We start from the raw sequence: 115760 nt of genomic DNA, 5'->3' as shown, positions 1-115760 counted from the left end.
ATATATTTCCTTATATTTCCCTATTTCCTTTTGGATTTCCAATAGATTGCCTATTTCCTTCGCTCCATATATGCTGCTGCACCCGCTGAGTTTCTCCAGCACTTTTGTCACCCTCTTCATAGAAACATAGAAACATAGAAAATAGGTGCAGGAGTAGGCCATTCGGCCCTTCGAGCCTGCACCGCCATTCAATATCATCATGGCTGATCATCCAACACAGTATCCCATACCTGCCTTCTCTCCATACCCCCTGATCCCTTTAGCCGCAAGGGCCACATCTAACTCCCTCTTAAATATAGCCAATGAACTGGCCTCAACTACATTCTGTGGCAGAGAATTCCACAGATTCACCACTCTCTGTGTAAATCTTTTTTTTCTCATCTCAGTCCTAAAGGATTTCTTTCTTATCCTTAAACTGTGACCCCTTGTTCTGGACTTCCCCAACAACGGGAAAAATCTTCCTGCATCTAGCCTGTCCAACCCCTTAAGAATTTTGTAAGTTTCTATAAGATCCCCCCTCAATCTTCTAAATTCTAGCGAGCACAAGCCGAGTCTATCCAGTCTTTCTTCATATGAAAGTCCTGATATCCCAGGAATCAGTCTGGTGAACCTTCTCTGTACTCCCTCTATGGCAAGAATGCCCTTCCTCAGATTAGGAGACTAAAACTGTACGCAATACTCCAGGTGTGGTCTCACCAAGACCCTGTACCTCTCCACTGTGGGCGGCACAATGACACAGCGGGTAGAGCCACTGCCTCACAGCGCCAGAGACCCGAAGGGATTTGGCCCGAAACGTTGCCTATTTCCTTCGCCCCATATATGCTGCCGCACCCGCTGAGTTTCTCCAGCACTTCGATTTTCCAGCATCTGCAGTTCCTTCTTAAAAGCTAACCACAGATGCCGATTAAATTAAATTACAGGTCACAAATCAATTTCTTTGAATATCTTAGTCGGTATCGCAACGTTTGATCCAGGAACCAGCTGCCTTTTACTTCAAGGGGAATGATGGACAGGAGGAACTGGATTGGCAACTCATGCTCACACGCTCTTGATCAGCCTCCGATCTACTCTCAACATTCCCGTGAGTACTTTATACGCAAGAATCTGTCAGTGGCATCATGAAACTGTGTGTTGCAGCCTAAAACGCAAGGCCACGCCAAACGTCTGCTCACTCAAAGAATCTTTATCTTTTTACAGAAAAGACTATTACCTTTGGGGGAAGCAGAGAAGGAAGTCGCTTGTTTCCTTGTGAGGTCGGCAGCTCGGAGTTGTTCAGCTGGTAAGCCGTCTAGAACGTGATTAAAGTTGAAGAGGAGGAATGTTGACATACTTGTATAAGTGGTGCTGCACGCCTATCTCTTCTTGTTAAGCTTCACAGCATGCGTCATAATAAGCAGCCTGCAGAGCCATGACATGCATACCTCCATCACCTTGCCTGGCCACTTGTGCTCTGTACATAGTCAGATTGACTTCACGCTCCTACGCCAATGATAGGTACAGAGTGCTGGAGTAACTCAGCGGGTCAGGCAGCATCTGTGGAGAACATGGATAGGTGACGTTTCACAGAGTGCTGGAGTAACTCAGCGGGTCAGGCAGCATCTGTGGGGAACATGGATAGGTGACGTTTCACAGAGTGCTGGAGTAACTCAGCGGGTACAGCAGCATCTATGGAGCTAAGGAAATAGGCAACGTTTCGGGCCGAAACCCTTCCGGGTTTCGGCCCGAAACGTTGCCTATTTCCAGAAGGGTTTCGGCCCGAAACGTTGCCTATTTCCTTAGCTCCATAGATGCTGCTGCACCATAACTCAGCAGGTCAGGCAGCATCTGTGGAGAACATGGATAGGTGACATTTCACAGAGTGCTGGAGTAACTCAGTGGGTCAGGCAGCATCTGTGGAGAACATGGATAGGTGACGTTTCACAGAGTGCTGGAGTAACTCAGCGGGTCAGGCAGCATCTGTGGAGAACATGGATAGGTGCCAATTCGGGTTGGGACCCTTCTTCAGACTCAGCTGTAAAGCACCAGCTACAACCTACGAGAACCTCCGACCTCCTGGCGACCCACCTATGGCAGGTGAATTCTCGCTACTCTCCATGGCGGCTTCATTCTAGTCGCCGCTAATGTTTCAACATGATGAAAAATTTGCGGTGACCATAATGAGGCCGCGACTGGTTCCTAGAATGCAGGAACTCCTCACGACCATGAAGGCGACTCCCCGGCAACCACCCGCGAACATGTGGCGACCATGTGGCGACCGCATAGTCTCCTGCAGTCGCCTAAAAAGTCGCCTAAGTGGGACAGGCCCATCACTCCCTTACAGCGCCACTCTCGTCTGCAGCGGCCTCTGCAGTCCGTCTGCGTTTTTATTATTTTATGTCTATGTTTTTATGTAGTTTTTGTTATTTTTTGTTGGGGTATGTGTGTGTGTGGGGGGGTGGGGGGGAGGGGGTCACTTTTAAATCTCTCCCTGCACGGGAGACCCGACCTTTACTTTGTCGGGTCTCCGTTGTCGTTGGGGCTGCAACGAGGAGCGGCCTCCAACAGGAAGACCGGGGGCTCTGGTGCCAACTACTCACCTCACCGTCACTTTGACTCTGACATCGGGGGAGGGGGAGAGTGCAGTGGAGAGATAAGTTTTTTGGCCTTCCATCACAGCGATGTGATGGATGTTTATGTAAATTATGTTGTGTCTTGTGTCTATTTGTTTGTAATGTATGGCTGCAGAAACGACATTTCGTTTGGACCTCAAGGGGTCCAAATGACAATAAATTGAATTGTATTGTATTGTATAATTGTATTGTATTGATCCTGACTACTACGGGTGCTGTCTGGACGGAGTTTGTACGTTCTCCCCGTGACCTGCGTGGGTTTTCTCAGAGATCTTCTGTTTCCTCCCACACTCCAAAGGCGTACAACTTAGTAGGTTAATTGTCGGGCATCGCTGATCGGTGAGGGCTCGGTGGGCCGAAGGGCCTGTTACTGTGCTGTATCTCAAAACTAAACAATGAATTAAATGTAAATGTCTGTCATCGTTAAGGTAATGCCATTCTTTGAAGGTAGACAAAAATGCTGGAGAAACTCAGCGGGTGAGGCAACATCTTTTCCAGCATCTGCAGTTCTTTCTGAAACATTTTGCCATTCTTGGATAATCTTTGTATATTTATCAGCTTTTTTAAAAATATAAAGTATATTTAACAGAGATTTAGACTTTTACTTTAGAGATACAGCACGGAATCAGGCCCTTCGGCCCATCGAGTCTATGCAGACCAGCCGACACTCCGCACACTAGCACTATCCTACTCGCGAGGGATAATTTATAACTTACAGAAACCAATTAACCTACAAACCTGCACGTCTTTGGAGTGTGGGAGGAAACCGGAGCACCCGGAGAAAACCCACGCAGGTCACGGGGAAAAACGTACAAACTCTGTGCAGACAGCACCCGTGGTCAGCATCAAACCCGGGTCTCTGGCGCTGTGAGGCAGCAACTCTACCGCTGCGCCACTGTGCCGCCCTACACCATGTGGTGGGTACGTTAGTGGTGAGTATTAACTATAACACAGGTGTAAAAAAATCCAAAGTCTTTAGTACAACCAAACAGGAGATGCTACCTGAATACCCACTGATGATGGCCCACTGAGATACTCCAGCACTTTGTGCCCTTTTTTGTAAAGCAGCACCTGCAGTTCCTTGTGAATACATGCCTACGTGAGATGGGTTTAAAGTTATTGGTGGAAGGATTACAGGGGACTTGCCAGAAAAATAATCATTGTCTTTGTCACATTTTCTGTCAATGTTGATTTCTATATCCATTTTTGTTACGTAAATTGCTCCTGTACAATTATACCTCTGTAATTGTACCCAGCCAGCCGAGTGGTCTACTCAAATCCATGGATAAACTAGTGCCAATGTGTTACCCACATAGTCATGTATTCTGGTCAGTTAATACTGCAATCACAGAGTGATACAGTGTGGAAACAGGCCCTTCTGCCCAACTTGCCCATACCGGCCTACAAGTCCCAGCTACACTAGTCCCACCTGCACGCGCATGGTCCATATCCCTCCAAACCCGTCCTATCCATGTACCTGTCTAACTGTTTCCTAAAAGTTAGGATAGTCCCAGCCTCAACTACCTCCACTGGCAGCTCGTTCCATACACCCACAACCCTCTGTGAGAAAAAGTTACCCCTCAGGTACCTCCAACTCTTTGTGTTAAAAACGTTGCTTCAGTTCTATTGCTCTAGTTCCAGCCTGGGTCTGAATATGACCTGGGTCTTGAAGAAGGGTCTCGACCCAAAACGTCACCCATTCCTTCTCTCCAGGGATGCTGCCTGTCCCGCTGAGTTACTCCAGCATTTTGTGTCCACCTCTGAATATGACCTGTACTCTACCTCCTCCTGCTGGAGTCTCTGCTTATTTTCACGCCATTTGTGAATGCTCTTAAGGTCGTACGGAATAGGAGTAGAATTAGGCCATTTGGCCCATCAAGCCTACTCCGCCATTCAATCATGGCTGATCTATCTCCCCCTCCTAACCCCATTCTCCTGCCTTCTCCCCATAACCCATGACACCTATACTAATCAAGAATCGATCCTGACTACGGGTGCTGTCTGTACGGAGTTTGTATGTTCTCCCCGTGACGTGCGTGCGTTTTCTCCGGGATCTCCAGTTCTGTCCCACACTCCAAAGACAGGTTGGTAGGTTAATCGGCCCTCTGCTAATTGCCTCTAGTGTGTAGGGAGTGGATGAGAAAGTGGGATAGCATAGAACTAGTGTGAACAGGTGATCGATGGTCAGCATAGGCTCGGAGGGCCGAAGGGCCTGTTACCCTGCTGTACCACTAAACAGTAGATTCAGGTAGAATTGAAATTAGAATTGAAATTACCTGCACTTCAGTATAATACATTTGAGAAGGACAAAGAAGAAAAATATAATGTGACATTAAAGGCAATTACATTAGATTGTAGTGATTTACATGGAGTATAAGTAGAAATATAATTTATGTGGACTGATCTAAGGAATAATGGATCTTATTACAGAAAGTGAATTATAAATCAAATGGTGGTGATGAAATCTACACACAAATTAGTGAGGTAGATTAGAGACCTTTATAGCAATTATTTCTATTCAGACAGATTTTGGTAATTTTGGCCAGATTAACACAGCGGACTAATGGATAACATGTTCACAAAGATTTTCTCGGGAAATTAGAACTAACAGATATTGTTACAAACCTGTACTCCCTTTCTATCTCCCTGATGATATTTGAACGAGGGTGGAAGACGTCGCACATAACCGAACAGAATGGCGAAATGTTTAAGGTTTTAATAGGTGACGTTTCGGGTCGAGACCCTTCTTCAGGCTGATGTGGGGGTGAGGTGGGGGGGGGGGTGGGGTGGGAAGAATAAAGGAAGCTGTGAGCTGTGGGAGAGCTGGGAACGGGAGGGGATGGAGGGAGAAAGCAAGGACTACCTGAAGTTGGAGAAGTCAATGTTCATATCGCTGGGGTGTAAACTGCCCAAGCTATATATGAGGTGCTGCTCCTCCAATTTGCGGTGGGACTCACTCTGGCCATGGAGGAGGCCCAGGACAGAAAGGTCGGATTGGGAATGGGAGGGGGAGTTGAAGTGTTGAGCCAGAATGGCGAAAGCTTGCTGCCCAATGCACTCAACAGTGTGGTAGGAACTAAGTCTAAGTCTAAGATGCATAGTGAAGGTTCCGAGGGATATGGGCCAAATGCGGGCAGGTGGGGCACATTGGTCAGCAAGGACTGGTTGGGCCGAAGGGCCTGTTTCCGTGCTGTTGTATGCTGAGAGAATGGAGCAGCTGGGCTTGTATACTCTGGAGTTTAGAAGGATGAGAGAGAGGTGATCTTATTGAAACATATAAGATTATTAAGGGTTTGGACACGCTAAGGGCAGGAACCAATTTCCCGATGTTGGGGGAGTCCAGAACCAGGGGCCATAGTTTAAGAATAAGGGGTAAGCCATTTAGAACGGAGACGAGGAAACACTTTTTCTCACAGAGAGTGGTGAGTCTGTGGAATTCTCTGCCTCAGAGGGCAGTGGAAGCCGGTTCTCTGGATACTTTCAAGAGAGAGCTAGATAGGGCTCTTAAAGATAGCTGAGTCAGGGGAAACGGGGGGAAAGGCAGGAACGGGGTACTGATTGGGTATGATCAGCCATGATCACAGTGAATGGCTGTGCTGGCTCGAAGGGCTGAATGGCCTACTCCTGAACCTATTGTCTATTGTCTATTGTCTATATGACTCTGTGACTCTGTGCTTGAAAGATATGTTTATATCTCCTAGTTTATTGATGCCACTGAACTTGAGTCCTCTAGCATAACTAATATATATTTTTTTTTAATTTTAAACAGAGCTTTGAAAAGAACCAGTTGTTATGAAAGTGTAGTTCCCATTAAGAGTTGTTACCAGAAGCATGCTACTGCTGTGCCAGGTTCACAGAAAGACTAGCAGGAATTTGGCAAGTGCAAGAACTACTGTAAATGGATGGTCCCATTCATGAATAAAACATAGCATGAAATGGAACTTTTAAAATGTTATTATGTCAATAGACAATAGACAATAGGCGCAGGAGTAGGCCATTCGGTCCTTCGAGCCAGCACCGCCATTCAATGTGATCATGGCTGATCATCCCCAATCAGTACCCCGTTCCTGCCTTCTCCCCATATCCCCTGACTCCGCTATCTTTAAGAACCCTATCTAGCTCTCTCTTGAAAGCATCCAGAAAACCTGCCTCCACCGCCCCCTGAGGCAGAGAATTCCACAGACTCACCATTCTCTGTGAGAAAAAGTGTTTCCTCATCTCCGTTCTAAATGACTTACTCCTTATTCTTAAACTGTGGCCCCTGGTTCTGGACTCCCCCAACATCGGGAACATGTTTCCTGCCTCTAGCGTGTCCAAACCCTTAACAATCTTATATGTTTCAGTGAGATGCCCTCTCATCCTTCTAAACTCCAGAGTGTACAAGCCCAGCCGCTTCATTCTCTCAGCATATGACAGTCCCGCCATCCCGGGAATTAACCTTGTAAGCCTACGCTGCACTCCCTCAATAGCAAGAATGTCCTTCCTCAAATTAGGGGACCAAAACTGCACACAATACTCCAGGTGTGACTCTGTCACAGTCAAATCACATAACAATTTGAAGCTATTTTTTTGTGGGTGGGGGTTTCAGGGGTGCTGGGTGTACGGAACAAGCTGCCAGAGGGGGTCGTTGAGGCAGGGACTATCCCAACAGTTAAGCAGGTACATAGGTAGACAATAGACAATAGGTGCAGGAGTAGGCCATTCAGCCCTTCGAGCCAGCGCCACCAGGTTTGGAGGAAAATGGGCCAAACGCAGTGCAGAAACAGGCCCTTCGGCCCATCACGTCCGCCCCGACCAGCGATCCCTGCACACTAACACTATCCTACACACACTAGGAACAATTTACAATTTTACCTAGCCAATTAACCTGCAAAGACCTGTACGTCTTTGGAGTGTGTGAGACTTTAGAGATACAGCGTGGAAACAGGCCCTTCGGCCCACCGAGTCCACACCGACCAGCGATCACCCGTTCGCACTACACTTGGGTCGATTTACTGAAGCCAATCAAACTACGAACCTGTACATCTTTAGAGTGTGGGAGGAAATCGAAGCACCTGGAGAAAACCCACGCAGGTCACGGGGAGAACGTACAAACTCCGTAGAGACAGCACCCGAGTCAGAATAAAACCCGGCGCTGTGAGGCAGCAACTCTACCGCTGCGCAACCGTGCCGTCCATGTTATTCTGGCCATTACAATAATATGTTCGTGTAAGCATTGCTTGGAGTCACAAGATGGGCTCCACTGAATGATCACTGATTGCTTGGCTTTCACAATAGCACGCAGGAAATTGGCTAATGGCATACATTCCCCTTGGCTTCTTGAACTGCATGTGATATTCTCTGCATTTCCGACAGCCTGCCAGCACTCTAGATCAATGGCTTTCTCCAAAGATTTATGAATGAAACACAGTTCCGTCCAAGTCCGATCTTGTTTTAATGTTTCCTGCTGCTGATGATAAAAATCATAGAGAATAGGAAGGCTTTGTTCAATCATCTGGTGGTAGCTCATCAAATGGAAGTTCCCATTGATGATCAATGGTTTTAAGCAGGAGGTTTAGGTTGATTGTTGTCCGTGTACCGAGGTATAGTGGAAAGCTTTGTTTTGCATGCTATCCAAACAATAGACAATAGACAATAGGTGCAGGAGTAGGCCATTCGGCCCTTCGAGCCAGCACCGCCATTCAATGTGATCATGGCTGATCATCCCCAATCAGTACCCCGTTCCTGCCTTCTCCCCATTTGCCCTGACTCCGCTATCTTTAAGAGCCCTATCTAGCTCTCTCTTGAAAGTATCCAGAGAACCGGCCTCCACCAGAAACAAATCAAATATACCACACATGAATACAGTTAAGCCAAACTCAAGTACAATAAATAGGTAGAGCAAAGGGCAAGATACAGAATGCAGAATATAGTTCTCACCATTCAAAATGATAGGAGCAGGATTAGGCCATTCGGCCCATCAAGTCTACTCCACCATTCAATCGTGGCTGATCTATCTTTCCCCCTCAATCCCATTCTCCAGCCTTCTCCCCATAACCCTTGACACCCGCACTAATCAAGAATCTGTCTATCTCTGATTGAAAATATCCATTGAGGGCTTCCACATCCTTCTGTGGCAATGAATTCCACAGATTCACCAAATTCCTCCTCATCTCCTTCCTAAAGGGACGTCCTTTTATTCTGAGGCTGTGGTCATGGCATTGCAGTGCATTAGTTCCAGAGACAAAGTCTAATGTCCATAAACATAGAAAATAGGTGCAGGAGTAGGCCATTCGGCCCTTCGAGCCTGCACCGCCATTCAATATGATCATGGCTGATCATCCAACTCAGTATCCCATCCCTGCCTTCTCTCCATACCCCCTGATCCCTTTAGCCACAAGGGCCACATCTAACTCCCTCTTAAATATAGCCAATGAACTAGCCTCAACTACCTTCCGTGGCAGAGAGTTCCAGAGATTCGCCACTCTCTGTGTAAAAAATGTTTTTCTCATCTCGGTCCTAAAGGATTTCCCCTTTATCCTTAAACTGTGACCCCTTGTGCTTGACTTCCCCAACATCGGGAACAATCTTCCTGCATCTAGCCTGTCCAACCCCTAAGAATTTTGTAAGTTTCTATAAGATCCCCCCTCAATCTTCTAAAAGGGGGTTCTTCTAATCTTCTAATGGGGGTTATGAAGAATTGAACAGTAACCCTAGCTTGTGGAAGGACCGTTCAGAAGCCTGATAACAGAGGGGAAGAAGCTGTTCCTGAGTCTGGTGGTGCGCGCTTTCAAGCTTCTGTACCTTCTGCTGGACGAGAGCGGGGAGAAGAAGGAATGACCGGGGTGGGACGATGATTTGATTATGTGGGTTGAGTTTCCGATGCAGCTTAACACATAATATTCAGGAAGACATCTTGAGTTTAACGGTACAAAAAAGATTGTCAATACTTGAGATGATTAAGTATTTTCCAAAAGGCTCCTCGAAGAAATCTCAGTTGTTCCATGTGCTGCTAAAGCCAATATCATCTGACAATAAAATTACTTTGGAAAATGGTATCTTTGAAATAATAGTTAGCCTTCAGGCTGGACGTATTGGAATGGGGATTGTTCTCATTTTAGCATTCCATTTTCATTATTTGTGTCTGGCAGTGTGTGATAATGGGTATGTTCTATAACTGAGAAAAAATGATGCTGGGATGGTTTGAAAGTAGAAACTTGGCCTACAGTAACCCCATCAGAGATTTCTGAAAAGATGGAATATAGTGTTTAGTTTTCAGAGATAGGCTGCTCCACTGCAAAATCTCCTGAAGTTGTGCCTGCTTTGAAGAAGATCTCCTCCTCTCTCCAATAACAGTTCAGTGACACCCTCTCTTTCTCACTGCTCCCCTTTCTGTGCCTGCCTCTCCCCTCCTCTAGCTTTCTTCTCCCCCCGCCTTACAAGCAGTCTGAAGAAGGATCCTGATCCTAAACGTCACCTATCCATATTCTCCACAGATGCTGCCTGACCCGCTGAGTTACTCCAGCACTCTGTGTCCTCTGATATTGACCAACATCTGCCTTGGTTTCTAATAGTAACCAATGATTACGCTCCTTTGAATTATTTGATAATATAAATAATATTGCCAATCAATTCCTCCAACAAATTAATCAATTTAAACTATTAAACCATTAAAATATGCAAGTCATTATTATTTTTTAACTTTTCCTGCCTATTTTTCTCAATATTAATCCCTTTAATTGTCCCTCTATTTGATCTTGTTCACCACCAGTTCATCTACTTGGTTCATTGTCATTTTTGGCCATGCTTTGCTTCTTAAATTTAAGTTGCATAGGTTAAGAAGATACACTGTTGGTCTCATTGCTCACTACATTGCCATACGCCCTGTCATCTTGGACATTGACAATAGCATTGGTATTTTGCACATAGAACAGTTCCTTTTGCACAGGAACAGCCTCATCGACCCACAACTATCTATGCCAAACATGATGCCAAGACCAACTCTAGTCAGCCTGCACATAATCCATACCCTTCCATTCCCTGCATATCCATATGCCAATCCAAAAGTCTCTTAAGCACCAGTATCGTATCTGCCTCCACCACCACCCCCGGAAGTTCATTCCAGGCACCCACCGCCCTCTGTATAAAGAAACTTACCCCGCACATCTCCTTTAAACCTTGCCCACTAGTATTTGATTTTTCCATCCTGGGAAAATGTTTCTGACTGTCTACCCTATCTACTCCTCTCACATCCCATTTATGCCTCTCATACCTTAAGAAAGAACTGCAGATGCTGGAAAAATCGAAGGTAGACAAAAAATGCTGGAGAAACTCAGCGGGTGAGGCAGCATCTATGAAGAGAAGGAATAGGTGACGTTTCGGGTTGAGACCCTTCTTCAGACTAAAGGCAAGGATAAGGCTCTTCATACCTTATCCTTGTCACTTTGAGCACACGGTTACAGGTTGAAAGCTACTTAATTAAAGTAAATGTGTTGAGATATCGTACTTGACTTGGATGTGGAGAGGATGTTTCCAACAGTGGGAGAATCTAGGACCAGAGGTCACAGCCTCAGAATTAAAGGATGTTCTTTTAGGAAGGAGATGAGGAGGAGTTTCTTTAGTCAGAGGGTGGTGAATCTGTGGAGGACGTCAATTGATATATTTAAGGCAGAGAAGAATAGATTTTTGATTAATACGGATGTCAGGGGTTATGGGGGGAAGGCAGGGGAATGGGGTTAGGAGAGATAGATCAGCCATGATTGAATGGTGGAGTAGACTTGATGGACCGAATGGCCTAATTCTGCTCCTGTTACATGACCTTATGACATTGACAAGATTTTAGCACATGCAACTTGGTTGAAATAAGACTAAAGTATTTTGAAGGGTCTCGACCCAAACCGTCGCCTATTCCTTCTCTCCAAAGATACTGCCTCACCCGCTGAGTTTCTCCACCATTTTTTGTCTACCTTCGATTTTTCCAGCATCTGCAGTTCTTTCTTAAACAGTACTTTAGCCATTACGCATTGATTAATGGAACATTATTCAACAAGCATACACAAAGTCCACTGAGCCTTTTAGTCCATTAGGGCAACGCAATAAATGTAACTCTCCCTTATGCCTCAACCATGATTGGAAATTATTATTGATGATAGACACAAAATGCTGGAGTAACTCAGCGGGACAGGCAACGTCTCTGGAGAGAAGGAATGGGTGACGTTTCGGGTCGAGACCCTTCTTCAGACTGAGAGTCATTAAATTATTATTTCAAAAGTTTTATTTAGTATTATTATTGTCAGAAATTATTGTTACTATTTAAAAACCCATATTAATCTAAAACAATTATTTTCTTATTTTCAGCATCTGCAGTTCTTTGTGTCTCTTTTTTCTTATCTTAATTGGTTTAGTCACAGCATGTACTTATCAACCACTTTGTATGTACTTAATTCAACCAAGGGCACAGAGTGCTGGAGTAACTCAGCGGGTCAGGCAGCATCTGTGGAGAACATGGATAGGTGACGTTTCACAGTGTGCTGGAGTAACTCAGCGGGTCGAGCAGCATCTGTGGAGAACATGGATAGGTGACGTTTCACAGAGTGCTGGAGTAACTCAGTGGGTCAGGCAGCATCTGTGGAGAACATGGATAGGTGATGTTTCGGGTCGGGACCCTTCTTCAGTTCCGTTTAGTTTATTGTCACGTGTACTGAAGTACAATGAAAAGCTTTTGTTGTGTGCTAATCAGTCAGCAGAAAGACAATACATGATTACAATCGATCCATTTACAGTGCTCTTCTGTCGCCTGTCCATGTTCTCCAGAGATGCCGCCTGTCCTGCTGAGTTACTCCAGCATTTTGTGTCCACCTTCGGTTTAAACCAGCATCTGCAGTTCCTTCTTGCTCATTACAATTTATGTTCCTTTTAATATTTACTTATAAATGTTTAAAAAAAGATAAAGAACACTGTTCCCCCGTTAATTCGTTATTGTATAAACGTCTGTTTGAATGCAACTTTCCGGTGAAGTTCAGACAAAGTTGCCTCCACTGTTGCAAAAGCAGCAACTAACTTTGAATTTCTGAGGAAACGAGTTACTATTGTTTGGTGTCAGAGCTAAAATTACAAATAGACAGACACCTTAATATAATTGATATAATATATATATATATATTCCTAGAAGTGTAACCAGCTGCGGCTAATTTTAAATCACGCCACCAAGATTTTAAAATAAACCTGCAATTTATATTTCAGCCACTAAGGGAGGATATAAGTCTGTAATGCCACTTAGAAAACACTTCGTTTTGCCCTTCACGATGCACACCACAATTGGAGTTGAAAGCAGCAACAGAAGCCGTACAAATATGTAGTAATAACTGAATGGCTATTGCCGGGCATTATTAAATGGAGAGGCGATTCGGCTTAGAGCGGATACACCTGAATAGGATATTTTATGCTATGGGAAAAGTCAACATGAAATAGGTTTCGGAAAGCTTCATCTGAATGACTAACATCCTCAACTGCAGTTTCACCGCGAATTGGGGGAAATGATCAAAAACTGTCATTAGGCTGAAGACGCGGGGATGATGGTGTGCCTGCGTTTGGGTTTTGCAAGATTGTGTGCACAGATAGATACACAACTCCTCGCTTCTCCTTTGCAAAATTCTTACCTTTTGATGTTTTTACTCGGGGCAGAGTGAAAACGATTGAGAGACAAGTGATCCTAGTGTTATTCTGTGCTGGATACTTATGGTCTTGCTAACGATGGCACAGCAATGTTGTCACAAACAAGGCAGGGTGGAGAGCGACTAACAGAATCTGTACACGCCTTGGGTTTCAGACACAGCTTGAATCTTGATTCTATTTATCAAGGATAAATCGTAAGTATTTTACTGCTGGCCTTTGCGGTTCAATGTATATTCTAATCTACTTCCATGGAGGTGTAATTTTGCATTGGTGAATGCCCGCCAGAAAATAACTCGGTTTTAAGACATCTTCGGGAAATATAACTGAGACAGTCTCCAATTGACAGGTTTTTGATTTCCATGTGCAGTACACAGACAAAAATCAAACTCGCCCGCGTCTTCAATTTAACATCCACATCCTTATTTGCAACAAGCAGTTAACATATTTCTATTGACAATAACGTTTTTGTTTGGTGTCGTCTTGCCCCCCTTCCGGGCTAGACGGTTTAAATTATTTGCATATGTGTTAGCAGCGCCCTGGCGGAGTAAACAATGAAGCTCCCTCTTTTCCAGCGGTGAAATCCCTCCAGACGTTGTCTTAGATTCTGCTGACATGTTGTGTCTGCTTTGGTCAAAACGCTACATTGAGAGCAACGAAGGTACAACGAAGATGCTGGAGAAACTCAGCGGGTGCAGCAGCATCTATGGAGCGAAGGAGGCAACGTTTCGGGCCGAAACCCTTCTTCAGACTGATCAGTCTGCATTTTTGTGTACCATCGATTTGCCAGCATCTGCAGTTCCTTCTTAAACACATTGAGAGCAACATTGTACTTGTGTGAGTGTGAGTGTGTGTGTGTGTGTGTGTGTGGTGTGGTGGTGGTGGTGGTGGTGGTGGGGGTGGGGGGGGGGGGGGGTGTTGGCAGGGTTGCATTGTGTGTGTGTGTGTGTGGTGGGGCGGGGGCAATACGCAATGGACATACCAAAACCCTGCAGACATCATCTTGACAAGAGCTCTGGAACAGTTTCATCTGCGATTTTTAACATTCTTCCTCTTAATAACCATGTTTAGTAACATCAGAAATAAAAATAACACTGCCAGGTGCTATTTTCGAGGCTATAATCAATTCAGAGATGTCTATCTCCAGTGCGTAAACCTGTTCATATTATTCCTGCATGTGTTTCTGCCTGTGTGGAATGGCATTATTTGTATGCATTCACATTGCAATGTTGATGGGTTGTAGGTGGCGAGATTGCAACGTGCATGGAGCATTATACATAATGTGTATATATATATATGTATGTGTGTGTGTGCGTCTGCATACATACACACACTTTTACCACGCGTATTCTATTTGTTTGCAATGCACTATCTTTGCATATTCTGTTGTGCTGCTGTAAGTAAGAATCTCATTGTTCTATCTGGGGGCATGACAATAAAACTCTTGACTCTCGGCTTTGTGCACCACGCAAAATGTAGTGACCACTTGTGTTGTTTTTATTTTGCAGAAGCCGTGCGCTGGGCGCTGCGTGCAAGTGTCCGGCAAGGTGCAGGTGCAAGTGTCCGGCAAGGTGCAGGTGCAAGTGTCCGGCAAGGTGCAGGTGCAAGTGTCCGGCAAGGTGCAGTTGCAAACCCCCCCCCACTTGCACACACCGTCCCCGGAACCCTCCAGTGAGACTGGAGCCACCAGCGCAGTGGGATGGAGGCAGCGATGGTGATTTTGGACGGCGGCGGCGACCACCACCACCCGCCCTACGGCTACGCGCAGAGGAGGGAGAAGCAGGCCAGCTCGCGCGCGGCCGCGGCCGTGGCCGCCAGCAACAGCAACGCGGGGGCATGCACGGGCGGCGGGAGCGCGCACCAGCATCAACACGATCAGTTGCAACCACATCAGCAGCAGCCGCGCGCTCCGGGCCAGCCTGGCAACCGTCGCCGTGGCAACCGGCGGCCCCGGCAACGGCGGCCGGGGAGCGGGCGGGCTGCGAGCGGTCGCCATGGCAACGGCGGCGGGGACGAGGAGGAGGAGACGGCAGGAGGAGAAGAGGCGGGAGAACGCCGGCGCCATCATTCCCCTGGCCGGGAGGAGGAGGAGGAGGAGGAGGAGGAGCGGCGGCCACGACCACGACGGCGGCGGCAACAACGACGAGGAGGAGAGGCGCGTCTCCGCCGCCCTCACCTGGACATGGAGGGCGAGGAGGAGACGACGCCGCCGCCATCATCTCCTCCTCCTCCATCGTCGACGACGACTGCTTCTTCCTCCCCCTCGATCACCTCAGCATCGTCGTCGTCGTCGCGCCGCCAATACTCGGTGTACAGCGAGAGGGTGGTGATCAACGTGTCGGGGCTCAGGTTCGAGACGAGGAGCCAGACGCTGGAGCATTTCCCCGACACACTGCTGGGCGACCCGGCCCGCAGGATGCGCCACTTCGACCCGCTGAGGAACGAGTACTTCTTCGACAGGAACCGCCCCAGCTTCGACGCCATCCTCTACTACTACCAGTCGGGCGGGCGCCTCAAGAGACCCGCCAACGTGCCCTTCGACATCTTCTGCGAGGAGGTGAAGTTCTACGAGCTGGGGGACGAGGCGGTGCTGAGGTTCCGCGAGGAGGAAGGCTTCATCAAGGAGCAGGACAAGCCGCTGCCCCGCGACGAGTTCAAGCGCCAGATCTGGCTGCTCTTCGAGTACCCCGAGAGCTCCAGCCCGGCCAGAGGCATCGCCATCGTCTCCGTCCTGGTCATCCTCATCTCCATCGTCATCTTCTGCCTGGAGACCTTGCCCGAGTTCAGGGACGAGCGCGACTTCATGCCCGCCTCACGGGCGGGGGCGGATAACGGGTCCTCCCGTCCCTCTCCTTCTCCTTCTCCTTCTTCTTCTTCTACCACCACGTCTTCCTCCTCCTCCACCATCACCACCACCACCACCTCCTCCTCCTCCTCCTCTTCTTCAGTGTCCACCTTCAGCGACCCCTTCTTCATCGTGGAGACGGTCTGCATCATCTGGTTCTCCTTCGAGTTGCTGGTGCGCTTCTTCGCATGCCCTAGCAAGCCGGGCTTCTTCAAGAACATCATGAACATCATCGACATCGTCTCCATCCTGCCTTACTTCATCACCCTGGGCACCGAGTTGGCCAATGTGCAAGGGGGCAACGGGCAGCAAGCCACGTCCTTCGCCATCCTCAGGACCATCCGCCTGGTGCGGGTCTTCCGCATCTTCAAGCTGTCTCGCCACTCCAAGGGCTTGCAGATCCTGGGCCAGACGCTGAGGGCCAGCATGAGGGAGCTGGGCTTGCTCATCTTCTTCCTCTTCATCGGGGTCATCTTGTTCTCCAGCGCCGTGTACTTCGCCGAGGCCGACGACCCCAAGTCACATTTCACCAGCATCCCGGACGCTTTCTGGTGGGCTGTGGTCACCATGACCACGGTGGGCTATGGGGACATGAAGCCCATCACGGTGGGGGGCAAGATCGTGGGCTCCCTCTGCGCCATCGCCGGGGTGCTGACCATCGCGCTGCCCGTGCCGGTCATCGTTTCCAACTTCAACTACTTCTACCACCGGGAGACGGAGAACGATGAGCAGTCTCAAGTGTCTCAGTCCTGTGCCCTCCCTTACCTCACTTCCTCTTTCTTGAAAAAGTTCCGCAGTTCTTCCTCTTTAGGCAACAAGTCCGAATACTTGGAGATGGAGGAGGGCTTGAAAGAATCTCTGTGCACAACGCAGCAATCTAAAGACAATGGCACAGAGACAGTCAAACATAATTCCGTCAATCTCAATGCAGTGGAGACTGATGTTTGAAGCGACAACTCGTATTATGTTTACACCAGTGCCAGTTGACTCGCCGTGTTCGCTCGTTCACTGCTTAACCGGCACGCAGAAAAACACAGTGTTCTAAAGATAACGGGAGAGGTTCAGCCCTTATAAACAAAGCAAAACATCAGAGAAAATCGCGATGGCTGGAGTTTGCAAGCAGAAGAAATTCTAAAACTGTGTCAGCGCTCTTGGATGGAAAAGCCTTGCACTGCATACACATTGGAGACCAGACGAAAAACGTTTGTAGTTTCCGGTGTTCCTTGGACACCTGCGGCAGTCAGATTCTTGAATTCAAATGCAGTACACAAACAAACCTCCATATTTTACATGGGAATGTTGCTCATTTTGCACTGCACTTTCCTGGTGATATGTTGAACTGAATATCATTAGTCATGCTCTTTTTAGATATCCAAGTGAAATTATGCATCATTGTAATATCAAAAGTGCTGTTTAATTGTTTGAACCAATAGTTAAAATGAGTTTTTATTTGAATGAGTTAACCTATATTTTACTCCAATCCTTCTGTTGGTGTTTCCCCTTAAAATGATCAGAATTGAACGTTCTTTTAAAAGGAGCCAAAGCTGAAATGTACTTATTATGGTAGGTTTATATCGGAGTTTTTGAATAACCTGAGCACAGCATTAACTATGAACTGCAAACTTTACACAAGTGAGCCAATGTACAGCCAATACCTACATGGAAACAGAATCACCCTGAAGTTTATGCTTATGTGGACATGAATGTCATGGCATTCTTATGCTGCAAATTTCTGTGACTTAATAACTGATGACAGGGTCGGATCAACACACATACACTCAAGCACCAGAAAATCAAGTTAAATGCTTCAACAAAAGTTGTGGACCAGGAATATCACACTGCCTTGACGATTGGAAGACAACACTGAGAATGAATGAAGCTCTGCTTCTGGGTAACACAGTTGTCAAGACCAGCTGGATGTTGGCTCATGTTATTTTTGAAATAATTCATGTAGAACGTGCTGAGAAAGAGTTATACACACAACTCCCATGTGAATCCCAATTTTTCAACAAATAAAAACATGTAGGATTAACATCCAGCTGTGATTAGTAAGAAGATTACTGATTAAAGAAAGTACCTAAATAAGTAAGCAGTCTGACATGTGGTTGTAGCTTATGGCAGAATAACCCTGCATAGAAATCAGCTTTTTTTCCCCACTCTGCCTGTCGAAAGCTGTGAACCTTTGGAGACGTGCAGTTAGTCCACTTTTTAACTACTGTGAAATCTTGTCAGTGACACAAATTGCTTGACAATCATTGGAGACGACTTAATACCACATTCACCAATTAAATCACAAATGAGTCTGCTGAAGAATGAAGGTTGTACAACGAGGTTATAATTATATGAACTGCACTTTCTGAAATGTTGTTTTACAGCAACAAATATAACTTCAATTCAGCCAGATGTGCAGAGCTTCACTTCTGCTAAGGATAAAATAATAAGCAGTGAATCATTGCTACATTTTCGAGTTTGTTTGAACTAGACGATTTCAGTTGCACTTTGAGAACAAATAATAATTGATGAAACGAACGTTTATGTTTGCACACATATTGAATGATGGCTTTGAGGGTTTTCTGCCTGAAATGCAAGATATCTAATGCAACACGAACGCCTGAATACGGTCAGTCATCCCGAAAGACGTTTATTGTGGGATATGTCCTGTGAATTAATGATCCTCCTCTAAACGAGATCTTCCAAATGGTGGAGCAACAAACCAGCAAAGGACTTTTAAGGTATGAAAGGGTTTTTATTCTTCATCTTCACAGCAGCTTTATGCGATGAATAGTGAAAGATTGTTCATAAATTCCAGTGGCTCTAGTGGGTTGTAGTCGTGGATTTAAGTGGCAGACAGTTGGCGATGAGCGCTTCCTGTCTAATGTGTACCAGGCACATGGCGCAGTAGAAGATCCCAGTGTTCCCTGATTCAGGAAATCAGTTTGCTTGTGTAAAATGGTTTAAACTATCTTTTCCACACAAACAAATAAGGTTAATTATTCTTTTTTTTTTGTTAAAAGACTAATGTTACAGGATTCACATAATCTGATAGTCTGTTTGAACTAATACATTTTGAGAAATTCAAGCACAAAAAAAATCAATTTGCTAATAATTTTCCGTGGCCTTATAAGCCATTCAGTTGATTTATGCAAAGGTTGTAAATTTGTGTATAGACTGCAGTGAGCTTTTGGTGTTTTGACTATGATGATACGAAGCTGGGTGTGGATTGTGAGTAGAATATGGATTTAGACAAAAAGGGCAGACACTCGGGGCTGAGTGGTGTGCACTTTCTTCCACAGCATTTCTTACGTTTTTTGCCAAATTGTTTAGCAATTAACCTTCAGCTGTGGAAATAACTTACCAAGTTATGAGGTGTTACCTACATGGTAGAGAAATTATTTATCTGCCTATACCTTGCTTCAATGTTTCTTCATGTGGGATATTGCTAAAATATTGTTTGTCATAGGTTGGATACCGTATTGAAAATCTTGTTTTGAGATGTTGCCATGTTTGCAGAAAGTAGCTTTTAAAATCCACTACTGCTTGTATAAAAGTATTAACTCATTCAGTATTTGGTGACAGAAGTCAGTGCTTCTAATTCAAATCTGCTGAGCAAGTATAATTGCTCTGAAATTTAAAGTAAAACACTGGTTATTATATAGATTAGATTATAGGTCAGTCCCATTGCAAACCTTTTGAAAATTGAAGATCAGCTAGTTCTAAACGTTTTGTAACTGATTTGTTATAATCTTTGACCATGAATGTAGAGTTCTGAAGAATGTTACTATTCCATGGGCATGCTGTTAAGTGACATACCAATGCCCATACTGTTATCCTTCAAGTTATTCTGTTTGTGTTATCTCACTGCCAACCTTTGGTCAACCAACTGAGGTTCTGTGGGACAATTTTCTTCATTGCATCAAGTTATCTTGGAAATATAAAGTTATGAACAGGCCCTTCGAGCATGCTCAACAGCAGGTACAGCAAGCAGTGAAGAAAGCTAATGGAATGTTGGCCTTCATAACAAGAGGATTTCAGTATAGGCGTAAAGAGGTTCTTCTGCAGTTGTATAGGGCTCTGGTAAGACCGCATCTGGAGTATTGTGTACAGTTTTGGTCTCCTAATTTGAGGAAGGACATCCTTGTGATTGAGGCAGTGCAGCATAGGTTCACGAGATTGATCCCTGACATGGCGGGACTGTCATATGAGGAAAGATTGAAAAGACTAGGCTTGTATTCACTGGAGTTTAGAAGGATGAGGGAGAATCTTATAGAAACATAGAAAATTATAAAAGGACTGGACAAGCTAGATGCAGGAAAAATGTTCCCAATGTTGGGCGAGTCCAGGACCAGGGCCCACAGTCTTAGAATAAAGGGGAGGCCATTTAAGACTCAGGTGATAAAAAACTTTTTCACCCAGTGAGTTGTGAATTTGTGGAATTCCCTGCCACAGAGGGCAGTGGAGGCCAAATCACTGGATGGATTTAAGAGAGAGTTAGATAGAGCTCTAGGGGCTAGTGGAATCAAGGGATATGGGGAGAAGGCAGGCACGTGTTATAGATTGGGGACGATCAGGCATGATCACAATGAATGGCGGTGCTAGCTCGAAGGGCCGAATGGCCTCCTGCACCTATTTTCTATGTTTCTAACTGTTTCGTAGGATCATTCAAGGCTGATCATCCCAATTCTGCAGTCTATTTATGCGGTCGACTCATATCCTTTAATGTTGAATATTAAGACACATTTTGAAAATGACCAGCATAGTCAAGCAGCATGGAAACAGGCCCTTCCTAATGACATATCTGTTGAAAAGTTTTTTTTTAATGTTTTCTTTAGTCGTTTAGAGATACAGCGCGGAAACAGGCCCTTCGGCCCACCGAGTCCATGCCAACCAACGATCACCCCGTACACTAGCACTCTCCTACACACTGAGGACAATTTTACTGAACCCAATTAATCTACAAACTTGCACGTCTTTGGGATGTGGGAGGAAACTGTAGAAAATCCACGTGGTCACGGGGAGAATGTTAAAACTCTGTCCAGGCTGCACCTGTAGTCAGGATGGAACCCAGGTCTCTGGCGCTGTAAGGCAGCAACTCTACTGCTGCACCACTGTGCCGCCCTAAAGGAGGTGAATTGGGCAAAATATGGAACGCTTCATGAATTTGTGTGTCATCCTTGAGCAGGGGCCATGCTAATGTGTAGGAAAGAAGTGCAGATGCTGGTTTAAATCGAAGGTAGACACAAAATGCTGGAGTAACTCAGCGGGTCAGGCAGCATCTCTGGAGAGAAGGAATGGGTGACGTTTCGGGTCAAGACCCTTCTCTGTATCGTTCTAAATTTAGTATATGTACTGCCAAAGTGAGTTATCTTGGTTATGTTGTTATTGTACCTGCCTCGATTATGTCCTGTGACAACTTGTTCATTTATCACCTCCAGGTTCCCAATATATAATTCCCTTTCACCTTAAACCCATGGGTTCTTGTTATTGATTCCACTTCCCTGAGAAAAAGATTATTTTCATTGACCCTTTCTGTTCTCACATGATTTTATACACCTCTATAAGATCATACCTCAGCCTACTGTGTATCAATGAATAAAGTCCCAACTTCTCCCATTAGCTACGACCCTTGAATCCTGGCAGCATCCGTGTAAATCCTCTCCGCACTCTTTCCAGATCTATGGCATCTTTGGTATAGCAGTGATTACTCACAAGTGTGGTTTCACATATTCCAACTTCGACACTCACTTCCCTGACTGATGAAAGCCAGCACGCCGAAGGCCTTCTTCACCACCTAATCTACCTGTGATGCTACTTTCAGGGATCTATATAGTTGCACTCCTAGATTCCTCTGCTCTACGTCACCCTACCATACACTGGGAAAGTACTGCCCTGGTTTGACTTCCCAAAATGCACCACATAATACTTATCTGAGTTAAACTCCATTAGCCTTTCTTGGGCCCACTTGCCCAGCTGATCAAGATCCCGCTGTAATACTTGAGAACCAATGCCACAGACTACTTTACTACCCATTTTAGTGTAATCTGCAAAATAATCCATCATGCCGCGCACATTCTCAACCAAATCATTGATACCAGCAATTCATCTATTATTTGTGGAGCAACTTACTTAAGTAACTAGGATGTAGTTAATCAGGCCCTGGGGATTTGTCAGCCTTCAGTTCCATAGTCAATACAATTTTCCTTCTGAAGCTGAATTGAATCAGTTTCTATTTCGCATTAACCCCCCATGTTTCTCAACATCTCTGGAACATTATTTGTGTCCCCGTTTATGAAGGCAGACTAAGGTATGTATATAATTCATCTGGCATTTCTTTATTTCTCATTACAACATTTGCCTTCACTAATCCTTTTCTCTTCACTATCAATATAAGTATTTATGGTCACGTTTATGTTCTTTCCAAGCTTACCATCATACTCTACTTTTAAATCTTTAATCAATCCCTTTGTTCTCATTTACTGAGCTCTAAACTGCTTCCAGTCCACAGGTTTGATGATTTTTCTGAATAGTTTGTTTCTCATCTCCTTAGGCTAATATGATTCCTAATTTTCTTTGTAAACCATGGCTGAGCAACCTTCCTGTTTTATGTTTGTGCCAGACAGAAATAACAATTGTTGTACCTCAACAATGCACTCTCTAAGTGTTAGCATTGCACAACCACCATCATTTACTTCTAAGTAAATTTCCCCAGTGTATCTTGGCTAACTGGATATTATTCTTTATTCAGATTCAGAAGGTAAATCTCACAAGGAACTCTCACAATCTCAATCAGAACGAAAAACTCTCATGTTATGTTAATTAATGCTTTCTCATTACACAATAGAAATTCTAGGATGGCGTGTGCTCTAGCTGACTCATTGATGCTTTAGTCTAATAAAGTACCAAACGCACTCTAGAAAATCCTCCTTCCTGTACATTATTACTGGTTTTTCTCATCTATATGTAGACTAAAGTCACCCATAATCTGTACTTAACACATGTATCATTAATTTCCTACTTCATCTCTTACTCTTTGTGGGGAGAGACGTCTACCAATGTTTTCTTCCTCTCTATGTTTCTTACTTCCAGAGGCCATATCACGATGCCCTAACCCAATATCCTGCCCTCTTTCCCCCCCTCCCCTCCCCCCATCATTTTAGTTTAGTTTAGATATACAGCATGGAAACAGGCCCTTTGGCTCACCGAGCCTATGCTGACCATCGATCACCCATTCACATTAGCCCCATGTTATCCCACTTTCTCATCCACTTCGTATACGCTAGAGACAATTTACAGAGATCAATTAACCTCCAAACCCACTCGTCTCTGGGGTGCAGAGAAGATTCACGAGGATGTAAATTTAGTGCTTGAGTTGTAAGGAGAGACCGGTTCGGCTGGGACTTGGATCTCCTGAAGCAAAGGAGGTTGAAGGGTAATCCTATGGTGATATATAAACATATGGGAGGTGTAGATAAGGTAGATGCTCAGAGTATTGGCCACGTTGGGGGATTTTTTCATATAGAGTGTGGTGGGTATATGGAATGAGATGGGTACAATTATAATGTTTAAAAGACTTGCAGACAGGTACATTGATAGATACAGTTTTGATGTTTATGAGCCAAAAGCAGACATATGGGACCAGGTCAGATAGATAACTTAGTTGGCATGCATGAGTTGAACCAAATATATAATATCTCTCTGACTCTATTCTGCATCGGGACAAAGGATACAGGTACACTTCTCAGTAGTGCGCTTGAATTTATTTGGCTGTGATAGTACAATATGAAGATATACAGTATGTAATATACAGCGCATTCAGAAAGTATTCAGACCCCTTCACTTTTTCCACATTTTGTTACGTCACAGCCTTATTCCAAAATTGATTACATTCTTTTTTTTATCATCAATCTACACACAATACCCCATAATATAAAAACGAAAACAGGCGTTTAGAAATTTTTGCAAAATAATTAAAAAGAAATAACTGAAATATCACATTTACATAAGTATTCAGACCCATTACTCTGTACTTTGTTGTGGCACCTTTGGCAGCGATTACAGCCTCAAGTCTTCTTGGGTATGATGCTACAAGCTTGGCACACCTGTATTTGGGTAATTTCTCCCATTCTTCTCTGCAGATCCTCTCAAGCTCTGTCAGGTTGGATGGGGAGCGTCGATGCATAGCTATCCCTCCAGAGATGTTCCATCGGGTTCAAGTCTGGGCTCTGGCTGGGCTACTCAAGGACATTCACAGACTTGTCACAAAGCCACTCCTGCATTTTCTTGGCTGTGTGCTTAGGGTCATTGTCCTGTTGCAAGGTGAACCTCTGCCCCAGTCCGAGGTCCAGAATGCTCTGGAGCAGGTTTTCATCAAGGATCTCTCTGTACTTTGCTCAGTTCATCTTTCCCTCAATCCTGACTAGTCTCCCAGTTCCTGCCATTGAAAAACATCCCCACAGCATGATGCTGCCACCACCATGCTTCGCAGTAGGTATGGTATTGGCCAGGTGATGAGCGGTGCCTGGTTTCCTCTAGACATGAAGCTTGATATTCAGGCCAAAGAGTTCAATCTTGGTTTCATCAGACCAGAGAACCTTGTTTCTCATGGTCTGAAAGTCCTTAGGTGCCTTTTGGCAAACTCCAAGCGGGCTGTTGTGTACCTTTTACTGAGGAGTGGCTTCCGTCTGGCCACTCTGCCATAAAGGCCTGATTGGTGCTGCAGATATAGTTTCCTTCCGGAAGATTCTCCCCTCTCCACAGAGGAACTTTGGAAGAGCTCCAAAGTTAGTCACTCTGACAGAGTGACCATCGGGTTCTTGGTCACCTCCCTGACCAAGGCCCTTCTCCTCCGATTGCTCAGTTTGGCCGGGCGGCCAGCTCTAGGAAGAGTCCTGGTGGTTCTAAAGTTCTTCCATTTAAGAATGACGGAGGCCACTATGCTCTTCGGGACCTACAATGCTGCAGAAATTGTTTTCATCTTCATGGCTTGGTTTTTGCTCTGACACGCACTGTGAACGGTGGAACCTTATATAAACAGGTGTGTGCCTTTCCAAATCATGTCCAATCAATTTAATTTACCACTGGTGGACTCCAATCAAGTTGTAGAAACACCTCAAGGATAATCAATGGAAACAGGATGAACCTACGCTCAATTTTGAGGTTCATAACAAAGGGTCTGAATACATATGTAAATGTGATATTTCTGTCATTTCTTTTTAATTACTTTTAAACATCTCTAAACATCTGTTTTCGCTTCTTCATTCTGGGGTATTGTGTGTAGATTGATGAAAAAATAATAATTTAATCCATTTTAAAATAAGACTAATGTAACAAAATGGATAAAGTGGTCTGAACACTTTCTGAATGCACTGTACATGCTGCTTTATGGTTTGTCAGTTTTTCATAGATTTTACAGTGCTAATACTGATATTTTATATGTTAAATTCATTGTGGTAACCTTGCATTTCTGTATGCCAGCAATCTTGAGTTTTTTATAATGTTCTTCTTGTGCACAAATAGAAAAAAGTGTGTTATTTTTTATTACTTTGCATATTTGCAATACATTCATGAGTTTACCATCATGGGCAGGCAGAATTTCTTTATAATTGAACCTGCATAAAATTTCTTCCAGCCTTCCTCTGCCCATATCAGATGTCATGTTGTAAGTTTTGCCATCATTCATTTTCAGAGATATTGTCTTTTGCATGTGGCTTTCATGTCTAACTTTGATCATTACAGAATTTTTTTAATTATAAATGGATCTTTTCTTGCTAATACTGTTTCCAAAATACACAGTTATATTTTTTTATTTGGAGTAACTCCCCTCAGTAACGTTCCATAAGGCTCAAGTCAGATTAAGGTTTACAAATTGTTTTGATGTCAGGAAAGATTACTCAACTATGTTCCTTGCTTTGCCAGGGGAAACGTGTGCAATTTATTGTTTTCTTTAGTTGTGGGGCCCTGTGCTAGACCGCACTGAAGATCAGCTTCCTCTGCCTAAATTATGGGGAGTCTCAGCAATTTCATGCTCTGCAGTTGGACTTTGTTGGCATAGATGTATCGGAAACCCATTGGAATAGTATGTGCTAAATACCCAAACTAGCTTGGATTAAGCAGCAAGATTTGGCTCATTAACCAAAGTTTGAGACAGAGATTTAGCCCTAATTCTCCAACTACTGTAGGACCTATATAACCAAACTTAAAATAAATTATGGTAGCAATTCTTACGATCAACAATTTTCAAGTTGAAATAATAGTGTGTGAGACAGCATGTTTACTGCTTCGAAGGAGCAAGATATATTTTTTGGTAGATACTGAACATAGTATTATTTCAACATGGGATCTATGCCAATCTATGCTAAACTTATTTTGTAGCTTTTTTTCTCTTTAGTTCTTCGATTAAAAATATTGCCACAGAGTTACTGATGGGTAGATTCAGATCCAAAGCAGATTCAGATTCAAAGCAGACTTTTGAAACCTGAAGAGAGAAATCAAGGCCAGAGAAAAGAGCAGCAATTTGGATGGTAACATTATGAGATGGAGAAGCAGTGAGTGTCATCTTAATCGTTGATGCATGAATAACAGTAAATCAACAGCAATATTATGTGACTCCAGTAATAATAATATATTTTATTATGACTATGAATGTAAAATAAGTTTTACAGGAGCATAAACAGAATTTGATGCTGGGCCATGAGGAAATGTTAGGGCAAATGAAAAAACATTTTACTTCGGAGTCACGTGAGTGACTACGTGAAGAACCCCGCCAGGACGCATGCGTGTCATATCGCTACACACATTGCGAAACAGTCAGGCGGGGTGGAACGACGTTCCCCCGCAGCGGCAGTTTTAAAAGCCGGAACCTGCAGGTAAGAGATACTCTGCGGTCTTTTGTGTTGTTCCCATACTGATTTACAGGTGGGGAGTCAATGGACAAGTCCAAGAAAACAACGAGGGCTGCGATAAAGCTGGCGGGGGAGGACCGCAAAGTTGCGGGCAGCCAGCAGCGGCCAGCGGCACATGAATCACCCGTAATGGGAACAGCTGTGCCCGACTTCGCCTCCGCACCGGCCAGATCCACTCCGAGGCCGGGTGGTAAGGCAAAACAAAAAACTAACAAAGTCGCTGACTCAGATGAGTCCGACTTAGAGCAGCCGCGAGCGGCCAGCGACCGTGAGCGCTGGAGCCGGATGGAGCGGTGTGTGGAGCAGTTGCTTCAACGTGACAGGCTCCGGGAGATGGAGTCTAGTCACTGTGGGCACTATGTAAAACCCACAGCAGCACCTCTTGTAGGGCTGCACAGTGCAGCTCCCTCGTCAGAGGGGAGTACTGGGGGTCAGTTCTGGGCTGATCCTGAAGAGGGGTTTGCAGAAGAGAAATCAAGTGTGCAAGGGGTGCAGGAACGTGAAAATCTACTGGACATGGTGTCCAACTTCATACAGCCAGACCAGACTGGCCAAAACCTGGAACAAAAACTAGCTGCCAGTATAGATTATATGTCCTTTAACCAGCTACAGGAACAGGCTGTATTGGACACCACGGCAAGACACTTGGCACCGGGTAACTGTATATCCCTGAATGTTCCTGTTGTAAATAATTGCATATGGAAACATATCGGAGCAGGAGTTAGAGGCATGGATGTCAAACTCCAAAAGGTACTAAAGCTCCTAACAGCGGGAATAACAGCTTTCGCCCGCACAGTAGATGAGAAGGACATGTCGCAGGACCAACAGGATGCACTGGCACTGCTTTGCAACACAAAACAGCACCCTTACGCACCCACCAGTAGAACAAGACAAACTGGTGAAAGCTCAAAGGTCCGGTACACCGAACATGAGTCTTTTTTAGGCCATGGCCCAGGCTGGCCTTTTTGGAAAATACGCAAACCTCCAACACCAACCCAACCACAAACCCAGACACCGGCGCCTCAACATCAACGAAGGATTTACAAAAAGAAGTAAACCTGCCACTGGTAATTATGGAGGTAGGTGGGTCTGGTTCCCTACAAATTGCAGGGAGCATGGAGGTTGGGGGGAGATTACACTTCTTTCTGGATGCATGGAGTATGTTAACTACCGACACTTATATTTTAAGCAGTATCAAGGGATGTACAATAGAATTTATACACAAATACATCCCTCCAGTTCAGCATGTACCGAACCGAATGTTCGTACTTTCAGGTAAAGACAAATCAGAAGCGCATGCTGAACTGGAACAGCTTTACGCAAAAGGGGTAATTGAAAAATCCCAACACGAATCGCTAGAATTCGTGTCCAATATCTTTACCAAAAACAAAAAGATGGTGGTTGTCGCATCATCATAGATTTGACCAAATTGAATACATTTGTACAATATATTCATTTTAAAATGGAAACCTTTGTTACTGCAAAACAATTGATTTCCAAAGGTTACTTCATGGCTAGCATCGATTTAAAAGATGCTTACTATTCAGTGCCTATACGAGGTGACCACAGATGTTACTTAAAATTCTGAAGAAGGGTTTCGGCCCGAAACGTCGCCTATTTCCTTCGCTCCATAGATGCTGCTGCACCCGCTGAGTTCCTCCAGCAATTTTGTGTACCTTACTTAAAATTCAACTGGATGGGACAGCACTGGCAGTATAGAGCGCTGCCAAATGGGTTAACATCAGCCCCCAGGCTGTTCACAAAAATTTTGAAACCAGCCCTAGCGTTTCTACGGAAACGAAAACACATGGTCATGGCATATCTAGATGACATATTTATTGTGGGCAAAACTTTGGAATTGGCCAAACAAACTGTAACAGCCACAAAACAGTTATTTGAAAAACTGGGGTTTATTATCCATCCAGTTAATCTAATTAACGCCTTCCACTACTATGGACTATTTGGGGTTCACCATTGACTCAGTTCACATGTCGGTGACTTTGCCAAAGGGAAAGGCTATAGACTTAATAGAGGCTTGCAATAACCTCATTGACATCAGTAAACCGTCCATCAGATTGGTAGCAAAAGTAATTGGCAAAATGGTGGCTGCTTTTCCAGCCACACAATTCGGACCTTTACATTACCAAAATTTACAGAGAGCAAAAATACGAGCACTCAAAATTAATGCTGGTCATTTTGACAGACCAATGAAGCTACCAATCAAAGCTATAATGGAACTAAAATGGTGGAAAGATAACATTCGGCTTTGTTTCAATCCAATCATTATCAGCAACCCTTCTATGGTGCTACAAACTGATGCCAGTGCACTTGGTTGGGGTGCCACCAATTCCATCTCCAGCTGTGGAGGTAGATGGACTGCACAGGAGGCATCATTATTACAAACACTGGGCATAAACTACCTGGAAATGTTGGGTGCATTCCATGGCCTAAAGTCATATTGTTCTGGGTTATATCACCAGCATGTTAGACTACAGATTGACAATACCACCGTGGTAGCATATATCAACCACATGGGTGGAAACAAATCGACATCATGTGACAATCTGGCTAATACAATTTGGCAATGGTGTATCCAGAGACATATTTGGATATCAGCTACTTACCTACCAGGTAAACTAAATTTAGTGGCAGACACCAGGTCACGCAAATTTAATGAAAACACCGAATGGATGTTGAATAAAAAAGTATTTGCTGATATTACAGCACGGTATGGAACACCAGATATTGATCTATTCGCATCCAGACTTAATCACCAGTTATCAAACTATGTTTCGTGGGAACCAGACCCTGGGGCAGCAGCGACAGATGCATTTTCGCTGCATTGGGGGAAATTGTTTATTTATGCATTCCCTCATTTCTGCCTCATCAGTCGGGTATTAAGGGGAAAAAAACAAGACTCTGCGTCTGGTATTTTGGTAGTACCCGATTGGCCTACTCAACCATGGTTCCCTGTGATACTCAACATGGTATTAGAACCATGTATCACCATCCCGAATAGACCAGATTTATTGGTTCATCCCGTAACAAGGGATAGCCACCCATGTCATAACTATATGAATTTATTAATTTGTAGAGTCTAAAAATACCTCTACTACAGCTGGGACTGACGGATCGAACAGTGAACATAATTTCGGCGGCCCACAGACAGTCCACCAAAAAACAGTATCTGGTCTATATCAGGAAATGGGAGATGTATTGTCACAGACACAGCATCACCTACAGATCAATGAACATCCCGTCTGTTCTGGAATTCCTGGCAGGCCTCCATTATGATGAGGGGCTCAGTTATAGTGCCATCAACTGCGCCAGAAGTGCCCTATCAACTTATCTATGGCAAGGAACAGAGCGTCATTCTGTTGGGACTCACCCCCTGGTAACAAAACTTATGAGGGGAATTTTTAATACCAATCCCCCAAGAACCAGGTACTCTCAAATATGGGATGTGAGTATTGTCCTGACGATGCTAAGGAATTGGTCTCCAGCAACAGCTCTGTCCCTACATAGACTGACACTGAAAACAGTCATGCTAATGGCTTTGGTCATGGCACAAAGGGTACAGTCGTTACATAAATTAAGACTGGACAACATGACTTCTTCATCTGGAAATATTACGTTTCATATTTATGAATTAGTTAAGCAGAACAGACAGGGATCAGCAGGCCTCAATATAGAATTTAGGACTTACCCAATAGATGATCGTCTCTGTATAGTAAGACATTTGTTGTTATACATGGAGAACACGAAAATCATCAGAGGCAATGAGAAGGCACTTTTAATCAGCCACAAGCAACCACACAAAAAAGTGACGGTCCAGACCATCTCGAGATGGCTGAAACAGGTTCTAACACAGGCTGGGGTGGATACTAATATTTTTAAATCTCATTCCACCAGGGCTGCAGCTACATCGGCAGCTATGCAGTTGGATGTTCCAATGGACCAAATCCTCAAGACAGCAGGATGGTCAGGGGAAAAAACATTCCAACTATTTTATCATAAACCAGTCATTAAACCTGGAACGATTGCAGAAACAATTTTAGGTTCTGTAATTTAATTTACCCCATAAATAGGGGCTATAATTTGGTGTTAATACATTTTTCATGGATTTCAATGTCGGATTCATGTCTAAATTATGTTGACACAATTCCTCCCACAGTCATTAAGGCAGATGTAATGCATGGACTCGTTTCCACGGCATGAAATCACAGAGCTTTGAAATCTTCACGTAGTCACTCACGTGACTCCGAAGTAAAATAGTAAGATTAAACGAGAACTTACCAGTTCGAAGTTTGATCGTTATTTTATGAGGAGTACGTTGAGGGAATACGTGCCCTCCGCTCCCACCCATGATCATATACTCAACTGGTATTTCTTCTCTAATCTTACTATGTTCAGTCATTACAGTTATCTGTGATTTCGCACCGCTGCTTTGAAGAATGACACGCATGCGTCCTGGCGGGGTTCTTCACGTATTCCCTCAACGTACTCCTCATAAAATAACGATCAAACTTCGAACTGGTAAGTTCTCGTTTAATCTTACTATTCAGTCACATACAGTCGGTACATTTTGATATATATTTTTTTATTAAAGGTAATCAATTACAATGCTTCAAACAACTTTATATCAAATTAATTCAATTTGCATTAAGTAAAACACTAGTAATACTTATCTACTATTTTTTTAGAAATAATGATAGAAAAAGAATAGAACAGTTATAAATCATTAAGAGAGTGATTAAATAATAATTTGATTATATATAAGAAAGAAAAGAGAAACGAAAAAATAAATAAATAAATAAATGAAAAACCACAATATGTATTGTTAATAACACTACTACAAGTGATAGTATCAATAAAGACATGTATGTTAATTCCAATATAAAAATGAATTATTCTCACCAAATCCCGCAGGGTGCACGCCGAGCTGTGTTGCCAAGAACAGCTACTTCTCTAAATACTGTATATATGGAGACCATATCTGTTCAAAAGAATTATACTTGTCCAATAGGACAAATCTAATTCTTTCCAGATGTAACGTCTCCATCATCTCTGTTGCCCACATTTTGGTTGTGGGGGATAATGTTCCCTTCCAAAATTTCAATATGATTTTTTTCCCAATTATCAAACAGTAATCAAAGAAATTTCTTTGATTTACTGTAAGTGATAGATGTAAATCCGGAATTCCAAATATTATTAGCTTTGGGTTAGGGTCCAATTTAACTTTGATGACTTCAGAAATAACTTTAAAAATTTCTGTCCAGTAATAATTCAATTTAGGACATGTAACGAAACTATGTATTAAATTTGCCTCTGCTTTCTTGCACTTATCACAAATAGCGGAGAGATTCGGAAAAATACTATTTAATTTAGTTTTCGAATAATGTAACCTATATAATACTTTAAATTGTATCAATATATGTCTGGCGTTTAATGAACGTTGTAGACTTCGTTGTAGACTTTCTTCCCAGTTTTCTTTTGTTATAGCCAATCCCATTTCATTTTCCCATGCTTGACGATATATTTCCGTTATTGGATTCTCCTTATCCAAAATGATGTTATATATATAGGCTATTAATTTTTCTGTATTTGGATATAAATTACAGTCGGTACATTTTGAGGAGTATCCTGAGTGGGAATGAACGATGAAAAGGTGGAGTGATTAAGGAAGCTGATCTAGATCTTAGAGCACTGACTAACTGTTGATACAATACCCTTGTTTTTTTACATTCCTACCCCAAATTTGTGCAAGTAAGAATGTCATTGTTTTGGGACATATGACAATAAAACACTCTTCTTGAATTTACCTGAAAATCTTAATAAATACATATTCTATAAGGAAATAAATATTCCACAGGAAAATGACTATCACGAGGTTCTGGAGAGTATTGAAGTAAAGCTTATAGATTTAAAAAGGAGAGGAATCTAAGGATCAGGGAGCTTTGGAAACCATGAATAACTCATATTCATTGGTTGATTCCCACTATTCAAAAACATGCAACAGGTGTCCAAAAAATTGACTGGGAAGGAAAGGGGAAAAAGAGTAACTCCAACTTGATTGTTGTGAATCATTGTGGTACTTGCATGGAGACATAGATTAGCCTTGATATTATGGAAAATCAATGCTCGCTTAGAGATATGTAGTCAATTTTTGTTCATATTTATTGTTTTGATGATATGTTTCTTAATATTTTAAATGATTAAGTGTAAAATGATACAATACAAGCAAATGATTACTTTTTTTCAAATAAAGATCTACCTCAGATCTTATAGGACGCATAGTGGCTCAGCTGGTAAAGGAGCTGCCTCAAGGCACCAGAGACCCTGGTTCGATCCTGACCTCGGGTACTGTCTGTGTGGAGTTTGCACATTCTCCCTGTGGCCGTGTGTGTTTCCTCTGGTTGCTCCTGGTTCCTCAGATATCCCAAAGACGTGCGGGTTTGTAGGTTAATTGGCCTATGTAAATTACATAGCACAGCATTTCGCTGGGATAGAAACAAAGACTCCGGTAAGAGCAAAGGAGGGGGGTTATGCATCTACGTTCACAACAACTGGTGCACAAATACCACAATCATAGACAGACACTGTTCTGCTGATTTGGAGTACCTGATAGTTAGATGCAGGCCTTTCTACCTTCCACGTGAGTTTACCGTGGTCATAGTTACAGCTATGTATATCCCACCGGATGCTAATGCTAGCGTAGCCCTAGGCTACCTCCATAGCGCTATCAGCAAACAAGAGAACACCTACCCCAAAGCAGCCCATATCATAGCTGGTGATTTCAATCACGCAGACTTAAAATCAGTTCTCCCCAAGTTTGAACAACACATCAAATGTGCAACCAGGGGAGAAAATACATTAGACAAGGCCTACTCAAACATCAAGAAGGGGTTTAGAGCCACACCACTACCACACTTAGGCCAGTCGGATCACCTATCCATTCACTTAGCACCAGCATACACCCCCCTCAGGAGAAAAGCTCAACCCACCACCAGGACTGTTAAAACTTGGCCTGAAGGAGCTTCCTCACAGCTACAGGACTGCTTTGAAAGGACAAACTGGGACATTTTTGGAAATCAGGACTTGGAGGAGTACACATGCACGGTACTCTTTTACATCCAGAACTGTGTTGACAACGTCACCGTCGACAAACTCATCCGGGTGTACCCCAACCAGAAGCCGTGGATGACAAAAGAGGTCCAAACTCTCCTCAAGGACCGCAACACCGCCTTCAGGTCTGACGACAGAGCCCTGTACAGCGCTGCTAGAGCCAACCTGAAGAAAGGCATCAGGGATGCCAAAGCGGCCCACAAGAGGAAGATAGAGGACCACTTTAACAACAACGATCCACGGCGGGTGTGGCAGGGCATCCAGCACATCACCAACTACAAGCCCAGCAACAGCACGACGGCCGACGGCAACGCCTCACTGGCAGAGGAGCTGAACTGCTTTGCTCGCTTCGAGGCAGAACCAGAAGAGCTCGTCACCATTCTCCCACCAGCCCCTAACAACAACAACTACACCCTCACTGTGCAGGAGCATGAAGTGAGGCGGGTGCTCAGGGCGGTGAACCCGAGGAAGGCTGCTGGCCCGGATGGCGTGACAGGAAGGGTTCTGAAGGAATGTGCAGACCAGCTCTCCGAGGTCTTCACGATCTGTCCCTGTCCAAATCCATCATCCCACCGTGCCTGAAGTCTGCCACAATAATCCCACTACCAAAAAAGCCTGTTATCAGCGGCCTTAACGACTACCGACTGGTCGCTCTCACACCAGTCATCATGAAGTGTTTCGAGAGGCTGGTCCAGCAGCACATCAAAGCCAGCCTCCCGCCCACCTTCCATCCACACCAGTTTGCCTACAGAGCAAATAGGTCCACTGAGGATGCCATTGCCACTGCTCTTCACACTGCACTGACCCACCTCGAACACCAGGGGAGCTATGTGAGGATGCTTTTCATTGACTTTAGCTCCGCCTTCAATACCATCATCCCCAGCAGACTGGTCACCAAACTCATGGATTTAGGACTCTCCCAACCCATCTGCCTCTGGATCAAGGACTTTCTGTCTAACCGCTCCCAGACCGTCAGACTGGGCCATCACCTCTCCACCCCCATCACACTCAGCACCGGCTCCCCACAGGGCTGTGTGTTGAGCCCCCTCCTCTACGCCCTCTACACCCACGATTGTGCCCCCGCCCACTCCACCAACACTATCGTCAAGTTTGCGGACGACACGACTGTGGTTGGACGTATCTCAGGAGGAGATGAGACAGCCTACAGGGAGGAAGTCCAAAGACTGGCAGCGTGGTGTTCAGACAACAACCTCATCCTAAACACCACAAAAACAAAGGAAATTATCAGACTTCCGTAAGAACAGTGCAGCCCCCAAACCCCTATTCATCAATGGGGACTGTGTGGAAAGGGTCTCAGACTTCAGATTCCTGGGCACACAAATTACGGAGGATCTCTCCTGGACTACAAACACCACCACAGCAGTCAAGAAGGCCCAGCAGCGACTCTACTTTCTGAGAATCCTCAGGAAAAACAACCTGGAGGAGAAGCTGCTGTTGTCCTTCTACCGCTGCTCCATCGAGAGTATGCTGGCGTACTGTATAACCACATGGTGTGCCAGCTGCTCTGCAGCGGACGGGAGAGCCCTTCAAAGGGTCATCAACACCGCACAAAAAATCACTGGCTGCCCACTGCCCTCCCTGAAGGACATCTTCAGCTCTCGCTGCCTTGGCAGGGCAGCCAACATCCTGAAGGACCCTTCCCACCCTGGACACAACCTGTTCCACCTGCTGCCCTCTGGCAGACGGTACAGGTCTTTCAAAACTCGCACAAACAGACTCAGAGACAGCTTCTACCCCATAGCCATACGTGAACTTAACAATGCAAAATAAGAAATAACACTCACATTCAACTGAATGGTTCTACCTCAGCTGCTATTGTTATTTATCTGTAATTTTTTTTTATATGTATATATTTTTACCTTTTCTTATATATTTAAAATTGCTCTTGTGAATCGCACCGTGGGATTGACTTTTAAATTTTGTTGTACCATGTGCAATGACAATAAAGAGATTAATTCATTCATTCATTACCCTAGAGTGTAGGGAATGGATGAGAAAGTGGGATAACATAGGACTTGTATGAACGGATGGATGATTGATGGTCGGCATGGACTTGGTGGGCCGAAGGGCCTGTTTCCCTGCTGTATCTCTAAAACTAAAACTTAGTTTTAAAACTTATTTTTACTTATAAATTTACAAGTTCATAAAGTATCTTGTGCAATATAGCATGAAGCAGTTAATGTAACCACACATAATTAATAGTATATATTTGATTTTCTATTCACAGTAAACAATTATTATAGACATGACTATAAAAAAATATGTAACTGAAAGTTTATGACCATTCCTTATGACCAATCCACAAAATAACCATTTACTGTAGCGGTTTGAAAGTAATTTATTCAAATTTTGTAGATACATGCTGAATTTTAATCAATGTCTCAATAAGAAAGCACAGTGATCAAGTCTAAATGGCAAGACATACAGCAATGAAAATCCAAGTGAATAATGATGTAAATGTATTCAGTAGAAACTGAAGGACAAGTGTTGTACACTTATTTCAAGTTTTGATAATGTTATTTTTGGCAATTGTCATATCTGAACTGGGAACAGACATTCCTGTAACATCTGGTGACAAATGGAGATTTATATTTGCATATTTATTTTCCGATGTGCTCAGTTTCTAACTATTCAATTTAGTAAGCTGATAAGTATTTGGCAGAGAGATAAACTACAAAACTGTGTTATTGGAATATTTTCATGCCACAAGTTTATTTTAAATTAGGCCTATTTAAAACTTTATTAGATTTATTTAAAACTAGCAAGCATTTAAAAAAAATAATTGTGTACTTTAAATATACTTAACGATTAATTGAGCAGAGAATTAAATTATCAAAATATTAGAATAACCATTATAGATAAATGCAAACATCAATATTGATCATTTTAATGCACTGTACACCATGATGTTTACATGGAGAAAGTAATTTTAATGTGATTGAACAATCTATACTTTAAAAATGAATTTGGGAACCAGGCAAGGATGAGAATAAGAAACTTATAAAAGCATATCTACAAGATGATTTTCTCTGCTATAATGGTGTATATACTATTAATGTGCACTACAGTAAAAGTCCTGAGATGGCATTGATTTCCTAATGTTATGGTGATAAGATCAAATCCCACAAACTTGTTTGGATTTTTATTTCTGGATTTCTGTAGTGTTTTCCCATTTACCCCCTCTGAGAGAAATGATAGCAAAGAAACAGTCATTTGATGTACCCAATGAACAGCACGATGATTGTTGGGAAGAAGCCATTCTTGAACCTGGAAGTCAGGGTTTTCGGGCCCTTGTTTTTACCTTCCTGACAGGAGGAGTGAATTGGGACTTTGATGATATTGGTTGCCTTCGATGGTGGGGGTGGTCAGTACCTGTGATGGACTGGGCAGTGTCTTTCATTCCCTGTAATTTCCTTTGTTCTTCGGCAGTCCAGTTGCCAAATCAGACCGTGATGTAACCAGTCAGTATGCCCCCCTACCATACACCTGTGGAACTTCAGTAGAGTAATCGCTGACATAACAAATCTCCTCAATTTTTGAAAGAAGTAGAGCATTAATGGGCTTTCTTCATGATTGGGCCCAGAACAGATTTTCAAAGATATGTAGGCCCAGGAACTTTACTTCTATTCACAGTAAACTATTATTATATATCTCTTTACTTCTCTATTTACATCCAATCAATAAAGATAGCTTCATAGATCCATAGCTTTCTCCTCCTGAAATCGACAACTGGCTCCTTGGTCTTGCTGGCGCTGAGAGCAAAATAATGATGTCTAATGTCTTTGAGGACTTTCTCGCTGTTCTTTACTACATTAAAATGGATGTGTTATTGATATAGTGCCAAACTTTATATGGGGTGAAATTTGTTAAATGCATTCAGGAAGGTTTTCTCAGACATCATGTAGAGGGCCCTACAAATGAGAGGGCAAAGCTTGACCTACTTTTAGGAAATTGGGCAGGGCAAGTGTCTGAAGAGTCAATGGTGAGCCATTTGGGATCAGCAACCACAGTTATATTAACTTTTAAATTATTACGGATGAGGACAGGGCTGGTCCACGAGTTAAAGTTCTAAATTGGGGAAAATGGTTTCAGGCAGGAATTTGCTGAGATTGATAGGAGTAGGTTGTTAGCAGGCAAAGGAACATTGAATGGCGCCTAATGTTGTGCCTCTATTTATGAAGGTCTGCAAAGAAAAACTTGGGACCAGTGGGCTTAACATCTATCAGATGTTAACACCACTTTTTAAAAAGGGAGGGAGAGAGAAAAACGGGAAATTACAGACCAGTTAGTCTAACGTCGGTAGTGGGGAAACTGCTAGAATCAGTCATTAAAGATGGGATAGCAGCACATTTGGAAAGTAGTGAAATCATTGGACAAAGTCAGCATGGATTTATGAAGGGTAAATCATGTCTGACGAATCTTATAGAATTTTTCGAGGATGTAACTAGTAGAGTGGATAAGGGAGAACCAGTGGATGTGTTATATCTGGACTTTCAGAAGGCTTTCGACAAGGTCCCATATAAGAGATTAGTATACAAACTTAAAGCACACGGTATTGGGGGTTCAGTATTGATGTGGATAGAGAACTGGCTGGCAGACAGGAAGCAAAGAGTAGGAGTAAACGGGTCCTTTTCACAATGGCAGGCAGTGACTAGTGGGGTACCGCAAGGCTCAGTTCTGGGACCCCAGCTATTTACGATATATATTAATGATTTGGACGAGGGAATTGAATGCAACATCTCCAAGTTTGCGGATGACACGAAGCTGGGGGGCAGTGTTAGCTGTGAGGAGGATGCTAGGAGGCTGCAAGGTGACTTGGATAGGCTGGGTGAGTGGGCAAATGCATGGCAGATGCAGTATAATGTGGATAAATGTGAGGTTATCCACTTTGGTGGCAAAAACAGGAAAGTAGATTATCATCTGAATGGTGGCCGATTAGGAAAGGGGGAGATGCAACGAGACCTGGGTGTCATGGTACACCATTCATTAAAAGTAGGCATGCAGGTGCAGCAGGCAGTGAAGAAGGCGAATGGTATGTTAGCATTCATAGCAAAAGGATTTGAGTATAGGAGCAGGGACGTTCTACTGCAGTTGTACAGGGTCTTGGTGAGACCACACCTGGAGTATTGCGTACAGTTTTGGTCTCCTAATCTGAGGAAAGACATTCTTGCCATAGACGGAGTACAGAGAAGGTTCACCAGACTGATTCCTGGGATGTCAGGACTTTCATATGAAGAAAGACTGGATAGACTCGGTTTGTACTCGCTAGAATTTAGAAGATTGAGGGGGGATCTTATAGAAACTTACAAAATTCTTAAGGGGTTGGACAGGCTAGATGCAGGAAGATTGTTCCCGATGTTGGGGAAGTCCAGAACAAGGGGTCACAGTTTAAGGATAAGGGGGAAATCTTTTAGGACCGAGATGAGGAAAACCTTTTTCACACAGAGAGTGGTGAATCTCTGGAATTCTCTCCCGCAGAAGGTAGTTGAGGCCAGTTCATTGGCTATATTTAAGAGGGAGTTAGATGTGGTCCTTGTGGCTAAAGGGATCAGGGGGTATGGAGAGAAGGCAGGTACAGGATACTGAGTTGGATGATCAGCCATGATCATATTGAATGGCGGTGCAGGCTCGAAGGGCCGAATGGCCCACTCCTGCACCTATTTTCTATGTTTCTATGTTAGAAGGTAGCTACAAAATGCTGGAGTAACTCAGTGGGTTAGGCAGCATCTCTGGTTGGAAGTAATGGGTGACGTTTCGGGTCGAGACCCTTCTTCAGACTGAGAGTCAGGGGAGAGGGAGGCACAGACTGCTTGTTCACCTGATTAAATTAAACTTTTCCGAGCTAACAGTTATCTATTCTACATTTTCCTTGAGCTTCATCCCACCGATGTCTCATGTTCACACTTTACACTTCCTTATCTCTGTGTCTCCCTCTCCCCTGACTCTCAGTCTGAAGAAGGGTCTCGACCCAAAACGTCATCCATTCCTTCTATTCAGAGATGTCACCTGTTGCACTGAGTTACTCCGGCATTTTGTGTCTTATCTGCGGTGTGAACCAGCATCTGCAGTTCCTTCCTACACATCTATCAGAAGGTTACTGGAGAGTCATAGGATAGACAAGCATTTGGAGATGGGTTGAATAGGGATAGTCAGCATAGTTTTGAACATGGGAGATTGTGTTTCACAAATATTTTAATAACCAAGTAGGTTGATGAATGCAGGTGCATAGATGTAGTCTATATGGACTTCAGCAAGGCTTTTGATAAGGTTCCACATGTGTTCTGCTGTGGAAGGTTAAATCAAATGAGATCCAGGGAGAGGTAGCTAATGGATATGTGGTGGGAAGCAGAGGGTGGTGGTGTTTATTGTTTTTTGGACTGGAGGCCTGTGACTGCAGGTATGATTCAGGAATCAGTGCTGGCTCATTGTTATCATTGCTATTAATGATATGATATAGATGACAAGGCACGATTAGTATGTTTGCAGAATGACACTAAAATAGGGAATATCGTTGACAGTGAACATGGATAGTTGGAAAGGTAGATGGAAAGTTTAATCCTATTCAATCTGATGAACCTCCATTTTCTACCTTCTAAAATAAAAGTACTGAACACAGAAGATTGTTCATATGAATTAGACATATGGCATATTCATTTAATTTGATTCTGAAGCTCTTTATTGGGAATGTTAAAACTTAAGAATGATCCCCTGTGTCTTTTATTATCTGAAAACTTAGATCAATTTTATCTAGATTTATTGTACCTGTACCGTACCGTACTTTTGTGCATATGACAATAAACTTGACGACTTGTAATAAAAGCCTCTTTAAAGGTTGTTAAAATACTACATGTCATGTCAATCCTGCCATTACAAATACTCCATAAAAAACCTGCTTATAAAGTAGTTCATTGCTGTCAAGTTGTTTTTACATGTGGAAGTGCCCTCATGTCAAAAAATCTTTCAAAGAAGGATATTTGAATCCGAAAGGACAAAGTACCATTTATGAAATAACCTTGGCCTTTTTAGATAAAAAAACATCAACAACTATCAATAGCCATCCAAAATAATGTAAATCATCTCCACTTTTAAGACCAGAGCCTAGTTTAACATCACATCCATAAACATCAGCAGTTGAATGCCATAAACCAGCAAGATCTATAGCCAGCAGATTAAACCTGCAAGTGCAATTTACAAGCAGTTGCAAATGTCCATTCACGTGACATGTGGGAGATGGGAGGTCAGTCAGCATTAAATTATCATCTCCATGTAAAGAGTCATGAATGAGAATTCAGAAACATGGGATAAAGCCTCAACATAACAGAGATTGAAGTGGTTTTATGAAAATAGCTTTAAAAATCTCAGTGGGTCATGGGGCCATGAGCATATTAAGTCACGTTAAATTTAAGTGAAATTGCTATTCCGTGAATAAATATTTGAAACTATTAGGAATTGACGTTTTCTCAATGTTGTTGCCAACAATGACAGGAAAAAGATTATTGGCAGCAATGTTTCTCAAATATTTGTTAAAAAAGCAAAATTAGAGCTGTTTGAGTGTTAGCAACGAGTAAAGTTCCTACAAAAGTCACTTTAGGTCAGTAAGTACATTTCATTCTAGAAGAATAAATGTGACAAGCTACACCTAGGGTAATTTTGACAAAATTGATGAAAGTTGTGTTTGTTAGTACATACTGGCTACATTTAATGGAAGTAATACCTGCAGAGTTGTTGACATTTCTCATTTCTTTATGCATTTCTGCACACACGTTATATTTGACAATTATTGGATTGTTTTGCACCAGTGTTGTGAGGCCACCTCTCGCCAGTCCCACTGGCTTCATGGTCCACTTTAATCTTGACCAGAATGAAGCTTTAACCGACGAATGTGTCAACATTCAGACGCTTGTACTCATCTTTCATTCTTTGTTAGGTAACAAGATCTTCTGGGGGGAGGGTGAGAGAGCACACAGTGGAGAGGGAAATCTGTTAGGAGAATTGAGAAGAATTCCCTTACCTCCTACACCATTCCACCTATATCCCTCCTTGCAGTTTACTATTTCACAGTTCCTCTTTTCCTTGTCTGACACACCTTTGTCTTGTTCACCTCTAGCCGTTGTCACCTCTTTCACTATTTCACAAATTTTCTGTGCCCATTTGTGATAGTTAATTGGAGCTATTGAAAAGCTGGCTCTGCTGTTACTTCAACCTTCTCAGTATGGAAATGGAGCATTCTACAGAAAATGCTGGAGAAACACAGTGTCAGATAGCATCTGACAATTTTATGGATGAGGTTCAAAGGTCCAAAGGTTCAAAGGTTGATTTATTGGCACATACACCTAGATGTAGTGAAATTCTTTTTGCCAATGCAGCACATAAAAAAGAATACAAACATAACAACAATAAATAGCTTTAACATAAAAACATCCCCCCACAATGGTTCCCATTATGGAGGAAGGCACAAAGTCCAGTCCCATCCCCAATGTCCACCCATAGTCGGGCCTATTGAGGCCTCCACAGTTGCCTCCACGGAGGCCCGATGTTCCAGGCCGTCCTCGCCGGGTGATGATGTTCCGGCGTCGGGAGAGTCCTCTCAGCGGCCTGGGAACCCTGGAACGGCCGCCTCCCTACTCGAGACCGTGGCTTCCGGAGCCGACAAGGCCGCGCCGAATGGAGCTCAACTGGCGATCTCGTCGAGAGATCCCAGGCTCCCGGTGTAAAGTTCAGCGCCGCAGCCGCTCCTCAGACCCGCAACGGACCCAGCTCACCGGAGTTCCAGCTCAGCGACCCAGGCAAGGCACCGCCCGCCCCGCAATGGCGCTCCAGCGCTGCACCGCCGTCCTCAGACCCGCAGCTCCGCCGTTGCTGGTGCCTCCGCCGCCGATGCCGAGGCTCCGGACGGCCCCGTCGCTCCTCGGACCCGCAGCTCCGCAGCCGATGCCGATGCCGAGGCTCCGGGCGGTCCCCTCAGGAAATGCCGCTCCAGGCCCGCTGGTAGGCCACGAGGACGGGTCGAAAGTGCAGCCCGGAGAAAAGCTGCATCTCCGACCAGGTAGGGACCCTGAAAATTAGTTTCCCCCTTCCCCCCCCCCCCTCCCCACACATAAAAAAGCTAGAACTCCTTAAAAACAAAAACACTAAACTAACTAAAAATAAGAAAAAAGAAATGAAAAACAGACAGCTGCAGGCTAGGCAGCCATACCCCCTACAGGTCGGCGCCAATGGCAGGTACTACTTGAGTGAATGCTTGCGAATCTGAATTATTTTAAGTAATTATTTGAAGTAATTATTTTATAGGCTGTGCCAAATATCCAGTTGGTATAAATCTCAGAGGCTAACTGCCAGTTTTATGGAAAAACCCTCAACTCAAAAGTCAAAACTCATTTCATGGGGACCTACGTGCTGTTATGCTTGGATGATTTTCAGTCCAATGTAAGGTAGTTAATAGCAAGATCCTTAATAGCATGAATGCACAGATGGATCTTGGAGTCTATGAAAGTGGCAGTACAAGTAGATAGAGTGATAAAACAGTCATATGGTATGCTTACCTTTATTGGTTGGGGCAAGATGCAGCTTAATAATACTTTGGTTAGAAACAAAGAACTGGATGCTGGTTTATACCAAAGAGGGACACAAAGTGCTGGAGTAACTCAGCGAGTCAGGCAGCATCCCTGGAGAAAAGGGATGGGTGATGTTTCGGGATAGAACCCTTCTTCAGACTGAAAAGACATTGGTTAACATGCATTTGGAATATTGCATGCATTTCTAATCGCCCCATCACTGCAGAAGAGGTTTACCAGAATGCTGCCTGGATTAGGGGATATTAGCTACAAGGGGAGATTGGACAAACTTAGATTGTTTTCCCTAGGATACCGGAAGTTGAGAGGAGACCTGATAGGGTAAACAATCAGAACAATTTTTCAAAGGTGGAAATGTCAAAGACTAGAGGGCACAGCTTATAGTTGAGAGGGGCAACCTTTAAAGCAAATATTTTACACAGGATAGTGGATGCTTGTAACACGCTGCCAGCGGTGGTGGTGGAGCAGATATGGTAGTGGCATTTAAGAAACTTTTAGATTTGCACATGGCATGGAAGGATATGGATCATATGAAAGCAGATGAGATTATCTTGGCATTGTTTGGCAGAGATATTGTGGGCTGATGGGGCTGTTCCTATGCTGTACTGTTATGTTCTGTGGAAATTGCTTGTTTTTATTATTTTTATTTTTCTGATCCTCATTTTAAGTTCTCAGAAAGGTTTACCTTCTTAACTTTGGATAGAGGAACATCAAGTTGCCTCATTAACCAGGAGAACCAGCAGTTGAGACTTAGAAGCTGGAGAAAAAACTTTTTCACCCAGAGAGTTGTGAATTTGTGGAATTCATTGCCACAGAGGGCAGTGGAGGCCAAGTCATTGGATGGATTTAAGAGAGAGTTAGATAGAGCTCTAGGGGCTAGTGGAGTCAAGGGATATGGGGAGAAGGCAGGCACGGGTTATTGATTGGGGGCGATCAGCCATGATCACAATGAATGGCGGTGCTGGCTCGAAGGGCCGAAATGGCCTCCTTCTGCACTTATTTTCGACGTTTCTAATATTAAAGGCTTCAGCCATGCCACAGAATGGCTGTTCTTTGGCTTATTTCACCTGTCCTCTGATACAAAGACAGTAAACACATTTTGTTGTCTATGATAGAGAGGGGAAAATGTCTGCCAGTAACAGCCTTACTGTTTTTGGCATTAGTTTCCTTTCCACTATTGTGGGTAGTTACCTGCAGTTTGTATTTTTCAGGGCCAAGATTCAGTTTCCTCATGACATTAATATCAAAATAGAGAATTCTTTGATACATTAGAAGGACTGGCTTCCCTTATGTCCAGGTCATTATGGACTGTACTCAAATATCCAACAGGCAACAGAAGAGTAATCAGCAGCTTTTGTCAGCTGGAATGGCAGGCCTTTGGTTATTGTCTCACTTGTCTTCGATTACCATACAAGAGACATGCAATCCTGTGCATGTTTCTCAGACAACTATCACACCTACTTATTCCATGACATTCAACCAACCTCCCACGACTTCATTGCACCCCCGATGCATCTGAAGTGCTCGAGCTCAATCGCAGCGTTGAGCAGGAAGATCGTTTAGCAGTTGGGCTGATGTATCACAGTGGTACGCTTTATGCTGTTCATAATGGCAGTACTGAGGTTGGAAGATGCTACACAGCAGAAAGTCACCTGATCAGGAAGGATTAGGCGAAGGAGAAGGAGAATAAGAGCATGTGAATACAAGGAACTGCAAATGCTGGTTTACAAAATAAGTCACAAAGTGCTGGAGTAATTCAGTGGGTCAGGCAGCATATGCAATTCTGTGGATATGTGACGTTTCAGGATAGGACTCTTCTCTGGGTGGTTTGAAAAGCATGTTGGGTGAACACAGTGTATCTCAGTTGGAATATAGCAGTCAGGTCATACAACAATGGACAAAACTCCATTACAATTCATGTCCTCATTATCCACTTGACCACTTCTTCAAAGTATGCATTTATATTAATGAAAACTTATTGTGCATATGTAGGAACTGTTACGAAAAGATCCTGCATTCTAAAATACCATATGGGATTAATGCCAAACTCAGTAATGGATTTGAATTTATTTTTCACTTACATGGCAGAACATTTTAGCTATTTTAAAGAACGATTGTTGGTATAACTACTTCCATATGATACTCCACATGAGGTCCCCTTGAGATGCTCACTTTCAGAGTTAGATCTCTGTTTAGAGTAAGACATCACCCAGCATTTACTGTCAGTTTACTGACATATCATTGGAATTTGATGAGCCTTAGTCTATAGGAGTGACAACGTTGTCAGTGCAACAGCATCTGTTGTCTTTTTAAAGATCTCCGTACAAATCTCAGCACCTTGTCTAGTGGCAGAACAGTAAATCTCACATTGCTTTCTGGCACTATGATGGATTTTGTTTGTGTGGGTAGGGAAGCAAAAGGTTGCCGCTTCAGGGAGAAAGTACAAAAGCTTGAAAGCACGTGTCGCCAGATTCAAGAACAGCTTCTTACCCACTGTTATCAAACTCTTGAATGGACCATTCACATGCTTGGGATAAATTCCTGATCTTCCAATCCATCTTGGTGCAGCCCTCGCACTTTTTCCTGTGTACTTTCTCCAGTGCATTTTCTGAGAGTGGATGTGAGAACAAGGCCTCATTTGATGGGAGTTTTCCTTTATCCCTTCAGGTGTATGCACTAAGGCAAATGAGTGCTATTTGGAAGTCATTCATCTTCTGCAAGGTCAAACCTAGAAATTGATTATTTAGAAAGTTGAATTTTTAGATAGTTTGTAACTGCTGGTAATATTGATTCATGTTCAGAGGACCCTGATGGCAGTGATGACCCTGTCACAAAGACAAATGAGGGGAGGACATAGGCTGAAGAGGAAGCTGCATTGTTGCAATGGTGATGTAGTTTTATCTTTTCAGTCATGAGGGGAAAGCTCCCTGGCAAACCTTCCAATACATTGAATAAATGCTTATGTAAGTTTTATTAAAGTAAGTTTTCTTTTCCAAGCTGGACCCTGAAGTCCCAGTCTATCTTGTTTAGTGACAGGGTTGGGAGAATATCTCACCATTTGATTTCCTTGGGTCTCAGACCTATCCTCCGCCTTCAGAAAGGGGAATTCGAAAGATCACTTACCAGTTTTCAATGGTGTTGATGATTTATTTATGTTATTTTGCCCAGTGAATAACATCCATTTTGTAAACTTTTCGAAGTATACTTGGAATTTACTTCCCCAACAATATTAGATTTTTTGTTTTCAAATTATGTAGTAGCCAGATTTTGTTTCTGAATTTAAATGGAATTGTACCTTTCAAAAAAGCATTGGATATTGATAATTATATTGATCACATTATACTTTTTAATCAAGGAAAATTATGAAAAGTTTTAAAGTTGAAGCATATAGTATATGAAATAGTCAATAGTATTTTATTGTCTTACTAGACTAAGTGGGACCCGTTGGGTCCCATGTTCACACGGTAGGGCTGGTCCCCCAAGGCAATATTCTACCTCTCCACCAATTCCAATATTGGTGGTCAGTGGGGGAGGGTTTTATGGAGTGCAGGCCACCAAATTTAAATTCATTTCATAGCATTTCAAGCAGAGTGCAGGCCACCAAATTCAATTTCATAGCATTTCAAGCAGAGTGCAGGCCACCAAATTCAATTACATAGCATTTCAAGCAGAGTGCAGGCCACCAAATTCAATTTCATACCATTTCAAGCAGAGTGCAGGCCATCAAATTCAATTTCATACAATTTCAAACAGAGTGCAGGCTACCAATTCATTTCATTTCAAGCAGAGTTCAGTTCACTCACGGCGTAGACTCACAGTTCTGGACTCAACTCTCACTCACAGTCTTCCAGACTGACTCACGTCCGGCCTCCGGGGCTTTGTACTCCTGGCCCCCCGGAAGGGGCGTTACCTTCATCATGGTGATTGATAGGCGAGAGGACCAGTCAGCTGATCTCAAGATTTATTAAACATTCATAACTTTTTTATTTTTCATCGATCGGAAAAATCCTCTGGGCTGCCTCAGCGGAGGAGGACTGTTAGTAAGATGATAATCATAGCGATATATGGTAGCGTTTTTTTCTAAAATCAATATACAGCACAGACAGGAAGTGGTCAAGATGAGACTTTTAGTTATATAGATGTCCCAGATAGAACAATTTAATTCTTACTTGCTGCAACACAACAGAATATGTAAATATAATATATAACGGGAGAAAAAAGTTCAGTGTGTATATATACACATGCACACATACTCAATAAATAAACAAATATAGTGCAATAATAATAATAGTCTGTTGTAATAAAGGCTACTTTGACTTGTAGTTCAGAGCATATTTGTTGCCGTGTTTAATTGCCTGATGGCTATAGGGAAGAAGCTGTTCTTGAACCTGGACGTTACAGTTTTCTTCCCGATGGCAATGGTGAAATGAGTGTGGCCAGGATGGCGTGGGTCTTTGATGATGTTGGCCGCCTTTTTGAGGCAGCGACTGCGATAGATCCCTTCGATGATGGGGAGGTCAGAGCCGGTGATGGACTGGGCAGTGGTCACAACCTTTTGCAGTCTTTTCCGCTCCTGGAAGTTCAAGTTGCCGAACCAGGCCACTATGCAACCAGTCAATATGCTCTCTGCACATGTAGAAGTTCAAGAGAATCCTCTTTGACATACTGAGTCTCCATGATCTTCTCAGGAAGTAGAGGCGCTGATATGCTTACTTTATAATTGCATCAGTATGCTGGGTCCAGGAAAGATCTTTGGAAATATGGCCGCCCAGGAATTTGAAGTTTTTTACCCTCTCCACCATCGTCCTAATGATGTAAACGGGATTGTGGGTCCTCATCCTTCCCCTTCCAAAGTCCACAATCAGTTCCTTGGTTTTACTGATATTGAGAGCCAGGGTGTTTTGCTGGCACTATTTGGTCAATCGGTCGATCTCACTCCTATACTCTGACTCATCACCATCTGTAATTTGTCCAACAACAGTGGCGTCGTCGGCGAACTTGATGATGGAGTTCACACTATGTCCGGCTATACAGTCCTGAGTATAGAGTGAATAAAGCAGGGGGCTGAGCACGCAGCCTTGAGGTGCTCCCGTACTGATTGTTCCATTGTGTAGGAAGGAACTGCAGATGCTGGTTTAAACCAAAGATAGACACAAAATGCTAGAGAGGGTCAGACTGCTTCTCAGGTGAAAAGGAATAGGTGACGCGTCTGAAGAAGGGTCTTGACCCGAAACGTCACCTATTTTCACCAGAGATGCTGTCTGACCCTCTGAGTTACTCCAGCTTTTTATGTCTATCACATGTTACATTGTAATGTAACTAAGAATGGAAGAAATAAGAGCTTTCATGAAGTGATATGCAAAATATATCACTACTCTTGTGAAATCCTGAATTTCCAGAGTGGTCTTCACCATGGTCACCTTGGCTGATGTTGGACACTGTGTTTAAGGCAGCAGTGTTACATACAGCAGCTGGGAATACTGAAAACTGTGCCCACCTTGCGTATTTAGGATCGGCAAAAGAAAATTAGAGGAACCATTTTTGGAATTTGGAACTGCAAAAGGCCTTCCCAACCATTTTCCTTGCCTAGTCGCCCATATTTGAGTGTTGCGTTCTGTAAACTCCCAATCTGTTTATTACTTTAATAATTAGTTCCTATGTTTGGCATTTTGTATTTTATACATGAACTTGAATATGTTTAATCAAGTTAGAATGTATTGGTGAATTTGAAAAGTAATTATTATTTTTAGTGGTGAAGATAGTACATTTGTATCCCTATAGACAAATAAGATGTTGAATACCTTGATCGTCAATACTCACCAATCTGCAATCAATAAGGCATTAGTCCTAAATTTGATCCAAACCCTCGCTAATTTAAATGTGAAGGTAGTTTACCTTACAACAAGAACTTGAAATGTACAACAACGTAATTTTATCAAAGGGCCAGTGACACTGCATGCATTTAATCATGATTAGTGTTAAGCTTTTAGAATCACATTACATGGCTGCAAATGTGTCCTTAAACTAATTGTACCATGTCATGGCATTGAATCTCTTCAAAATTATGTAAAACTTATACTTTAAAAAGTTGGATTGAAAATTTGGTTAATTACTTTTTAATGCAACTATCTATACAAGCTGAAAAGGAAAAAGGGTCAGAATGTAATTATGTGTTCTTACTACGTCAACAGTACTTTGATGGAATGGAAAACATTATGATAACTATTAAAAATATCGGAGTTACAGTTCACTATTTCTTAAAATGGTATTTTAATAGAAAGTCAAAACATTTCTGTAATAAGTACATGATGTACTTAGCTCATTCATTTATTTATATTTTTAGAACTACATGTCACAGTTTACATGAATGGGCATGTCTTCCTGTTGGCTAAATATCAACCCAGCATAGGCCTCTCCTGTGCTGCCAAGCTCTTCCTGGAACTCAAAATCCCAGCACAAGCCTTCGGGCCTCACAGTCATGGAAGGCATCTGCTGCATATAATCCAGGGCTCACTAGGACTACTGAAAGATGCAAAGCCTCCACCTCAATTAAACAATGGTAACTGGAGTAGGGGGACCTTTGCCTTAGACTCCGTGAATCAAGATATCACGGGGTGTGGGTATTGTCTCAGGTCAAAAGTGAAAGGAGTACTCCTGAACTTAAAAATGAGCAAAAAGAACATGAGATGCACTTGATTGTGGATTGATTAAAAGATACAGTATGGAAACAGGCCCTTCAGCCCACCAGGTCCACATTTGAAATTGCAAACTCTACTGATCTCCCATTTTAACTACTGTTCATACATAGCTTGAATGTGTTGTCTTAAGAATTGAAATGTTGACAATAAAACTCCCCCATTTAGATGCATTTTCAAAAAAACATAATGTTTTGATCATCCTTTGGTTCTCAATCCAAATTATTTTCAACAAGATAAAATGTTTAATGTGTTTTTTTTTCTCTCTCAGTGGTAGAACTTTGTTCTGTGAATCGGAAGGCAGTGAATTTATGCCCTGTACTTTACTGGGATTAAAAAAAACTTAAAACTGGCAAAGCATTGTATGAGTATCCAGTGATGTAAATGTGAGAACGGGATGTGGAAACTGTCCAGGTAATTCAGGGGAGTGCCATTGCATTCAATGAGGCCGTGTGCTGTGTTGATCTGTTGAGAATTGGCTTTCCCTAGAGGTATAATGGTGGAAACAGCTTACTCCAAATGTCATGTGATCGGTGAGCTCAAGTTACTCATTGTATATTGATAGATCTCTCCAAGTATTTTACATTAAAAGCTACTGATGTAGAAATTAACCATCATTTATAGTTCATACCAATGTTCAATGTTTTTATTTATTGGGTTGGAAATGATCAATCCTCATTATTGTATTAGAAGACCCTTACAAAATATATACTTTTCACGGCACTAATGTCACTGCTAATTTATCTGACCTTTCTTCGGCTTTGTGAACTGTATTGAGATATTTTACTGCGTGTTTGGAAGTGACTTCCAACTGTGGGACTTCACTCTTCTGTGCCTGCCTGGTTTGCTCGCTATTATTTTAGATATATGTATAATTTGGATTGTGAGGCTGCCCTATCATTTTGCTACCTAAGATGATTATGCTTTCCTTATCTCAGCCTTTCTCTCTTTCCTTTAGTTCTCTCGTGTGTCACTCGTTTTGTAGTAGCACAGCTGCCTTATATCTCAAGGAATCAAAATTTGATCCTGATTTCCAAAGATGTATGGAGTTTGCATGTGTCACTGACTGCAGGGTTTCGTCAAAGATGTGCTGATAAAATTGGATCCAAATTGGATTAAATTATCCTTTGTTTGTGAACGGTGTGAGAATCGAGGCAGTTGGAGAAAGAAATGAGTAGTATGTGAGAGAGAATAAATAAAAGGGAAGTACTGTAAGTGGGAGAATGGGACTGATAGGAGATTCTGAGAGCTGATATAGACTCAGTGGGCCAAATGCCGTTGGGGATAATGAATCGTCCAGTCTAGAAGCTAATGAAAAATGGCACTGTGCTTGATAAGGGATAAAATGTTTAAAGGAAAGATAAAAGGATTGGAATAAGGTTAGATGCATGAAAACAATTGATCAGAAGAAGGAATTATATTGACAACTGTTAAGAATAGTTATCACTCTTGTCTTGTGTAAAAAGGAACTGGAGATGCTGGTTTAAACCAAAGATAGGCACAAAAAGCTGGAGTAACTCAGTGGGACAGGCGGCATCTCTGGAGAGAAGGAATGGGTGACGTTTCAGGTCGAAACCCTTCTTCAGACTAGTTTATGTAATGACGACTCTCTGTAGTAGAAAGTAAAATAAAATAACTTTCTTATGACATGCTGCTGGAAGACATGTGATATAATTGTAAGGCAAACAACATTCTTAAATAAATGTTACAAGTATTATGTTTAATGTTTGTTGTTTATGATTTATTTTATTGTAATCACATCTAAAGTGAAATTATTGAACTATGAGTTGGGTGTAATGATTTACCAAATACTTGTCTGTTAATTTTAAGATAAGATATTGTAGAAATGGTATGGTTTCTCAGTTTAAAAATAAACAGTGGAGCTAATTCAAGGAAAGCCTAATTTAATGTTTAAACCTACAAGTTTAAATCTGTGAATCCCATAAATCACAGGCTGTTCATGTTCCGAATTCCAGGATGTGAACTTTACATGCAAAGCATTCTGATTTGTGACTATCATTTAACTGTCCAAGTCTCTTCCATGTAATATGTTAATGAATTCATGAAACATATAGTATGGAAAAGGATAGACAATATTCATACTTACCCTGAGCTAGGAAATCCAACAGATGATTTAAATAGTTCACTGTTATCATTTCAACAGAAGAAACTAAGAAGGTTCACAGGTTTAATGGAACAGACAGCATCTCTGGAGAAAATGGATTCTCCCAACTCCAGTTCCAGACCTCCCAGTTCATGACCTGTTGAGTTACTCCAGCATTTTGTGTCGATCTTTGGTATAATCCAGCATCTGCAGTTCCTTTTTATTACATTTATCACAGATTTAGTGAATTGCAAATATGCCTGTATTGATTTGTTTGAGAGTCTCCCGTTGTGGGGGCTGAACTGGAATGTTATTTTTGCTGTAACTTTTGGAAATGGTTTCCAGCTGCAATAGAATGTGGATTTCTAATCCGAATAGATGTTGATATTCCTAAAACAAAGTGCTGGAGGAACTCAGCAGGCCAAGCAGCATCTGTGGAGAGAGATGGACTGATGACGTTTCAGGTTGAGGTCCTTCTTTAAACTCTCCAGAAAGATCCTGACCTGAATGTCATATTTCCATCTCCCTCCATAAAATATGTCTGGCCAACTGATTTCCTGCAGAGCTTGGTTTTTATTTACGATTCTAGACTCTATAGTTTCTTGTGTCTCCTATAAACATTAATATTCACAGATAAATCTGAGTTAAAAGAGGAGAGATCAGCACATTAAAAGGCAAATCATATTTGACTAACAATAGAATATTTTGGTAATAGTATGATAATTAGGGGGTGATCCCTGCCTCTTGATGGATGTGAGTTTGCAGGGTAAATTTTAAATGACAAACCTTTAACAGTTCAGAGGATACTATCAGTGCAAGAGCGAGGAGCTGGTTGAATGGCTGACAGGAGGCATAAGAAATGTAATACAGAGAAGTGTGAAGTAATGTGCTTTGGCATAAAGAATACCAAATGACAACATCAACTAACTGGCACAATATGAAAGGTTAAACAGGAACACAGGGATCTTGTGTGTTAATATGCATAAATTCTTGGAAGTGGAAATGCACATTGAAACAGTGGTTAGTAAAGCAGATGGAATTCATACAAAGTTAAAATTCATAAAGAGTTAAATGGTAAGTATGTTGGATATGAAAAAAAAAGAACTGGTTGAGCTGTAACTGGACCATTTCTTGTTCCTTCACATCATAGGAATGACATTCTGGGCCCAAAAAGGGTGCAGAAAAGATTTACTGGTGTTGTCGTAACAAAGAGGGTTTTCAGCTACAAGCTCCCACTCCGACAACATTATATCTTTGTCCCGCCCCCTCCCCTGACATCAGTCTGAAGAAGGGTCTAGACCCAAAACGTCACCAATCCCTTCTTTCCAGAGATGCTGCCTGACCCGCTGAGTTACTCCAGCACTTTGTGTCTACCTTAGAATAGAGCAATATTATTCTTGTAATACAGAAGATTTAGAAGAGATTTGAATGAAGCTGATTGTTTAAGAATCCTTCCCATTGCAGAATTTTAATTATATTGCAAATCGTATTTAAAATTTAATTTGGCAAAATCTGCCATTTCTGTTCTATTCTCTTTGTGTGGTCTGTATTAAAATCTGAAATAACCAATGCTTGCTTACGCTCAGAATTGACACATCTGGCAAGAAAATATAAGATTGGATCAGATTAGACCAGATCAAATTCAGATTGGTTTATTGTCATACACATCAGGGTACAATCAAATTCCTCTTCGCATGAACCTTATAGAGTAAGCAGTATACATGGTAATGATGAATACAAGAATAAATAATGAATTCAGAACCTCAGAATGATGCAAAGATTGTCGTGTAATCTGAAGTCGTGTAAACAATACTAAAGTGCTTAACAGAACAACTGAATGAGGTAGAGTTAAGTTTAAGAGTACATGACAGCACCTCCACAAAGGTGGAGTGAAAGATATATTGGTAAAGGAGTCTGATAGTAGTGAGGAAGAAACTATCTGGGCTTTCAAGCTGGAATCCTTGATGATACTTCAATTCTTCTGAAACAATGCACTGTGAAGATGAACTGGGTGGAAGTAAAAAGGTGCACATCTGTTTTCCTGACAGCCATAAGAAAACGTTGTTCTGCATTTTATATGGATTCATAAATGATTGCAAGTGTGGGGCTATACTGAGATTGTTTGAACTACATATGAGCAATCAACCATCTTTGGCCAGTGACTAGTGACCAGTGACAGATGGCACAATGGGCTAAGTGTTCGGCTGGCAACCGGAAGGTAGCCGGTTCGAATCCCGCTTGGAGTGCATACTGTCGTTGTGTCCTTGGGCAAGACACTTCACCCACCTTTGCCTGTGTGTGAATGTGTGTGAGTGATTGGTGGTGGTCGGAGGGGCCGTAGGCGCAGATTGGCAGCCACGCTTCCGTCAGTCTGCCCCAGGGCAGCTGTGGCTACAGAAGTAGCTTACCACCACCGAGTGTGACTGAGGAGTGAATGAATAATGCGATGTAAAGCGCCTTGAGTATTAGAAAGGCGCTATATAAATCCCATCCATTATTATTATTATTATTATTCAAATGAAATTTTGAACAAAAGTTTGGCTTTGTCGATTTCCACTAGCTTATTTCGTAGCATTCAACTGGATTCAATGCTAACATTATCTGCTAAAAATAAGAGTCAATAAGTGATTTATTTACATTTGAGTAGATTGTAAATGGCAATAGTTTTCTAACAGGTCACTGCTGTGGTGAGTTGATTTTGTGCTTAGAAGAGGCAATAAGAGACTGTTTAAATGTTTAAGAAAAACACTGCAGATGCTGGAAAAATCTAAGGTAGACAAAAATGCTGGAGAAACTCAGCGGGTGAGGCAGCATCACCCGCTGAGTTTCTCCAGCATTTTTGTCTGCCTGTGTTTAAATGTGGTCACCTGCTGGTTGGAATAGACATGAAGTGAATCCATTCCAACCAGGTACAATACAATACGGGTTTATTCATCACATTGCACATAAAGTGCAAGTGAAATGAATATGTCAGCAGCGATACAATGAGAAAGAACACACGATACGCAATAATCTGGTGTACCAAAAACAACCTGGTACTCAATCCATCAAAGACAAAAGAGCTGGTCGTTGACTTCAGGAGGAAGAGGAGAGAGGAACCTGCTCCCTTATACATCAAAGGAGACATGGTGGAGAGAGTCACTGGCTTTAAGTTCCTGGGAATAAACATCTCCCAGGACCTCAAATGGCAAATGAACACCGTCACTCTCGTGAAGAAGTCACATCAGCGGCTGTATTTCCTGAGGTCTCTGCGGAGAGCAAACGTCTCACAGCCGCTGCTGTTGTCCTTCTACCGATGCGCCGTGGAGAGTATCCTCTCCTATGGAATCCTGGTGTGGTTTGCTAGCTGTACTGTGGCTGAGAGGAGGGCGTTGCAGGGAATTATAAAAACTGCGCAGAACATTACAAACGCCCAACTGCCCTCCTTGGATGACATATATAGGGCCCGATGCTTGCGCCGGGCCACAAATATCAAGCAGGACACATCCCACCCTGCCAACCACCTTTTTACTCTGCTACCCTCTGGGAGGCGATTCAGGACTCAGGACTAAAAAATAGTTTCTACCCATGTGCGATAAAAGAGCTAAATTCCAACAGAGAATGCTGGGGAAGCAAAATGTAATTCCAAGAAATGCCGCCAAATTCTTTTAAATTCTTTTAAATTCTTTTAAAATACCTATTTATTTTTTACTAATAAGTGTACATATGTGTTAATGGTTGTCGTGTTTGTATTTTTTTTAACCGGAGGAGATGTAATGGAATTTTGTTGCACAGTATTGTGCAATGACAATAAACGTATTCATTCATTCATTCATTCAAAAATTTAACACAAACATCCACCACAGCATTCATCACTGTGGTGGAAGGCACAAAAAATGGCCAGTCCTCCTCCATATCCCCCCGTGGTGGGACCAGAGTCCAGAGCCAGTCCAAAGTCGGCTCTTCCCCACCAGGGACCGCGGCTTCAGGATGGTGTAGGCTGCAGGCCGCGGGTCGAAGATTTAAAGTCCCTGCCGCAGCCAGAAGCACCGCAGACCGCAGGGCCGGCGGTTGAAGCTCCCCCTCCAGGGGTGATGGTAAGTCCACGCTGGGCCCGGGGTAGAAGTTGGCCGCGGGCCGGCGGTGGAAGCTCCTTCTTCTCCCGGGTCCCCCACGAGGGATCCCGGGCTGTAGACGCCATGCCAGCTGGAGCTGTGCAGACCGCGGCTGCCGGCTGCCACGGGCCAGCGAAAAGGAGCGCTCCCCTCCGGCGAGCCCCAGCGAGGGCTCGCCCACTCCACGCCAAGAGTCCACGCTGCGCCCGCCGCTGAAGCCCTGGGCGCGTCGCCGGGAAAGTCCACGCAGATCCTTGCTGTTAGGCCACGGGGGAGGCGACCTGGAAAAAGTCGCCTCTCCATGGAGGAGGCGACCAAAGCGGTTTCCCCCACACAAAACACACAAAAAACATACTTTAAAACATACTGAAAAAACAAAAAAGGTTGAAAAAAACGGGCACGCTGCTGACAGGGCGCCGGCTTGCAGCGCCCCCACCTTCTCAGGTTTGCTGGTAACCAGCAAGAGAAGCTTTTTTTGTGAGGCAGTAGTGAGGAGGTGGAAAGGAAGAGATTGCACAGCATGGTAAACATGATAAACTGTTCTTCCTGGAGCTCATGGACATCTGAATGCATAACCCTGTGATCCCAGGTACAGTAGATCTTATTTGCCAGCACACCCTGTACTGAAAATAAATGGGATATGAGGAAGATAACCTGGGGGGGGGGGAGACAATCTTGTTGTTTATATTCAGGATGTTTCCATAAGTGGGGGAGAGGTCACAGCCTCAGAATTAAAGGATGTTCTTTTAGGAAGGAGACGAGGAGAAATTTCTTCAGTCAGAGGGTGGTGAATCTGTGGAATTCTTTGCCACAAAAGGCTGTGAAGGCCAAGTCAGTGGATATTTTTTAAGGCAGATAGATTCTTGATTAGTATGGGTGTCAGAGGTTATGAGGAGAAGGCAGGAGAATTGGGTTAAGAGGATAAGATAGATCCGCCATGATTGAATGGCAGAGTAGACTTGATGGGCCGAATGGCCTAATTCTACTCCTATCACTTATGACCCACACGCATGGTTTCTGCCGGCTTATAATCAACTTCTGTTTTTATTGCAATAAATTATTTTTGTTGTAGTTTTTTGTGACATCGATTATAATCGATGGTAATCCATGAATATTTATTTGTAGTAAACCTCATGGAAGCTGAACCACGTAATTAAATGATGGAAGAGTTTTTCACTCACTTCTCCAACCCTCACCTGCGATGTTGCACTGCACCGGTACTGTGCCTTTCTTGCTGAAAATAAATTATCCTTGAGATTGAATAATGTTGAGCAAATTTAACCGGGAGTATTGGAAGGCATTCTCATCATTTTAAAAATATATAAGGTTAAATAACATATATAACTCATTACAAGATAAACATTTGGGGCGTTATATGTTTTGTTGAAAAATAAGATCATGTTACGATATATCAGATTTGGAGAGATGTGGACCAAATGCAGGTTGGTGGGACTGGTGTAGCTGGGACATTGTTGGCTGGTGTGGGCAAGTTGGGCTGAAGGGCCTGTTTTCACACTGTATCACTCTATGGATCTGATTCTTTATCAGCTTTGACCCTGCTCTTACAGAATATTTGTATATGTATGCTTTCCATCTGATGCCACTGAACTGCATTGAGATGCAATAAAACTGATTGCATTTTTCTAAATCTCAGAAGGCTGCAGAGGCCAAATTGAAGCACTACTACTGATGTCATTCTGAACACAGATTGAGAATGAAACTTTCCTAATTTGTTAAGTTAATTAACTAAATTAGTTAGCTTAGTTAGTTAATTTACTATCTGATTAAATTGAAGATGATGGTGCTTCCTGATAGATCTATTCTGATTGGTATAATGTGATTCCTCTGTTTAAAAATAAATGCAGTATATATGAGGAAAATTATTTTGAAACTTGATCAGTAATACCACATTGTTGATTCTTCTTAAATTAGTCTGAGTGACATAGATGGATTATTATGTTTTGCTTGCGCCATGTATCACAATAGATTTTGTTCACACTTTTATTTAATCTGCTCACACTGTCTGCCTAACCTCCCCCCAGTGCTCAGGCCCTCGAAATGTAAGAGTGTTTAATCCATTATTTTACTCCTCAGTTTTGCGTTTTTGCAGAACCCAGGGCATTGATCTATTAACCAGAGCATTAATCTATTAATTTTTGTGCATTAGCTGATGAGGTGGAAACCCCCTAATCTCTAGCCGTACCAGACGAAATGTGTAGGAATGGTTTATACCGAAGATAGACACAAAATGCTGGAGTAACTTAGCGGGACATGCAGCATCTCTGAAGAGAAGGAATGGGTGACATTTCGGGTCAAGACTGTCTCGACCTGAAACGGCACCCATCTCTTCAGAGATACTGCCTGCCCTGCTGAGTTACTCCAGCATATTGTGTTTAGCTGTAACACTCTGAATCTTCTGAATTTGTAGTCGGCAGGGCAGTACTCTGCATATCGTCAACTTGGATGTGTTGTGCATACTAACGTGCTGTTAGTGCCCCCTTAAAACTGTCTAGTGAAGGTGATTTGACTATATTGTTGTCTAGTTTATTCCATTCTCTTAAGGTTCTTACAAAGAATGAGTTCTTATAAATATCTGAGGTACACAAAAATGCTGGAGAAACTCAGTGGGTGCAGCAGCATCTATGGAGCAAAGGAAATAGGCAACGTTTCGGGCCGAAACCCTTCTACAGACAAATATCTGTCCTGATAAGGTGTTCTTTGACAATCCTGTCCATAATTCACTCTTTGTTCAGAGAGAGTGACGCTCATCAAAATAGAATTTATAACCGTTGATTTTTGTGATAGACATCACATTATTACCAAACCACTAAAAATTGTGAGGTGACATAGACAGAAGTGGTCTAACCACTGATCATGTGATGACTGCTGCCTGGCTGGTTAGCAGCACTGTATGCACATTCTTGGGTTGTGAAATTTTATAAACCAAATGTTGCATTTTAAATCGATGGGAATTCTAGAAATATTACATGAATGAAAAAGGATGCTTGAGCTGACCATTTGGGTTCACACGGCCCAAAATTACTATATTACAAGGTTTTAAAGCAGGCTATAAAAATAAAATATCTCATGGACTTTATGCTCTAAATTACACAACACATCTTTAAAGCTAACTGTGAATATTAAATAGAGTGAAGATTCATCCATTTATCTTCACTGACTCTTGCACCAGTGCCTGGCTCCCTTGTTGCTATCTCAAGGGAGCAAAGCATTAAAATTGTGGTTAAGGGAGTGGTAAAGATGAGAGATTAATAATTACACTATCCACAGCTGGTAAATCAGAAAAGATTACAGATTAAGTGGAAAGGGAGTAATAAAAAGAAGGATTAGTGTATATGTTGATGTCTTTTCAATGAATTCTGGCCTCCATTGTCAGTCATTATTGATTGCATTATAAGCAGCTTCTTCACCTCCACGGGGGAGGTATTGCAACCTACTTATTCCCTGTCAATTAGCAACAATTGCTGGCAGTTATAGCCCTGTCCCACGGTACGAGTTCATTCCAAGAGCTCTCCTGAGTTTAAAATCAAACCCGTGGTAAGCACGGAGAATGAACGTAGCAGGTACGTCAGAGCTCGGGGACGTCTCTTAGTGGCTCGTAACGCTAACGGCAGGTACTTGGGAAGACTCGCTAACGGCAGGTAAGCACGGGAAGACTCGTGAAGATTTTTCAACATGTTGATAAATGTCCACGAGAGCCCCGAGTACCGACGAGTGGCCATTACCGTAAATCTCAGAGTTCGAATCAGGGCAAACTCGGGAGAGCTCTTGGAATGAACTCGTTCCATGGGACAGGGCTTTTAGGCATTTATTTCCTTTACAAGAGAAGGAAGCAGACCCAGTCAGTATGACTGACTCTTAAGAGCCCTCTGCAATTCCCCCATTAGTTACAAAAGGAATAACATTTAGAAGGGAGTTAAGGAGGAATTTATTTAGTCAGAGGGTGGTGAATGTGTGAAATTCATTGCCACAGACGGCTGTGAAGGCCAAGTCAGTGGGTATTTTTAAGACGTAGATTGACAGACTCCGGATTAGAAAAGGTGTCAGGGGTTACAGGGAGAAGGCAGGAGAATGGGGTTGAGAGGGAAAGAAATAACAACCATGATTGAATAGTGGAGTAGACTTGATGGGCCGAATGGCCTAATTCTGCTCCTATAACATGAACGTGAATTGAAAGGGCAACATGAGCTAATAATTTCTTAACTTGCTATCTGTGTCCAATCCAAAAAATAGTAAAAATGCTGGTGAGTGCCAAATAATTTATTGAATACCTAGCAATGTGTTCAACTGTGAAACATTAGGGTGACCCTCATAGAAGTGTGAGTATGTGGATATCAATTAAATGTTTGAAGCCCTTATACTTGTGGGAAGAGATTGGTAGGTAATTGATGGGAGTATTGTGCACTCATAAAGACTGGGACTGGTGGTGCAATTAGAATATTGTGTTTGAAGTCGCATTCACTGAGGTCAGTGAACTGCTTTCAAGACGTCGATATTACTTGAGCTACCTCCTCCCACTGCCTTGGATATAGTTGCCTGAAGGGCCTTCTGGCCCCTGTGTCTAGAGACTCTCCAGCAGTTACTGTACAGAATCCAAAAAATATATAAACACTTTACATTCCCATATAGTGTGTGTTGTTTGAATACAGCATCTTCACTGCTGCTCTCAACTGCTCCCAGTAAGAGGCTGTGTTTGTTGCAGCATGGTTTCCACTGTCACTAATCACAGCCAATATTCAGCCCACCATGCTGCAATAATGATTAATATAACAGTAACGTGTCATTGGCTGAACACCAAAACTATCACAGGCAACAAAAAGTTTGTATGCTTCCTGTACTAATTTATTGAGGTCAATTTTAAGCTTATAAAAATCGGGATAGTTAAGTAACTAATTTGTTTACAGATTGTGTTGTGTAGGAAGGAACTGCAGATGCTAGTTTACACTGAAGATAGACACAGAGTAACTCCAGCATTTTGTGTCTAACTACAGATTGATTTACCATTTTCACAAGGGGGTGGTGGAGGCACAAACTTCCAATGGATAACATCAAAATTACAGCTACTACTGTGTGCGTTGGCAAAGTCAATAAAGTTGCAATGACTGTTACAGCAGTTTACCCCTCCATGTATTTAACAACCTCTCTAAGTGTCAGCTGTTCAAACCTACCCATGTTTCTGACAACATCTCCAGACACACACACATCAGATCCACGCTCGAATCCTGGTTCTGCCTGGTGCATCAGTCACGTGCCGATAATTGATACGTTACTAATTGCCAGCCCATGGCATCCAGTTCAATCTATCTCATGGTAAATGGGATTCATAATACACAACAGAACTGGAGGAATATTCTGTATTTAGCAACATTCCCAGTAATACACTGCCAGTTTTGCAAGAGCATAGATCTGCAGATAGTAAGTCAGTGGATAAGAAGACTGTTATATTGCTGTTGAAAGCATTTTGGTGATGCAAAGTATTGTTAGTAAACTTGAACGACTTTTAGCTTTCATGGCAGATATTTTTGAGGTAGTTCTGTAGAGTAGCATCTCTTTGTTGTGGCCAAATAGGTTTCTTTCTGCGTTGATGGAACAGCAGTAGAGCACCTGGCAGTGGTGATGTTTAGTTGCTAGCGTGGGAAGAGTAAAGTACAGATGGAAGGAAACTTCATTTCTTTGCATTAAGAGCAGTTCAGAGCCTCACTTCACTGGGAAAGCTAAAACTAAGTTGATGTAGCAACAAATGGAGTCTAGTTACAGGACATGCACAGCACTTCCTCAAGGTAACAGTTTCTATGGCTGTGTTATTCCAGGCTAACCAGGGACATAAGCCATAGCCATATTGGTCAATTGGCAGTGTACTGCTGTAACAAATGAACTCTGTAATGAAAGGAATAATTTTACCACCTTCCTTTTGGCTGTTATTCTTGCAAATGTCTGACTTTCTTCTGGGCCCTATAATAATATAAATGTATTTGGTTTTAATCATGGTTTCCAGTGGTTGCTTTTGGGGCTGATTGTCAGGGTGCCTAATTAACACTTACAGTAGCACAAATGAGTATGCATAGAGCATCATCTTTAATTTGAAATATGAAACTAAAGTCCTTTAAACAACATGCAACTTCCTTTGCCATGATTATGTAGTCCCACACGGGAGAGAGGGGGGACCTGCTGCATTCTGAACCTCCTCTAACTTGTATCAAGCTGTTAGTAGTATTACGGCCAATGCCTGCGCTATCATCCATAGTTAGGATGTCGACAATAAAACTCTCTTGACTCTTGAATACATTATTAATCTCAATCAAAAAAGTCATCACCATTAGTAATATGTGCAGTGAACATGTTTTTGGAGAATTATGATATTTATGTGCTAAAACAACAATCACTGAGATAACTATTGGCAGTTAAACAATACTGGGACAATTTCCAGAATTTTGTGTTAATCTCACAGTTAATTGGTATTGTAAACAAATTTATAAACGCTTTATGAATATTCTGCATCAACATTTGAGAATGTGCCATGGAACTAACATAATTTTAAAATGGCATGGAACCTCTATTATTAATGGCAGAAAAGATCCCAGGCATGTTCATCAGAATGTACTGATTGCTGATTTCAGCGTGGAACTGCATCAGAGAATTCAAACAATAATTTAACGAAATGTGTACAGGTCCTGTTCCAGACTACATCCCAAGGGTACGTCATACTGGTGCATATATCTGCAGTTAGATAACTAGGCCATGATACTTGGCTAATTTTCAAACAGCTACACAGTGGCGTAGCGGTAGAGTTGCTGCGTTTCAGCGCCCGAGATCCTGGTTCGATCCAGACTACGGGTGCTGTCTGCAGAGTTTGTACATTCTCCTTGTGACCGCGTGGGTTTTCTCCGGGTGCTCCAGTGTCCTCCCACACTCCAAAGACGTACAGGTTTGTAGGTTAATTGGCTTCAGTAAAATTGGAAATTGTCCATAGTTTGTAGGATAGTGCTAGTGTACGGGGTCGCTAGTCGGAGCGGACTCGGTGGGCCGAAGGGCCTGTTTCCGTGCTGTATCTCTAAAGTTCAAAGTCTAAAAGCTGCACAATATATAGATCCATGCAAAATGAATGGCCATGTAGGCATGGCATTGGAGCAATATCTATGGAATCATACTTCAGCAAGAATTTAATGTTCTTATGGAAATGAGGGACGCAGGTTTTAGAAGAAAAATTGGTGAATGGTATCACAATAAATCAACTTGACTTGTATTGGCAAAGATCTGGAGTTTTGTTTCAATTTTCAACTTTAACAAATAGTTTCTTGTTGGTATCCAACAGGGTCACAAATTAGGGAGAATTAGACTGCAGTAATGTCGATGAGGTGTAACCAAGAAGAGGAATTTCAAAGATCCATTTGTTGAACTGTTTAGAATAGATATGCTTGGTTTTATCAAGGTCATGGTTAAGGATGTTCAAAACTAGATAAATAAAATTGCTCAGCAGCAAATTAAATGTATACACAGAAAGATACTACAAATTCCAAACAAAGATAGTTATTGACGGGAATCTGTCAAAGGAAATTATATAAATATATTCTATATTCTATAGGTTGTGCTATATTCTTAAGACTTTGTAATTTTTTTCTCCTTTAGGAATCTAATGAACTTCACAGCGGTAATACAAATCAACTTGAAATGGGGAAATGCAAGTCTGCTATCAACACCTGGATTGTGAACAAAGAAACATCAAATTAATTAAAATACACAAAACATAGGGGGGATTTGCACAATAGAGTGATTAGTGTGGCATAAGTTGTTTCCATAAGAATGTACTTGTTGAATAGGTAGTGTAACAAGTAAGTTATTAAAACCAGAGGATAGGTTTTAACGTTGGACATCGATCGTTATAAATTGGGTGATTGCTACCCCAACAGGCTTCTTACCCCATTCTTTCCATGGTTTCACCTTCCACCATCTGCTTGGCAGCTGGTCTGCCCATTGGCTTCAGGTGGTAGGTCCTTATAAATATGCAAGATATGAGTCCACAAAACAAAAATTCTAGATGCTAGAAATCTAAATTAAAAAGATAAAATAACAGAAATATTCAGCATGTAAGGCAGCATTTGTGGGAAGAGAAACAGAATAAATGTTTCAGCTCAGTGATCTTTCTGAAGAAACATTTTCTGCTTTTATTTCATGATTCCGTATTGGAAAGAGATCATTAATTGCTATTTTGACAGATAAATATGCACCAGCCTGCTTTATTAGAAAATACAGCAGAAAAGACACCAAAAATGTAAGTTAGAGAATTTTTTTTGTGTAGCCAGGATGAGCAGTTGTGATCTATCACAACTCCGCAAGAATAATGCGTGAGCCATTGCCAGCCTAGGTCGTCCCACACCATGGTATCCTGATCGAGACTCTAGCTGGTTGAATCTAATGCCTGCAGCTCACTGGCACCATTTTAATTAGGCCCTTACTTCAAAATGGCGCACACCTCCCATCAACAGCGTTAGCTGGGAGGCAGACTCCATGTTAACTATTAAATAGATGAATTATACCCCAGATCTGATCAAATCAACCCACTATGTGTTGCATTTATGCATGCATTCCATCACTAAAACAGGTTTATGTGTATGTAATCTAAACATGTTAAATTTGTAGATTGAGTTCAGTAATGGGTATTAATTAGAAACATAGAAACATAGAAATTAGGTGCAGGAGTAGGCCATTCGGCCCTTCAAGCCTGCACCGCCATTCAATATGATCATGGCTGATCATCCAACTCAGTATCCCGTACCTGCCTTCTCTCCAATAGAAACATAGAAATTGAAGGAAATTTGAAGCTTTCAGCTGTACATATTGTAGTTTGTAATATATTACAATGACAACTTATTTTATATATTTTTATATAATTGTGGAATGCTTTCATTGCTTGTGTAGTCTTACGAATTATTTTCCTAAATCTGTTAATAATCCCTCGGAAAATAATAATTATGCTAACTTGATGTTTTTAAATCTACAGTGAAATTTGAGAAGTAGGTGTTTTTATAATCTTATTGGCCATTTGTAAAGTGGTCTATTCATAATATCAAAGATAACAACAAAGATGAATTCAAAGATATTTTAAAAAGTGATAAATATATTTACGGATTGCTTTAAAACGGATTTCCCCCCCCCCAGAAAGACATTATATGATTGCAAAAGTTATCTTCATATTGTAATATAATATGAACAATTCAGTTTTGAGAAGTTTGTAAAATTTGTATATAGTTGAATACAAAGTACAAAAGAAGTACTGTAAAAACAAATGATGCTTAACATGGGCTGTTTGCTTTAGGGAACTTTCAATCCCAATTAGCTTGCACAATTAACAAGCTATTTTGAGTAATATAGAAAGATACATTATAGGTGACAAATATTTATCACTTCTATAGATAATAAAAGAGTACACATATTTCTTTATGTGTATAAATAATTTGTTCTTTAGTAGATTGGCAGATAGTTCCTTTATTCAGAATTTAATTATCAAAGTACCCTATGTGCACTTATACAAATAACTAATATTTTATTATGTTATGTAAAGAAATTGCTCACTGTTAATTTATGAAATACATGCTTACTTTATTTTAATTAACATTTCTGTTGAATAATATCAAAAAGTCATTATGCTTTCTCATATCTTTCACCTTTCTTATTAGTTCCTTCCTTGTAATTAATATCCGAGGCTGTAGTTATTGTTTGTACTCAAATTCATAATTGGAATGGCAAACTAAATCACTGCAGATTTTGTTCAGTGAACATTAATATGTATTGTCAATCTTGATTTGTATTTTAAAAATCTTAAAGATTAAATGAGCAAGTACAGAATTTATAAAACCCAGCATGGCTGCTATAGTTTAGGAAGGAACAGCAGATGCTGGTTTAAACCGAAGATAGATACAAAAAGCTGGAGTAACTCAGCGGGACAGGCAGCACCTCTGGAGAAAAGGAATGGGTGACGATTCGGTTAGAGACCCTTCTTCAGACTGAAGGCTGCTATAGTGACAGATGAGATTTTAAGTTGGAAGGTTAATTGGTGATGCTAAAAACCCTGGCTTTATGTCACATTAAAATCAATACCTTATCTACAGCAGATATTCATATTAACCACCCCTGTCATTTACTTTATCAACTATAGGCAGCTTAATCTTCTTCTCACCAGTGGAGTGCATCTGTTCTGAATATGTTGGTTTAAGCAAATTTACATTGCAAATGTTATGCTTGGAGGATTAAAACAATACCCTAATGCTTAGAAGTATGACAAGTGATCATAGTGGACTGTCAATTGGCTCAGTCCTTCCATCTTGATATGGAATGGAGAGAACTAGAACTCAGGATACTAAATTATAATAGCACTATCAAGTGGAATAGAAGTGTTTACTTGGCATTTAGCAATTTATGGGTGTGATTTGATGCTGAAGTATGACTTATTTTGAAAATGTATATAAACCAGTCCATTTTTCTGTTGTAATACTGACATGTGCTGAGGATGTTTCCACGAGTGGGAGAATCTAGGACTAGAGGTTGTAGCCTCAGAATTACAGGACATTCTTTAAGGAAGGAGGTGGGAAGGAATTTCTTTAGTCAGTGGGTGTGGAGGCAAAGTCAGTGGATATATTTAAGGCAGAGATAGATAGATCCTTAATTAGTACAGATGTCTGAGGTTGTGAGGGGAAGGCAGGAGAAAGGAGTTGAGAGGGAAAGATAGATCAGCCATGCAATATTGAATGGGTAGACTTGATGGGCTGAATGGCCTAATTCTACTCCTATCACGTATGATCTTATGATGTCTTTGTTTCTATTCAGCTTTATTTTGAAAGTATTGTAGTGTATCATGTCTTCCTTACTATAGAAACAAGTTTTCTGAGGAAGGTCTAGAGGGGTGCTATAACTAAGAGCTCCAAAACAAATTGCAATAATATACCCAGCCTGAAACCAGTTCACTTTCAATTTTCATTTCAAATTTCCCAACCATTTAAATGGCAGAGAAAGAAATGGCATCCTGTACTTCCCCTTGGATCTCATTTACAGGCGGAAAAGAGTGCTTTAAATTGCCAGTAAGTCGATCTAGAAGCATGCAAGCTTAGGAAAAATTAATACCATACGGCTAATGGAACACTTTTAGCTACGCGTTTTTCAACCTTTCTTGTTTTCTAGTGTACAAATAACACTTGTTTCAGTGCATATAATTTTCAATTTATCTGTATAAAATATAGGTTCTAGTCTGTTCATTATCATTTGACCTTTGCATTATCCAGTGCCAGTTTTTTTAACTTAAACCATTTAACTATCCGATTATAATAATAACTTTGTGCTTCTTCATTGTAGTAAAAACATAACAACTGTGGTCAATCAATTCCATACTTAACAAAATTCTTTTATACTGTTGCAAAATTAATCTCATTTAAAAAATGATATCAAAACATTACTTTCCTATATTTAATCTTTTAACCACATAATTGCAATTCTGAAAATGACTTAAACTGTTTCTGATTGTTGATTATTCAATATTTCACTTGTTTTTGCTAATATTATAACTTCCCCCAAAGGTTAAATGTAAGTTGAATTAGTAATAGATTACTGTACATCCAATTGAATCTAGTGGAGTCTTATGCCCCTGTCCCACTTAGGAAACCTGAATGGAAACCTCTGGAGACTTTGCGCCCCACCCAAGGAAACCATAAGGAAGCCCTGAAATTATTTTGAAGTTCTATAAAATGTGCACACTAAATAATACCAAGTATTATATTTCCTACTTGATCAATAGCAGAACAACAGCTAAATCTATTTTACTTAAAGCCAACAAAGTATATTTGTGTAAATACAGTATTACCACTAGTCTATTTTACACAAGAAATGTCTTTGAAAGTGAAATGTTAAGGGAAAAATTGACGGGAGAGAGAAAAATAGTCCAGTGATGCAAATTATTCGTGCGATTGTCAAAAAAACTTGAGAGGAAAATGCTGACAAATTATCAGAATGCATGCATTAATGTAATATAAAAAGCAGGCAAGAATTAATTGTTCCATTTGGTCCGGTTCCTAAATTTGTCTGTATGTTAGTTTAAACAATATTTTTATGCAGGCGGTCTTTTTTGCAGTTTAATTTTACTGCTTATGTTTACCGTTCAAGAACTCTGAAATTGTCTTTGTAACATGATAAAGCTGTTTACAGAGCGGATTCAGAGCAGAGATGGAGAAAACATTTCTATATGATGGTTTGTTTAAGAAAGAACTGCAGATGCTGGAAAATAGAAGGTAGACATAAATGCTGGAGAAACTCAGCGGGTGAGGCAGCATCTATGAAGCGAAGGAATAGGTGACGTTTCGGGTCGAGACCCTTCTTCAGACTGACGTCGAGACCCTTCTTCAGACTGATGTGGAGGTGGGGGAGGGGCGGGTTCCCGCCCCTCCCCCACCTCCACATCAGTCTGAAGAAGGGCCTCGACCCGAAATGTTCCTTCGCTCCATTGATGCTGCCTCACCCGCTGAGTTTCCCCAGCATTTTTGTCTACCTTCTATATGATGGTTTGACCATTTAAAGGGGCAAATACCAAAGTCACTATTTTTTTTTAAATAAAATGTATTATAAAAGCTTTATTTGTGATGTGCAGAATCACATTATGGTATATATATGTAAAAATAAAATTTAAAGAAGTGAAAAAGTAAGTATATTTTTTCACAAATATAGATAAAAAGATAATATAATTATCTTATTCTTACCTTGTTTATGATGGAAATATAAGGCAGCATTCAGCAGGTGCCCTAGTTAAAAATCTGAAGTATTTGTAGTGTCCATTGGTTAAAGTGATGATTTTAGAATGGAACCCAGAGGTATCGTGTTAAAGGTATAAAGGTTGGCATATAAGATGGTGACAATGCTGTACATTCCTACTTATTGAAAAGTTCTACGGTGTATAAATGTAAGACAAAATTTGAATGTGTGTGTGTTCAGGATGGCTTGAAATGTGTTTGATTTGCTGGGAAATGATGTTGGATACTGGACCACCGGTATCCAGTCTGGGTTCTAAATGTTCATTTCTCCCCGTCTATTTAACAAAACCTGTGTATTATGTTACTGCCTAGTTCGTTAACTCTACCTTCACCTGTTTTACATAATTCCCAATGTAGTTTGTTTTATATTTACTTTACCTGCGTAGATGTGTAAACATATCAAATGTTTTATTTATTGAGGTACTACTGTATGTGGGCATATGGTACCCTCTCATCTTGTAAATTAAAATCAGTATTTCCATATGCATTGAAATCAGCAATATTAGAAATGTTAAAAAGGGAATATGTGCAATGAAAGCAAATAAAATTATTAAAAAGGAACTGTGTTGTGTATTATGTCAAGAAGAATATCTATTAAATTCTATGTATGAAATGGAGTGCTAACTTCATAAGTTAATTAGTCATAGGAGCGGTATTAAGCCATTCGTCCTGTTCGAGTCTACTCCACCATTCAATCATGGCTGACCTATCTTTCCTTCTCAACCCCATTCTCCTGTCTTCTTCCCATGACCCCTTGACAATCTTAGAATCTGTCAATCTCCTCTTGATAAATACCCCACGACTCGGCCTCCACAGCCGTCTGTGGCAATGTATTCCACAGATTCACCAGCCTCTGACTAAAGAAATTCCTTCTCATCCCCTTTCTAAAGGTGCATCCTTTTATTCTGAGGTCGTGCCCTCTGGTTCTAGACTCTCCCACTTGTGGAAACATCCACTCTATCCTGGTCTTTCACTATTCGGTAAGCTTCAATCAGGTTCTCCTTCATCCTTCTATGCGAATATAGGCCCAGAGCCATCAAACTTCATTTGCCTTTGAGCAATTAAAATAGTTTGAAGATTTCTGGTGAGGAGATTTATAAAGTATTAGGTTTCACCACTAACGATGGAGAAGGTCTGGCGGAAACTTCTGGAATATACAAATATGTCAGTGGATGCAGAATTGCCTAAGTTAACCTCGGTAATTACTTGTTCCTCTACTGACAATATTGTTTTTCAGCCTTATCTACCGTAATGCGCAGTAATCTGTGAACTACTAAGATGCGGCCCTTGTGGCTAAAGGGATCAGGGGGTATGGAGAGAAGGCAGGGATGGGATACTGAGTTGGATGATCAGCCGTGATCATATCGAATGGCGGTGCAGGCTCGAAGGGCCGAATGGCCTACTCCTGCACCTATTTTCTATGTTTCTAAGTAAATGCATTTGCAGACATTTCTCACAAAGTGCACATCAGTGGTTACATCATGTTTTCCAGATGCAATGCATCCTAAATTATTGAGGAATTAATGGTTCAATGGATCTTTATTGTCATGTATGCACTGCACAATGAAATTCTTGCACCTGTTGCTATATTTTGGAAAAAGTCCAGAAGTCAGAAAAAGTCGGTCCACATGCTGGATGTACTGGATCCCCACCCCCGGTCTGGATCGGCCCAGTTTATGGGATCATTTAAGGAAGGTAGGTACAGAAGCTCTGACATTAATTATCCAAAATCTGATCATTTCACCAGTGATTCTTGAAGACTAGAAAACTGCAAATATTACAACTTTTAACGGAAAAAGGTGCAGCATCAACCCAGTAGCTACATACCATTCACTTTAGTTTGTTGTATGTTGCCTCGCATGTTGCAAAACATACTTGACTAATAAAGTATGATTATTGTCACTGATATACCACGAATAACTTTTCTTTGCGTGCTATCCAGCCAAAGGAAAGACAATGAAGCCGTTCATTGATTAACCTTGATCGTGAGTGAGGAAAGTACTGGAATCACAACAACAGTAAACAGAATCAGTAGACACTTGGAAAAGTGCAAAAATGTGGAATAAAAGACGTACCATTAATGGTTACCAAAAAATGGTTACTAGATTGATATGAATGAATAAATACGTTTATTGGTCAGGTATTCACATACAAGGAATTTGCTTTGGTGCTCCGCCCACATTACAACATGACATACAGTGACAGTTATGGGCCTGTCACACTTACGCAAATTTTTTTTGGCGACTTGCTGGCACCCGTCATAGTCGCAGCAGGTCTCTGAAAATTTTCAACATGTTGAAAATCTAGCGGCGACCAGAACAAGGTACGACTCTTTGGGCGACTACTCACGACCATACAGGCTTCACCCTGGTGTCGCCTGTATGGTCGTGAGTCGTCTCCTCAGTCGCCCAAAGAGTCGTAGCGTCTTTCTGGTCGCCGCTGCATTTTCAACATGTTGAAAATTTAAGGCGACCTATGATGACGGGTGCCGGCAGTCGCCGAAAAAGTCGCGTTAGTGGGACGGGCCCATGAGGAATGACACATAAAACATTAATGATGTACAAACCGTGCAAATATGATCCCAGAAAGCTGACAACCATTTTGCAAAGGAAATCCCCCGTTACTTCCTGGTCTGTTCCGACAACACTGAGGAAGCATTGCCTGTAATTCCATTTAATCAGAAACCTGCTTTTTCTTTTTTTTGTTTAGTGCGTTAACATTCATGTACTCAACACTGTGCTATTGCCATTCTGACTATCAGCCAAGTTTCCTTTCAGAAGCTGAACTATATCAACTGGGAGGCATAACGTGAAAGCATTAGGAGGACAGAGGTCAAATGAACCCTGAAACGGTAAGAGAGAAATATAAGATGTGTTACTGAGAGTGGAAAGTTGGGCCTATGTATATTGATAACTCACTCTAATAACTTGTGTGCATACAATCTGACCGCGAAGGAACGGACTTGTGTGTTTCTACTTCTCTCCCTTCTATTTCTTTCTAATCCCTCTCTTGCTTCTGTTAAGTCTAAACTGAGTGATGATGGTTATACTGAAAACTGCTCTAATAGAGGATCTTGTGACAGAAGGGATGGCACGGTGGCGCAGTGGTAGAGCTACTGCCTCACAGCGCCAGAGACCCTGGTTCGATCTTGACTACGGATGCTGTCTGTACTGAGTTTGCACTTTCTCCCCGTGACCTGCATGAGTTTTCTCCAGGATCTTCGGTTTCCTCCCACACTCCAAAGACGTACAGGTTAGTAGGTTAATTAGCTTGGTATAGATGTAAATTGTCCCTTGTGTGTGTAAGGCTAGTGTTAGTGTGCGGGGATCGTTGGTTGGTGTGGACTCGGTGGGCCAAAGGGTCTGTTTCCACGCTGTATCTCTAAACTAAAGTCGACTAATAAGTGTTTTGTTCCTTAGACTTACCGAAGTGTCAGCCATTGGTTCAGGAGCTGACCGAATTTGACTGAAGTATTTTTGCAAAAACCGCTACTGACGGTTATGATTGCTTTTGCAGCCAGTGCTTTTGGAATGCAGTATGACAGGAAGAATAACACGAGATCATACAGAGCAGTCAATGCAACATGCCTAAAGCAGGACAAGGGGAAACTTGTTGAATGAACCAGAGCAATGAAAGGTTTGCAGAGGCAAATGTAACACAGAAAGATCTCCTAACCAAGAACATTTCCATTCTCCAGCTACAGCCCTAACCTCAACAGGGTGAGAAGCATTTTGGTGGTATTTTGTTTCAAGTTACAGTCAACTTTTCAAATTTGCAGTCTTTCGCTTCCGTGATCAAGATATTTTTTTTGTGAAGTTCGGTATTTTGTAAGCAGAGATTGACAGGTTCTTGATTAGTAAGGTGAAAACGTTTACGGGGAGAAATCAAGAGTATGGAGTTGAGAGGGAAAGATAGATCACCCACGATTGAATGGCGCAGTAGGCTCGATGGGCTGAATGGCCTAATTCTGCTCGTATGACTTATGAAAACAGAATCTGGTACGCCATCTCGAACTGACCAATCATCTATATAATTGATACATTTTAATCTGGATTTTTAATTCATGTATTGTGTTTTTTTTAATATATAATTTATGATGCTTTTATAAGTGATATACTAAGATTTTAAATGTACTTTATGATATTTTTTAATATGCAATGCATTTTAATGTAATGTTGCTCCTTGTCTGGACCTCGAGTCCGTAATAAAGTGTATTATTATTATTACTGTTTATTTTGAGCTTCTTGAGATAAAGACAAGTATTTTCCAAATATGTAATTGTGGTGCTTATGTATTTTATACCAGTCCAGTGATTTCCATGTGTGGACTCCCAAATTGCTCGGATTTAATATTTGTTATTGTTTTTTAAATGTATCTAATCTAAAACAGATCATCTAAAGCCCCTGTCCCACTTAGGAGACCTAAACAGCAACCTCTGGTGACCTTGCCCGCCACCCAAAAAATAAATCAAGGTCGAGGTGACCTGCAACCTCCTACCACCTCCCACGCATATGTTGAAAACCATCCTCGACTAATAATAATAATAATGGATGGGATTTATATAGCGCCTTTCTAATACTCAAGGCGCTTTACATCGCATTATTCATTCACTCCTCAGTCACACTCGGTGGTGGTAAGCTACTTCTGTAGCCACAGCTGCCCTGGGGCAGACTGACAGAAGCGTGGCTGCCATTCTGCGCCTACGGCCCCTCCGACCACCACCAATCACTCACACACATTCACACACATTCACACACAGGCAAAGGTGGCTGAAGTGTCTTGCCCAAGGACACAACGACAGTATGCACTCCAAGCAGGATTCGAACCGGCTACCTTCCGGTCGCCAGCCGAACACTTAGCCCATTGTGCCATCTGTCGTCCCGACTAAGAAGAAAACCGGCTTCGACTAAAAAATTATGGATTTTTAAATGGCAACCTATTTTCAGTCGAGGCCGGTTTTAATCATGATGAAAAAATAGCAGCGACCTAGATGAAGCCTCTACCACGCGGAAACCACTTTCCACCATTAGGGGAAGTGACCAAAACCTCCGCTCATGGAAACCTTGGGTGACGGGCAAGGTCACCAGAGGTTGCTGTTTAGGTCTCCTCAGTGGGACAGGGGCTTTACACTTACCTCCACTGAATTCCTTTTGCCACAGTTTTGCTTATTTACAGTTTAACCCATTGCAGCATCGTGCTCTCATCTGCGCTACTCTATTAACACTGTGTCACCTAATAACTTGGATGTACAGTTTTTATTTCTTCATCCAAACTGTTAATAAATATTGTGAAATTTTGAAGAAAGGGTTTCAGGGACTACCACCTTGTGACATTCAGCCAATATGAATATATATATTTTATGCGTAGTCTCCATCTTCCTAATCCATAGTCTTACATTGATCTTAATTACATACAAACTTTTATGGACATTTTCATTTAGATTCTGATATATTTGGCTCGCAGTCCTGCAACCACCATTGAAAGCTGTGTAAGGTAGGATCTTCTTCTTAGACCTCCTTCGGGTCATGGCTGGCCATGGGTGTCTCCAGGGTTGGAGGACGCCCGTGTGTGACTTTGTTTAACGTAGGGAAACCGGTGCACAGACAGCCACCCCACGGTCCTTGACAGATCTGGGTCAGGATCCAGTGGCATGGAGTCCAAGACGACCGGAGACCCTTTTCTGCTGCAGCCTTCATCCGCCTTCCCAGCCGTTGTGACGCTCCGCTAAGGTCAGCCATCGTCCTCCGCCTGTTCCATCGTTGAGGTCTTGGTTGGATCGTTCTTTGTCAGAGTCCTTCCCCATCGACCTTACCGCCATGGGTGGCCCTACCAGGAGCAGAGCACCAGACGGCATCGCTCTCAGGATCTCAGGACCACACAAGCCTCTCCACCACGACGAGGTGACAATCCATGGAGAAGTAGGATCATTGTCTACAGGAAAGCAGATGAAGTAGGTCACCTCATCGTTACCTTCTGGAGGGCCATAGAAAGGAGATCCACTGACTTCATTATTGTTGACCTGTTCAAAAAATGTAACTAGAATAATCAGACATGATTTACATTTAAGATCAGCTAATCTCTTTCAAATCAACGCACTTGTGTTCAAAACTGCAGATTATCCTGAATGGTAGATTCTGAAAAAAATATTTACGATTAATATACTGTTTGGATTAAAATATTTAGGCACTCAGCATTTTAAAGTTCGAGTAGTACATTGCAATCAAAATTAATATTTCAGAACCCAGCTATTCAAGACAGAGTACAGTAATGGACTACGGTGTTGAATTCTTTCATTTGATACACAGAGTAAAGTATCTTAAGGAGTGGAGTCAGTTTACCATTTCTTACATCGGGTAACACTTTTACCAGTCATCATGAATAATTAAGGCAGAACAGTAATAGAGAACAGATTTTGTGCTCATTTTTTTTTCACAACAGTAAAATAGTGCTTACACAAATATTCGACCACATTCACATCCCAGTCAGTCCAATTGTGTAGACAAAAGTGCTGGAGGAACTCAGCGGGTGCGGCAGCATCTATGGAGCGAAGGAAATAGGCAACGTTTCGGGACGAAACGTTGCCTATTTCCTTCGCTCCATAGATGCTGCCGCACCCACTGAGTTTCAATAGATAATAGGCGCAGGAGTAGGCCATTCGGCCCTTCGAGCCAGCACCGCCATTCAATGTGATCATGGCTGACCATCCCCAATCAGTACCCCGTTCCTGCCTTCTCCCCATATCCCCTGCCTCCGCTATCTTTAAGAGCCCTATCCAGCTCTCTCTTGAAAGCATCCGGAGAACCTGCCTCCACCTGAGGCAGAGAATTCCACAGACTCACAACTCTCTGTGAGAAAAAGTATTTCCTCATCACCATTCTAAATAGCTTACCCCTTATTCTTAAACTGTGGCCCCTGGTTCTGGACTCCATCAGGTAGAAAGGCTGGTTGCCTTTTAGCATTTGTAGCCTCAAGTGGCAGGGAGGGTTCAAATTCTGCTTTCTTTTCATTCCGTTAATTCTGTGAATCTTCTTGATTTAGTTACTTTTCTGAATCGTGCTTTTATATTGCCTTTATTTTGAATCCTTTTTTTGGTGTAGAGATACAGTGCAGAAACTAGCCCTTCGCCCCACTGACCAGCGATCCCTGCACATTCACACCATCCTACACACACTAGGGACAATTTACACTTACCCAAGCCAATTAACCTACAAACCTATACGTAGAGTGGGAGGAAACCGAAGAGCTTGAAGAAACCCCAAGCAGGTCACAGGGAGAACATACAAACTGTACAGACAGCACCCGTAGTCGGTATCGAACCCACGTCTCCGGTGCTGTAAGCACTGTAAGGCAGCAACTCTACCACTGCACCACTGTTTCTAAGACACTCTGTACTGGACACTGACAATGACAATTAAAATTGAATCTGAATCTGAATCAATGTTCTTTGATGTAGAAACGAAGAACTGCAGATGCTAGTTAATACACAAAAGGACACAAAATGCTGGAGTAACTCAGCGGGTCAGGCAACATGTTCTTTAAGAAGGAACTGCAGATGATGGAAAATCGAAGGTAGACAAAAGTGCTGGAGAAACTCAGCAGGTGCAGCAGCATCTATGGAGCAAAGGAAATAGGCAAAGTTTCGGGCCGAAACCCTTCACGGATAGGCGACGTTTCCGATCGAGATGCTTCTTCAGACTGAATGTAGGGGGTATTTTGACCCAAAACGTCACCTATCCTCGCTCTCCAGACCTGCGTGACCTGCTGCCTCGCCAACAGTCTGCCTTTTAAAAACATTTTTAGTGTGTTTTGCAAGTATGCGTGAATGATCTCTGGTTTGTTTTATGTGGGGGAGTGGGTCAGGAGAAACTTCAATCTCTTGCCCTGCCAGAGATGCGATTGTTTTCCGGGTCGCATCTCCGGTAGCTCTGCGGCCTAACATCTTGGTGCTCTAGGCCTCCTCAGGACTGACTTTGAGCCCCACCGCGGGGCGTGGACTGACCGTCGGAGCCGATCCCTTGCCTGGGATCGCTCCAACCACGGCCCGCAAACATTACCATCGAGAGCTCACAGTCTCGGGAGAGACCGTGGATGCCGGGAGCTCCAAGCCGCAGAAGGTTTCGACTCGGGGTCCGATCGCTCGGCGCGGGGGAGCTGAGATTTTCCCGATGCAGGAGTGATGGCCCCAACGCAGAGGGCCCAAACGCTACCAAATACGAGATCCAAGGTCGTCCCATCAACGGAAGGCTCGAGGCCCCTGACATAGAACATAGAAGGGAAGAGATTGAACTTTTTTTCGCCTTCCATCACAGTGAGGAATGTGGAAGAGTCACTGTGGTGGATGTTCATGTTAAAATGTGTTTAGTGTGTTCTGTTGATTTTTATTTGTATGGCTGACTTCTTCTCTTCTTAAGCCCTTTGCTTCTCTAGGGAGCATAGCCCATTGACAAATGTCCTCCACCTCACTCGGTTGTTGGCAGTTCTTTCGAGATCTCCCCAGTTGAGCCCACTCTCAGACATTTCTATCTGGACACCTCTTCTCCAGCTTTTCCTGGGGCAAACTCTTTTCCTTTTTCCTTTGGGGGGCGGTTCCATTTCCGGGTTTGCCGGGTGATGTTTGTGACAGGTTTCATGGAAACATAGACAATAGGTGCAGGAGTAGGCCATTTGGCCCTTCGAGACTGCACCGCCATTCAATATGATCATGACTGAGGGTTTGCTGAGGGTGTGTCCAATCCAACTCCATTTTCTCCTTCGAATTTGTAAGTCAATGGGCTCCTGGCTTGTTCTTTTCCACAGGTCCACATTGCTTACTCTGTCTCTCCACCAGATGTTCAGTATTCCCCTAAGGCAGGTGTTAATGAATGTTTGCAGCCTGTTTGTTCTTTTCCATGTCTCCGACCTGTACAGCATCACCCGCTTCACATTTGAGTTAAAGATGCGTATATTGGTGTTAATTGAGATGTAATAAATAATAATAATAATAATAAATACTTTATTAATCCCCTTATTCAGGGGAAATTCAGATGTCCTTGCAGCACACTAATAAAAATACAACATAGCATTAAAGAAGAAGTTTAACATTAAAACATAAAAACATCCCCCCAAAATGGTTCCCACTGCGGGGGAAGGCAAAAGTCCAGTCCCCATCCCCATGTCCTCCCATAGTCGGGCCTATAGAGGCCTCCGCAGTCGCCGCTACGGAGGCCCGATGTTCCAGGCCGTTCTCGCCGGGTGATGGTGCTCCGGCGTCAGGAGAAACCTCAGCGGCCTGGAACGGCCGCCTCCTTAGATGTGTTTTGAGCTCCAGATCTTCCTGAGCATGGATGACCGACTTGGCAAATGAAATTCCTCGTATGGTGCAAAACATACTTGGCTAATAAAGTATTATCATATTGTATTGTCATGTTCTTTGATGTTGTGCAAAACTTTAAATAGTCTGCTACAGAAAACCATGTATTCAGATAAGATCTCAACCCATCTATATACAGTAATGGATGAAGCTTGACAATAGCTTTAAATTAAAAGTATGTAATAAATAATTTTACACAAACCCTCTGCCAATGTTTACCGATTCTAACCATCTGCACTGTATTCCATTTAATCAAATTGGATTTCATCTGCCATTTTTGATTTGTTTTCGATTACTTTGAAAATATCTATCATCTCCTGTCATCTGGTTCCATGGTTTAGCAAAAAATATATAAAGCACTGGGCAAAAATATTCTTTGGATCATCATGTTCTCAAGGGAGTATTGGTTTAAGTGGTAAATACTGGCCTTATTCATTTACATGCTACCCACAGCATGTAAATGAATAAATAAGTGAGCTAAAATTACTTATTTGGATATTGCAAGGAAAAAAAACATATTTTTTTAAACACAATCCAGCACTGGAACATCAACATGCGTGAATAATATATTAAAGTATATCAATATAGTGTTGAGATTGCAAACATTCGAGAATCGAGATGATGGGAGATTAACATTTAAATTGTAACATTAGTATGCGGTGAATATAGTTTTGTATTTCCAGTGCAATTGATATCTGTAAACACTGCATTAACATGCAAATGAATTGCAAGGAGAATTTTGGGAAACCTGAGTGCTGGGAAGCATTGATAAATGAAATTAAGTACATTCATTTGGACCATGTCCAGTAGTATTAGACAAAGTCCATGTACCAAAGCGGGTACCATGTAATCCCGTGCTACCTGCTCCATGGTCGGATAGTCGGTGACTAAACCGTCTCCCCCACCTGGTTTGCCAGGTGAGGAGGGGGCTGTGGACCCCCAGCAGGACCAAACACAAGACCTGTCAAAGGGCGGATGAGCTCCTTGCGAACCGACGGCCATCCACACTTCAGTAGAAGTTGCGATCACTGTCGTACACGGCATTGTAAGGAATGATGATAAAGCACACACACACCAACATCCGATACTTCCAGCAGCGGAGGTGGAAGATGGAAGTGGCGGAGGTGGTGCGTCCATCACCGTTCCCGTTGGAAACCAGCACCACTGCGTCGCTAATGTTGTCAACGATGATGAATGAATGAATTAGACAAAAAACCAACAGGAGAGATTCAGCATTGAAGGATTTCATGTATCCTGTGTTGAATTTATTGGTAACATAGAAACATAGAAATTAGGTACAGGAGTAGGCCATTCGGCCCTTCGAGCCTGTACCGCCATTCAATATGACCATGGCTGATCATCCAACTCAGTATCCCGTACCTGCCTTCTCTCCATACCCCCTGATCCCTTTAGCCACAAGGGCCACATCTAACTCCCTCTTAAATATAGCCAATGAACTGGCCTCAACTACCCTCTGTGGCAGAGAGTTCCAGAGATTCACCACTCTGTGTGAAAAATGTTTTTCTCATCTCGGTTTTAAAGGATTTCCCCCTTATCCTTAAGCTGTGACCCCTTTTCCTGGACTTCCCCAACATCGGGAACAATCTTCCTGCATCTAGCCTGTCCAACCCCTTAAGAGTTTTGTAAGTTTGGTAATCAAGAGAGTTGTGAATACTATGTTCATGGACTCATTCAAATATAAAGAACTGGAAACAAATCTGGTTGACAATGGAATTAAACTACTGAAAGAACAGAGATAGACACAGAGTGCTGGAGTAACTCAGCGGGTCAGGCAGCATCTGTGGAGAACATGGATAGGTGACGTTTCACAGAGTGCTGGAGTAACTCAGTGGGTCAGGCAGCATTTGTGGAGAACATGGATAGGTGACGTTTCACAGAGTGCTGGAGTAACTCAGTGGGTCAGGCAGCATCTGTGGAGAACATGGATAGGTGACGTTTTGAGTCAGGACCCTTCTTCAGACTGAATAGGAATCCCAACCCGAAACGTCACTTGTCCATTTTCTTCAGAAATGCTGCCTGATCCACTGAGTTACTGTAGATAAAAAAGCGGGAGAAACTCAGCGGGTCAGGCAGCATCTATGGAGCGAAGGAATAGAGACGTTTCGAAACGTAGATTCTGCCTCACCCGCTGAGTTTCTCCAGCTTTTTTGTCTACCTATTTTTCCAGCATCTGCAGTTCTTTCTTATACACTGAGTAACTGTAGTATTTTATGTCTATCTTTGGTATTAATAAGCATATGCATCTCCTTTTCATTACAATTACAGGAACACATTGGCTGTTGAACTACTGTTCCCAGGATATGTTCCTGGGAACCTGTAGTTTAGAAAAACAGTAGAAATTGCCTCTTGTAAAATATAAATATCCCAACTATAATCAGCTGTTTATCCATAATTATCATTGATAGCAATCAAAGATTAAATAGACGAAGCAAGGAATGGCATTTTTTAACTAGCTAACTACAATGAAGACGGATGTTCTTCTGCAGTTGTATAGGACTCTGGTAAGACCACATCTGGAGTTTTGCGTACAGTTTTGGTCTCCTAATTTGAGGAAGGACATGCTTGTGATTGAGGCAGTGCAGCGTAGGTTCACGAGATTGATCCCTGGAATGGCGGGACAGTCGTATGAGGAAAGATTGAAAAGACTAGGCTTGTATTCACTGGAGTTTAGAAGGATGAGGGGATACCTTATAGAAACATATAAAATTACAAAATGACTGGACAAGCTAGATGCTGGAAAAATGTTCCCAATGTTGGGCGAGTCCAGAACCAGGGGCCACAGTCTTAGAATAAAGGGGAGGCCATTTAAGACTGAGGTGAGAAAAAAACGTTTTCACCCAGAGAGTTGTGAATTTGTGGAATTCCCTACCACAATGTTGTGGAATTCCCTGCAAGGATTACTGATGTGGATGATCAGCCATGATCACTGTGAATGGAGGTGCTGGCTCGAAGTGCCGAACGTCCTCCTGCACCTATTTTCTATGTTTCTATATATAGGGAGGCCAGCTGCAGGCAAGTTGTCAGTGTCTATGTGGTTATGGGGAAGGGCACTGACCTAAGCTGTTAACTCTGTTTCTCTGGTTGACCTGCTGAGTATTTCTGGCAGTGTGGAAACTGAATTGGTGGAAACTCATTCCAGTTTCACCACTGAATGCCATCAGACCTGCCCTGACATTAAATCACAGATGAGTCAAGGTTTCCTTCAAGTGAAATTAGGACATCTAAATCCTGCACTTCCATCCAATGCGTTCCTTGGCATTGACTCTATCCCCGTCCTGGTTACTCATTTAGACTGTATTAGATCCAACCCATTGGTTTCCTTCTGAAGACTCATCTGATGCTGAAATATCCCACTCACTATCAAAATATTTGCATCCACTGTTATATTGCCAGCCTCCATCAGAACCTTAGACGTAAGAATGGATCGACTGGACTTACATTCACTTGAATCTAGAAGGATGAGAGGGTATCTTATAGAAACATAGAAAATTCTTAAGGGATTGGACAGGCTAAATGCAGGAAAAATGTTCACGATGTCGGGGGAGTCCAGAACCAAGGGTCGCAGTTTAAGAATAAGGGGTCGGCCATTTAGCACTGAGATGAGGAAAAATATTTTTACCCAGAGAGTTGTGAATCTGTGGAATTCTCTGCCACAGAAGACAGTGGAGGCCAATTCACCGGATGTTTTCAAGAGAGTTAGATTTAGACAATAGACAATAGGTGCAGGAGTAGGCCATTCGGCCCTTCGAGCCAGCACCGCCATTCAATATGATCATGGCTGATCATCCCCAATCAGTACCCCGTTCCTGCCTTTTCCCCATATCCCCTAACTCCACTATCTTTAAGAGCCCTATATAGCTCTCTTGAAAGTATCCAGAGAACCGGCCTCCACCGCCTGAGGGCTCTTAGGGCTAACGGAATCAAGGGATATGGGGAGAAAGCAGGAACGAGGTACTGATTTTCAATAATCAGCCATGATCTTATTGAATGGCGGCGCTGGCCAAATTGCCTACTTCTATTGAAGGGCTGAATGGCCAACTCCTGCACCTATTTTCTATGTTTCTATAACATTCTTGACACCCTTATTGAATGTGTAGGAAGGAACTGCAGATGCTGGTTTACACCGAAGATAGACAAAATGGCAGCATCTCTGGAGAGAAGGAATGTGTGACTCCAGCATTTTGTGTCTCCCCTTATTCATAGAAACATAGAAAATAGGTGCAGGAGTAGGCCATTCGGCCCTTCGAGCCTGCACCGCCATTCAATATGATCATGGCTGATCATCCAACTCAGTATCCTGTACCTGCCTTCTCTCCATACCCCCTGATCCCTTTAGCCACAAGGGCCACATCTAACTCCCTCTTAAATATAGCCAATGAACTGGCCTCAACTACCTTCTGTGGCAGAGAATTCCACAGATTCACCACTCTCTGTGTGAAAAATGTTTTCCTCATCTCGGTCCTAAAAGATTTCCCCCTTATCCTTAAACTGTGACCCCTTGTTCTGGACTTCCCCAACATCGGGAACAATCTTCCTGCATCTAGCCTGTCCAACCCCTTAAGAATTTTGTAAGTTTCTATAAGATCCCCCCTCAATCTTCTAAATTCTAGCGAGTACAACCCGAGTCTATCCAGTCTTTCTTCATATGAAAGTCCTGCCATCCCAGGAATCAGTCTGGTGAACCTTCTCTGTACTCCCTCTATGGCAAGAATGTATTTCCTCAGATTAGGAGACCAAAACTGTACGCAATACTCTAGGTGTGGTCTCACCAAGACCCTGTACAACTGCAGTAGAACCTCCCTGCTCTTATACTCAAATCCTTTTGCTATGAATGCTAACATACCATTTGCTTTCTTCACTGCCTGCTGCACCTGCATTCCTACTTTCAATGACTGGTGTACCATGACACCCAGGTCTCATTGCATCTCCCCCTTTCGTAATTCAAGAGTGTATCACCCAACATTTGTAATTCTGAATGGTTTGGTATCAGGCCCTTTGTGCAGGTGATGCTTTTAGAGTCATAGACTGATACAGCGTGGAAACAGGCTCTTCGGCCCAACTTGCCCACACCGGCCAACGTCCCAGCTTCACTAGTCCCTCCTGTCTCTGTTTGGCCCATATCCCTCCAAACCTGTCCTATCCATGTAACCTTTCTCTCTAACCTTTTTCTTGTTAAAGAGTGGGAAATAGTTTCTGACTAAATCACAAATTCTGACTAAATCACAAACTAAGTCATAGTTCCTGACTAAAACCCAGAGAGATGTGAATCTGTGGAATTATTTGCCTCAGAAGGCGGTGGAGGCCAATTCTCCGGATACTTTCAAGAGAGAGCTAGATAGGGCTCTTCAACATAGGGGATATGGGGAGAAGGCAGGAAGGGGGTACTGATTCTGGATGATCAGCCATGATCACAGTGAATGGCGGTGCTGGCTCGAAGGGCCTAATGGCCTACTCCTGCACCTATTGTCTATTGTCTAATATGTTCAGGTTATTAGTATGCTTTAGTTACAGCTGGCTATTTGTTATTGAGGGACTTGAGTTCAAACCTAAACATTCTGCTGCAATGTGTGCTTAATGTAGTAAAAAGATAGTTTAGTTTAGTTTGGAGATACAGTGCAAAAACAGGCCGTTCGACCCACCGAGTCCGCACCGACCAGCGATCCCCGTACACTAGCACTATCCTACACACTGTGGATAATTTACGATCGTTACCGAAGCCAATTAACCTACAAACCCTTTGGAATGTGGGAGGAAACCGGTGCACCCAGAGAAAACCCACGCAAGGTCATGGGGAGAATGTACAAACTCCATACAGACAGGACCCGAGGTCAGGATCGAACCCGGGTGTCTGGCACCGCGAGGCAGCAACTCTACCGCTGCACCGCCCTTGTTGTTAAGGGTTTGGTAAACTTGATTCTCACAACAGCCACGAAGAGCCTCATTTACATGAAACTTGCTGTAGCGTGGAAGCATTCTCTGGGGTTTGTATATATTTATTCAAACAACAGAAAATTTGCTAATTTGGCGGCAAAATCCAGAGGTAACTGTCAGTGATTCATCGCAAACCAATGAGTTAAATTCTACCATCAAAGCACGAGAATAAACAAAGAAATGGGAGCTAGTGATAACCATTAATATGTACGGATTCATACAACCATAGAAACATAGAAAATAGGTGCAGGAGTAGGCCATTCAGCCCTTTGAGCCTGCACCGCCATTCAATATGATCATGGCTGATCAATACCAAGGGGATGATTTTTTTTTTAAATGCTGCTTTTGGAACCTCAATTCTGCTTCCAACCCTTCCACCACTGGCCATCTTCCACTCCCTAGATTATTGTGTGTATTTATGACTGTTGGCAGATCAATTTCTCTCCAGGGATAAATTGTTCTATCGTATCGTGGTATCAAGTGTCTGTCTACGTTTGCCTTCAAAATATTCATACACCCTCCTTCCAAGTCCCTTTGCGGAAGTGAGTTCTGAAGACTCATAACCCGATGAGAGAAAAATGATCTCCTACACCTCTGTCTTAAATGGATGACCCCTTGTTTTAAGGTTGTCCCGTTTTCTTAGACAATAGACAATAGGTGCAGGAGTAGGCCATTCGGCCCTTCGAGCCAGCACCGCCATTCAATGTGATCATGGCTGATCATCCCCAATCAGTACCCCGTTCCTGCCTTCTCCACATATCCCCTGACTCTGCTATCTTTAAGACACGGTAAGTTCTTGATTGTCTCATGAGGAAATGCCTCTCTCCACAACCAGCATGCCAAGACACCTCGGGATCTTTTCAACAACCACATTTGAAATTGGTAGATTTTTGTTCTCCAGAGGTGGCGCAGCGGTAGAGTTGCTGCCTTACAGTGAATGCAGCGCCGGAGACCCAGGTTCGATCCCGACTACGGGTGCTGCCTGTACGGAGTTTGTACGTTCCCCCCGTGACCTGCGTGGGTTTTCTCCGAGATCTTCGGTTTCCTCCCACACTCCAAAGACGTACAGGTATGTAGGTAAATTAGCTTGGTAAATGTAAAAATTGTGATAGTATTAGAGTGCGGGGATCGCTGGTTGGCACGGACCCGATTGGGCTGAAGGGTCAGTTTTCGCCCTGTACCTCTCAACTAAACTAAACTAAATTAAACTAAAGAGGTGAACCAAAGGAGATGATGCAATGATGAGTATATTATGTCTGGTCTCAGATCAGCCATGATCTCATTGCTTGGCAGAAACGGTATGCAGAAGATATATAGCCTGTTCCTATTCCCATGTTCCATAACTAGTTATGAGTCTTCCTTCTCCCCCCCACCCTCCATCAGTCTGAAGAAGGGTTTCGGCCCGAAACGTCGCCTATTTCCTTCGCTCCATAGATGCTGCTGCACCCGCTGAGTTTCTCCAGCATTTTTGTGTACCTTCGATCTTCCAGCATCTGCAGTTCCTTCTTGAACACTAGTTATGAGCCTATTGGGTTAAATTACATAGCAATTGAATAAGTGGGCAATGCAAGTCAAAAGATTTTTGTTGCAGTTGTTACTTGCAGCAGAACTGAGATGTGGCTGCAATTCAAAATGGGGAACAGGAGCAGAATTAGCATTGGACCCACTTGTAGATTAATATTGATTAATCCATGCCATTCATAATCTCCACTACACATATGTGCATGCCACCCTTTACATGGTATTACGGTAGTACACCGCTGTACACTAGCAAGGTCAGTCAGCTCTCTCCCTCTCCCTCTCCCTCTCCCTCTCCCTCTCCCTCTCCCTCTCCCTCTCCTCTCCCTCTCCCTCTCCCTCTCCCTCTCCCTCTCCCTCTCCCTCTCCCTCTCCCTCTCCCTCTCCCTCTCCCTCTCCCTCTCCCTCTCCCTCTCCCTCTCCCTCTCCCTCTCCCTCTCCCTCTCCCTCTCCCTCTCCCTCTCCCTCTCCCTCTCCCTCTCCCTCTCCCTCTCCCTCTCCCTCTCCCCCTCCCTCTCCCCCTCCCTCTCCCCCTCCCTCTCCCCCTCCCTCTCCCCCTCCCTCTCCCCCTCCCTCTCCCTCTCCCTCCCAGCGGAGCTAGATGAGAATGGCCGGCTGTTTGAATGTTCCTGTTTGCCTGTAGAATAAAGATTGATCTTTGCTATGTGTGTTGCTGTGGATCATTGATAAACATGGTGTCTGAAGTGGGAGGTGCAGCAAGACCTGGGCGTCCTTGTACACCAGTCACTGAAAGTTGGCGTGCAGGTACAGCAGGCAGTGAAGAAAGCTAATGGAATGTTGGCCTTCATACCAAGAGGATTTCAGTATAGGAGTAGAGAGGTTCTTCTGCAGTTGTATAGGGCTCTGGTGAGACCACATCTGGAGTATTGTGTACAGTTTTGGTCTCCTAATTTGAGGAAGGACATTCTTGTGATTGAGGCAGTGCAGCATAGGTTCACGAGATTGATCCCTGGGATGGCGGGACTGTCATATGAGGAAAGATTGAAAAGACTAGGCTTGTATTCACTGGAGTTTAGAAGGATGAGGGGTGGGAATCTTATAGAAACATAGAAAATTATAAAAGGACTTGACAAGCTAGATGCAGGAAAAATGTTCCCAATGTTGGGCGAGTCCAGAACCAGGGGCCACAGTCTTAGAATAAAGGGGAGGCCATTTAAGACTGAGGTGGGAAAAAACCTTTTCACTCAGAGGGGTGGGGATTTTTGTTGAATTCCCTAGCTCGAAGGGCGGAATGGCCTCCTCCTGCACCTATTTTCTATGTTTCTAAGTGGGATGCAAACCCACGCCTCCACAGGAGACTGCGAACTGAACGCTGTGTAGTACCGTAATACCATGTGCAGGGTGGCATGCACATATGTGTAGTGGAGATTATGAATGGCATGGATTTATAAGGGTTAATCTACAATACCACAGAAAAATTCCTGGGTAGACAAAAATGCTGGAGAAACTCAGCGGGTGAGGCAGCATCTATGGAGCGAAGGAATAGGTGCCGTTTCGGGTCGAGACCCTTCTTCAGACTGACGTCGAGACCCTTCTTCAGACTGAGGTGGGGGAGGGGCGGGTTCCAAATGAATTCCAAATGGTTCCCGCCCCTCCCCCCAACTCCACATCAGTCTGTAGAAGGGTCTCGACCCGAAACGTCGCCTATTTCCTTCGCTCCATAGATGCTGCCTCACCCGCTGAGTTTCTCCAGCATTTTTATCTACCTTCGATCTTTCCAGCATCTGCAGTTCTTTCTTGAATGAAACATTTCTTGGAGTTACTCCTGGCCATTCTCAGCCAATGGAAAATATGTGGCTACACGATAGATCACAAAACTGCTCATCTATTAATCCTTAAGATTGGAATTCATTTCCTGAGGCAGACCTCATTAATTTCAGTGCCAGATTCCTGTCCTCCTCCTTTCCAGCAATCGTGAATAATTTACAGTTTCTCCGGACATTTTTATAGCCAGACAATTAAATTCAAATTATCCCCATCCATATCTTAGTGGCCAGATGCTTGCCTGAAACACAGCCAGTCGACTCTTGGCAGTAGGAATTTGGCCTGCTGCTGCCTCACCTGTTCTATTCAACCAGGTTTTGGGAGGGGACATAAATGTGTCCTCTGTCAAGGGCGCAGCAGTAGAGCTACTACCTTATGCCCCTGTCCCACTTAGGAAACCTGAACGGAAACCCGTAGTCAGGATTGAACCCATGTCTCTGGCGCTGTGAGGCAGGAACTCTACCGCTGCACCACCGTGCTGCCCACTAATCACTCCTTCCTATGCTAGACCCATATCCCTCGATTTTTCCTATCCATTTATCTGTCCGAATGCCTTTTAAATGTTATAGTAAATGTTGTTATAGTTGTCTGGACACATGAAAGAGCATCACTCCTTTCGCCTGGATGAGACACAACTTGATTCCACAGCCCATCTCCCAGATCAATCACTGCAGACCAATCAACCTTAAATTGAACGAGAAAATGTCTTGAATACTTCATAAGTTCTAGGTGCAAAATGAGGCCATTCGGCCCATCAAGGCAACTCTGCCCTTTGATCATGGCTGATCTATCTTTCCCTCTCAACCCTTCTCCTGCCTTCTCCCCACAACCCTGACACCCTTGTGCCCCTGTCCCACTTAGGAAACCTGAACGGAAACCTCTGGAGACTTTGCGCCTCACCCAAGGTTTCCGTGCGGTTGCCGGAGGTTTTTGTCAGTCTCCCTACCTGCTTCCACTACCTGCAACCTCCGGCAACCACCTGCAACCTCCGGGAACCGCACGGAAACCTTGGGTGGGGCGCAAAGTCTCCAGAGGTTTCCGTTCAGGTTTCCTAAGTGGGACAGGGGCATTACGGTGGCAGAGATCCTGACCACGTGTGCTTGTTTGTGCGGAGTTTGCACGTTATCCCCGTCACCGGCGTGAGTTTTCTCCGAAATCTTTGGTTTCTTCCCGCACTCCAAAGACGTATAGGTTTGTAGGTTAATTGGCTTGGTGTAAATGTAAATTGTCCCTAGTGTGCATAGGATAGTGTAAGTGTGCGGGGATCGCTGGTCGGTGCAGACTGGATGGGCTGAAGGGCCTGTTTCCGCACTGTATCTCTAAACACAACTAACTCTGCCTATAATTTTCTCTCGAGGATAGACACAAAATGCAGGAGTAACTCGGTGGTTCAGGCAGCATCTCTGGAGAAAAGGAACGGGTGACATTTCGGGCCGAGACCCTTCTTCAGACTGAGAGTCAGGGTAGAGGGGGACTAGAGGCACCTGACCCGCGGAGTTACTCCAGCATTTTGTGTCTATCTTCGGTGTAAACCAGCATCTGCAGTTCCATCCTATTCAGAATTAAAGGATGCTCTTTTAGGAAGGAGATGAGAAGTCAGAGGGTGGTGAATCTGTGGAATTCTTTGCCACAGAAGTCAGTGGATATATTTGTCAGAGATAGTACGGGTGTCAGAAGTTGTGGGGAGAAGGCAGGAGAATGGGGTTAAGAGGGAGAGATAGATCAGCCACGATTGAATGGTGGAGTAGACTTGATGGGTCGAATGGCCAAATTCTACTCCTGTCACTTATGACCTTATGTTTCCCTTCGTTCTCCAGTCTGTTGCAAACTATACAAGAAGGCATAAGGGAGACATGCCTTTACCAACTGAGGCATAGAAGGCAGATATGTTAGTGGTTTTAAGACACTTTTGGATGGGAGCATGAGTATGCAGGGAATGGAAGGATATGGATTATGTGCAGGCAGACGCACCTAATCCAGGATTGGAGGAATAACACCTCATATTCCGCATAGGTAGCATACAATCCAATGGTATGAACGTTGAATTCTCCAATTTCCAACCCCGCATCCTATTTCTCTTACACACCACTCCCCTCTTTCCCCCGCCTCCCTCTTCCCTCCTCTGGGTCCCACCTGGACTCCCACCTCTTTCTCCCCTCCTCCCTTCTCCCCTCCTCCTGCTATTTCCCTCCTCCGGCATCACAGTCTGCAACTCTTCAAACCTTTCGCACACCTATTCTTCTTATCTCAGGGCTTTGATCTCAGGGTACTGATTGGGGATGATCTGCAATGATCACATTGAATGGCGGTGCTGGCTCATAGGGCCGAATGGCCTACTCCTGCACCTATTGTCTATTGATTCAACTTTCTGTCTGTCAAAAAAAACCATCCTCACCTGTGTCAACCTATAAGCTTTGTCCTGCCTTTCACCTTTCCCGGGTTTCTTCTCCAATTCCCCACCCCACTACCCCCCTCCCCCCCCCCCTCCCAGAATCAGACTGAAGATGGGTCTCGATCCGTAAGGTCACCTGGTCATGTTCTCCAGAGATACTGCCTGACCTGCTGAGTAACTCCAGCACTTTGTGTATTTTTGTGTATTAACTTGCATCTGCAGTTCTTTGTTTCTACAGGTAGATAAGAGTTGGTCTTGGCATCATGTTTGGCACAGATATTGCTCTCGTCTTTTGGGGAGGAAACGGGAGCTGCCTGAGGAAACCCTCGTAGACACAGGAGGTACAGTACATGCAAACTCCACACAGACAGCACCCAAGGTCAGTATCGAACCCGAGTCTCTGGCTGTGTGAGGCGGCAGCTCTACCAGCTACACCACTCTGCCACATGTTATATGTAGAGAGACTGGGGTAGACACAAAATGCTGGAGTAACTCAGCGGGACGGGCAGCATCTCTGGAGAGAAGGAATGGATGACGTTTCGAGTCGAGACCCTTCTTCAGACCTAAAACGTCACCGATTCCTTCTTTGATGTAAACCAGCATCTGCAGTTTCTTGTTTAAGAAAGAACTGCAGATGCTGGAAAAATCGAAGGTAGACAAAAATGCCGGAGAAACTCAGAGGGTGAGGCAGCATCTATGGAGCGAAGGAATAGTTCCTTCCTACACGTTACGTGGCGGAGGACTCTATTCTCTGGAATTTGGAGGGATTGAATCTTGTAAACATCTCAAAGGATTCAAGGATGGATGCCAGGAAGAATGTTTCTCTTGGCAGAGAAGTCTAGAACAAGGACGTCACAGCCATAGAAGATAGGGTCAGCCACTTGGACTGAAATCAGGAGAAATCTGTCCATGCAAAGAGTCTTGTTAACACCTCTTAACTCCTCTTAACATATAAGATTGTTAAGGGTTTGGACATGCTAGAGGCAGGAAACATGTTCCCAATGTTGGGGGAGTCCAGAACCAGGGGCCACAGTTTAAGAATAAGGAGGAAATCTTTTAGGACCGAGATGAGAAAAACATTTTTCACACAGAGAGTGGTGAATCTGCACCTTTTGTCTATTGTCTTCAATCTTTGGAACGCTCGGCCCTGGAGAACTGAGCAGGCTCACGCGTTGGGTTCATTGATAAAGCAGTTCCAGTTATTTATGAGATCAAGGATCAAGGAGAATGTCGAGGGGTAGAGAGATTTAAGCATGGCTCAGTGGTGTAGCGATAGGGTTCCTACCTCACAGCACCAGAGGTCCACTTGCACCTCCTCCAACCTCATCTACTGTATCCACCGTTCCAGGTGTTAACTCCTGTATATCGGCCAGACCAAGAGCAGGCTCGGCGATCGTTTCGCCCAACACCTCCCCTCAGTCCGCCTAAACCTACCTGATCTCCCAGTTGCTCAACACTTTAACTCCCCCTCCCATTCCCTCACTGACCTTTCTGTCCTGGGCCTCCTCCATTGTCAGAGTGAGGCCCAGTGCAAATTGGAGGAACAGCACCGCATATTTCGCTTGGGCAGCTTACACCCCAGCGGTATGAACATTGACTTCTCTACCTTCAAGTAGCCCTTGCTTCCCCTCTCTCTCTCCATCCATTCTCCCCATCCCAGTTCTCCCACCAGTCTGACTGTCCCTGATCACATTTTATCTCTGCACCGCCCAATAGACAATAGGTGCAGGAGTCGGCCATTCAGCCCTTCGAGCCAGCACTGCCATTCAATGTGATCATGGCTGATCATCCACAATCAGTGCCCTCTCCTCTGACATCAGCCTGAAGAAGGGTCTCGACCCGAAACGTCACCCATTCCTTCTCTCCAGAGATACTGCCTGTCCCGCTGAGTTACACCAGCATCTTCCACTTTGGTTGAAGTTGACCATGCCCACTACTGGGAGAGGGTGGTGGGCATGGTTCTGTCCATGTTCCTTGCATCATGGAGAAATTTGACTTAAGGAAAACATATAGTCTTTTCTTTGAATTATTAATTGAAAGATACAGCACAGCACGAAAAGAGGCCCTTCGGCCCACAGTAGTCCTACTTTATTCCACTTTTGCCTGCATTCCCTACAAACTAGGGGCAAATTACAGAGGCCATCTAGTGTTTGAGACAGCATGGAAACAGGCCCTTCGGCCCACCTTGTCCACGCCAACCATCGATCACCTATTCACACTAGTTTAGAGATATAGCGCGGAAACAGGCCCTTCGGCCCATTGGGTCCGCACCGACCAGCGATCCCCGCACATCTACACCATCCTACACCAACTCGGGACAATTTTTACATTTACCAAGCCAATTGACCTACATACCTGCCCGTCTTTGGAGTGTGGGAGGAAACCGAAGATCCCGGAGAAAACCCACGCAGGTCACGGGGAGAACGTGCAAACTCCGTACAGACAGCAAGATCTATCCCACTATCTCATCCACTCCCTGGACACCGGGGATAATTTACAGAGGGGCCACAATTGAACTACAAACCCGCAAGTCTTTGGCACATAGGAGGAAACCCACGCGGTCCCAGAGAAAAGCTACAAACTCCACACCGGCAGTGCTCAGCGTCGGGATCGATCCCGGGTCTCCAGCCATAGAGGGAGTACAGAGAAGGTTCACCAGACTGATTCCTGGGATGTCAGGACTTTCATATGAAGAAAGACTGGATAGACTCGGCTTCTACTCGCTAGAATTTAGAAGATTGAGGGGGGATCTTATAGAAACTTACAAAATTCTTAAGGGGTTGGACAGGCTAGATGCAGGAAGATTGTTCCCGATGTCGGGGAAGTCCAGGGCTAGGGGTCACAGTTGAGGATAAGGAGGAAATCTTTTAGGACCGAGATGAGAAAAACATTTTTCACACAGAGAGTGGTGAATCTGTGGAATTCTCTGCCACAGAAGGTAGTTGAGGCCAGTTCATTGGCTATATTTAAGAGGGAGTTAGATGTGGCCCTTGTGGCTAAAGGGATTAGGGGGTATGGAGAGAAGGCAGGCACAGGATACTGAGTTGGATGATCAGCCATGATCATATTGAATGGCGGTGCAGGCTCGAAGGGCCGAATGGCCTACTCCTGCACCTATTTTCTATGTTTCTATGTGAGGCAGCGGCTGAACCGGCTGTGCCACTGTTCCATATCACTCTATGCACAGAGAATCAAGTATTCTTGGAAAGGCATTCCCCTGATACTTGGCACGGGGTTCTTGATTTAATAGTTTACTGTTTGTCTCATTCACAGATTGCGTTGGTGTATAGGGTGAACGAGGAGCAAACGTCAGTATCTTGCCAGAGATCGGCTCCCGTTGATCACAATGCCTTTCTTTGCCTCCATTTGGCTGTTCCCCTGCTACAATAAATTCCTTGCAATATTTCCTGTGATGAATCGCACAAATTGTGCAGCTTAACAAGTCGTCATTGAATGGCGAGAATTCTTAACATAGAAACATAGAAAATAGGTGCAGGAGGAGGCCATTCGGCCCTTCGAGCCAGCACCGCCATTCATTGTGATCATGGCTGATCGTACCCTATCAATAACCCGTGCCTGCCTTAACTTTGATTTATCTTTTTGAAGAACGATTTGTTTATTCAGATGTGGATGAGCATAAACAGATTCTGGTCCCAAGAAGGGTCTCGACCCCGAAACGTCACTCATTCCATCTCTCCAGAGATGCTGCATGTCCCGCCGAGTTACTCCAGCGTTTTTTGGGTCTATCTTCGATTTAAACCAGCATCTGCAGTTCCTTTCCACACACTTCTAGTTCTTTTTGGTCCAATCCATTAAAAAAAACGCAAAGGTTGAATTAATTTAAGTAAGGGAAGCTAACCCGTTATTTTATTCTTATTTTTGCCTCCTTTCAATCTATGATCCTCCACCTTATAATTTGGTTGTTCAAACGGAACATCAACTGGAAGTGTGAAGAAGGGTCTCGACCAGAAACGTCACCCATTCCTTCTCTCCAGAGATGCTGCCTGTCCCGCTGAGTTACATCCAGCATTTTGTGTCTATCTTCGGAAGTTTTCTTAAATCTTTTACAACTTAAAATAGCTGGAAGAATGCAAATTGAGGGTTTTATTTATCTCGATTGAGTCTTCCACATAAAGTTGGATTTACGCTTTTGCATAATGAATTTTTTTTATTGCCAGTCTTATAATATTAACAGTTTTAATAAAATATTTAGACTCGCTAGAAGCACCTTAAGTCAAATAAAATAATCACAGGGTGAGAGATACTTGTTTTTGATTTATCATTTAAATTATTGGGTTGCGAGGTTCACATATGACTCATGGAAGTTTCAAATTTCAGCCAGAAATTTCAGGCATTCCTGATTTCATGCCATTAAATAGCTTGCTGGCTTGCAGCATAATTGTTGGGAAAGGAGTTTTTCCATGCCAATGAGGGAGCAGTTGTATATGTTAGCGCTGGAAAGGGTTGCTTCCACAGTGTCCAATGCTGGCCTGAGATTTTGTGCCCAGCGTCAGGCATTCAGTCAGGGCTGGAGCTTGATGACTGATCACCTGTTCTCGATTCTGGCCGTCAACCCTTGTGTGCTGGGAATAAATGGTCCTCTGTAGCGCGAGAAACCAGACAGTTTCACCAAGAGCTGAGATTCATTTAAACCAGTGATTCCCAATCTGGGGCCATATGACAAATTTCAGGGGAGCCACAGAAAAATGTTGGGATTTAGGGGGCCACAGGTTCAATGAAGGGGGCCACAGAGCTACCACCCTGATGCCTCCTAAATTTCAGTTCAAATAAATTTAAATCTATGTAGTTGAAATATTTTTGATGTTTGTGGAATAGAATAAAAGAGAATACATGTGCAATTAATAGACACTGATATTTTTATGGAAGGTATTATAATATTGAAGTACTTTTTTTCCACTAATAATGTCAGGGGGGGGGGGCCACAAAAAAATTAAAAGATCCCAAGGGGGCCATGAGCTAAAAAAGGTTGGGGAACCACTGATTTAAACTTCCCCCTCCCATTCCCACACTGACCTTTCTGTCCTGGGCCTCCTCCATTGCCAGAGTGAGGCCCATCGCAAACTGGAGGAACAGCACCTCATATTCCGCTTGGGCAGTTCACACCCCAGCGGTATTGAACCGTTGAATTCTCTAATTTTAAGTGACTTCTACAAACACTAACCCTCCCCTCCCTTGCCCCCTTCCTCCACCCTCGTCATTGAACCAGTTCCACAGTCCACCACATGGTTTCGTTCTTGAGGTCAAACCTTCCACAGCCAACAACGGGCCTACCAGGCACCTCCCTGCCTGAGGTCATTTATCATCCTTGATTGGACCTGGTCTTCACCCCCCCCCCCCCCCACCCACCTCCGCCACCCCACCCCCTACTTTCAGTCTGAGAAAGGGTTTCCGACCCAAAACTCCACTCATCCTTTTTCCTCCAGAGATGCTGTCTGATGCTCTGAGCTGCTCCAGCACTTTGTGTCCGTCTTGGGTCAAATTTCACAACGGTGTTCCAGCAGCTGGGTAAACCTGAATGAAGAGAGACACAACCCTTGCAGGAAAAATGTTCACCATGTTGGCGGAGTCCAGAACCAGGGGGTCACAGTTTGACAATAAGGGTTCGGCCATTTAGGACTGAGATGAGGAAACATGTTTTCACCCAGAGAGTAGTGAATCTGTGTAATTCTCTGCCTCAGAGGGCAGTGGAGGCCAATTTATTTGATGTTTTCAAGAGAGAGTTATTTTTTAACTCTTAGGGCCTAATGGAATCAAGGGATATGGGGGAAAAACAGGAACGGGGTACTGATCTTGGATGATCAGCCATGATCATAGTGAATGGCGATGCAGGCTTGAAGGACCGAATGGCCTACTCCTGCAACTATTTTCTCGGTTTCTAACATGCTGGATTAACTCAGTGGGTCAGGCCGCATCTCTGGAGAAAAGGAATAGGTGACGTTTCGGCTCGAGACCCTTCTTCAGAGATTTTTCTGAAGACGTGTCTCGACCCGAAACATCACCTATTCTTTTTCCCCAGAGAGGCTGCCTGATCCACTGAGTTACTACAGCTTTTTGTGTCTATGTTCCATCCAACAAACCCGAGTGAAGTTTTGCTCTCACCTGGTTAAGAGTTTAAGAAAGAACTGCAGATGCTGGAAATATCGAAGGTTGACACAAATGCTGGAGAAACCTAGCGGGTGAAGCAGCATCTATGGACCGAAGGAATAGGTGAAGTTTCGGGTCGAGACCCTTCTTCAGACTGACGTTGAGACCCTTCATCAGTCTGAAGAAGGGTCTCGACCCGAAACGTCACCTATTCCTTCTCTCCATAGATGCTGCCTCACCCACTGAGTTTCTCCAGCATTTTTGTCCACCTTCTAACCTGGTGGGTCTTAGATCAGATAGAAACATAGAGAATAGGTGCAGGAGTAGGCCATTCGGCCCTTCGAGCCTGCACCGCCATTCAATATGATCATGGCTGATCACCCAACTCGGTATCTTGTACCTGCCTTCTCTCCATACCCCCTGATCCCTTTAGCCACAAGGGCCACATCTAACTCCCTCTTAAATATAGCCAATCAACTGGCCTCAACTATCTTCTGTGGCAGAGAGTTCCAGAGATTCACCACTCTCTGTGTGAAAAATGTTTTTCTCATCTCGGTCCTAAAGGATTTCCCCTTTATCCTTAAACTGTGACCCCTTGTCCTGGACTTCCCCAACATCGGGAACAATCTTCCTGCATCTAGCCTGTCAAACCCCTTAAGAATTTTGTAAGTTTCTATAAGATCCCTCCCCAATCTTCTAAATTCTAGCGAGTACAAGCCGAGTCTATCCAGCCTTCCTTCATATGAAAGTCCTGACATCCCAGGAATCGGTCTGGTGAACCTTCTCTGTACTCCCTCTATGGCAAGAATGTCTTTCCTCAGATTTGGAGACCAAAACTGTACGCAATATTCCAGGTGTGGTCTCACCAAGACCCTGTACAACTGCAGTGGAACCTCCCTGCTCCTATACTCAAATCCTTTTGCAATTAATGCTATGGTGACGTGGATTAGGATGACCTCCATAGCATTCTAAAGACCATGGCGTGCGTTTGGTCAGAACCGAATACAATTTGTGAAACCCATGTCACACACTGGTGTGTGTGAGTGTGAGTTTTTCTATATATGGTTTGTTGAGTTATGCCAAGATATCTTTTGAATAACGTCTCAGTTTATGCTCATTATAGCAGCAAGCTTGGAAGAAAATCAAAATACCACTTTTGCCGCTGTTACTGTGAGAAAAAATATCAACTGCAGCTGTTTGCCATTAGTTTTGAATCTGATGTTTTCGGAGCAGTTTAGTTCCAGCCAAACTCAAATCTTAAAACCAAAGTCGGTGTGTAGTGGCTCGAACTGAACGGTTTTCCCTTAAATGCAGGGCAATATTCGAGTGTCCTTTCCAAAATGGTGAGTCTTTGATTTTTTTTGTTAGTAAAGGCCATTCTTGTATTTTCCTTTCTAGGGACTTATTTCTGAAATAAAATTACATAGAAACATAGAAAGTAGGTGCAGGAGTAGGCCATTAGGCCCTTCGAGCCTGCACCGCTATTCAATATGATCATGGCTGATCATCCAAAATCAGTACCCCGTTCCTGCCTTCTCCCCATTTCCCTTGATTCCATTAACCCTAAGAGCTAAATCTAACTCTCTCTTTAAAACATCCAGTGAATTGGCCTCCACTGCCTTCTGTGGTAGAGAATCCCACAGATTCACAACTCTCTACATATCTCTCTACATCATCGTCAAAATCTCTTGTTTCCCTCTCCCCTGACTCAATAGACAATAGGTGCAGGAGTAGGCCATTCGGCCCTTCGAGCCAGCACCACTCTCTCTTGAAAGTAACTAGAGAACCGGCCTCCACCGCCCGCTGAGGCAGAGAATTCCACAGACTCACAACTCTCTGTGTGAAAAATTATTTCCTCATCTCCGTTCTAAATGGCTTACTCCTTATTCTTAAACTGTGACCCCCGGTTCATTTTTCCTGCATCTAGCCTGTCCAATCCCTTAAGAATTTTATAAGTTTCTACACGATCCTCTTTATCCTTCAAAATTCCACTGAATACAAGCCAGCCCATCCATTCTTTCTTCATATGTCAGTCCTACCATCCCGGGAATTGGGTACTTACATGGAATAGCTGGATAGCTTGCAAACAAAATTTAACTAGACTAAACTATAGCTTAACCTTCCAGAGAGAGACACAAAATGCTGGAGTAACTCAGCGGGACAGGCAGCATCTCTGGAGAGAAGGAATGGCTGATCGAAAGGTCCCCGGAGATGCTGCCTGTCCCGCTGAGTTACTCCGGCATTTTGTGTCTATCTTCGATTTAAACCAGCATCTGCAGTTCCTTCCTACACACCTTCCCAAGGGACAATGACAAACCAAGTAGGTATGCATATCCAACACTGGTAGTTTTGTAATGGCCACAACCAATTCTGTCTTCATATTCCAAGTGTATTAAAATTCTCAGCTGCTGTAGTGAGATTCAACCAAATGTCTCTCAACCAATAACTAAAGCTGCTTGAAACTGGTCCTGTAGAGCTACCAATCTGGTTTTCTTTCTGTCAGAAGAATGCTGGTTTACTCTGTAGGTAGACCAGCAAAATGCCGGAGTAACTCATCGGGACAGGCAGCATCTCTGGAGAGAAGGAATGGGCGACATTTGGGGTCGAGACCCTTCTTCAAACCTTTCCTTCTCTCCAGAGATGCTGCCTCACCCTCTGAGTTACTCCGGCATTTTGTGTCTACCTTCGATTTATAGACAATAGACAATAGGTGCAGGAGTAGGCCATTCAGCCCTTCGAGCCAGCACCGCCATTCAATGTGATCATGGCTGATCATCCCCAATCAGTACCCCGTTCCTGCCTTCTCCCCATATCCCCTGACATCGCTATTTTTAAGAGGCCTATCTAGCTCTCTCTTGAAAGCATCCAGAGAACATGCCTCCACCACCTTCTGAGGCAGAGAATTCCACAGACTCACCACTCTCTGTGAGAAAAGGTGTTTCTTCAAGGCAAATTCCTTGTATGTGAATACTTGGCCAATAAACTTATTCATTCATTCAATGAATAATGACAAGTATTTATTTTATTTTTTTAAATTCTTATTAGATGCATATGTACAAATAATAATATGCGGCAATTTAATTACAGATTTCTTACATAGCTTCAGTTTTTTTTTTAAAGAGTAAAGATAAAGGGAGAAAGAGATGAGAGAATACACAGAGAGTGGTGAATCTGTGGAATTCTCTGCCACAGAAGGTAGTTGAGGCCAGTTCATTGGCTATATTTAAGAGGGTGTTAGATGCGGCCCTTGTGGCTAATGGGATCAGGGGGTATGGAGAGAAGGCAGGTATGGGATACTGAGTTGGATGATCAGCCATGAACATATTGAATGGCGGTGCAGGCTCAAAGGGCCGAATGGCCTACTCCTGCACCTATTTTCTATGCTTCTATTCCATTTCAAGCAGAGTGCAGGCCACCAAATTAATTTCATACCATTTCAAGCAGAGTGCAGGCCATCAAATTCAATTTCATAGCATTTCAAGCAGAGTGCATGTTTCTATGAAAGTAATGGAAAGAGAAGAAGAAGAGAGAAAAATAAAAAAAGGGAGACGCAGAGAGAAACTACCAATGACAAGATTATGGAGATAGATCCGTGAAATGTTGAGTGTAACGATTCATCCAGTCCCAAACTCAGGTGTCAACCCTGATTATGTGTTAAACCAATTTACCTTTTCAAATATTCAATAAATGGAGACCATATTCCAACAAAAAGTTCTGGTTTGTCAATTAAGGCAAGTCTTATTTTATCCAAATGCCAGGTCTCAGTCATTTCCGTAATCCACAATTTAATTGTGGGAACTGCTGGTATTTTCCAAAATTTAAATATTTATTTTTTCACAGTTATTAGACTGTAGTCAAGAAATTGTCTCTGATTTGTCGTAAAGTTTGTGGTATGTTCTGATAATCCTAATATTGTTAGTTTTGGCTCTGGGTCAAATTGGATATTGATAACTTCAGAAATAATGACAAGTTTACCTTTAATAAGATCCTCTTTTGAATTTGCTAACTTTATCTGCAGTTTTGTGTGTAAATGGTGCCTAATCGTGGATTTATGTTGAATTTAAACAGCTTCAAATCTCTGGTGCTGTGGATGCAAGAGGATTTATTTTCCTTTGGAAACTGAGCTGTGCAGCAAATCTGTCATCTCTTCCGCTACCAGATTAAACAAAATGTATTCCTGTGTCTGCTTAAATAATCAGCCCGATTCAGCAAGGCATTGAGGTGACGACATCTTTCCACCTCTTTCAACCTTTACGGAGACAGTCCATATATTTGGGTGGACTATTTTGGAGATTTCTGAAATATTTGACTATTTCCAGAAGTAATGGTATTGCTCATCGCTATTTCAGAAATAAATCTCTGTGCTATTGTCACCGGTCTTGGGACATTCTGTATCTTCCTGTGTCTGGTTTGGAAAACTGAACTCACTGAAGGACGGGACAGGATGCAGAGTAACTCAGCAGGTCAGGCAGCAACTGTGGAGAACATGGATAGGTGACGTTTCACAGAGTGCTGGAGTAACTCAGCGGGTCAGGCAGCATCTGTGGAGAACATGGATAGGTGACGTTTCACAGAGTGCTGGAGTAACTCAGCGGGTCAGGCAGCATCTGTGGAGAACATGGATAGGTGACGTTTCACAGAGTGCTGGAGTAACTCAGCGGGTCAGGCAGCATCTGTGGAGAACATGGATAGGTGACGTTTCACAGAGTGCTGGAGTAACTCAGCGGGTCAGGCAGCATCTGTGGAGAACATGGATAGGTGACGTTTCACAGAGTGCTGGAGTAACTCAGCGGGACAGGCAGCATCTGTGGAGAACATGGATAGGTGACGTTTCACAGAGTGCTGGAGTAACTCAGCGGGTCAGGCAGCATCTGTGGAGAACATGGATAGGTGACGTTTTAAGTTTTCTTCAGAAAACTGCACTGGAGACACTGCACACTGCACAATGACAATAAAGTTTGAATCTGAATCTACCCTGGGTTCACCCTCAGATCAGCCCTTGCTTCTCATGTCCGATGTCTCAAGCGGCCCCATCCCTCCCTCCTTGTTGGTTCTCCTGCCTTTGGGGGACGAGCAGGGTCTGGGCCTGGCGGCTTCCCTCAACAGGACGTGACCCTCCGAGTCTTTGGACCCTCTGGGCGAGTTCCCGGTTCCACTGCGGCGGCACCTCGAGGCGGTGAGGGAAGTGGAGAGAACAGAAAGGGATTGAAAAAAAACTTCACTGTCACATGTGGCAAGTCACCGTGAAATTCTTTGCATGCGTAAACCCAAAGTATGCGAATACTCACCACATAAAGGGCGCTGACAATAGACAATAGGTGCAGGAGTAGGCCATTCGGCCCTTCGAGCCAGCACTGCCATTCAATGTGATCATGGCTGATCATCCACAATCAGTACCCCGTTCCTGCCTTCTCCCCATATCCACTGACTCCGCTATCTTTAAGAGCCCTATCTAGCTCTCTCTTGAAAGTATCCAGAGAACCGGCCTCCACTGTCCTCCGAGGCAGAGAATTCCACAGACTCACCACTCTGTGTGAAAACTTGTCATTATTCATTCATTGTCCCGGAGGCAGTGAGGGGATTTGTGGAGGTACATATGAAGAAGGGGGACGTGGAGCAGCAAACTGTGAGTGAGAATTTATCCCGTGTGTGAGTGGCAGCGGAAAATGTATGAAAAGTGCAAGAAGCAAAAATAAATTGGGAAATTATGACTCTGTATTGTGTTAATCTTATAACCTGTTCCACGAATTGCTGATGAGATTAGACTATCGTTCTGTTTTGATTTTGATATGTGAGCCGGACTCAGAGAATAGGATAGGCCTGCACATAAATATTCAAAGCATTTCAAGATGTGGCATCTGTAACGAGCCCTCGGACATATTCTGTAATGTTCACTTAGCCGTAGTTATTGTAGTCATGCAGTTTATATAATCCTGCAGTAACGTCAACCACAGTGCAGTTAGTTAGCTCTGAACTGTGGTGGGAGATTGCAACCTTCATGTGGTCCGCCCTGTTTCAACGAATGCAATCAAACTGGCGTGCACAATCAAATAAGATCAAATAGAACAAGTTGCCCTGCAACTTTAGGCTGAGCACGCCATACGCAAGAAGAAGAGGAAGCTCTGAACTATATAGACTATTATAGTTATTATTGCAATATTATTATTTGTTTTTATGTGCGTGTGTGTGTCTATATATATGTATAGGAAGGAACTGCAGGTGCTGGTTTACACCAAAGATAGACTCAAAAAGCTGGAGTAACTCAGCGGGACAGGCAGCGTCTGGAGAGAAGGAATGGGCGACGTTTTGGGTCGAGACCCTTCTTCAGACTGATGTCAGGGGAGTGGGCAGTACAGAGTTAAATGGAGTCGGAGACAGTGAGACTGGTGGGAGAAGTTAGAGAAGTCAATGCTCATACCACTGTATATAAATGTATAGTGTATATATGTATATGTATACAAACAGTACAGAGAAGGTTCACCAGACTGATTCCTGGGATGTCAGCACTTTCATATGAAGAAAGACTGGATAGACTCGGCTTGTACTCGCTAGAATTTAGGAGATTGAGGGGGGATCTTATTGAAGCTTTCAAAATTCTTAAGGGGTTGGACAGGCTAGATGCAGGAAGATTGTTCCCGATGTCAGGGAAGTCCAGGACAAGGGATCACAGTTTGAGGATAGAGGGGAAATCCTTTAGGACCGAGATCAGAAAAACATTTTTCACACGGAGAGTGGTGAATCTCTGGAACTCTCTGCCACAGAAGGTAGTTGAGGCCAGTTCATTGGCTATATTTAAGAGGGAGTTAGATGTGGCCCTTGTGGCTAAAGGGATCAGGGGGTATGGAGAGAAGGCAGGTACAGGATACTGAGTTGGATGATCAGCCATGATCATATTGAATGGTGGTGCAGGCTCGAAGGGCCGAATGGCCTACTCCTGCACCTATTTTCTATGTTTTTATGTATATGTGTGTGTGTGTGTGTCTAGTGTACACTGTATATATGCACACACTCAACTTTCTTAATCTCGTTTATTATATTGTTTACAGTGTAATATGTTTCTCGGCACTGGGCCTGTACTCGCTGGAGTTTAGAAGAATGAGAGGGGGATCGCATTGAAACATACAGAATAGTGAAAGGCTTGGATAGAGTGGATGTGGAGAGGATGTTTCCACTGGTGGGTGAGTCTAGGACCAGAGGGCACACAGAGCCTCAGAATTAAAGGACGTTCTTTTAGGAAGGAGATGAGGAGGAATTTCTTTAGCCAGAGGGTGGTGAATCTGTGGGATTCATTGCCACACTAGGCTGTGGAGGCCACAAGTCAGTGGATATTTTTTAGGCAGAGATAGATAGATCGTTGATTAGTACGGGTGTCAGGGGTTATGGGGAGAAGGCAGGAGAATGGGGTTAGGAGGGAGAGATAGATCAGCCATGATTGAATGGCGGAGTAGAATTGATGGGCCGAATGGCCTAATTCTGCTATTCCTTTTGACCTTATGTTTACATATTGTGTTGTACTGCTACAAGTAAGAATGTCATTGTTCTATCTGGGACACATGACAATAAAATACTCTTGATTCTTGACCATCAGAGCCTCCAGAAATAGTAAATAACTATATATGAAGCAATATAATTTGAAACTATTTCCCATTTAAATCAACTTCAATCATGAGAGGAAGAGGTCGGGTAGATTCCCAGAGTCTCTCGGCCAGAGTAGGGGAATCGAGGAATCGAGAATCGAGGTTCAAGGTGAAGGGGAAAAGATTTAATAGGAATCTGAGGGGTAACTTTTTCACACAGAGGGTGGTGGGTGTATGGAACGAGCTGCCAAGGGAGGTAGTTGAGGCTGGGACTATCCCAACGTTTAAGTAACTGTTAGACAGGTACATGGATAGGACAGGTTTGGAGGGATGTGGACCTAACGCGCGGGCTGGTGAGACTAGTGTAGCTGGGACATGTTGGCCGGAGTGAGCAAGTTGGGCCGAATGGCCAAGATTCTTGATAGTTCGGGTGTCAGAGGTTATGGGGAGAAGGCAGGGGAATGGGGTTAGGAGGGAGAGATAGATCAGCCACGATTGAATGGCGGAGTAGAATTGATGGGCTGAATGGCCTAATTCTACTCCTATTCCTTAGGACCTGTTCCCATGCATATCACTCTACGCTAGACAAAAATGCTGGAGAAACTCAGCGGGTGAGGCAGCATCTATGGAGCGAAGGAAATAGGCAACGTTTCGGGACGAAACGTTGCCTATTTCCTTCGCTCCATAGATGCTGCCTCACCCGCTGAGTTTCTCCAGCATTTTTGTCCACCTTCGATTTTCCAGCATCTGCAGTTCCTTCTTAAACTCTAAGACTCTAACCAGGTACAGTATAGCCATTACTTCCAGCATACTATTTCCCTGCCAAATCCGGTTACAAGAAAAATAACCGGTGTGGATCGAAAATGTACAAACTGCTTTCTTCGTTACATAAAAGACATCTTTATTAAATGACCTTAATGGTCAGAGGTCACGACAGATATTCAGGGTGGTAGCAACTCTAGGCCAGTAATCCATTCGCTGGTTGTTTTATGCAGTTCTGAAGCTCTTTGTGGATTCCCAGATGAACAGGAAGTCGGGAAGTTTCGTGAAAGGCTGCCATTCATAAGTGACACGTCCATGGAATTTTTTTTATTTTTTATTTTTAATGAATTTTTTTTCACTGAGAATTTTATTTTAACAGATGTGCAGGGTGTTTATGCCGATCTCTTCCTGGCCAGCAAGTCTCTGAAAATATTAGATTAAAGAAATGACGGAAGGGCTGGAAAATTTGACTCCTCACTCAGGCTGAGAAAGTTTATCTTTCTTGGTGAGGTGAAGTTTGCAGTAACACACCAGTCAGTAAACACCAAGATATTTCCTCCCCAGCTGGCCTAGTTTATTTTAGTTACACACAAACATAACAAATAGGGGCAGGAGTAGGCCATTCGGCCCTTCGAGCCAGCACCGCCATTCAGTATGATCATGGCTGGTCATCCCCAATCAGTACCCCGTTCCTGCCTTCTCCCCACATCCTTTGATTCCGTTAACCCAAAGAGCTAAATCTAACTCTCTCTTGAAAACATCCCGTGAATTGGCCTCCACTGCCTTCTGTGGCAGAGAATTCCACAGATTCACAACTCTCAGTTGTACAGGGCCCTAGTGAAACCACACCAGGAGTATTGTGTGCAGTTTTGGTCCCCTAATTTGAGTAAGGAAATTCTTGCTATTGAGGGAGTGCAGCGTAGGTTCACCAGGTTAATTCACGGGATGACGGTGGAGGCAGGTTCTCTGGATGCTTTCAAGAGAGAGATAGATAGGGCTCATAAAAATAGCGGAGTCAGGGGATATGGGGGAGAAGGCAGGAACGGGGTACTGATTGTGGATGATCTGCCATGATCACATTGAATGGCAGTGCTGGCTCGAAGGGCCGAATGGCCTACCCCTTATTCTTAAACTGTTACTGGACTCCACCAACATGGTTTGGTTTAGAGAGACAGCATGGAAACAGGCCCTTTGGCCCATTCCCTTATCATGTATGTATACACTGTAAATGGCTGGATTGAAATCATTGTTTTGTCTTTCTGTTGACTGGCTTTTTATTGAACCTTTTCACTAAACTGAACTGAACCATTTCCGCGCCGACCTTCGACCAACCGCTCACACTAGTTCTCTCCTGCAAACCAGGGACAATTTACAGAAACCTATCGACCTACAAACCTGACACGTCTTTGGAGTGTGGGAGGAAACCGGAGCGCCCGGAGAAAACCCACGCGGTCATGGGGAGAACATACAAACTCTGTACAGACAGCACCCGTAGTCAGGATCGAACCCGGGTCTCTGGCGCTGTGAGGCCGCAATTCTACCGCTGCGCCACCGTGACTGCCCTGACGTTAATTTTATTCTGTTTCGTTTTTCATTATTTTGTTTATTTAGTTAAGTTCATTCCTTCTGCAGGAGCCCAAGAAATGAAGGCAAATAAGAAGGGGAAATGAAGTCTTGCCCCGGAATATCAGGATTAATAACTAACCTGTGGATAATATGGATGACCCAACAGGAATAAACTGACACCTTAAATCTGGAGAAGATCCCGTTGTTTAAAACTTTGTGGTAAGTCATTTATTATACAACATCAGCGTGTGGTAACTCTTTTGATAACTTGTTTCCCACAAGAATTTCATGGATGAATAATGGATGAAATATCCATTGAAGATGAATTGTTCTTTTTCTATGTTTTATGCACAGGTGCACTTTATAAAATAATCAGATATGACCATCAACGGCATATGTTGCATAAACCATCATGTTTTTTAGAAAAAGGAAGACAGTAGGTATATAGTCGTCCGGGGACTCGGTGGGCCCAAGTGCCTGTTTCCGCGCTGTATCTCTAAACTAAACTCAACTAAAAATGTAAAGGTTTTTACTTATTGAAGAATATCAATGAATGTGGCTTTCCTGGGCGGGTGCAGTTGATCTAAGGCTAGATCCATCAGTCACTTGAACCATTTCAAGATGATTGTTAAGTAGCATCTTCTGCACTCTACAGTAATCTCCACTACTCTTCAACCCAATACTCACCAGTATAGCGCACATGTGACAAACTGGGGAAGGATCTTCTATCCGTGTCTCCTTATCTCACGCTTTGTGTCTTATCTTCTCTGGCCTTTGTCCAACTATCTACCTGCCCAAACGACATTTTAATAACTCTGGCACTGGCCACTCAAATCAGCTGCCCTGGACATTTTAATGACTGTTTTTACTGTATTTTAATGTTGCTGTTTTACCTGCTTTTAACTATTTATACTGTTTCATCAGGGACTGGATTGTTTTTACTGTTATTATGTGTGAAATGTTTGAAGTTTCATGTGCGATGCTCCGATATTCCCTGGGAAACGTCTTCTCATCCTGCACTGTACAAAGGTTGATTGATTGATTGATTGATTGATTGATTGATTGATTGATTGATTTATAGACAATAGGTGCAGGAGTAGGCCATTCGGCCCTTCAAGCCAGCACCGCCATTCAGTGTGATCATGGCTGATCATTTCTCCCTCCTACTGTAATCAGTCTGAAGAAGGATCCCGACCCTAAACGTCACCTGTTCTCCAGCGATGCTGCCTGACCCGCTGAGTTACTCCAAAGCTTTGTGTCTTTCCCCGTAGGTATACAGTCGTCCACGTTGAAAAAGTGCTGTACTTTTTGTTTCTGTCCCTCATCTGCCCCCCGGAGTACCATCACCCGGCGAGAACATCCGGCGCCGTGGCGACGACTGTGGAGGCCTCAATAGGCCCGACTTTGGGTGGACAAGGGGATGGGGACTGGACTTTGTGCCTTCCCCACAGTGGGAATCACTGTGGGGGGATGTTTTTATGTTTTGGTGTTGAATTTCTTCATGGATACTGTGTTGTATTTTTATTAGTGTGCTGCAAGGACATCAGAATTTCCCCTGAATAAGGGGATTAATAAAGTCAATCAATCAATCAACCAACCAATCAATCAATCAATCAACCAATCAATCAATCAATCAATCAATCAATCAATCAATCAATCAATCAATCAATCAATCAATCAATCAATCAATCAATCATTATACTAGTACAGACGTCATGATATTTATCCTAATAGTTTTGCACAAAAAAGAAGCACCCATTGAAATTCTCCCTCAAAGACTATCATCCTGTTAGAATTATCCGCTTTCATAAACATCTTGGCCGCCTCTACTCCTATCTTGTTCAAGAAGGAACTGCGGATGCTGGAAAATCGAAGGTAGACAAAAGTGCTGGAGAAACTCAGCAGGTGGGGCCCCACCCTATAGCTCACGCCCTCTAGTCCTGGCAACATCCTCATAAAAGCAATATTCAGAACCATTTCCGACCTTCCTGATGTACTAAACAATGAGATTCAAAGATGCGCGTCCAATATAGGTCAGTACAGCGGCGCAGCGGGTAGAGCTGCTGCCTCACAGCGCCAGAGTCCCGCGTTCGATCCTGACCTCGGGTGCTGTCTGTGTGGAGTTTGCACGTTCTCCCTGTGAGCTGCGTAGGGTTTTTTTCCCCCGAGTGCTCGCTTGGGTTTTCCACCCACATCTCAAAGGCGTGTGGGTGTTGTAGGTTAATCAGCCCCTCTGTAAATTGTCCCCTAGTGTGTAGGGAGCGGATGAGAGAGTGGGATAACATAGAACTAGTGTGAACGGGAGATCAGTGGTCAACTCAGAAGATGGGCCGAAGGGCCTGTTTCCGTGCTGTATCTCTGAACAGACCCATGCAGCACCCTAAAGGAGCATCTTAATTTTAAGGTAGACACCAAATGCTGGAGTAACTCAGCGGGTGAGGCAGCGTCTCTGGAGCGAAGGAAATAGGCGACGTTTCGGGTCGAGACTCTTCTCCAGACTGACGTCGAGACCCTTCTTCAGACTGATTTGGAGGAACCCGCCCCTCCCCCATCTCCACATCAGTCTGAAGAAGGGTCTCGACGTCAGTCTGGAGAAGAGTCTCGACCCGAAACGCCATCAATTTCCTTCGCTGCATAGATGCTGCCTCACCCGCTGAGTTCCTCCAGCATTTGTTGTCTACCCTCGATTTTACCAGCATCTGCAGTTCTTTCTTAAACATCTTAATTTTAGGAAAGCACGCATGGCGCCATTTTTAAAGTCCAGTCCGCGTTCTGGTTCTTATGAGCGGGTGCCCGATCCAGGCGAGTCCCAGGCTGCTGCCGGGCCTCCAACCATCGCCAAGTCCCTCTCCTCAGGTTAATTCCCGGGATGGCGGGACTGTCATATCCTGAGAGCATGGAGCGGCTGGGCTTGTACACTCTGGAGTTTAGAAGGATGAGAGGTGATCTCATTGAAACATATAAGTTTATTAAGGGTTTGGACACGCTAGAGGCAGGATGTTGGGAGAGTCAATAACCAGGGGCCACACACAGTTTAAGGATAAGGGGTAAGCCATTTAAAACGGAGACGAGGAAACACTTTTTCTCACAGAGAGTGGTGAGTCTGTAGAATTCCCTGCCTCAGAGGGCAGTGGAGGCCGGTTCTCTGGATACTTTCAAGAAAGAGCTAGATAGGGCTCTTAAAGATAACGGAGTCAGGGGATATGGGGAGAAGGCAGGAACGGGGTACTGATTGGGGATGATCAGCCATGATCACATTGAATGGCGGTGCTGGCTCGAAGGGCCGAATGGCCTACTCCTGCACCTATTGTCTATTGTCTATCAACGTTATTCCCTTGTCATGTATGTATCTGTAACCTGTGGACAGTAGATTGTAATCACAAACTGTCTTACCGCTGACTGGCTAGCACGCAACAAAAGCTTTTCACTGTACCTCGGTACACGTGACAGTAAACTAAACTAGACTGATGACGAGTATGAGTTTTACTGTGGAGTGGATCTGGGCCCGATGGACTCTGTTTGGGCCAGATATTATTTAAACTGCGGTACATCTTGTTTTAATAATGCCTGCAGTTCCTGGATTTGTCAGTTATGTGACTGTGCGCTGAAATAACGCCACAAAAATGTTACGATACAATCAAGCAGTGTCACCTGATGATTCTGTGGCTGTACACATGGCTGATATATAAAGGCACCCGACAGTCACATCTATGTTCTATTCCAAGAGCACATTCACCGGCTCGCTGTCTGTACCAATGAATCAGGCTCACATTCTCATTTCATGTTTTTCAGTTTAACCCATAAGTTTCTGTCAAACGTCAGCATGTACTTAAATATTATAAACCAGTACTTTAGTTTTAGAATAACAGTTAGATAGGGTTCTTAAAGATGAGCTAGATAGGGCTCTTATAGATAGTGGAGTCATGGAATATGGGGAGAAGGCAGGAACGGGGTACTGATTGGGGATGATCAGCCATGATCACTTTGAATGGCGGTGCTGGCTCGAAGGGCCGAATGGCTTACTCCTGCACCTATTGTCTATTGTCTACAGCGCGGAAACAGGCCCTTCGGCCCACCGAGTCCGCGCAGACCAGCGATCCCCACACATTAGCACACACCAGGGACAATTTACATTTACACCAAACCGATTAGGCTGCAAACCTGCACGTCTTTGGAGTGTGGGAGGAAACCGGAGATGTCGGAGAAAACCCACGCAGGACACGGGGAGAACGTGCAAACTCCGTACGGGCAGCACCCGTAGTCGGGGACGGATCCGGGTCTCCGGCGCTGCGAGCTCCGCAAGGTAGCAACTCTACCGCTGCGCCAACGTGCCACCCTAATTGGATCTGGGGCAGCAGAAAGGAGCAGCGGTGGAATTACCGTCAGAGACCCCGGGTTCGATCCTGACTACGGGCGCTGTCTGTACGGAGTTTGTACGTTCTCCCCGTGACCTGCGCGGGTTTCGTCCGGGTGCTCCGGATTCCTCCCACACTCTAAAGACGTGCATGTTCGTTGATTGGCTTCAGTAAATTGACCCAAGTGTAGTGCGGATGGGTGATCGCTGGGCGGTGTGGGCCCGGTGGGCCGAAGGGCCTGTTTCCACGCTGTATCTCTAAAGTCTAAAGAGATTTTCCAATTCTGCTCTGATAGAAGCTGCAGTTTGGGCTCCATTCAACTGAGAATTGTTTAAAACCAGTGTCGATATTACAGCGTTCATTCAGAAATGTGCAAGCGGTTATTTATGCTGGTGTCATGTGGATCGCTCCAATGCAGAAATACTATCTGACTGCATGAATATTCCACTGATCAAAGCAATTCTGTAATAAAACACAAACAAATGCAACATATTATGACAAAATTAAAACAGATAATGTCGGAAATACTCGGCAGCTCAGACAACATCTGTGGAAAGACATTAACATTAAGGTTTGGGTCAAAGAGATTTCATTAAGTTATTGTATCAGTTTTACTAAAGGACCTGTCCCATTTACGCAATTTTTTCGGCGACTGCCGGCACCCGTCATAGTCGTAGCAGGTGGCCGAAATTTTTCAACATGTTGAAAATCCAGCGGCGACCAGAACAAGGTACGACTCTTTGGGCGACTACTCACGAACGTAAAGGCCGCACGTGCCGACATGTCGCGGGGTCATGGATAGGTCTCTGGAGAACATGGACAGGTGACGTTCGGGTCAGGACCCTTATTCAGACTGATTGTCAGAATCCCAACCTGAAACATCACCTATCCATGTTCTCCAGAGAAGCTGCCTGACCCGCCGAATTACTCCAGCATTTTGAGTCTTTTTTTTTTGTAAACCAGCAACTGCAGTTCATTGTGCTACTTATTACTTGTAATGGTACGGCTTTGGACAAAGAATGAGTGACAATCAAAATACTCAGGCACAACAGGCTCTGAAATAGTATCTGATCCAGTTTTAAGTGTCGTGTACAGTGCATTCAATGTGGATTCCATTTTCCCTTAAACCTACGTCTCAATGGCTGGCATGAAAGAGATGATTCTGGTGGTTGGAGGTAACCTGAGTCCCAAACAGGTTTGTGGTTATAATAGATATTCCACGAAGCTGGTGGTGAAATGCCCGCAAGGATACGACAGGAACAGTTGAGACGTGCCTTTCACCGTTCTAACCAAGTATTAAATGAAACTCAACTCATGGGAGAGTTTCATTGTTCAAAACTCCGCAATAGTTGGGTTCAACTTTATTTCTTTCAGGTGGACCGAGGAACGGCGAAAAGCTTCTGTTTACGGGCTGATTCACTGGAATTTAGAAGGATGAGAGGATATCTTATAGAAACATATAACATTCTTCAAGGATTGGACAGGCTAGATGCAGGAAAAATGGTCCCTATGTTGGGGGAGTCCAGAACCAGGGGCCACACACAGTTTAAGTAAGTAAGTAAGTTTATTGGCCAAGTATTCACATACAAGGAATTTGCCTTGGTGCTCCGCCCACAAGTAACACCATGACATACAGTGACAGTTACGAATGACTCAGAAAACACTAAACATTAATAATAATAAAACATTAATGACAAAACACCATTGATCAAGCATGTGAACCAACAAAATACCAGATCAAAGGGAGGCTACAGATTTTTGGCTGTTGAGTAGAGCAACTACTCGTGGATAAAAACTGTTTTTACATCTGGCTGTGGCAGCTTTGACAATCCGGAGTCGCCTTCTAGAGGGAAGTGATTCAAAGAGTTTGTGGCCAGGGTGAGAGGGGTCAGAGATGATAAGAATAAGGGGGAAGGCCGTTTAGGACTGAGATGAGGAAAAAACCTTTTCACCCAGAGAGTTGTGAATCTGTGGAATTCTCCGCCAATGAAGGCAGTGGAGGCTGATTCACGCTTTCCTCTCACTCTCGAAAGGCGTGCAGGTTGGTAGGTTAATTGACTTGGGTAAATGTGGAAATTGTACCCAGTGTGTAGGATAGAGCTGGTGTGCGGATGATCGCTGGTCGGCGCATATTCATAAACTAAAACTCAAATATTAAGCTAGATTGGAGGACTCTCACAACGTTTAAGAAAGATTTGGACAGGCACATGGATAGGACAGGTTTGGAGGGGTATGGGCCAAACGCAGGCAGGGTGAGACTAGTGTGAACATGTTTCCTGCCTCTAGCTTGTCCAAACCCTTATTAATCTTATATGTTTCAATAAGATCCCCTCTCACCCTTCTAGTACAAGGTAAAGCCAGTGAAGTCCGATTATGATGAGGGAATAAGATTTAAGACATGTTGGTGTAGGAGTAGAGATTTAAGAGTGTGCAGCGATTGTAATATGTGATTGTAGATTTTTTTAGCTGCAGCAGTAGGCCATTCGGCCCTTCGAGCCAGCACCGCCATTCAATGTGATCATGGCTGATCATCTCTAATCAGTACCCCGTTCCTGCCTTCTCCCCATATCCCCTGACTCCGCTATCTTTAAGAGCCCTATCTAGCTCTCTCTTGAAAGTATCCAGAGAATTGGCCTCCACCGCCCTCTGAGGCAGAGAATTCCACAGACTCACAACTCTCTGGGTGAAAAAGTTTTTTCCTCATCTCCGTTCTAAATGGCCAACTTGCCCATGTTGGTCGGCATGGGCAAGTTGGGCTGAAGGGCCTGTTTCCACACTGTATCACTCTATGGGTGCCAGAGCTACAGCCAGCAATTCCCCTTCCGACCCATCCTTGCAGGCAACAGTCGTTCAATGACTCAGCCTCACTAATACAATCCATGTCCTCCTCTCACGGATCAGTCAACTGATCGCCCTGGATCGCTGATTGAATCATTCATAAGTTCACAAGTTATAGGAGTAGGATTAGGCCATTCGGCCCATCGAGTCGACTCCGCCATTCAATCGTGGCTGATCTCTGCCTCCTAATCCCATTTTCCTGTCTTCTCCCCATAACCCTTGACACCCGTTCTAACCAAGAATTTGTCTATCTCTGCCTTAAAAATATCCACTGACTTGGCCCCCACATGAGTTCCACAGATTCACCACCCTCTGACTAAAGAAGTTCCGCCACACCTCCTTTCTAAAAGAGCGCACTTTAATTCTGAGGCCCTTTGACCTCAGGTCCTAGACCCTCCCACCAGTGGAAACATCCTCTCCACATCCACTCTATCCAGGCCTTTCATTATTCTGTACGTTTCAACGAGGTCCCCCCCTCAACCTTCTAAACTCCAGCGAGTACAGGCCCATTGCTGTTAAACGCTCATCGTATGCTAACCCACTCATTCCTGGGATCATTCTTGTAAACCTCCTCTGGACCCTCTCCAGAGCCAGCACATACTTCATAGAAACATAGAAAATAGGTGCAGGAGTAGGCCATTCGGCCCTTCGAGCCTGCACCGCCATTCAATATGATCATGGCTGATCATCCAACTCAGTATCCTGTACCTGCCTTCTCTCCATACCCCCTGATCCCTTTAGCCACAAGGGCCACATCTAACTCCCTCTTAAATATAGCCAATGAACTGGCCTCAACTACCTTCTGTGGCAGAGAATTCCAGAGATTCACCACTCTCTGTGTGAAAAATATCCTCAGATATGGGGCCCAAAACTACTCACAGTGCTCCAAATGCGGTTGGAACAGCACCTTATAGAGCCTCAGCGTTACATCCCTGTTCATTCTATAATCGGTGCAGGCAGATCACATCTGATGAGGCATTTAGTGGGAGATATTCTGGAAGAGTTTTGTCCACCATTCCACAGAGTCTTGAACCAAATATTTAAATGTACCCAAAGCTATAAATATATGGTGTAGGAAGGAACTGCAAATGCTGGTTTACACCAAAGATAGATACAAAATGCTGGAGTAACTCAGCGGGACAAGCAGCATCTCTGGAGAGAAGGAATGGGTGACGTTTCGGGTCGAGACCCTTCTCCATAGTCTTGACCCAAAACGTCACCTGTTTCTTTTCTCCAGAGATGCTGTAAATATATTGTTTCCTGTACAGCGGAAATTATGTCGACTCATCATCAGGCTATCTGTTATTCCTTCCTCTGTTACATCTGCCGTTACATTTTGTTGATCAGGTAGTTATGGGTCAGTTGTTGTCTTTTTAATCTGTAACCTAGTATTTGTTTTGAACCACAATATGCATTACCATCGGGTCTATATTGGTCGATGAAATGATATTGACAGAAAGGTGAGACACCCTTCAGTATTTAGATGCTGGAGAAGATGATGGAGCAGTCGTGTGGATGTCGATCATCTCATCATAGCCAGCTCCCTCTCTGGGAGATGACCATCAGGCTATTAAACACAACATCAAACAAGCTCTGAACAATAACAGCCCATTGCACTTTATCTGTTTACTTATTGTGTACTAGACCAAGTGGGACCCGTTGGGTCCCGTCCCCTCAACGCACGGTAGCAAGGGGAGGGGGCAGCCTGCGGCGTCACACACACACTAACCTATCTCTCTCACACACAAACACTAACCACCCCCCCCCCTACACACACACTCTATCCACCACAATTGATATTATATTAATATTATTTATTCACTCCTTTTACCCCATGCCCCGCCCTATCCACTCACACATAGCCCCTAACTCGCAGGCGCGTCTAGAGAGGTAGCGGGATAGAGAGAGAGGGACACGGAGGCACAGAGAAGGACACACAGAGGGACACGGAGGCACGGAGAGGGACATCAACAGCTCACTTCAGCAGTTATATTTGAAAAAGATGTCAGATTGGTGAACAATTTTAGTAAAAAAACTCGGGAAATAATGAATCAAATTTACAGATGAGGGGATTTTTGAAATCATGAGGTAAATCTCTACCGGAATATGTAAAAATTTCACCGTTACCGCGTCTGGTTTTTG

The 115760-nt window shown here is 43.3% G+C and overlaps 1 protein-coding gene, 1 long non-coding RNA gene and 1 pseudogene across 3 annotated transcripts; 2 read left to right on the top strand and 1 right to left on the bottom strand.

Moving 5' to 3' along the window:
• The first annotated feature begins 905 nt into the window (after nucleotides 1-905).
• Nucleotides 906-14876, top strand: LOC116984504. Its single transcript, XR_004415049.1, has 3 exons — nucleotides 906-1081; nucleotides 1198-1279; nucleotides 14768-14876. It is a non-coding gene; the product is annotated as an uncharacterized LOC116984504 (long non-coding RNA).
• A 483-nt stretch (nucleotides 14877-15359) lies between these two features.
• kcna4 (potassium voltage-gated channel subfamily A member 4) lies at nucleotides 15360-65288 on the top strand. Of its 2 annotated transcripts, none has more exons than XM_033038639.1 (2): nucleotides 15360-18836; nucleotides 64258-65288. In XM_033038639.1, the coding sequence occupies exon 1, from the start codon at nucleotides 15442-15444 to the stop codon at nucleotides 17050-17052; it is 1611 nt and encodes a 536-aa protein (XP_032894530.1). In that variant the 5' UTR covers nucleotides 15360-15441; the 3' UTR covers nucleotides 17053-18836; nucleotides 64258-65288. The 2 variants fall into 2 exon arrangements, with proteins under 2 accessions (XP_032894530.1, XP_032894531.1); XM_033038640.1 differs by lacking the exon at nucleotides 64258-65288 and adding an exon at nucleotides 32939-32949.
• Nucleotides 21239-21462, bottom strand: LOC116984873 (annotated as a pseudogene).
• Nucleotides 65289-115760: the final 50472 nt, after the last annotated feature.

This window comes from Amblyraja radiata, chromosome 20 (assembly GCF_010909765.2).
Source record: "Amblyraja radiata isolate CabotCenter1 chromosome 20, sAmbRad1.1.pri, whole genome shotgun sequence".
Taxonomy (NCBI): domain Eukaryota; kingdom Metazoa; phylum Chordata; class Chondrichthyes; order Rajiformes; family Rajidae; genus Amblyraja; species Amblyraja radiata.
The sequence above is the reverse complement of the archived record's forward strand: the minus strand, read 5'-3'. Positions and strand labels throughout refer to the sequence as shown.

Bases quoted from the DNA above. Each gene is read 5' to 3' on its own strand.
- kcna4 (XM_033038639.1), top strand. From the start codon at position 15,442: ATGGAGGGCGAGGAGGAGACGACGCCGCCGCCATCATCTCCTCCTCCT.